The following is a 140,118-nucleotide window of genomic DNA, read 5'->3' on the forward strand; positions in this document are numbered from 1 at the left end:
CTCCAGCTGTTCCAACCTGCCTGCACTCTATTCTTCACTTCTCTTCCACAGTCTCCGCTGCTCTGCACTGTTGATCCTAGGTACTTAAATTCCTGTGGTATAACTAATTAAAACAACAAATCTAAAGATGGCCAAAATCTTTTGCACACTCGACCAAACCTCGATTTGAAAAATGAAATGTGACCACCATTTTTTTCCCGTACGTCTCAGTGGTCGTTTCGCGAGTTGGATTCGAACTACTATTCCCAGCAGCCCATGCGGCGGCTGAGGCCGCTGGACGGAAAAGGCGGCGTTACATCAACATGAGGGAAAATAAGAACATGTCTGAGTCCCTGTCTCAAGCGGGAAAAGAAGTAGCGCTCAAGAAACATAAGCTCAGCAGTGATGAGAACAGTAACCCAGATTTGTCAGGGGACGAGAACGTAAGTGGTGAAATGTTGTTGTGATTCTTCATCGACATGAGGTTAAATCGTGTTAGCAGTGAGCCTAGTTAGCACATTAGTTAGCTAAAGTAGCCGAGCATGAACCCGTTAGCTTGACGCTTTGTTCAAGTAGTAAATGGCGAGTTAATTGGGAGTAACTTAGTTTACGTTTTCACTCTTACCAACATGTATCAAAAACAGAACGAGCTACGTTTAGTTCTTAAAGGACTCACTCTCTGCTTCCGCTGTTAATCAAATGAACAGTGTTAGTAGCTGAAGCACTTAGCACAAGTTAATACTCTAGTCAGCTCTAACAAAAACGAATAACCATTCAAATTATTTAATATATGTACTTGGCCGACTTATGTGAAACGTCATTAGTCGTTGTGCATTTACGGTGCAATTTTAACCTAGGTAATACCCGTCAGCTTTAGTTGAGGTACTGTTTGTTGAAAGCTGATTTTTGTTTAATTTGTGTCGTGTATTAGGATGATGCTGTCAGTGTTGAAAGTGGCACCAATGCTGAACGCCCTGACACGCCCACCAACACCTCCAACGCCCCAGGCAGGAAGAGTTGGGGCAAAGGCAAATGGAAGTCCAAAAAGTGCAGATACTCATTCAAGTGCGTCAACAGTTTGCGGGTGAGAGCGAACACACACATTCATTTGCTAATTCCCAAACCCTCATCTTTATGTTGTCACTCTAACCTGAAATGCAATGATTATTGCAGGAAGACCATGGCCAGCCTCTCTTCGGAGTCCAGTTCAACTGGCACAGTAAGGAGGGAGACCCGCTGGTGTTTGCCACAGTTGGGAGCAACAGGGTGACTGAGCTCTTCCCATTTGAAATGACGATGGATTTACAGTACAGCGAACCCTTGTGTTTGCCAGGGACAGGGCTTGGGTCCTGTCCCAAATCATGAAAAGGCACCAGTGATTAAAAATAGTATCATTGATTTATATAGCCTTTAGTAAGAAAAAGTCTCAAAGGAATTCACAGCCTCGCAGTCCACGAAAAATGACATTGCATCATCTAGACCACCTCCCCAAAGAAATACTCACAAGAAAACCCTTTTAAGGCGGGGAGAAAAAGGGATCGCAAATAGAGAGGGACCCCCTTCCAGGATGACCAGATTGCGATGGGTGTCAATTGGACAACATTTAAATGATATGCTGTACCGCAGCAGGCGGCACAGTGATGGAGGTACCGCAGCATGGGAGTCAATTTCATGAAATGAAGTAGGTAGACTCACATGGGGCAGTAGTCCTCCCGAGGACCAGTCCCACTCCTTACAGCAGGCATGTCCAGCTCCGGGCCTGGAGGGCCACTTTCCTGCCTGTTTTCCGGCTCTCCCGGCTGCAACACACCTGATTCAGATGATCAGATCATCAGCCAGCTCTGAAGCAGCATTAGAACGATCCTGATGATTTGAATCAGGTGCGTTGCTCCTTGGAGAGCTGGAAAACAGGCAGGACAGCGGCCCTTGAGGACCGACTTAGGACACCCCTGCCTTACAGCAACAGTCTCATTTTGCTCATTGCCACGCTGCCACCTTGGAGCAGGAGAGAAGCAGCACTAAAGCAGAACAGAATTTGATTAATCTAATACATTTCTTGTTCAGAACTGAGAAGTAAAAGAGTAAAAAGGTAAAGTTTATCAACAAATAACAGGACAGATTCCCCCAAAAAGTGTATTTGCTAATGCCAAACCATTAATATGCCGGTGTTTATTATACTTGGTCATTTACTTTGCTTTATGGGTGATAACATACGCTGTCTCTTCTCCAGCTCACTCTTTATGAATGTCACTCTCAAGGAGAAATCCGACTCTTGCAGTCTTATGTGGACGCTGATGTATCCTTGCTGGTCTCATCCTCACCACCGTTGCAAGTACATGTTGAGTGGCAGTGTTTGTAGTCCTTTAACGGAGACCGTTTGACTTGTTGTGCACTTGAAGTGAACCAGATAATTTTCTTGACCAAAGTCATGCAAAGGCAGACGAAAACTTCTACACGTGTGCCTGGACCTATGACACCAACACCAGTCACCCTCTTTTGGCTGTTGCCGGCTCACGGGGAATCATCCGAATTATCAACCACGTCACAATGCAGTGCATCAAGGTTGGCTTTTTTCCCCCTCTCCCTCTCAAATGCTGTAAAGCACTCACATTGCATGTTCTTAGTAATAACATTTATGTTCTCATACTCAGCACTATGTCGGTCATGGGAATGCGATTAATGAGCTGAAATTTCATCCGAGGGACCCAAATCTTCTCCTGTCAGTCAGCAAAGGTACCGTTTCATCCCTACCACACAAAGTGTTGTATAAATGCAAAATTTAAATTGTGTGTCCCTGCAGATCATGCCCTTCGTCTGTGGAACATACAAACGGACACATTAGTGGCCATATTTGGTGGAGTGGAAGGTCATCGAGATGAAGTCCTGAGTGCTGTACGTTACATTAAGTCACACTTAGTAGAAATCATAAACTCATGTTTTGTTTTTGTTTTTTTGGGGGGGGGCGGGGGGTTGTGATTATCCTACTGCAGGACTTTGACCTCCTGGGTGAAAAAATAATGTCATGTGGGATGGACCACTCCCTTAAACTTTGGCGAATTAACTCAGAGAGAATGCAGAAGGCCATCCGTGGATCCTATGAATACAACGCCTCCAAGACCAACAGGTAACACCAGAACAAAACAAACGGCATATGCTCATTTTTTTTCACCCTCTTGTTCTCTTTTTAGGCCTTTTGTGTCACAGAAAATTCACTTTCCCGACTTCTCTACACGAGACATCCACAGAAATTATGTGGATTGCGTGCGGTGGCTCGGCGACCTCATTCTCTCGAAGGTACAAGCCCTTAGCGATGTGAATGAGTCGGGTCTGGCCCGCATCACGCTCACCTGCTTTCACATATACTCTTGTAGTCGTGCGAAAATGCCATTGTGTGCTGGAAACCAGGAAAAATGGAGGACGACATCGATCGCATCAAGCCAAATGAATCAAATGTTACCATTCTTGGACGCTTTGATTACAGCCAGTGTGACATCTGGTACATGCGCTTCTCCATGGATTTCTGGCAGAAGGTGAATCACTGTTGTTTTGCGAATTTGAATGAGGATTCTGTTGTTATACTTTATAGAAACTTCCATTAATGACACCCTTCAAGAGAATTGTTAAGTATTAATCAGTTCTTGCTTCACATCACTGGACATCGTGCTGCTCCTTGGCATCGTGGGGACTTGGCACAGACGTGTAGATGAAAGTGGAGATGATCACAACTCCTCAATAAGCCGCAGTAATATTAGTCATTCTTCACAGAGGATAAAGAACGCATGAGTGTTGTTATATTCTGTCTACACGTGTTGCTTCACAGGTTGTGTTTAAAAATCAATTTCTCGAAGGGTTAGGACATCTCGACAATGATGCTGTTCATTAGCCTGTCTGTGGCATTTTGCATTGTTTGTCACCATTCATCTGAGTAACTTTACCGAAGCCAAAGCTTTTTTTAAAGACATGATGCTTCATATTGAATATGACAATACACTCGGAGTGGCAATAAATAGCTTCAAGAATAACTAAACAGCAACAAAGGTTAATCAAAGATGGATTCATTTGTCCCTAAATACATTTTTGACACTGATTTAAAACATGTCTTTACTTTTTTGTTGCAAATGAGGTTTTTGACCTATAAAAGATTGCTTGTGCAATATGGTGCTTCTGCCGTAGCGGACACACAAGAAACGGGTTGGTCGGTGGTGATGTGCTCATCGATGTCCTTGTGGTTGACAGATGTTGGCCTTAGGAAACCAGGTGGGCAAGCTCTACGTTTGGGACCTGGAAGTGGAGGATCCGCACAAAGCCAAGTGAGTGGATCCAATAAGTGACTCATTTAATTAAAAAACAAAAAAACAACAACAACTTTCTTTTGTTTTGCGCATCAAATATTATGGCGTTTCTTCCCCAGGTCCACCACGCTCACCCTCCCCAAATGCACGTCGGCCATCCGTCAAACCAGCTTCAGCCGCGACAGCAGCATTTTGATTGCCGTGTGCGACGATGCCTCCATTTGGCGCTGGGACCGGCAACGCTGAACACTTGCCACCCAAGTGGACTGCTCCTTTTTATTATTTACTTTTCTGCAGTATTTTCTTTTTCTTTTTTATATACTATAAACTCGAAACATTTTTTTACATTCCTCTGTGATGCTTTAAAGCTCCCCATTTTACTCATAACATGGTCAAAACAAGTAGGGCTTGGTGCAGTCCGAGTGTTCAAATGTTTATTTGATCATTTCTTGTTGACTGGATCACCATGATTGAATAATTTGAGGAATCAACCCTTATTCAAGTAAAAACCTTTTCATTATGTAGTTATCATAATTGTTGATAATAATTATTTTCCTCTGTAGAGTTCTTGGATTTGAGTGTACTGTATTTGGTCTTGAATAAAACCTATTTTTATACACACCTTGGTGAATTTTCTAGAATGGCTTTGACAGTGATGGGAAAGACAAAGTAGTTGACAGATGTTGGCCTTAGGAAACAGTACGCCTAAACTGCGGTCAGAGCAGCGGTAACGCCGCGTTACGCCGGCCAATTTCAAAATAAAAGCTAAATCAACACATGAAGCTCGATGATTTTCTGATTTACACGAATAATGGATATGAAACACCCCTGCTATTTATTATCTCATTTTTGTTGCCTCTTTTTTGACATGAACCAATTTTGACAAAGATGACACGAGCGCACACACCAAGAAGTCACCCTTGAGGATGTTGACCGCTGAACCAGATTGTCGCTCTTGTCGCAACTCCGCTTGCTGTCGCCGTCACGACAACGGACTTTTGCCCTCTCTTATTGACAGATAAAGACACTACACCGGCGCGCTGTGCCAGAGCAAGTCCGACATGTTCGCCTCCAAGTCGCTCAAAAGTCTGGCCAGGGATGTGTCCGCCGAACAGATGTGCATGGTCGAGTGTGGCTTCGAAAAAGAGCGCACAAATTGCGTGCACAGTTCAGAGCCACAGGTGCAGGTAGGCCTCGTCTACACTTTCTTTGATGCTCGTTCTCTTCTAAAATGATTTTCAAAGACTTGTTTTAGCGATTTGTTGTCATAATTGTGCACATCTCCGTTCTCTCAGTATTGTACAATAGAATAGAACGGAAAAAGAATACATTTTTTTTGGTCATCGTTTGGGAGGCAACCAAAATTTCGTGTTTACAAAAATATTACAATGGAACGCTCGCTGTAATGAATGTAAACCCTTCGTCACACTCAGGTACAGAATTTAAAACATGTCAGAAAAGTGTTGGAAGAGCGGTACTGCGCAGCAGTAGCATCGCCTCCGAACATTTACAAGATCAACAAACTGATAATATATTGCTACTATAATGACGGAGGGATAACTACACAACCTGCCTCTCTTGGATAGGGTGGAAGAAGCAATTACCTCTTTACAACGCAAAAAATAATCAAAAGGAAACTTTTCCGCATCATTATGTAGTTGGAGCTGACAGGCACACAAACATTGTCAAAAGTAAACTGTGCATTATTTGCAACAAAAAAAAAAGATTAAAGTAATTGTAATGAACAAGCCTATCATCATGATTCCTTTTTGACGAAAGGCAACATATAGGTCTATTGCCAGATGTTGAGCTGGCTCGGACCTTCTTCAAGCAAAACTGGCACTGTATCATACTTCCCAAGGTTTGTTACGAAACGTAGGGCCTTGACCCATCATTGTGAACTACATTCTCAAGTGCGATGGCCTTCTTTGTTTACTAAGAGTTTGGAGTTTCTTTGTCTTGTGTGAAACAAGAAGACTATTTTTGTTTAAATGAATACAGTAATCTGTTGTGCTTCATCTGTCACTAGCATCAAATATCCAATCAGAATCACTGTATGCTTCTAGTCCATGTCTGTCATCACACATAGTGTGGCAAAGTCTCGTTCGTCATACCTTTTACGTCCGTAACGGTGTGTTTTACTGCAGACCAGAGGTCTCTAAACCCAGTCCTTGAGAGCCGCTGTCCTGCGTGTTTTCCAATACATCCGACTCAAATGATCAGGATCATAGCAGGCTTTTTCAGAGCTTGCTGATGAACTGATCGTTTCAATCAAGTGTGTTAGAGAAGGGAGACCTATTCCATCACACTGGTCCCTCGAGGACCGAAGTTGTTCTTTCTTGCTGTAGACCATTGTTGTTTTGTTGCTGTCGTGAAATATTAGGGGTGAACGATATAAAATGCATTTGCAATATAATCATGATTTGATCATCGTAAAGGGTGTTATTCAACTGGTCATTAAGAGCGAAGCGGCGGCGGGGGGTTGTTCAAAGCAGACGCAGACATTCACCAGCAGCGCAAAACATAGACAGATAGCCAAAAACAAAACAAACCAAAAAAAGTACAACACAGCCAGCATCCTATAGCGGCTGGGACAAAGAGCCATAAAGGAGCAGGTTTGGGAAAAAAAAATAAGCGAGGGATTTGGCATGTGTGGTGAGTGTATTGACTTGTTTACAGCTGTTAAACTATAAACCAAGATATCATTTGGTCGCCAAAGCAATAACATAAGCACGAGCTGCAATGATATTGTCCCAAATTGTCTTTTTGTGTGTGTGTGTCAGTCTGTCTGTCTCTTTTTTTCCCCCTAACTTTATTTGGCCGGGGGTTTGTGCGTGCGCAGCTGCTGCTGTGATGTAAGTAGGGCTTGGAATAATTTGAAGTTCTTACATTGTACTGAAAATTCTTAAACCAAACAGAGTACTGTGAGAGCTCTGACAGGCTGACCATCGCGTTCTTGGTCACGTATCCACTAAGCCTCTCTCCCCCGATTGTTTAGTTTGGAAGGGCAGCCAGCCCTAGGCCTGTTCGCAACTCTATCCATTCTTGGATGATGCAGGTCATTCCACTCATTGGAACCTTCAAAGCAGCATGAAGCATTCTGTGCCCTTCCCCAGATTTATGCTTCAAGACAATCTTGGATATAAGCAATGTTTTCAATCAGGGATAAAAGACAAAAGGTGTGTGTGAGCACTGATTGCTCATGCACTTAATTGTTACAACCAAGGCACCAAATATATTGTTTATTGTGTATATACGCTGCTGGATCTGAATTTGCCTTGTTTGCTCCAGTCCGATATGTCCAGTACTTTGGACAGTAAAAATGTCCTTTTGAACACCGGTGTTTGTCAGTCAACTGTAATGTACTGCAAACCAAAGAGGACAAAAGGGTAGGGGGATAGAATTTGAACCTCCATATATGGATTTAAGATATCCTTTATTTATTTGTCCCACACTGGGGAAATTTACAATTTAGTGCAAACGCGCATAGAGCTTATTTTTGTGAGTAAAAGCATTATCTTGCATACGTGGACTTGTGTGTAATGAAGCCCAACTGAATGCCAGAAAAATCAATATGTGATGTAAGCATTTTCTGACGTGTTTGCTCACACTGTCCGACTACAGAGCTGACTTCGAGGTCTTTTGAGGTGCCACTGGCTGACTTTAAGCAGAGTCACATTAGAAATCATGTGAATCGCAGGTCATGTGGCTTTTTCGGTCCCTTCTGGATTAAGTGGAGCCCCTCCCTCTGTTAGCACACACACACTTTTTTTTTTTTTTGGGGTCGGGGGTTTAAGTACTGATTCCAACCAAAACAATGTCATTACCTGAACCCAATTACAGCATACAGGGTAAAGGAGCCCAAACTTGTACTCAATGGTACTGTTACTCTGCGATTGGCTGGCAACCAGTTCAAGGGTGCACCCCACCTACGGCCCGAAGACAGCTGAGATCGGCTCCACCGCGCCTGCGACCCTCATTAGGATAAGCGGTTTAGACAATGGATGGAAGGATGGATAGGTTACTTTACAATAGTATGGCTCAAGTAAAAGTAAAAAAATGTCTTCCAAATGATTGAAGGAAGAGTAAATATTCAAAGATAAAAATATTCAACCCCACTGCATGTTTTTTGTTTTTTTGCAAAATTTACTACTTAAATTAAACCATTCCCAGTTAGGTAAACATATTGAAAGACAAAAAAAAAGTGTTGAAATAAAAAATTAAAATAAATACAATATAATAAATAAATAAATATTTCCAGTTACATCACTTTTTAATTGTCACATTATTAATATTAGTATTATTATTATTATTTTAAATGCCATGAGCTGTCACCTAACCGAGGTGAAGGTATTTGCTTGTCTCAATGATCCAAGGAGCTAAGTTGTCTCGGGCTTCATGGATCCTGGCACGGTCACTTATGGCAAACAACATATAACAATAAGAAACATTTTTTTCAAAATATTTGAATGTTAGATTTTGCATTAAAAAAATGAAGATCACATTACTATTATTAAATGTTTGTTTTGTTGATAGCATCAAGCTCTGAGGTTTTTAAATACGTTTGAACTGCTTAGCATGAAGTGTGTAAGAAAAGTTACAGGACTGGTGTCACAAAAGATATACTGTACTTCAAATCTAAACCACGAATTTCCCATTGCAAATATTACCCATGGAGTCGAATGCATTTTCCGAGCCTTCTCTGCCACGCCTGCAAGCGCTCCTGGAAGAATTGCATGAAGTCTCTTCTCACAATACAATACAATACAATACAATACATCCTCATTTATATAGCGCTTTCGCAACAGCTGCAAGCTGTAACCAACTCACTGACTGAATGAAGCAAACGCCGCACAACCGCACTCTTTTGTACGCATGCTCGTTGATCGTTTGGCCCACATTAAATGGGAAGACTCGTTGTTTGTAGACTGAGTTCACTTCTCTTGGACTATCGTGCAGAAGGGTTGGATGAGTAAACGATGCATGTTTGTCATCTTTGCAGCGAGGCCTTGACAATTTGGCCTACGAGTATGGAAGCCAAAGCGAACTCTGTCCTCCACTCCAAACCTCCACAGAAACCTTTAAACTGCCGGGTCTGGCCCCGGAGCACCCGCTCCATACCGTCGTCGAGAGCAGGATCTCCGGGCTGAGTGGAGTACCGGCCGTCACCACGGCTTCCCCAAGCCAGCTGACCGAGGTGGACTACTCGAGCTCTCTGATCGCAGCCGCCGAGATCGCTCAGGAACCGCTTAGGATGGGCTTCCGTGTGGAGTCGGGGGCGTGGATCGGCGTGGATGGGATGCATTGCCAGTCCTGTGTGCAGTCCATCGAGCGGCGTGTCGGCACCCTGCGGGGGGTTTCACACGTTCGGGTTTCACTCGAAGAGGGCGCGGCGTCGGTTGTGTTTCAACCGCTTCACATCACGCGGCAGCAGCTGAGAGAAAAGATCGAGGAGATGGGGTTTGGAGCCACTTTACTGGCTGATGATCCATCTGCAGCTATCAGCCACTGGCAGGGGGATGTAACCCAAAATGTGACCGTCTGGATAGGAGGAATGACCTGCAACTCGTGCGTGCAGTCCGTAGATGGGAAGATCTCTCAGGTGATGGGGGTCCATTCCATAGAAGTGTCACTAAAAGATAAAAAGGGAAAAATTACCTTTGACCCGGGCCTCACAGGACCGGAGCAGCTTAGGCTAGCTATTGAAGAAATGGGCTTTGGCGCATCACTCCAAGGTAGGTACAGTGCACACGAACAATGTTAGACTTGAACTCAGAAATGTCAAACATAACACACGGGCCCAAACTGGCCTTCAGGAGGAATTTGAAAGCACAAAAAAATACTGGAGGGACCGTGCAGTTGATAAAATTGCATGTATCGGATTCGGAGGTTCTATTTATTAATTTTTGGGGTAAAAGAATAGTTCCTTAAATATGAAGATTTTCCTCACGTACTTGTATTGCCTTGCATCTGAACGAAGCATCTTATTTTTATATATCCTAATTATGCTCCAATTTGACTGGGCCAGCCTACTTGACATAAAATTAGAACGTGGTCCCTGAATTACAATGAGTTGAACAGCTCTGCATTCATCTGGTATAAAACCTTTGTCCCAATTTAAAGCTCCGCCATGAGGATACACCCATGCTATCCAGTTTATTGAGGAGCTGCCTATGGCGGCACCATGACAACTGCCTCAACCCATGAATCATATGCTCCCAACCTTCCTTATACACTTGGAATGGAACGAAAATGTATTGTTAAAGCAATCAAGAGTTCAAAATAACAGCTGTTTGGTGCCGACCAGCGATGAGAAATTCCGAGAGTAAAAACCCTGCTACAATTTTTCTTTGGCCGCACGTGCTTCTACTCATCTGGCACGATGACACCTTAAGCTTATACCAAACCGTGCCAGGATTTTTACTTTCCGGACCTGAATTTCCCATCACTGATGCCTACATATTAGTGGTACTACGCAGCTTTGACACGAAAGTAATGACGCCCCTGATAATCAAACATTATGTAGCCATAGTAAAACCTAACGCACGGCGTTTTATTGTGATACTATATTTTGAAAAGATAAGGCAAGACAGAATGCATCGAATGTCAGGGCCACTCACCATGCGTTTGCGTTAGCCTCGCACCGGCTACCATAGAAACCGAGCGGCCATGCGCCCTCTCCACTGCAACGTGAAGGGCTCTTCTGGACGTCTTTCTTTGAGGATTAACGTCATCGGCAGCTTGCCAAATAGGGAAATTGATTATGGCGAGGCCAAGCGCAGCTTTGTATATTGCCACAGACATGAAGTTGAATCTAACATTCATAAGTATGATAAAAGATGAATGGCGCTGAACTTGTAAACGTGAAAATCAACAACTACATTCACTCCCAAAGACATATTTATATAGTATGTCTTTTTACACTCCACACATTCAACCCCAGACACTTGTTTTTTTTGTTTTTCAATTTTTCCAAAATTTAGGGTAAAAAAAAAAAAAAAAAGGGGGTCTAGAATTGGCTGGTACCGAATGAGTTAAGCTTTTATTCATGGCCGTCTTTCTGCTCATCAGAACCAGTCCAGACTGGAGAAGCGACCGTTGGCCGTGAACTCTCTGACCTGTTGGACCGGCCTTGTGAAACCGAATTTAGCAACGGCACTGGATGCCAATCCACGTCTGCAAAGCAGCGGACCGGCACAAAAGAGAAAAAATGCTTCATCGGCGTGAAGGGGATGACCTGCGCCTCGTGCGTGGCCAACATTGAGAGGAACCTGCTTAAACATCAGGGTGGGTCGTGCCGGCAAATAGAAACAAAAATGGAAAAATCTTCGGCCTAACGAGTCTCAAGGAAATTTTGCCTTGGAAAACACGATTACCGGTACATCAACGCATCCATTTATGACCACACTAGTAACACGACAGCTTTTTATTTCTATTACTTCATTCACTTTCGTCCGAAGTGAATGAATAGAGCAGATTTGGGAGTGCAATGTGGTTTTGTGGAATAAATGCACATGCGTGATCTTGACATGGTTTTCATATTGATCGCACTAATCCGGAAATGACAAAGTCTACAGATAATGGGGAGAATCGATACGCTATGTTGTGGAAAGGAGTGGGCGTGAGGTAGTGGGGCTCTGTAATAGAGTGTGGTGGTGACAAGGGAGGCAAATGTCACCTTGATTTTTTTTTTTCAAATACTGGTCGTGTGATATTGAAGGCAGATTTCTGTTCGATGGAAAAATCAAAATGCCGACCGCACAGAAAATGCACGAAAAGGTCAGAGACCAAAGATTAAAAAGTCTTTCTTGAGCCCTGCAGAACCTCTTTATAATGTATGACTGTCATTTAAAAAGTGATTGGTTGTTAGACAGCAGTCACTAAATACAATTCAAAATGTGGCGTCTGCGCTTAGACGCTTGCGTCCTCTCTTCTTCGGGTACTTCCGGAGCTGTGAAGTCACAGAAGCCAAACAATGAAGTGGCTAATGTTATTTTCATTTTCAACAACTAACCATTTGGTGGCACTGTATGGTGTAACACGCTAGTCGGTCATATTGTTGTAATGGACTGTCGTTCAAACCTCACGGTTTATACTTTGACTAGCACGGGTACTAAGTCTGACCTTTGACCTCCAGGGATCATCTCTGTTTTGGTGTCCCTGATGGCTGGAAAAGCGGAGGTGAAATATGACCCTGATGTGATTGACGCTCCTGCTGTGGCTCATCTTATAGAAGACTTGGGTTTTGGCGCCAAGACTATCGAGGACAACACGGTCACTCACGGGAAACTTGATCTCTGTGTGAGTTGATTTAAAACACCAACAACTAGAAGAATATGTTAAATACTATCACTCTCATTTGGATCAGAACTACAGTATACTCTATGCCTAAATGTGATCATTAACATTCATCCAAGAAAATTTGAAGAAAAATGCCTTAATGTAAATGAAAGGGAAATAAAATCTTGGATTACAGGGATGGCAATTTTCCGCGGATGCGCGGAAATCCGCCGTTTCATTTCTTAAATTGATCATTTTTGTGAATCTTCTAAATCCGTTGAGAAAATTTTAGGGGGGGTCGGGTACCTTATCGTCGAGTTTTCACGAGCTCTCCCGATCAGTCTTTCCATCTTCCGATCGTAAACAGCCCTGCGATTGGACGTGTATGATGTCTTACTTGTTGTGATTGGTCGCCCCGTCCAGGCCACGCCCCTTTCCGCTTTTTTCCATCACTAGCCATTGCCATCCCTGGGATTAACGTCTTCATTCAATTAGAACCAGGATTTGACAACAAATAGTTTAGGAAGAAAAACTTTCGGGGAACAAAACATTTGAAAAAAGTGTCCTCAAAGTTGCTTGAAAAGAGAATTTTGGGAGGGGGGGGGGGGGTGCAGGGGTGAATTAACTTTTAGTTGAAAGAATCTTTTGGAAAAAAACAAAAGCTTTTGAAAAGATCAACTTCAAAAGCATATCCCTGCTGATGTGTCCTTAAGACTAACAATATGCATGCATGGCAAGAAGCAACCTGTTGTGGGAATGAAAAAGATTTTTCGGCCCGGTAAAATTGATTTTAAGATAAGAAACCCTTTATTAGTCTCGCAATGGAGAAATTCCCGATTCACAGCAGCAAAGTTATGAAAGGAAGAAGTAGAAGAGCAAAATATAGGAGCTGCTGGAAAGGTGGCCACTCACGCGGCGCCATTTTGAAGTCAAAATAACAAAATAACACAACACAACACATAGGACGCAGACAGTCGTGCAATCTTCAATTTTGATTTCTTTAGTTTTTTTTTTGTTTCTGAAAATGTTTTTGAAATACATTAAAACAATTTAATTCTGAAGAATTAACTTTGCTTCACTTTGCCGACAGATAATGGGAATGACGTGTGCGTCCTGTACCCACAATATTGAGTCTAAACTCAGCTCAACCAAAGGGATCCTTGGTGCCTCGGTTGCCTTGGCAACCAAAACGGCAAACATCCAGTTTGACCCAGATGTGCTGGGAGCTCGAGATATAATCAACATCATTCAGGTGAACCACGAGGCATTCCGTCTCCGAAATCTTGTTGACAATACCTTAAGGTCGGTTTCTCCCTTCAGAACCTTGGCTTTGAGGCCACTCTGAAGAAGGCGGGCTACAAAAGCAACTTTGACCACACAGAAGAGATTCAACAGCAAGTATCGAATGACCTCGCAGCCCCGGTAAATTTATGGCGAGCATTCAAATGCCAAAGTAATGTGCGCGTGAATGTTTGCTTCAACAGATGGAAGACCTCTTTCCTGCTTAGCCTGGTGTTCGGCCTGCCTGTCATGGGCCTCATGATCTACATGATGGTGATGGACAGTCAGCACCAGCAGCATGAAGGCGCCATGGCAGAGGAGCAAAACCTGCTGCCTGGCCTCTCCATCCTAAATCTGACCTTCTTCCTCCTGTGTACACCTGTCCAGGTATAATGCTTTCCACAGAGGTCCACAATTCAGTCATTCTCAGACCACCAATGGTATGAAGGCTTCCTCTAGTGCAGGGCTCATCAACCTTTTTTTGAAACAAAGCACTACTTCCTCTGTAGGCCTACTGACTAATTTGAAGGTTTGATACGCACTTTTGACATAACTAATTTGCCCAAATTACCTCGATATGTTCTTATTCATGAATGGTATTTTGGTGGTCAACACCTTTTTCAAACCAACATCATTTTCTGGCTCTCGTTTCGCACCAGGTCTTGGGAGGCCGATACTTTTACATCCAGGCGTATCGCTCTTTGAAACACGGCACGGCCAACATGGACGTCCTTATTGTGCTGGCCACCTCGATCGCTTACGTCTACTCTTGCGCGGTGCTGGTCGTGGCCATGGCAGAACGAGCCAGTCACAGCCCAGTCACGTTTTTTGACACGCCACCGATGCTTTTTGTGTTCATTGCACTGGGCCGATGGCTGGAGCATCTTGCCAAGGTACGGAATGGAAACACCGACACCTTGTCAACACACGGCAGAACACTTTAATTCCTTTCAGCCAATCTGCTAGTAATGCAAAGGTCATTTATAAACAGAATACACAAACCTATGTTATACTAATAAATCATTATTGCAAACATTTGTTGAATGTTTTTTTTTTTTATCACTAAACGTTCAAAAGGGTGTCTATTTTGTGTTCATTATTAACTGTTCTTTCATCGATGTACATCTTGATAACACACGTGTTGTTTCTTCAAAATAAGAGCAAAACTTCAGCAGCCTTGGTCAAATTAATGTCACTGCAAGCCACCGATGCCACTGTGGTCACCATGGGACCTGACCACTCCATTCTCAGGTGCAACAATCAATTACTTCAAGTTTGCAACGGAACAACATCAAACTGAGCTTGAATATGTTATTTGGCTTTGCTCTCCCTCAGTGAGGAGCAGGTGCCGGTGGAGCTGGTACAACGCGGCGATGTCGTCAAGGTGACTCCAGGAGGGAAGTTCCCTGTAGATGGGAAGGTGATTGAAGGAAGCTCGATGGCAGATGAGTCTTTAATCACGGGTAATTCATTGTTTAATATAAATAAATAAAACGTTTTTTGTTGTTGTTTTTTTTTACATAATCGGTGGGACAAATAAAGGATATCTTATCTTATCTTATCTTAAAACCGGGAGGCATGTTTACCTCACATTCAAGAGATCCAGGTGTCAATCTCCATTGGATTATCTCTGTGTGGCATTTTGCCTGCATGGATACCTTCTGTGTCATCCCACATGCTTAAAAGTGAGGACAAGTGGTATGAAAAATGGATAGATGGACTGAGTAAGATTTTTTTTCAAGTCACAGGATAAATATTATACAGGCCTATGATAAGATTGAAACAGCCCCATCAGCCCATCTACTTCCAATTTACTGATAGTTGATCTTTCCTTCACACTTCCATTAGGTGAGCCGATGCCTGTTAGTAAGAAGGTGGGCAGCCCGGTGATCGCCGGCTCCATCAACGCTCATGGCGCTCTTCTTGTGGAGGCCACCCATGTCGGTGAAGACACAACGCTGTCACAAATTGTCAAACTGGTGGAGGAAGCCCAAACATCCAAGGTTAGTCAATATGCATTTGTGAGTATTTCATATGAGCGCGCGATGGCAAATTTTCCAAGCCGCGAACCAAATTAAAGAACTGAGGAAACCAGTGCAGTTTTATTTTCCATTTATTCTTCCAAATTCGTCCATTTTCAAGGTCAAGGTCATCTTTATTGTCAAAGATAAGATAAGAAAACCTTTATTGGTCTCGCAATGGAGAAATTCCCAATTCACAGCAGCAAAGTTATGAAAGGAAGAAGTAGAACAACAAAATATAGGAGCTGCTGGAAAGGCAGCCACTCTCGCGGCGCCATTTTGAAGTCAAAATAACAAAAATAACACAACACAACACATAGGACACAGACAGTCGTGCAACCTTCACCACTTTTCTGCATACACTTTGTTGTCTGAAGCAGTTCTAGATGAAAGAGGAGAGGATCAAAGTGTCCTTTCACCAGTGGATCAGAGGCGTCATGCTGAAAATGTGCACGCGTCTGCTACAAGCTAAGTTTTGAAAGCAAACACGAAGCTGTCGCGTCCATTGATGAAAAAGAGATTCGTTCACTTCTCCTGTCCCACGTAATCCGCTTCAAACTCCAAGCCGCGACTCCCAGTTCCACATCCGCATCGGCGCTCCGCGCTAACGCTCCTTTCTTCTCATCGTCGGCTCCTCAAGCCTTACATCCATCCGGCCGCAGACCGTTCAACAGCACCGATCTCTAATATGCTTTATGTATGACATGCAGCATCGATGAAACTTCTTCCTCTCAATCCTCAGTGCAAACATGCTGTGCATTAAACACACAGCTAAGACAAGATAGCAGCTACACTGTATAAAAAGACATAATATGTCATCTGAACAGTATCGACAATATAAACAATGGCACTTGTGGCTATTGTGGGTAAAGTGAGGTAGTGCATTGTGCAATACACAGATGTCAGATGATGAGGGCAGGGTCATAGTCTGTGACAGGAGGCAGAGGGCGGGGAGTGCGGGCAGAGCAGGGAGGAAGTTGAGTCTCCTGACCGCCTGGTGGAAGAAACTGTTTTTGAGCCTGCTGGTTCCGGCACGGAGACTCCGCAATCAATTTTATAATATTAGTCAGTCTGGCGAGTGACTGATACGGAGAGACAGACAAATACTGTTCTTGCCGGAGAGGAAGTAATGGTAACTACTTGCACAGCATCTAATGGCCTGCGACCAGCACTAGCGTAATTCTCTCAGACAGTCTCTGAAATTGTGCACTGATACTGTATGTACAGACAGACCTAATGAACACAATTTGCAATGAACCTTCCGTGACTGCCTCGTACTTAAGCCGCCTGAGTAAAACGTGCGTAGCTCCCGATGCCGCTCACTCACTGCCCACTGTTGGGTTCCCGCAGGCTCCCATCCAGCAGTTTGCCGACCGACTCAGCGGATATTTTGTCCCCTTTATCATCCTGGTCTCTCTGCTAACTCTGGTGGCGTGGCTTGCCGTAGGCTTTGTCAATTTTGACATTGTAAGGGAGAACTTCTCGGTAGGTGTGCCCGCCCTCGTATTCATCGTTTTAGTTTTGTAAAGGAGTCAACTTGGTACTTTCATGCCTTTTTTTATTTTTATTTTTTACACAAATGGCTGTGCTTCAATGTACTAGGTACAGTGTTTGTGTACTTTTGTCACCTCTATACACGCGCAGTCAAAATAGCGGCGTCATGCTATATTCTTTACAGGGTTATAACACCAACATATCCAAGGCAGAAGTCATCATTCGGTTTGCCTTCCAGGCGTCCATCACTGTTCTCGCTATTGCATGCCCCTGTTCCCTGGGGCTGGCGACCCCGACAGCAGTCATGGTGGGCACTGGGGTGGGAGCGCAGAGCGGGATCCTCATCAAAGGAGGCGAGCCCCTGGAGATGGCCCACAAGGCAAAACGCATCCGTCCTTAGCCGCGCTCAATTCGTGTATCACAAAAGGACGAGGATGCCCATCTGCCTCTCTCTCTCTCTCTCTTCAGACCAATGTGGTGATGTTCGATAAGACCGGCACCATCACTCACGGCGTGCCGCGGGTGACGCGTGTGTTGGTGCTATGGGAGATGGCCCGCATGCCTCTGAGAAAGATCCTGGCAATCGTGGGAACAGCGGAGGCCAGCAGTGAGCACCCACTTGGCGTTGCAGTTGCCACGCATTGCAAAGAGGTGAGTTGTTGCATTCTGTCTCAGCTTTCTCAAGCCAAGTGAAGTCAATTTCATTAATACAGGCAACGGCACATCTAACAATGGCTATACCCGTGGTGTTGTCTTAACCTTGGTGCATCAAGGGACATTCCACGGCAGTCTAAGCCAAACGGCCTCATAACTAAGAGATGAGCCAGAACTGGCTTGACTCATCCCTGACTATAAACGTAATCATATGTTAGGTTTAGTCTGTAATCTGTGTCAGAAAGATGCTGCGACAGGAGTGAAGCCTGATAGCCAAAGGCTCCGCCTGCCATTCTACTTATAGATTTGATGGTCATCGCTCTTATACTTAGGAGCTTGGTGCGGATGTGCTCGGTTACTGCCAAGACTTTCAAGCAGTGCCCGGCTGCGGGATCAGCTGCCGCGTCTCCAATGTGGATCACCTGCTGCCACAGCAGAGTGAAGAGCAGTTCTTGTTGCCGGGGGCATCTGCAAATAAAAGCGGTTTCGTTGAGGCAGCCCGGACACCAAATGCAGGTGTGTTACCTTTCAGGCCCGGTGACCTGACAACAGTTGATTTTTCTCTTGGTGTTGTCCTTTTAATACTTCATAACTTCATGTTTGCTGACTTTGAATATAGTCCATTTTCTTACCTTGGATCCAGGTGAGGTTTCAGGTTACTCTGTCCTAATCGGGAACAGAGAGTGGATGAAGAGGAATGGCCATCATGTAGGAGCCGACGTGGATGCCGCCATGTCGAGTCATGAGGCAAAGGGGCAAACGTCTATTCTGGTGGCTATAGACGGTGAGCAAAGGAAGAAGACGGTTGTTGTTATGACGGCTCGCTGCACTCCATCATAAGGTGCTCTATGCAGGCGTACTGTGCGCCATGATCGCCATTGCGGACACAGTCAAGGCCGAGTCGGCCTTGGCGGTGCACACGCTCAAAAGCATGGGGATCCAGGTGGTCCTGATAACGGGGGACAACAGACGCACAGCTAAAGCCATAGCCGCCCAGGTGACTGTACTAAGAGGAGTATGAAAAGTAGTGAGCGTTCAACCCCCACATCCTTTCGCGTTCACCCGTGTTTGTCGGCCACAGGTAGGGATCGGGAAGGTTTTTGCGGAGGTGCTGCCCTCGCACAAGGTGGCCAAAGTGCAAGAGCTCCAGGAACAAGGCTTGCGAGTGGCCATGGTGGGGGACGGCATCAACGATTCGCCCGCCCTTGCGCGTGCCGATGTCGGCATCGCCATCGGTACGGGCACCGACGTGGCCATCGAAGCGGCGGATATCGTTCTCATCAGAGTGGGTGGCGTCCAATGTGCGCTATGTTTCCTTGCTACGACGTCGCTTACTCCCATTGGCCGACTGTTTGTTCGACAGAATGACCTCCTGGATGTCGTGGCCAGTATTGAGCTGTCCAAGAGGACCGTGCAGAGGATACGGATAAACTTTTTCTTCGCTGTTATCTACAACCTTGTCGGAATACCGATTGCTGCAGGTGAGCACTTGTAAGCTATGACATTAAACTCACATCATTCTTGAGTGGTTCCTTGGTAACGACAGCTCAGGCTCTTAATATGCTGTTTGGGTTAATGCCAGTGGCTGTTTTTTTGTCCCCCCCACAAAAATCACATCACAGTCCAACAAATGAAAAATCGAATTTGACCAAAACGGTAAATGGAGTGCACTTAAACTGCCTTTTACAACGCTGCACATTCATCCATCCATCCATCTATTTTCCAATCCACTTATCCTCACAAGGCTCGCGGGGAGGTGCTGGAACTTCTCCCTGCTGTCCTCGGGCGGTAGGCGGGGTACACCCTGAACTGGTTGCCAGCCAATTGCAGCGCACACAGAAGAACAACCATTTACGGTCACAACCACACCTAGGGGCAATTTAGATTGGTCCATCAACATACCATGCATGTTTTTGGAATGTGGGTGGAAACCGGAGTACCTGGAGAAAACCCACGCAGGCCCGGGGAGAACACGCAAACTCGCTGCACATTCGCAATTTTGAAGACTGCCAATTTCAAAAGGGTGTCGCGACCTCAAGTCGAGTCGTGACGTTGGGTGCGGGAGGCTTGGAGAGCAGGAACAAGAGATAAGATGTTTCTACGCCTAAAATTGAACTGCTAAAAGGTCATGTTTTCATGATCATTCCCATTTGAATTTGTTCTGCCAAACACAAAGCCTGCATTATTTCTTATGTTATTACTGTATGTTTAAACAGTATAAATCTGTCAAGTGCTATTATTCCTATGAAAAAAAAAAGTTGAATGTGGAAAATTGATTTGAAATGCAAACAATTTTAGTGAAGCTTATGATCGCGGAATGAATCGAACTGCTAAGTCGAGGTAGCATCGTGCTGTATATGGGCCCCGGAAGCTTTGATGATTCAGCCCTCTCGTCTGCCCACCGCAGGCATGTTCATGCCTGCCGGCCTGATGCTCCAACCTTGGATGGGCTCAGCCGCAATGGCCACCTCGTCCCTTTCTGTGGTGCTGTCGTCTTTGCTGCTCAGATTGTGAGTTCTGATCCACTGGTACGCTGTCTGTGCGAGTGTTATTTCCTGTGTGGAATTTGCATGCTCTCCCATGCTTGCGTGTTTTTCTCCAGGTACTACGGCTTCCTCCCGCGGTCCAAAAACATCCAATTTAGAGTCCTCGACGAAACTAAAATTTGTGTCATTGAGGACTCAAAATTGTTTGTTGAATGGTTGTTTGTCAATCAATAGGTGCTTTGCGATGGATTGGCCAACAGTCCAGGGTGTAGCGCGTCTTTTGTCCAAAGTCAGCTGGGATTGGCTTCAGCTCACCAGCGTCCCCCGCGTGGGTAAATGATACGGAAAATTGATGAATAGATGTCAGAGTTTTTCTCGGACAAAGTTAAAGAAATGACTCAGCACACAGGGGGAAATTGTCTTCAATATCGGCGGGAGGAATCTCCGAGGGCGAACGACGGTAGTCGCCCCGATGATCACACTCAGAGCTCCCTCTCCGCCAATTCGAACTTTTATTTGTAACATATGCAAAATACAAGAAAAACACTGCCCCCGATATATTGCATCCCCCCCCCCCCCCGGGGTTTAAGCTTTGAACCAGCGGTACGTTGACGCCTTTCTGTCTGGTCTACACTGAATCAACATGTTGCAGACTTTGCGGGCGACAAACGTCGCCTGCGCACGACGGGTGTTCTCAAATCGTCTTTTGTTGTTCAATAACGCTTTGTTCCCGAATCGTTCATCCCCCCCCTATTTGACGCGAGTCTAGCCTTCTCCCCTGCTCACCCCCTCGCATTGACGTGATAATTGCGGACCTGAAAAGCCCTCCGCCCGGACGGCCGGCGCCTTTGCGCCCATGCATTTGGGAGCCGGATACGCACCCAAACGTTTAGACGTGCCCAAATTAAATGAAACTTTAAACGTGATACAATTTTGCGCAGAGATTGCTCTATCAATAGATAATCCGGACGGTGCATTGAGTAGCAATTTATAGTTAATTCCACATTCCACTAACCAGCACAACGAGTACAGGTTTGATTAGATAAACGATTTTATCAACATCTACAAAAGCAGGAACAATTATCTTATTTACCAATACTGTTAAGGCAGCTGTGGCATAAGCCTTACGTGGCGGTGGTCTAACTAACTGATTAAGCACTGTTTGTGTGTATGTAAACTCATCATCGGCGTCCATTAAGATGCACGTCTATTTCCGGCAGATACAAAAAAACATCGGTGGAGGTGTATGAAGTACGAGCAAGAGGCCTGATGCGGAGCATCCGGTCCTCACAGATCAGCACGTTCCCAAGACTAGAAGGCCAGCGGCGCAGTCCGGCACCTTCCACCGGACCCTGGGAACAGCGCAACACCAATGGCGCACTTGTTTTATAAGACTTTATATATTTATGTCAATAAATCTTTTCCAAGTAATGTTGTGTGCTGTGATGGATCAAACATAAAGCGACGCACTTATCCAAAATTGTACTGGTATTTCAATTTTAACTTTTTAGTTTTCCAACCTGAAAAAATAGCTACCGCTAATCGCATCCGCAAAGGTTGAATCGAGGTAACCGGACTGCTCTTGTTTGTTGAAGACGTTTCACTTGAATACAAAAGTCTTCTTTGGTTCTAAGAAGCGGTTTTGTCACAAGGCGAATGAACAACCATTTGCTAAGCAGAATGGTTTTTCACTAACTACGCCAACAATAACCCTTTTTTTTTTTTTTTTTTTTTTTTTGCGGTCTTATTGATTTGCCTTAAAGCTGAAACATTTTCAACAAACAACACCAGCCCAGTTGGATGGATTTTAAGATTTGCGGATTACTGTGACCTGGATGACAGACAAGCCGCACAGACGGTAGAGCACATCAATTTTGCTCCATTTTAGTGTTTCAAGTGTTACGCTTATTAGATTTCTGACTTTTCAGAGAATCCCGGCGCTCAAGATTTGTGGCTGAAATTTCATTCATGGAACTATTGCTTTTGAATCTAAACGCATCCTTAAACATAGGAAGGCTTTCAGTACCCTGGAGAGTTTTCTCGGCTATGACGTGCAATTGAAGACGCAAGAATCAATCCAAATGGAATCGTCTGTTGCAGCCTTACCCAATCACTCCAACCCCATAATAACAAAAGGGCCTCCAAACAGAAACAGTCTGGTGACCAACACGCGGCACAAAGACGTTCAGTATCCCATCTACGATGTCCTCTGATCGACACTCACGCGTTGCTATCGTGTTGATTTTGTTTTCTTACAAGCAGACACACATTTGTCAATCCCGCGCTCTGATGCGCCTTTGACTTTGAGGAGCCGACAAGGTCTTTTTAGCATAAAAATATCAAGGCCAAAGACATGGATGAGTCAGGTTGAAATCAAATACCAGTGATTAAAAATATGTCGACAAAGAGACACGTGCGGGCATACTGTCCTTTGCTCTCGAAAAGACTTTTCCAGTGTCCGTTTCCCTAGATATTAGACGAGAGGAAGTACTTACGCAGCCTCAAGGGATTTAAACCTCTCGTTCTGTCGAGGAAGACTTGATGTGATGCAGGCGCTTGAACTAGCGCCTCATAGATTTGTTGAAATGAGCTCTTTCTTGCCGTGCGCTGGCCAATTTTAAAAAGCTGCATCAGCTTCCGACGAACGACCTTCCCGGCCGGTGTGCCGAGCACGTTTGCTACCGATCTGCTTTGGAACGTGTTGCTCTATTGCTCCCCGTGGAACAAATCTAGTTGATAAATCACAAAGCAAAGTTACAAAACAAACCAAAAAATGTACCAAATAAGAGTCTGCATAAAACATACAAAAGTGACGCGGTCATTCATTCCCGTTTTATTTCACTGAGCCTCATCCAAAAGTATAGTTGACATGTTCCATGTTTTAAGTATGTATTAATGGCCTTGCCTTGACCACTACAACGCTAACCAAGGTGCCCTCCAAGGCCCCCAAATTGTGTATTCCATCAATTTTCTATACTTATTGTGAAAAAAGTATTAGAGGGAGAGGTAGGGCACAAACGAGTTGCCACTCAAGAGCAGAGCACCTATAGACAAAGCAGTCAGCAATCTAAAATAAAATCATTCGTTTAATTCCCAAATAATCTCCTTTTGTATTATTAGCACTTTTCAAAATGTATTCAGGGGGCAGGAAGATGAATGGGGGTGATCAAAGCCATGCGGTGGCACATTATCATCCTTCAGACGCCAATCCCAATTTTGCATTCATTTTTGGATTGCACACCTCCTATTTGTGACAACATATGTCCAAAATTTGAGAGGCGCATATTTTTGTGAATGCCTCAGGGAGAGTAATCACGTTAGCAAAAAGCTTCCCTTTTCACCGATTGAGCAATGTACTTAAGTCACTGCCACTTTTTTTTATTGCATGTCAACAATGCATTAAGCGAACAAAAACGCCAATAAAAGTGCCGCAATATATTTTCGCATGATGAGCATATGCAAGACACTTTGATGAGTGAAATACAAAGCCTAACCCTTCACTGGTTCCAGTGAAGAAGAAAAGGACGTGTTGGCCAAACATCCAGGAAGAGATGAAGAGATTTGAAGTGTTTGCTTTCACTCCCTTTCAGCGCTTGTAGCAGGCGGCAGGGATGCCGATTGCATGAGCAAGCTTGAAGGCCGATCACCTGATTGCATCAAATGGAGGGGAAAACAGATAACCGCGCTTCTGCAAGTATGCGGTCACCCCGTTATGCACGAGGAAGGGAAATTCCCAGCTTTAAAATGTACATTCGGGTCGAAAAAAAAATGAGATCATGTTACGATTGATTGCCTTACGGTCAATCAACTTTCCGGAAATGTTCAAGTACAGTTCCGTGAAAAAATATTTTTTCACGGAACTGATTCGTGATTTCTGTGTTCTTTGCATATTTATGATATACAAAGGTTTAAGTTCATCAAACCAATTTTAATATCGCACAGAGACTACCCAAGGAAATACAAAACCACCGCTGTATGATTCATAATTTGTGCCTTTGTCTTTTTGACATTTTTCAGTGTTGCTGAAGGTCATCGAGTTAAACCGACGTTTCAGGATGAGCGGTTGACCGTCAGCTGGAAAACTCCGGGAGGCAGCAGGTAAATTCATCAAACAGTCGCACCCATCAAATGTTTGCGAACACAAACATTCATAGTCAGTTGTTTCATAATGGTCATATTTTTACATGTACCGCATACAGTATATTTCTAAGTAGAGCCGCAATCTCTGGATCGCCTAGACGTCGATAAAACACGACGACATTTTCTTGAGTTGGTTTACCGCCTTGAAGGATTCTTCAACCACACTTACCTTTATTAAACCAGACACTGACGCATCTTATAATGATTTATACAAACTCACATTTGAGTTGAGCTTATGGTAGTTGCAACTCAATCGGTCTTCCGGCCGTTCGAAGTCTACAGTCTGAAGAAACTGCATTTTTCAGGAACAAACTTTTCTTCCTGATTCATGTCTTGGCTCGAATGAACCGCAGCAATTTTCAATCCGCTGACTTTTCCGAACTCAACCATTTCCAAATTCTGAATGTAAATCTCACTTTGCAACCTTGGGACGAAGACCTGGAGTGGAGGTGGTTTGAGGAGAGCAAGGTCCAAGAAATATGATTGCATAAAACACTCGGTCACATGGTTAGGCAAATTAGAATGCAACCACGAGGCAAAAAAAAAAAAAACATCTCCAATAAACTGCAACAAGATACTCTAAGAAGCCTTGCGCAGTCGTATCCGATTTATGGATTTAATTTGTTGGTAGAGGACCTGTGTGCTTGTTATTTGTTGCGTTGTACAGTTTTTATCTGTTGCGATCAATAGCTGCAAAATGTAAAAGACACTGTCTTGAGGAATAGATGGGAATTTATTATTTATTTCCACCAATACATCAGCAGCCCTAGAATAAGACGTTATCATTTGCAAGGTTTGTTGATTTCAATGTTCGGATAGAAAATAACTACACTCGGATCTGCAATTGGCTGGCAAACAGATCAGGGTGTCCCCCGCCCACTACAGCGGGGATAGGCTCCAGGACGCCCGGATTAAAAAATGGATGAATGAATAACTCTTGGATGTCATATCTACATTTCCCTTCATTTTTTTAAAAAATTCTTCTTAGCACTAGAGGGCTAAAGTAATTTCATCTCTAGCAAAATGCGACGTATGTTTAAAGACACTAAAAATCTGCATACAATACGCATGCCATTAATAAGGACAGATTCGCTGTAGAACATAAATACATCAAAATCCAGAATGCCACTCGAGTACTTCAAATCAAGAAAGTCAAACGGGCTACATCTGCCCTTCACCTTGCTGAAACAGATCCTGCCTTGAGTTGTTTCCACAGCACAAATAAAACTCGGACTTCACTGACTTTTTGGGGGACGACAACCAAAAACAGAAAATTCTAGACATTCACATTTTGTCCTTCTCGCCACATATTTGCGTGTTTTCCAAGACAGTGAATCGTTTAAATTTTTTTGATGCTTCTTACCACATCTGATTTGTGCAGCAATGTATCGTCGAGCTGGTTTTATCGCTCACTCGCAAGCCTCAAGCATTTTCCCTGCTTGACTTTCATCTATATGCATCAATGCACACTCGTTTATATTCATCGGCGCATCATTTCTAAAACACACTGCTGGCTGTATCGTAGTCCCTGCTGATATGGGGATCGCTCGGCAAGGACTTGAGGTACTCCAAGTGCCTTCTTGCCTCCTCCCGGTTGCGTCGGATGTAGTAGATGATGTAAGCGGTCACCGTGGCGAACCAACAGAACATGGCCACGAACATGGCCACATCCGTCGTCTTCTGGTGAAAGTTGCAGAAGTTGATTCCCGAGTCCAACACCCGGATGACCGGTTGCCCGACATATTCGTCCCGCGCAGACGTCGAGCAGCTCACCTCATTGATCGTCTCGGGGTCGAGCCTCAGCTCCCTCAACACTTCCTGCAAAGAGCACTCGCAGTTCCAGGGGTTGTTGGACAAGCGCACACGAGCTTGCAGTTTAGTGAAGGTTTCCTTCGGCAGGCTGCTGAGGTGGTTGTTTGAAAGGTCCAAGGTCCTCAAGCCTTGGGAAATTCCTTGGAAAGCGCCGACCTCCAAGCTTTCAATGAGGTTATGGGAAAGGTCGAGGTCCCTGAGTCGGCGGAGGTCCGTGAAGGCTTCCTTGGGGACGTGTGTGATCTGGTTGGACGAGAGCAAGAGAACCGCGGTGTCCTCGGGCAGATTGGAGGGGATGTTGTCCAAGTTACGTGACGTGCACTGCACCACGGCGCCATTCCTTTCAGTGCAATGGCAGCGTTTTGGGCAGGCACGCGCAGTGGTGATCATGGTCAATAGAAGCCACAGTGAACCCAGGAAGTCAAGATAAGAGCAAGAATTATTGGATGCCCTTGGAGTGGTCCCCATTAGTCCGGAGGTTTTGTCTTCGGCGCCATTTTCGACTGTCACCTGATCGTTTGTCATCTGGCTCCAGATAAGACGGGATCTCGCACGAAATGCGTGGCAACGTTCGCATCGCTGGGACACGGGATTTCAGAGTAGGGCCCTGTCGACATCATCTGCCAAAGAGGAGTCTAACGTTTTGTTTTGGTCCCTCCTCATCTTTTGCCAATGACTAGAAAGAGAAGGTTGAAAAAGGAGAAAGAGAAGGTTGTTTAATGACAACACCGACTCCCCTGTACACACTTGAAACTCGGTAAAGTTTCAGATAATCGTAAAACAGCATCTTTGCACAGTACGATGCCCTTTGCATGGGAAAATAAAACCACCCGATGAGGCGAAATGGAAAGATATTTTTTTTGAATGTATATGACTCACAGTGACAGTGCATCATATGAAAGGACTGAAGGTGAAAATCTAGATTAGAATTTATTCCAGCATCAGCAGGAAAATTATGTGCATGGATGACAAATGAATACTGAGAGTCAAAGTAACTCGGATGCTGTTTCTGCTAACATTTCGGGCATTGTTTATAACAGACAAAAGATTACTGACACATAAATGGATGTCCAAAAAAAGTCGTCACAGAAACTGTGGTGTCAATGAACGGGATGAATTGTTTTACAAATCACTGAAATATTATATCCCAAAGGTTTAAAAAAACAAAAAAAGGTAAATATTTTGAGAACATTACTTCTTGGGCTATTTTACATCAGCTTGCACAAAAATAGCCCATTGTGGGACAAAAAAGTTAAGAAAAATTAAGAAATCAATACCTGGCCGTTCCCTCCTCTCAGTTTGGTCCTGAATGTTCAACGGAATTGAAAAATCTTCTCCATCATATGTCCTTAGCTTGAACCCCAAAAATGAACAGCAAAAAGCAACTGCAGCCGCCAAGATGCCAGTGCTCAATGAGACTTTGCCGGCTGCTGTCGGTGCAGCTCTGAGGCTGTGTGTGTGTGTGTGTGTGTGTGTGTGTGTGTGTGTGCGTGTGTTTGTGTGTGTGTGTGTGTGTGTGTGCGTGCGTGCGTGCGTGCGCGTGTGTGAGTGTGCGTGCGTGTGTGTGTTTTGAGTTTCTAAGATGTCACACTCCCGAGACACTCTCATAGACGACACTGTAATTACATCTGCTAGACATTTAACTCATTGTGGCGACTCTTCTGATTTGATTGCGTATGACAGTTAAATACATTTTCTTTGTAGCAAATTGGATGTTCCATTTATAAATCGTGTATTATCTTTTTGATGTACAAAATTAAATGAAGAAAAAAAATGGCCATTACCTGATTTGCAATGTACAGTACATTTTACCATGAATTTATTTATGTAACTATATGATTAATGCGTATAGAATTGAAAAATATCTTTTTTCGTTGATTGATGCAAAAGGGGTGTCGGGGGATGATGTTGGCACGACAGATCAATATCGCAGTTTAAAGGTGTAGTTTGTGGAACGTAGTGCCATCTAGTGGTGAACTAATAGAATGCCACAACCTAAGATCGAGACGCATCCATTTTGAAGCGGTGCGTCAGAGCGACCACACTTCAATAATACAAATTCGTTCATTCATCCATTATCTGAAACTGCTGAATCCCACGAGGGTCGTGGGCTTGCTGAAGCCCTCGGGTGACCTCGGGCAGCCGGAGGAGTACACCCTGAACCAGCCGCCGGCCGATCCCAGCCTGCACATAGACAACCAGCCATTCACACTAACAACGACACTTAGGGACAGTTTTGAGTACTCCATTAACCTACCGTGCGTGTTTTTTGGAATGTGGGAGGAAATTGGCTCGGGCATGGAAAAAACATGCGACTCTACACGGGAAGGCCAAGGCCAGGATCGAACCCGCGACCTCTGCACCACGAGGCGGACGTGCTAACCACTCAGCGACCGTGCCGATAATCCAAATACATTTTAACTGCTTGCCGGACCCGCAGCAGTTTCAGGTTGTTAGCCTTTTGCTTTGGGCCATTCTTCTATGATAGAGGACTTCAATACCTTGACCGTGACGCCCATGCTCACGAAAGACCTTTGAAGGTAGTCCAACACCATCGCTATAACCACCTGGATGCAGCCCAAGTGTCTCTATGATTAAATGGCAGCTGTGCAGAGTTCGGCCATGGCATTTTGCTGAAAGGCAAAATGATTGATTATATTGACGACTGAAGCATTTTAGCGTGTATGAGTTTGCTTTATCCTTCAGTCTTCTTGACAGTAGTCCAAGTGTCAACGGGTACAAATAAATGTGACAAGAGCCCAAAAGCAGTTTTGTCTTTCTGCTGGATAATCAGTCTTCTACATTCCCTTGACAGGCGGCGAGCCGCTTGGAACTGGCCAGGGCATTTGTTGAACATCCTTACTCATCTTGTCTGATTCCTGGCAAGATTCCCCTCTGCCCGTACATTGTAGCAAAAGTGCATCACTGGAGTGACCTCACGTGCACACCGCTTTTCATCAATGTTAAACAGCTAACCGCTTAAAGAAAAAGAAAAACCGCAGGACAGGTTTCGCATTGTTGTCCTATCTGCTCCCACTGTACCTTTTGTTGTTTGTGATATTGAGAAGTGGCTCTCATAGTGGACTATGAAATGCGTTGCCCAAACAAGCCAGTTTTCACAGCTTCTCACTGGACCGGATGACATGTGAAGCCATTTGCACACTTAGTGAGGAGCTGATAAACCGCATGTGGCTTCCGCCCTTTGTTTCATTAATTGTCTGAAAGTATGGATCCAGCCACTTCTTTTTTTAGCGGGACACGCTATTTCATCAAACTGTGAGTCTTCCGAGACACTCCGTCCATCCATTTACTGATCTGTTTATCCTCACAAGGGCCGCGGGCGTGCTGCAGCCTATCCCAGCTGTTGTTCCAAGACAGTGTTTGACTTCATTTGTTACGTGATGAAATAAGCGCTGTGAAAACAAGATATCGTTTTTGCAGACCTTGTTAGATTAACAGCAGCTCGCATTTACAGGCTGACTTTTTGCACGTGCAACAAACCCAGACATACTTAAATGTCAAAGAGCAGTGAGGATAGTGCAAAAAGGAAACTGCCAAACAGGAATTTTAAAGCGAGGAAAAGCACTTTCATCGTTTGCATTGTTCTTCTGACAGCTGCCATTCTTTTGCTTGAAATGTCATCTGTTACCAGTCCGGTTACTGATGTGATCTGAGCTCATATTCTCTGATATCTCCGTTTGTTAAAGATATTGTGCGTATGCAATTCCACTTATTCTCCAGTCATCCATTCTTGTGTGGTTCCTTCTGGAGTATTCCATTTCATGAGCCTGAAATCTTCATTTATGGGCAATGTATGTATCAGTCATTTATGTGGCTGACAGTGTTAACAGCGTGTTTATTTCAATTTGTGTTTGTAGGCATAAGTAGAGATGTTACAGGTGTCCACATCAATGTTGGTGCAGATTGAGTGCGGTTTTTGGACATTGTAAGTGATGCGTGCCCGGTGATTTTGTGTTAAGTTCCTCCTCAAATGTCACACCAAGATATTGGGAGTGTGGGGGTGGCGTGGGGGGTGCTTGTGTTCAGTGTTTTGGATTCCATATTGCAGTGAAAAAATGGGGGCGTTTTAAGATGAATTATTTACTGATTTCTCCAAAACAAATTGATTAAATTGAAATTGTCATTCTCCTGATCAAAAACATGCATAGAGAGTTTATGAGTGGAAAATGGGCCATCCTGGCAACGTGGCCCCTTTAATAGGCAACGTGCCCCCGACCCTGATCTGTGCAATCGGGAATCCAGATTTTTATTGATTTAATTTTTTTGGGCGGGGAGGTGTTTGTGAGGATATAGACTTGCTCTATGTTGTATCTAAAGTTCCTGCGGTCGGGTGTGATCCGGCACGAAGCTCAAAAAATGTGTGCATATATCAACGGTTATTATATCTCAAGACAGGACACAGACACAGAATGAAAAAAGAAAGAAGTCACAGAAAGAAAAACTGAAACTTTATTTGTTTTTGTATTGACCAACACTTTAAAATTAAACATAGTACTCACAACTAATATAGATCTTCACGGAGCAAATAAATCAAAAATAATTACACCCTTTGATCACTTTTTTTCCAAACTGTAATGCACACAAACTGAAGCTGAAAAATAAAAATCTTTTTCTTTTTTAACACATCCGGCCACATGGAAAATAACTTTAAATAAAAAAAACATTTTGCAACAAGCTACATAGCTCTCCTGTCTACGAAGGGGAAAAGGAACAGAATAATGAATTGCACATTGCACCCTATTATTGCATTAGTTGCAGTTTGCTTCAGTCATACACACGGATGTAAGTAAATACAATTTTCCAAACGCATAATTGTACATAAATATTGATGTTATTGAAATCACACTGCCACCACTCCGGCTCAATAGTCCTGCTTTGCCAGCAAGACAGACTGTGTCGAAATGCAAACAGAACCTAGCATAATTAAAAGAAAGAAAGAAAGAAAAAAAGAATGCTCTCCAGTCGTTTGTGCATATCTCTGAAACTTTACAAAGAATGACAAGCTAGTCCTTTGACATTCTATTCAGCCCAAATAATAGAAACTCAAAGCTATTGTTACATTGCTCAGCTCAACTATCACATCAAACTGTAAGATTATTGCAGAATGACTACTGGCAATGCATCCTCACAGCCTTTGGTCCAGGTTTAAGTCAAAGGCTTAGCATGCTGCAAAATAAAAGTCGCATATTAGCGTCGGCTGCCGTGTTGGACATACAGTGGATCATGTGACTTGGACAGTAACATTCAACAGCTGTTGTGTACCTCAACACAGAATTGAGCTTCTTGCAGAGTTTGAGCTTTGTTGACCAAATAGCATCCTTAAGTGCCTCTCATTAGCTTGAGTTTGCTAATGAAAATTTTTTTTTTTTAAATTGCAGACACAAATTGTGACCATAAAAAGACATTCAAACCTAAAGCGTCGAATAAACGATGAAAGAGACATGAGACAAAAAAACAATCGTGAAAAGAGACTGAGTGGTCATGCCCGCCCAAGCCCCTGTGGGCCACCCGCCCCCCCCCCCCCCCCCCCCGCCACCCGACAAACCCCCGAACATTCTTTGGCCTCAAACAAACACCTTATGGCTTGGTCCAAGCACTTTTGCTTATTCCTCCCACAACACAACAAAGGAAAGAAGCCAAAAGGTTTTGGACACAGCCTGAGGCCAACTAACCCCTTGCACATCAGAGACAGTCCAGAGCAAACATGTTGAATCATCTATTGCATGAGCGACGCGTAGTTGACAAATAGTCCTTGTACCAAAAAAAAAAAAATACAATATGATCATAAACAATCATTTACATTTCCAATCAGTGTTGTAGCCACTGAGTTTTGTCTAATTTCCTTTCATGCATGTATATACTAGTCGTAGAAGGTGGCTATGGGTCTGGGCAGGGTGTAGGACTCCAAGTGAATGGCCAGAAAAAGAAAAAAAAAGCTAAAAACATGAGCGGAAAAGAGCAGGAGCACAAAGCTATAACATTGCAAGGTCCACCGAACAGGTTCTGCTCAAATACACAACAATACAACACTTAACACATGCAATATAAGCAATAATATACATAAATATAGGCGATAAACACAAAATGGGAGGCTCTAGGAGTGATACCATTGGCTAAAAAGGGTCATGTGATGTAATTTGACAAAGATGCAAATTAGGATAGAAGTGGAACGGTCCAATATTGTTTTCTAAAGGCTCCGTTTTTCTAAGATATATTATAAAAGAACATTTTTGGCTACATCCCACCACACTCTGCCGATAGCATCACTGAGCTGTAATAAATGCAAAGAACTACTTCTACAAAATGTTCAATCTTTTACTTCTTAAATGTTCTATGACGCAGTACTGACAGAGAAAAAAAAGAATAGATGAACAGAAAGCGAAAGAGTAACACAAGTTGTTGCTAATAAACATTCAACATGCTTCAACAGTTCTCTAAAACCAAAAAAAAAATGTAATCAATAGAGAGTTGTCTTTTTTGAATAGGCTCTCTGAAATAAAAGTGAGCTCTCGGGCCTCGCCGGTGTGTGGAGGACCAGGGCGGCCGATGCTCAGGGTTTTCGGAGAGCTACAGCCAGAGTCCGCAGGGCGTCGTCAGTTGTTGGAAAGGGTCGGATAGGAGAGCCAGACAGGGAGCTCAGGATGTGGTCATGGAGGATGGGTCGTTCCACATGGCCGCCACGTCTCGGAACCTGGAGGATGATTGCGAGGAGCGGAGCGAGTACATTTTATTTCCATGGCGCGATGACGCACAGAGCGCTTCGCACACTGTGGTTATAATCGTCAGATGGAAACGCAACATTTTTCAGTGTAGTGAAGACTGTGACACGCCTTAGAGCACGTGTGACAAAATCTAGGCCCGGGGGCCATATCTGGCCCGCCGCGTCATTTGATGTGGCCCGCCAAAGCAAATCATGTGTGTCAACTTCAATTTCCTTGCTAAAATCTGTACCGAAATGTCGAATTGTCATGTGCAATAACGTTGACATTTTGCAAGAAATGTGTTACCCTGTTTAGACTCACTGCAACAATGATTGAACAAACAACAGATAGTTGACAAGTAATCCGTAAATTTGTTGCGCACAAGTAATTATACGATTTGAAGATTAAACGTTTGTTCCGTTTCACTGTCGTAAGGAGGGAAGACGTAACCCCAAAGTGGCCCGCGACAAAAATGAGGTTGACACCCTTGCCTTAGAGAGTGGAACCAAGTGTGGAAGGGCCCTCTATTGCCCAAAGTCAACATTTAAATGCATCTAACACACTGTAAAAAAAAATTACAACTTGTACAGTAGATTAAGTTGGAACAACTTTAGAATACTGTATAGATTATTGACATTGATGGCAACAACAAAGCAGGCACGTTGTTTGTTCCAAAGCGGTTGTTTTTACTGATATCTTCAAGTTGAGGGACAAGGAGCAATTAGTTCTGTCAGCTACTTTTTGCTGTTGTGAAATGCGGGAAAGCCGATTGTTTGGTGTCTCCTGGCAGAACAAATACAAAGGTGGCACGGAGGAAGCTTGAATTGAGCAGCTAGCATCTGTTTACCTTGCATTGATGAGGTACTGGGCCAGGCTTATGTTGGCGGGGGTCCCTGTGATGGTGATCTGGCGCTCCGATGACCCTTCCATGGCGTTAGCAATTTTGATCTGTGCCCCAGACATCTGACGGATCTCGTTGATTTTGGTTCCCTGGCGTCCAATTATGCAGCCTATTAGCTGGGAAAAGAATGGCGGTGGGACTTAGGATGACCGCGGCACGTACATGTTGGTCTTTCTTCATGATTCACATTTCTTTGTCAGCTTTGTATTCTACAGCACTGAATCCCTAGTGAATGACTTAGCAGCACAAATTCCAACGTCAACCTGAATAGTGTTTTATTTGCTACTCACATCATTGGGAATGGTGAGTTCATGAGTACTGGCCTGGTTACTGGCATCCAGACCTGCTGCTGACCGCACCAGGAAGAGGAAGAGGAGAAGAAGAATACATAAAATACAGTTTGACACGTTTGCGGAACTCATTTGAGCAATGAGCCACACTGGGCCCAGGAGCACTCATCAGAACACCTGACTCTCTCCAAAGAAAGTCTTTGAAACAGTTGCATCGTTTTAAGAAAGGATGCTATGGGGCGGGGAGGCAAAAAAAAACAAAAAAAAAACCTCAACATCAACAAGAGCAGACCACCAGCAGGCCATGTCCCAGGCAGAGCAAAAGGAGGAAGACAACAAAAAGAAGGAAAAGAAGAAGAAGAAGAGAAAACAGCGAGAGGAAAAGATCAAGAAAGTGTCGGAGGACGAGAGTGTGTTCACTTCTAGAGGTACAAACGAGAGAAGGAGTTTTGGTAAAAAGGGTCATCGTGTAGGTGGGTACGTACCAGGAAAGGCAGGGGTGGTCTGTCCGAGGGGGGTAAAGGGGGTTTGCTGCATAGCCAACTGGTGGAGCTTGCTCAACTGCTGAGGGGGGGAGGAGGAGGACAGCAAAGCTATGAGGTCATCGTTAAAAACACATTTACACACGCACACGCACACGCACACGCACACACACACACACACGCACGCACAGGTCTGTCCGAATGGCTACGAGAGTCAAGATAGGATCTGAGGAAACACAAGAAGGCGAAGGTGAAGACGTTCATAAAGGGCTTGGCCTGAAGTTGTTGTTTTGTGGAGATGCAAGCATCTCAACTTCCCTTTCTGAAGTTAATTACCTCCGCCATGCGTGAAAGCATGAGGGCCAGCGATGGTCTCAGTCTTTTCTATGTGAGAAATATACAAGCTCCTTTTCTTTGTGGAGGCCTGGCACATGCTGAGCAAGAATCCATTCATGTTTTGCTCAAGATCCAAATGGTGGAGGAAATTCTCTTTTACTTTACATATATATATATATATATATATATATATACACTGTATATATTTACATTCACTTTTCAAAGTTACACTATCAGATGGCAACCAACAGCAGATGGCGCTGTGACTAGCATACGCGCAATCAAAGTGTATATGATTAGTGTACGTAGAATTTTCACATATCTCTACTTGATTTATATTTTATTCAATTTTCACTTTTACACACATGCATTTCTCTTAACCGTCTTCCTTAGTTACCACAAAAAAAAATCAGTAGAAATTGTTTCCTGACATCATGCATGAACTGCGCCACACAAAGTAGCAAAATGGTCCCGCCTTCCAAAGCGAGGCGCCCAATTTTCCAATAATCAAGTTCAAGACTCTCTCCGTTGTTTCCCAATGTCATTCTGTCATTGTACAGAAGACACAACAAAGACGGTATTTGTATTCTTATCGTTCATTTTTAAAAGTACTTTGACCTCCAATACTTGAGTATGATCTACAAGCAGTATCAAATGTCTGATACTTCCAGACTTTTATTCAAGTACCGTTCTACAAGCTGACCTTAATATCTGCTCAAATTATTTTCTGTTAGGATACCTGAACCCGAGTATCGCTTTCAAGTATTTTATCCAAGACTGTGCACCGCATCTGTCAAGTCAGAACGACCTGTTGAGGATCGTCGGTGGAGTGTGACTTTAATTGATTCTGCAATAACGAAATCAATATCGTCTCTCAGTGGCTCTGGTTCTTTTAGACATGAGTAGCTTCGTAGCCAAGCTAAGCCGTCAATATCTAATGCGGTGTCGAGGTTCTTGTTTAACTCCTCTGAACACATTTAGAAGACAAAGTAAGATGTTACATGCTGGAGTGCACGAAAACAAGGGCTACATATAACATGCAGCGTGTTATACCGGAGACAAATTCCTTGTGTGTTCTACATACTTGGCCAATAAAGATGATTCTGATTCTGATTCTGATTCTGATATTAGATGAGGAAACTATTAGCTGGTGTTGTGAGCTGCAGGCCAAGCCCCGTGGAAGTTTAACAGAGAGCAGACAGAAGGAGGTCAAGAGTCTTCAGTCAGAAGATATAGGAATAACATGTCAGATAGCCATATTAATATTAGCTTTGAATATTAATTAAGGAGGAAGGGGAGGTGCTGGTAGGAGCCTTTGATTCCAAGAGAGCTATTTGGATGCAATGTGGAGCGCCTGATGTTGCGAGCACTCACATCTGGATGTGGGATGGCATACTGTCCTTGGATGGTATAAGCCTGCAAACACGAAACGGAGACTTTGTTTGATTTTTTAAAAAAAATACTGTTTCATTAAATTGCTGCAACATTCACCAAACGTCCATGTGCTCTAAATTTGGGTTGCTGTCCAGAGCATAAAGAGATACATTTTTCGACAGGCTACAAGATAGACATGCATTATAACTGTTGAATGCTGTCATGTTGGTCTATCATCAATTAAATCCAGTTGAATTATATCAAAATGGGATCACTGTGACTGGGGGAAGGGGAGGCGGTGGAAGGAGGAATTATGTCGCTCTATGAATGGGTTGGTGGAGTGGTTGCGCTGGCCAGAACTCGGCTAAAATTCACTTCACCATCAAAGACAGCAGCTGGAGCGTTCACGTAAACTGCAGATGTGCTTTGCATTAGTGTGTAGTTCTGCAGAGAGCGATAAAAGACCCAATTTAATCACACAATATTGATTTTTGTTTTGTATGGTGACCTTCATTTTGGGTTCCTGCATCTTTTGAACCTCTGGCGGGGACTAGAACGCCGGTCATTGGTGAAACCCCTTTGCTGAGATTCTCTCTTTGTGGCCAATAATTTTATTTGGCAGTTGGCACCTAACCATACAGTTAGGATTAGTTCAATTGTGGTACAGCGGTAAAGCTGCCGTATCTTACCTGTATGTCCACCAGCTGCCCTTGTTTTGAATCAACCAATGAAAGTTGTATATGTTTGGAATGATTGTATTTCAGTCACGACATTATGTCTTTTACATTTTTTTGGTCTGTCCATTCAGTTTTAGGACAGTAGGGACATTTTTCTTTTCTGTTTTTGGCTCTCATAAATAATTTGGTGCACTAGCCCATCTCCCTGCGAAGTTGATGGATTTTCCCACCCCAAAATAATACACTGCAGACACAGCCAAATCCTCCCTTAATGACTACAGTGATGCCTCCTATCCCAATTCCGGGCTGATGGATGGTAGTGAGGGCACAGCAGACAGCGGTGAGTGTTTCATGCTATTTGAGGGGGCGGGTGGGGGAGTGAGGGTGGGTGGGGGTTGTGTGTGCGCGCGGTAGGAAGAGGGGTTGGTTGAATAAAACCTGGTGCGACACTAACAGGCAGTGGCTGGTGCTGCAGTAAGAGGCTGAGGTTGGCAGTGGACGCCCCCAGTGGGTCTGCTCTTACCTGGCCACCTGAAAAAATGACAGGGGTGGAGGCAGGCTTGGGGCGGTAGGGGATTGTGGCACCTTTCGGTGGGGACTGAGGAGAGCAGGGATGGGAGAAGGAGTGAGATGTGGAGAAAGTGTTAGAGAAGAAGAAAGAGAGCATCAAGTGAGGCTGAAGGGGGCGGTGCCTGAGGGAAGACCTGTGACACAAAAGTGCTCTTCACTGTGCGCATGCTGCATAACGTCCAGTTTGTGATTCACCTGGAACATCGCTTTCAACTGGATAATGATGACGCTACACACGAAAAACTACCCGCCCAGCCCCCGCCTCCCCGAGCACTCTAGAGACTTACAGCCGTGTCGCAACTGTCCTGGCATCCACGGTGGGTGCCATCATGGTGGCCCACTGGACAACTGGCAGTGCAGGCAGTTCAAATTTTCAAATCAACGATGCAAACAACACAAAGACCAGAAATGTGATTGGTCCCTGCAAGGGGTCACCCGTACGTTTCATATTATTCATCTGCCATACTCATATATTAGCAATCGGTGTTATCAAATCCCCTCAGTAGAAATGTGACCATGCTCTCGTGAAAGTGGACAAAAATGGCTGCCCAGACTACATAAGGCGAGCGTACCTCCAGCATCACCACACATATCTGTTTGACACATTGTATGATGGCCTCCGGTGCTCCGGAAATGGTCACCGCCCTCTCTGTTGAGTTGGGGAGCATGTCACCCGCCACCTGGACCTGAGCGCCTGTGGACTGGCGGAAAGACGGAAGAGAACCGATGTGTTTGTGTTCGCTTCCCGGGATGCGGGGCTTATCTTTCAGCTACCTCTCTCATCTCTTTGATTTTGGAGCCCCCTTTGCCAATGAGCGAGCCACACTGGCTGGCTGGGACCACAAGCCTTAGGGTCACTGGGGGTTTGCTGGTGGCAGGACTGTTGCTCATAGAGTTGATGATATCCTGGAATGACATTTGTTTCACTTCACTTTATAGACCATTCCAAAAAGTCTGGAATACTTTCGAGGGGCAGATTGAACATGCGACCTCCATCGTCGGGTTTGTGTTGTTCCGTGAGTAATTCAACAAAAGATAATAGCAAACACGCTGGCTGGTATCAGCTCTAAAGCGTGTTATTCCATTTCCAGCATCAAAAGAGCATGTCTGTAATCCCAGCAACAGAAAAAAAAAATCCATTTATTAGCCGGTCCGTCAATGATCATATTCACTATGTCCATCCATCCATCCATTTTCTGATCCGCTTATCCTCACAAAGGTCGCGGGGGCGTGCTGGACTCTCCCCCCGCTGTCTTCGGACAGTCGGCGGGGGACACCCTGAATCAGTTGCCAGCCAATCGCACATGTTGGCTATGTCAATATTTCCAAACCATTTATTGTTTGGCCCAATTTATTTCTTGAAATTCAAATGATGTTTGCAGGGTTCTTCCTTAGAATCAATTTATTTTGCATGTTCTTTTCACCTGACAAAGCACACATTCAGACAAAAGCAAGACAGGAAGAAGACTAAACTCATCATTCAAGCCATATTCTCTTTTCTTGATTGCTCTACTATGGTCAAATGACAGAAGGGGTGGAACGCCATCGGAAATGTTTGTGTTTTTGCCAAACGGAAGCGCGTATCACAAAAACAATCCATTGTAACATTGGTGTGTCTGCATTTTTATATATGGTGTTTTAGGAGAAACGTTCCTTGTAGAAAGGGAAAAACAACGGATTATAAAAAGATGTTCCGTATCTCCAAACAGCCATCCATTGTGTTCCCACCGCCCAAATGAACTGCATAAAAGAGGGAAACCAAGGAGAGTAAATTGCGCCTGTGTCGAGGCACCATAGAAGCTGTTACCTCCTCAAACTTGTAGGCTATCATTGCGAAGGCCTTGAAGATGGCATCTGTTGGCCCAGTGATGGTGACTATCCGTTCGGGGCAGTTGCCTTCTGAGATGTTGATGCGAGCTCCACTCTGTATAGCAGCACAGGCTTGTCTGTGAGCAAGAAACTCTACCTTGACTTACAAGTGCCCCAATTTACGACTTTGGAGAGTTGTTTATTTATTTCTCGTGTGTTCTGAGGCAAATTTTGCTAAGTTGCTAGCCTTGTCAGGATACAAACTGAAGTCATAAATCAAGGCACCACTCCAACAGCTTTCACAAGAAGATGACCGCAAAAAACCTTGACTTACGTCTTCACGCATTTTCTTCACCGTCTCCCCTTTCTGGAAGTGATAAAGTCCATTCAGATGATGTGCGTATTATTTCTCAATCAAAATATTTCATTGAAATATGATTTGATGGTATTTACCTTCCCTATGATACTTCCAACCTCCTGCAAAGACACAAATGAAGAAGAAGAAAAACCTTTATTTGTCTCACAATGGAAACATTTGCAAATGCACAAAAATGTGAGTTTGCTTTTTGATATGTGTGCACTCCGAGCTCTGGTATCAAACCTTGCCGTGCATCAGCAGCCGAATGGTAAGGGTCACATTCAGTCCACCTTCTGATTGGACTTTGATGGGCTCCATGCTGGATTTGAAAGGAAAGGGGTGCGGTCAAGTCAGAATCGAGGGCCAGTGGGGGTGTGAGGGTGCAGTCGGCCAATGGGTCACCTGCAAAGCAAAGAGGGATAACGTCTTTTAAATTGGGACGGTTCCCTGATCACAATCCAGCTTCAGTCAAGGGGCATTTTCTGTTTTCTGCACCGTACAAGGTGCTCAACTTGAAAAGAAAAAAAAAAAAACCTTACAGCTCTGATGCCCCTTTGGAATGTCATTTAATGTTTATTTTATTTTTTACTCCTCTTGCAATGCGATTCTATTGTGAACATACTATTGATCAACATATTTAAACTGATCGAATGACTTGTTTAAACGGGATTAAATGTCCCATTTAAAGAAATGTCTCTTTCCGCGGAACCTTTCAAATGGATTCATAGCATTTCGAACAGAGAATTTAGGCCTGACATGAGCCATCCAACGCATTAGTATTTTTATCCAATCTTTTTCAACAGCAGCTCTAATCTCGGAGTTGATTTCCGAGTGACGTCAGGCGCCACTTACAAGGATGAACACAAGAGGGCGCTCCGGACCACAATGTCAGGCGCGCAGTGAGAATGGGACAACACAGTCAAATGACTACACCGGTGGTTCTTTTAAAGTTGTTAGCGGTACCGAACCCAACCAGTACATATGCACATTCATCGAACCCTTCTTTAATGAAAAATAAAAATTATATATATTTTTTACAAATTCAAGACATGAAAAAGCCCATTTATTGAAAACTGAAAAAAGTAAACAATTGGTATGAAGTATATATTTTTTAATTGTGCACAAAATGAACCACTCAGTGATGGCCAAGCAGGCGTATCATAAGTAATTGACATATTGAGTTGGGTGTGTTTTAACCGCCATGGTTGAGGCTCTCTCGAACCCCTGAGACTGATTCACCGAACCCCTGGGGTTCGATCGAACCCGGGTTAAGAACCACTGGACTAGACGATCAAATGACACCATTTACCAGTGAAATGTGTTTTCTTTTATTGTTCAGCGGCGAGAGGCGGCTCATTACATTTTAATTTGTTCTGAAAACGTTCTCATGTTTACATTCATCACACTTCACATAATCCATCGTGGCACATTAAATTGACACTCTACTGTATATTTTTGTTGCACCAAAGATGCAAAAGAAAGATCAGGTCAGTAGGTGATGGGGAGTTGCAAGCTCAGTTGCGGTGTTTGCTACGTTGCTCATGGGCTCTTGTCACAGTGGAACTAGAACTGAAGACCCTCCAGTTTTACGGATGATCTGCCATACTGAATTTAACATGATTTTGATCTCACGGTGTCAGACCTATTCAGAGAATTTCTTTTTTTCTTCTGCAGTGAGACAAAAATGATGCTTGTTTAGAAAGTGTGTGCGTGTTGGGGGAGACCTCCCGATGCAGCTGAACTTGACGACATCTTAACCTGCCGACCAGAGGCGGAGACGAAAACGCATTTACAGTTTACATCTCACATGCCCCAGCTTCATTTTGCCACTGCATCTGTCTATGTGCCATCTGTTAATTAGCAGCTTTGTACTCATATAGTCCAGCCCTGGCAGTCTTTTAATTGGAAGAAATCAAGATGTTTCTTGGTTAAAAGCACGTAATAGACAGATGTTTGCCAGAAAAAAAAAAGAAAGCCACTGATGTTGATTCCACTTTGTCGGTACAATAATTGCAGGGCTTGATGTTGAATGATTAAGAAGCCACTTAGTGGCTAATGGTTGCATACGTTCTTGGAAGATGGTACCGCTGCTATCTCGTGAGCAACTTCTGCAACTGCAGCAGCCTCCTTGTAAACCAACATCACCATGTCGTGTTGGATCCAGAAATCATACCTCTGCTAAGCTATGCTGCATGCATGGCTTGGTTAGAGGCCAGGGGAGGACCAAGAGATAAGGACAGGGATTCTGTTGCCAGCTGTCTCTCCAATCTCCCAGAGGAGACCAGATTACATTAAAAAAAAAAAAAACCTTAATCCGCGTTTAAGACTTGATCCAGTGGTGCGGGTCCTCACCAGGGAGGGGGGAGGCAGAGCACATCTAAGTGCTGCAGAACGCACTCTGGAAGTTGCTTGATGTTTCAGGTTACAGTTTAGCCCGAGGGTCGGTGTCCTGTTCACACACAGATGCATTTATTGGGGTCATAAAAACCATAACTTTAAAGCTCTTCCTCAGATGTGATTAAATACCGAACGCTGTAGATCGGGGTCAACCAAAAGCAAACCAAAACTCAAATTTGAATAGTGTTTTGAGCATTTATACCATGGAACAGAACTAGGGCAAGGCCCCATGAATCATTTGGCCCTTTTGGCCAAAACCTTGCAGCCAATGGTGTTTTCATTTTGAGGTCAGGTTTGGGAGTATTCGGCTTTTCTTTGACAAGTCCGGCGCATACCATTTTACAAGTTTCCGCTCATAGTTGTCAATGTTCCTCCCCCATGTCTGACAGTCAGGCAGGAAGTTGGGGGGGGACGACACAATGAGGGATGGCAGGGAATTTTTTATGACATCTGATGGAGAAAGTGGGTCACGCTCGGTGTCGCAGCACTGTTAGCCTCCTCCTCTATGGCGGCCATTGAATTAATCACGCTTTACGCTCGGCTGGGCGTCACAGCGCACAAAATGCACCATACCTCCTACACACACCCCTCGCCTTCCTCCCGAATTTCCCTGTGTCTGATTGCCATGCAAAGAAAAGACTTGTGCATTGCTGTTGAAGAAAGATGAACCCGAGGCCTTGCCTCTTGATGTCTTGCCTTCCATTTCTGCTCTTGTAACAATGGTAACGTTGCTTCTTTTTATGAGGAGCTGCTGATGTGTAGCTGACGCCAACCCGCCCCCTGGCTGGAAAGGACTGGGCTCATTTCATCCCCAAAGACCACCTCTCTTAGTTATGTCGGTGTTTCAGAAATGTTGCATTGTGGCGAAGGTGTCGTGTTGCCCATCATCGATATGTCTTGGTGTGAATATATTGCACAACATGACGAGGAAAAGTCCTGCATAGCCCCGCCATATGATCCCATCTTAAGCCCCGCTCATCTGTCTAATCCCTAAATCAAGGGAGGCGTTTTGATGCTTTGATGCAAGAATGCAAAATATTTCAAGAGCAAGAACGCCGACTGAATACTTTATTTTAGTGCCTTGAACATTCAGAGTAGGTTCCTGGAAAGAGTTGTTGATCAAAATGCATGAGCTGTTTTAAAAAAATCAATCATCCTGCTTTTATCTAGCGCAGATGTTTGCATCTATAGATGAGGCAGCTCATCATTTGGCCCGAGGCGAGTGCGGCCAACGTGTTTCCTCATATAACTGAGGAGGTCTTTCGGATGTTTGTGCTCCAATTACGGGTGAACAAAAGGGAGCAGGGGGGAGCCCTCTGGCTGACCTCATTGACAATTTATTTTTCTAACACGGCATTCAAGAGATAATTTCGTCTCTTCGAGTGAGGACCATCAGATTTTCATTGAAGAAGATCTTCAATCTGGGAAGCTTCTTTCACAAGTTCTCTTCACTGGTATATGAGCAGCTCTTGTCTCGTGTGGGCTTTTGTTGCAAGTGGTACGATAGGATGAGAGTGGGTGGGTGGGGGGCATCCACCCAATGCTACAGCACTATGACAGTCCTTTCAAAAGCTGTCAGTCCACATCAGCGACCCAGAATCCCGATACCTCAGCCTCGATCACGATCAAAAGCTTCCTCAAAGACGCTCACAGCAGAGCCAACTTGCAGCGAGTAGCGTTCAAAGTGTCTCAGAGTGCGTCCGCCTGCAATTGCGGCTGCGGCGGGGCTTACGAGCGTCTGCGGCGCACCGTCAAAGGCTTAACGATACAGGCGCACCATGTTGTGCTGTGAAAAAGCTGCGCGTCAAGTCGGCCATTTTAGATGTTGCCATAATTTGCAATAAGTCAAGTAAGTCACGGCTCCCGCTCGCTTTGGAACTCATTGACTTGGAGGTCTTTCCGCAAGATATGTACATGCTTCCAAATGTTGCTCATGTTCTTTAAAGTGCATTTTTCCAACAACAAAGCAGTCGCCATTGTGCCGCGCAAGCTCAGACCACATTTCGAGCTTAGCGAACATGGCAGCACTAATATCAACGTGACGATAATTGGGATAACAATCACACGCGACCCATACGTGCCTTTCAGAATGTCGCAACGTGAGTCAAGCCGACTGTAAATAAATTCATACTAAATAAAGGCGATCATGCTTGAGCAGCATAAAAGCTCTTCTCAGTCAACTGCCCATTCTGTGGTCATTCTTTTGTGGCAAACAAAATATCTCCACCCTGCATAGGATCCTCGTGGCGCTGACGATAAGTTAAGAAAGCGTTAATAACATCTTTTCCAGATGATAGAATAAAATAATGGGTCCAAAGAGTGGAAGTGCATCTAGAAGGTCATGGTTGGGCTGGTAAATTCATCAATTCAATTAATTAATCCCGATGGCATCGGACAATTTGGTTTTCCGCTTACGCAGTTCGATGCTTCAAAATTCCAGCAACCATCGCTATAAATAAATCAATAAATATTAACGGTGTATCTACAGATATAGATACTATCCAATGATTTCTGGGGACAAAAATGAATTTACTAGGTGAAAACAGCAAACACCAGATCTCGGCCCCCGATCGCCAAATCAACATTCACGAAAAAACCAGTTTTACCTTTCTGTAGGGCAGGATGATGTCTACGACCGCCGTTGATGTGGCAAGATTAAAAATCGCAAAAAGGAAAATGATGCCCACCCTCTTCCTTTCGCTCTCGCCAGGACGAAGCGCCACCCAATTGGTCGATGCCAAAGGGTCACGTGAGTGACCAGGGGAACACGTGACCAATCTTGAAATTCTATGACCGCTGTGAATCTCGGCCATCCAAGTTTAGATGCTGCGGTGAGATTTGTTTGCCATACTGTTTGGTGTTGAGTGTAAATAGGCTGTTGGATGACACGTAATCTGGGCGAGCGTCACCCACCGCCCTATCAAGACCCTCCACCTCTCACCCCCCCCCCCCCCCATATTTTTGTCCTGTAACAAAAGGAGGGCATGCATGCCCACTGAGGCACAAGGGCATCATTGGGACATATCTAGGGTTGAGGTGCTCTAAATCGGAACCGTGGCCTCAGGAAACGTTTGCGTGCACATGGGAGGGTCAAGAAGACCACACTGCACTGATTCCTTGTCTCTGTCTCCAAAATGAACGGGCTTATTTCAAATATGTCTTTTTGGGATAGTTGAGGAACTTTTACGCCTCAATCAGCCGAACACCTCAAAAGCTTGAGTAAACACCCACTCTGCTGCAATGACATGCAGATCCTCTGCGGCTCCTCTTCTTTTTAATCCGCTCGGCTATGTGTGTGTGTGTGTGCGTGTGTGTGTGTGGAATTATTGGTCTTGGGAGCCAGCCCATCCAGATTTTCCAATCCAGCACAAATCCAGCCCTCATGTCAGATGGACATTTGTGCAGAGCTTAATCTGACATTATTAGGCTTGGATGGGGATGCGAGGAGGAAGCAAATGTTGTTGGATTAGGGGCAATGCAGACAATGAAGAACAGGTTTTGCCCCATCGGCAAGAGTTTCCCCATTTCTCATCACAAACAATGCCGATACAAATTGGATTCTCCGTTTCATACCTGCGCCATACAAATTTTAAATTGTGTGGTAATGCACCAACCCAACTGTAAAATGGCCCACGGGACAAACTACAAATAGAGCATTAAATTAGCTCGACACGGAATAACAAGTAGTGTGGGGGTGGATCGTGTGTTGGTCCGCCTTCACTACTCCAATCCTGAGCCGCAGATGCTGAGCAGCGAAATGGTAAAAAAAAAAGCTCCTAACAGGTCCAGCCTAGGATTTTAGGACAAGTTGGTAGATAAAGGGCACAGCAGGATGTCGGAGTCAAGTGAGCCCTCTAACTTCACTGACCCCGCCCTGCACACCCCGCCTGCCGATGGCCTCTAGCAAGGTGATGGTCAGCCCCGTTACCAACCACCCCACCCCAACCAGAACCTCACAGTCGGCCGCATTTCCTATCAGAATACTCGTGTCCTAATGGAGGCGGAAGGGTGTGAAGGACAGGGTGAGGGAGATGGCAGCCACAGTCAATGCCACTGATTGCTGTCCATGCAAGAGAGGCCACACAAACATTGAACTGGGATGACCCTTCTTGTGTGCAACCGGTGCTATGCAGTCACTATTTCAAAAAAGTTGTGGAAAAGTTATGGAGTGTGCGTATGTGTGTTAGGATTTGAAGAAGGGGATGAAAATTCCATCCATCCATTTTCCGAACCGCTTGATCCTCACTAGGGTCGCGGGGGGTGCTGGAGCCTATCCCAGCCGTCTTCGGGCAGTAGGCGGGGGACACCCTGAATCAGTTGCCAGCCAATCGCAGGGCACACAGAGACGAACAACCATCCACGCCCACACTCACACCTAGGGACAATTTAGAGCGTCCAATCAACCTGCCATGCATGTTTTTGGAATGTGGGAGGAAACCGGAGCACCCGGAGAAAACCCACGCAGGCCCGGGGAGAACATGCAAACTCCACACAGGGAGGCCGGAGCTGGAATGGAACCCGGCACCTCTGCACTGGGAAGCCGAGGTGCTAACCACTGGACTACCGGGCCGCCCGGGGATGAAAATTGATGGTCATATTTAGGGGTGAAAAGGCTAGTGGGTTGAAATCGTTTTGAAATGAAGAACCGTAGGAGAAAAGAAGCGTTAAGGATGAACAAGATGTCAGACGTATATGCCATTGGGCAAGGATGCAGGGTGCTACCAAGGGTGTGCAGGGGGAAAGTTTTTAAGTCACGGTAATTATCCTGTGTGGAAATCGGGAAAAACCTTTTGAGTCCTTTTCATCTGGGAGTACAGTATCAGACAAAAGTTTGATAACCCCTTCAAATTCCAATGCCTTCAAACACATCGATAGGTCAAAAAAATTCAAGCTATTAATCCTTGATAATGTTCAGCTGTAAACTGAAAGTCATTCCAGGTTATAAAGCTTCATCTACATCATAAAGCTGACTGAGAAAATACCCAGTTGCGCAAAGCTGTTTCCTGGGCCAAAGTTGCCTACTTGAAAGAATCTACATGATAAAACATATTCTGTTCTGATAAAGGTTTTTTTTTTTTGTTGATGAAATAATTCCATCAATATTTCTTCATAATGTCACTGACTTAAGTCTATCATTTAGGAAATTGTTAAATAAATTAATTAATTTAAAAAACACCACATTAGAGGGTATTTCCAAACTTTTGACTGCTTCTGCAATTCTTGGAGACTTGCGTGCATTAAAATCGATTATAAAATTATTACGGTGATCATTTTGGTTACCAAAATCGTGATGTGAAACTTTCATACCTTTTCATCTTGAGTCACGGAGGCTTTACAAGCTGTTTGTGACACACTTTCCTCTGCAATATTGATTTCCCACAACCAGCACAATCATGTAACTGTAATTGACGTCGGACGCGTGGACGGAAGCCAGCCGTTGGGCAACAAATACGCAATCATCACTGATAGTATTGAACTTCCTGATAAAAGTAATGCAAGCATTGTTTTCGGCACGTTGGAATCCAGCGCTGCAGAGGCAAGTCTCTGTTTTGCGTCTGCATCGTTGAAGTAAAGGCATAAAAAAAGGGAAAGAAATAGAATCAAGATTACGGTTTGAATCACATCATTCTCCGCCATTAAACATTCCCTCGGGGAAAATTCTGTTTTAGAGAATCTCAAATACCGGTCCAACAAATTACCGGTACATGTAGATTACAATTTGTTGTATCAGTAATCTTTAACAACAAAATACAGTTGGGCAGAAATTGCTGTATTTTTCTGAGTGTACAATGAAGTGGCTCGAGATGTACCAGATGAATTAAAAAGTAATGAAAGAGCTGGATTCAACTCTCAATAAATGTATGCTGGCATTTTCCTTTGTGTAGACTTTATTCCCGTTGGCCTCGATCAGAGCGCTCCAGTGCATAATAAACTCGTCCTCTAAAAGCATCCCTCGTACCGCTGATGCAACCCGATACAAACTCCAGTTTCCTAATGGAAAATAGTGCCTGACCCTTTTTGCTGGAGCCCGTAATGGGTCCTCTTTGCCTGCTAGCAAAAACCAATGTTGTATTCAAACTTCTCTCTCTTTGATTATGGTTTTTTTTCTTTGCCGGCTTGAAAAACTCTATGTTCAGGCTTTGTTCGAGTACAGAAACATGACACATCATCAAGTGACAGCTACGTTTTGTGTGTGTGTGTGTGTGTGTGTGTGTGTGTTTATAGGTAACAGAGGAATCCTTTATTGAACAGCACACAACACGAAAGAACTCAACTGCCATTTAAAATAAATAAATAAATGAATAAATAACATTTCCCACGCATGGGGTACAAGTGGTTGGCACATCCGCCTCACAATCCTAAAACTGGGGGTCCAAGCCTGGGCTCAGGCCTTCCAGTGCGGAGTTTGTTTGCTCTCCTTGTGCTTGCTCCAACTTCCTCCGACTTTCCAAAACAATACGTGAGCTGCTTTAAAGACTCTAAAATGATTTTGAGTGTGGACGGTTGTTTGTCTACATGTGCACTCCTGCCCAAAGTCAAATGGGATTGGCTCCAGATCAACCGCAGACCAGATGAGGAAAAGCGCATAACAAGATATTTTGTAGGCCTCCTATTGTTTTATCACCACTGTTCAGTGCTCTGATCAGTGGTTGCTGTTTTTAAAAACGCTACATGACTAAAGTCGGCTTGGCTTGGCAAGTAACCTTCCATTCCTTCCCATGAATGTGAAGGTGCAGCATTTACTTAAGAAACATGATGTATGTTGGCTCCATTGCGTGATTGTCTTTCTTGTATTATAGGACCGAAACCTGCTGGTGAGTCATAATAAATGCGTCATGAGCAAAATATTTTCATCAACACAGCACATGGGCTCTCCTGGAACAATCCCAATAGGATTTAGTTGCCACCCATGGGATGAGATCAGACACGCTAAGGTACAGGGCACATACAGCTGTGAAATCAGACGATGATGATGATGATGATGATGATGATGATAAGCATGGCACCCATGTGCTTAACTGGAGCCATATGAGCCAAGGAACTATGGGTCTGACCACCGCATGGTCAGAAGTATAGCAATGCATAGTGGACTAATGGAAAAAGGTACAAGTGGGAAGGCAAACAGACGACTGGTGCATTGCAGTGGTGGAGCAAACCATTTCTTTTGCTCATCCAACGAGTGCTGTGATAGAAATTGGACCTGACCATGCCAGAGGCTGGAGATGAGACACTCTGGCACACACACACACACACACACACACATACACTCAGAGTAACATCATAAACCTCAGAAGGACAGCCTTTGACGTTAGCAAACTTAGAGGGCCTGCAGTGCAGGAACCCAAGAGACAACCTCAGGCGCTTTGAGTGGCTGCAGAGTTGGCAGAACAAACCGGAATTGCTGCAAATGATTGCATGTTACTGTAAACATTTATGAGCTGGAGCACAAGCATAAATGAAGAAATGCTTGCATGCATTTAAAGATTTGTTTTGGGTGATTGATACATTGAAAGGGAGAAGAAAAATCCGTGTCTCGTAATTGTACAACAGGTTGATTTGATTAAATCTTATCACGTGAATACATTGACAGCAGCATAGTGGTCAACTGATTAGCACGTCCGCCTCACAGTGCAGAGGTGCAGGGCTCGATTCCGGCTCCGGCCTTCCTGTGCGGAGTTTGCATGTTCTCCCCGTGCCTGCATGGGTTTTCTCTGGGTACTCTGGTTTCCTCTCACATTCCAAAAACATGCATGGCAGGTGAATGGACCACTCTAAATTGTCCCCAGGTGTGATTATAAGTGCGAATGGTTGTTCGTCTATGTGTGCCCTGCGATTGGCTGGCAACCAGTTCGGGGTGTAGCCCGCCTACTGCCCAAAGACAGCTGAGATGGGCTGCAGCGCGCTCCGCGTCCCTCAGTGAGGATAAGTACCGCTAGATTAGAAAATGCATGGATGGCTGGGTAATACATTGACTTTCGGGATTTAGCGGTTCCTAGCGGTTACAATGCAAACTGCAGCCATAGCAAGCTCCCACTGGTGAGGCCATGCAGCTGAAACCTGACTGCGATGAAAAAATATTACCACGATTAACAGCCTCTTGTGCTTTGCATGATGGTTTATTCGCATTTATAATACACCAATCAGAATTCTTCAAATATCCATGAAATGATAGATAGAGGGGCTGCAATCTCCCTCGCTGATTCCTGGCATGGCTGACCAGTCTGCAAGATAATCATTCAGATCACATCTGCCACACCCCTTCAACCGGCCCACCCCATCTCCCCTCTGCCTTCTAGCTCAAGCTGCCATTGTGGCACAACCAGTTGCTTTGACAAAGGACACAAGTTACCTTGGGTGTCAGAATGGCTAAAGCCGTCATGCTTTCAATCAATTGCAAGCGGGTGCGTTTGGAGGCTTTTTTTTTTAATGCATTATTTGGCGGCTGTATTTACGTGACCGAATTTTCTATTGCTTCTGGCCATATACTGTATTATGTATATGTGCAATTGCTATATGGAACCCAGTTTGATATACTGAAGTTTGCATATGTGAATGTGCAGACAGGTGTGTTGGCCTGAGTCTGGCTGCAAATATAGTATACAGATGAATATTAAACCTCCCCGACAAAGATTATAATTGCCTATATAAAAACTTTAAACCATAAATATACCACAGTCAAAGATCCAAAAGCACTTTAATATCATTTCAAATGTTTGCAAAACATGTTGATACGTAACCGTACAAGCATAGCACAACAAACACTTAGCAGCTAAGGACATACATGTGTGCACCATGTATAGTACTTGTACAGTGTGTGCATGTCAACAATTATGATGATTATGATGATGAATTACTGTAACAGTGCAGTCCAGTGTACACAGTTAACTGGAGGCAAGTGTCGATGCTCTGTGGGGCAGCGTGCTCTGCTTTGAAGGCCGCTGGGCCAATGTAGCAGTTAGCGCTTCTGTATTGACTCAGTCGATACCGGCGGACCTACACAATGACATCACAAATTGGCGGTCCTAGACAAGTTTTGCGATGTTCTGCCGAGCAGTAGATATGGATTACGCAGCGTCATATGTCCATTGTTTACATTAAAAAAATGCATATAATACAAAACTAAGAAAAGAATCTTCCTACTTGTTTTTGGTCGTTGTTTTTTGCCAAACTGCGTATAGACACGTTTTGACCACGGAAAACGGAGTTCCCAAAGAACAGTGTTTGAGTTGGCAAATTCGCGTTTGCCAAACTGCAAATATGTGGCGGTCCACTCCATGCTGACAAAATGGCAACTCGAGATACATTTTGTAACATGTTTTAACAACTGTACAGGTGGATCTGCAACTACTGGAAAAATAGCCGTCAGAAAATACACTGCCTTACTGTCATATAATGTAGCACCTGCCTTCAATAAAAATAGCTCATCACTGCTAGGATGCAAAACAGTGCACATTTCAGTTTAGTCATACCGCTGGATGTCTGTGGGCTCACGTTGGATGGCCGCTGACTAAAAGTGACTTTCCTCACGGCCACAGTACACACAGCAGCACAACACCATATGTGGAGCTACTCAATCTATGCATGGCTGCCTCCCTTAATTAGCAGAGAATAAAACAAATCAAAATAGCCCTTGAAAATTCAAGCTTCTTTTCACCTCCCTTAAGCAAAATTACATTTTCTTGCATGTGGGTTGATCAGGCTAAATGTGTGAAATACACGAACATCATAACATGTCATTTGAGATGCATGCAGACACACACAAAAAATAAATTAGAGGCATGATGCAGGTGTCATGTCAGGCTATTTTGCTCATAATTTTTCACAATGAAGTTTGAGTAATAAGACACCATGAACCATTCACCTGTGAAGAATTAGAACGCGCCTCCAAGCTTCGCAGCTATTTTTTTTTAAACCAGGGATGTATTTGTTTATCATGACCTTCTATCTTAAAATTCAGTAGTATTAGATTCACATGAACCCTAATCTCCTTTGATCTATAGTAAATGTTGGCTGTGGGGAAAAAAATACAACATACGTGTATGTAAAAATGACATCCGTCCATCCATCCTCATTGGGGTAATATTTGCCGTAAATATTTGTAATAAAACCACTTCCAGGCCATAACTACAAAAGAAATCAAATATAATATAAATAAAAAATAAGTGTAGCAAAAACTGAGCATTCCTTCTTCTTTTGCAGCTCGGCTGTACTGTAGTTCTTTTTGTATTGTCTGATGCTGATCTTTTTTGTCATTAAGGCTGTAAATACACATTAAAAAAACCGGAATATGAATGTAAACATGACACAACCTGAATTAAGTAGCCTCTCCTGCACTGCATTCGTGTGTTGTACTGGAATTGGAGGATGACGCGTTGTGAAGTTGCTGGACTCGCGCAGAAAACCTTTGCATCGCCAAAGGTCATCTGATTTTATAAAGGCTAACAGCGCCTCCTGCTGGAAAATGTTGGACAACGGCAATCCCATTCGGGCGTCGATTTTACTATGCGGGAAGTCGGGTCTACTAACGACTTCCGATTTATGTCTTTCCTGTTGCTTTAATTTGAAGCAAAACTATAGATTTGAGTCATATCTACTGTCAAATCATCGATTTGACAATTTGACTGAACCAGCAAACGAGATTTGCCGCGGTTGTCAAGGATCTCTGGAAAACACCAATGAGGAAATAATGAAAAGCAAGCGTTTCTTTTGCATTGTTTATTATCATGAATCTTTCATCACTCACAAGCATTTCGGGGTCGCTTTCCCTCCGTGCAACCTTTTACAAAAGATGCTCATTAGCATTCTCGAGAAAACAAAGCTTTCAAGTTGCCAAAATGTTCTCTCGGGAGTTCGGAAATAGGCACTTGCAGCAAATTCAAATTTGAACAACATACCAGTGAAGGTCATTTTTTCCAATCAAGACTCACCCATCTCTAAAAGTCCCCAAAGTATCCATCTTGTCCCCGCTTGCGGCAAATCAATCTATTCTAGAGGAAGACATTTTGCAGACCTGCGGGTGTTTGCGAACAAGATGGAAATGGAGACGCCTCCGGCAGCAAGAAAGACGACCTGGAGGGGAGGGTGGGAGTCTCCCGTGTCATGATAAATTATTCATTCATCACCGGGGTGTGTTCACAACACATCTTAAAATTCACAGGGGAAAAAATGAGAAGCCACTTCATTTTTTTTTTTTTTTGGTTTATGAAATGATTTTGAATCATCAGTACCTTTTGCCATTAAAAACAGCTGTGATACATTTTTAAAAATATCTGACTAATTCTTCGGTTTGTTTTAACACGAGAGCAGAACAAATGCAGAACACGGTTATGTGGGTTTCGATGGAAAGAAGCGCTGAATTAAAGATCTTTGATGGCATCATCTGCAGCTGAGTGCCCACGCACACTTGTACGCTCACGGGCACGCGCGCACGAACACACGCATGCATACAGTACCGCGCACACACTTTCCCTTCCATTCACTCACCCCACGCATTGGCCATTAAGTGTCGGATGCAGAGCAGCTATGGGCTGGGTGCATCCCCAGCTTTTGTCCAAATCGAATCCACTGCATATGTCGCTCTTTTCTTTTCTTTTTTTTTTTTTTTTTTGGACCAATCCGCAATCCGCTCTTCTCGCGCACAAACAGCAGTCCTCGTGTTTACCTGTTCGAAACGACAGAAACAAAAGAAAAGAAATCAGACAGACTTGTGGCCGCACACTGACAGTGGCAGAGTGGACAAGAGGAAAACCACCCAAGGAGAAAGACTCGGCGCATTCCCCCCCCCCCCCCCCTACCCCCCGCCTTTATTTAATTTAGATTTTTTTTAAACATTACTTTCTTTGGAAGCTGACGTCTGGTAGCCCGTGGTGACCTTGAGAAGAAACATCTCGTTAGTGTTCCCAAAAGGTAGAGGTGGAAGGTGCGCGCCGAGTATCCAGACGTGTGCGCGCACTCACGGGAGGTTATGACCGCCTTCCATCACCTGAACACCAGGCTTCTGCCGCTCATGATGATCATCATGATGATGATGGGATGCTTGATCGTTGACGGAAGTAAGTGTCTTGTCTCTGTCATTGCCATCGTGTATTTGGCTCGAATCGGTCTGGTAGTGGTTGATATAGGCTACTCCAATACACAAACGCATCGTGTCATATATGCAGTGATTCCCATATACTGCGATGACTGCATCGTGTTATGTCAATTCCGCTGAACCCTTTAATTAATTAACCTTTGAAAAAGCAGTCAGAATCCGTTTTAAGGACCATACTGTCGCCCACTTGCTTGTAGCTTTTCCATTAGACGGCAGAAGGTACCATGAACCAGTGGTTTCACCTGTTGCCTTTCAAACAAGAGAAACTGGCATGGCTTCCCGTGATGGTACGGGCTTTGTGTCCAAAAATCAGGCCCATAATTCACACTGAGCAAGTCGATTTGTGAGTAAATTGATTAGGTCAGTATCATACTTATTGATGTGCCATGACATTCCACGACATGCAAAAATGCGTGCCTCGTCTTAGCAAAGGCTTGGAAACACAATAGACCACCTGTCATTAGCATCATAAAGCACTTTAAAGTGGACTCTTTCAACTGTAGTGAGCTTTCAATGTTAAATATAAGATAAGATAAGAAAACCTTTATTTGTCCCACATTGGGGAAATTTGCAATCTACAGCAGCAGAATTGATGGTGGTGGAAAAGAAAAACATAGTATTGCATGCAGAAAAGAAATGTTTCAGAAAAAATGAATTGTACACAGTACAGAATGCAAAATAAAATATAAAATATAGATATAAGCATATAAGCATACAGTATATAAAGTATACCATTATGAATTACAAACTGCGTGTATACAGGACACATATGACTTTCTGGGTTTCTCTGAGAAGTCAGAAATGAATCAAACATAACATTCCGTCATCCAAACTTTTTTTTTTTTTTACTGTTCAGCAACGCAAGTAGGACATCTTAAATTCAAATTTTTTTTAATTTATTAATTTTTTTGTAAAACACTACCTTTGAACATCCATGAATAAGCAGAAGTGTATTTTAGGATTAAAATGTAATTTTTGTTAAAGCACTTCTACATACTGGGGTATTAATAGCGACAATAACACACAAAAGGGTTTTGGTAATGAGTTCTGCAGTTAATTTAGGGCAGCTCTTGCATAAACCTGGTCTACCCACATGATAATACATGAGCTACTGCAATGTATTCTGGGAATTGTTGTATCATTGCATTCAGTTGAAAAAAAAGTGCATTACATGCAGTGTAATTATAGTGTCATCAGTGGTTATATATTTTGAGGGTTCTATGATTAATTCCGATAACATCTAAAAAGTGTCGAAATATGCCCACGGTTATATTGGGAGTCAAGTTAACCAGCAAAGGAGACAAGCCATCAGACAGGGTGCTCCCCAGATGCATCAGCTTGCCTGACAAGAACTCAGCGATGCAACAAACAGCAGATCCTGTCACATATATTTGAAGCAGCTTCTCACCCAGTGTAGTTTTTCTTAGTGCAGCCTGATTGTTTTGTTTAACACCAATGATACTGCGTGTATATACAGTATGTACAGTATTCGTTCATCAATGTTTTTTTTTCTCAGAGAAGTCAGAAATGAATCAAACATAATATTCCGTCATTCAAACCTTTTTGGACTCTGTGTAGAGCAGCTCTTTCCCATGGAATCTTCTTCAAGTGCAGCAGTAGCACTTTGTTTTTGAGTCAAGTGGGTACTTTATGCCTTCATATCTCAACTAGAAAAACAGCTGTGGTAAAGCTGTCAAAACGGTAATTGATTGTCCACCAAAGGCATATCTCTTGCTGACTGGCTCTCTGGCCCTTTTAATGAGCTGCGGTGCAAATCAACAGTTTAATTCATCCGGTCAGCCTTCCGCTTTCTTGACACTCGATTGAGCAAAGCATCCGTGTCAGATGAGTCCATCAATGGAGACCAGGGGGAGGCTAATCTGCATTCGCGGATGTCAATACAGTATTGATTCAGCAGAGGAAGTGCTTTCAAGGTTCAAGGCTTCGCATTCTTTAACTAAACAAGGTGAATTATCGGGCGGCCCCGTAGTCGAGTGGTGAGCACGTCGACTTCACAGTGCAGAGGTACTGGGTTCGATTCCAGCTCCGGCCTTCCTGTGTGGAGTTTGCATGTTCTCCCCGTGCTTGCGTGGGTTTTCTCCGGGTATTCTCCCACGTTCCAAAAACATGCATGGCAGGCTGATTGAACACTCTAAATTGTCCCTAGGTTGAACGTGAGTGTGGATGGTTGTTCGTGTATGTGTACCCTGCGATTGGCTGGCAACCGGTTCAGGGTGTCCCCCGCCTACTGCCCGAAGACAGCTGGGATAGGCTCCAGCACCCCCCGCGACCCGAGTGAGGATAAAGCAGTTCGGAAAATGAATGAAAGGTGAATTATCTTCCCTCAGAAGCATCGGCACCTCCCGGAGATGTTTTTCCATTTATCCACCCATCCATTTTTTATACCACTTACAGTATCATGTTGAGGGTTGTGTGGAGCTGGAACCTATCCCAGCTGACTCTGGGAGAAAGGAACTGGTCGCTAGTCAATCAGAGGGCACATGTAGAGACAGTCCATTCACGTGCGTCACTATTAAGTGGGAACTGCACCCGCGCGGCCTGTACAAAGCCAAACAAGTGAACCAATACATCGGCACTGACTATAAGATTTTTTGCAGCATCCATTGCGGGATCTGATAAAGTAGACGATATAACTGCTTAAAAAATGAACAATAGGTTCATGATTGCGGTAGTAGTTTGCAGTGGTGGAAAAGTACCCTGCGGCATGCTGAGAGGTGTTTGAGAGAAGATTTGCAGCACTCGTTGAACAAATGGAATGGTGGCTAAATGTAAGGCGTCGTGTCAGCAGTAGCTGTGATGCAGGAACACATTTTGGAATGATTACCAAGTTTCTGTCAGCCATCAAGAATGTTCATAAAAATCCAATCTCATTTCTTGATATAAAGTATCTACATCAGCATGCGCAGCTTTCATTGTCTTTAGGGGAAGCCCCGCACGCACATTCATCCTTCGCAGAGAGCCATTAGCCAGATGAGGCTCTCCCAGTCGATCAGCAAACTGGTTGTTCCCTCTGATTGAGAGACTGCGCTTGAACAGACCATACAGAAAGTCAACAAGTAAACAAAAGTCACAAGGCTCATGTCTTTTTTTTCTGTATCAGGAGGAAAAAAAAGTCAAAAGGAGGATGGATTTGGAGTGCTTGATATTCTGTCATACTAGTAAGCAACAAAAGGCGAACTGAAAGTGAATAAGATTCACCTTTTTAAGATGTGAAATCGGGTTATATTTGTCATCCAGACTTTTACAAATTATCAATGAGCAGAAATATATCATTTGCATGCAACATGAACGCTGGTGAATGGTTACTTGTGTGCTTCTGCTACTGCACTTTTACATGGTTTCGTTGATCAATACGTGTGGTTTTCTTGCCATGTTTTTTTCCATCTCTTGCTTTTTCATGACTCTCTCCATTATTGATCTCATCTCCGTCTTCGGACATCCATCTCACTTTGACTCGTGTTTTTCTCTTTCCCGTATCAAAATATTGAATTCTTTCCTGCATCTTTCCGTGATCGTAGTCAGTGTGTCCATGTCATGTTCTGCCAATATTCATCCTCCATATCTGTCTGTGTCTGACTCATTCTCATGATGGCCTCATGGGAGCGTGTGTGAATGTGTGTGTGTGTGTGTGTGTGTGTGTGTGTGTGTGTGTGTGTGTGTGTGTGTGTGTGTGTGTGTGTGTGTGTGTGTGTGTGTGTGCGTGTTGCAATTTCAATACAAGGGAATGTCAGAATTTTGCTACCGTGATGTGACGAAGTTCAGAGAATGCTTTGTAAGCTAGTAAGAGATGTATGCTTGCCTATCTCTTCTCTCACTTCAACGGGGATGCTTAAATCACACACGCCAGTAGCCTATGAACGAAAAATCGCAGTTGTTTTCTTGATTAGGAATTAAAGGGGGAGTTTTCTATTTTTCTAATCATCATTTGTTGTCATATTTGGAACAACTGTCAGTATAAGCCAGAACCGATATGATCAGTGAACGCACAAAACAAAAAGGGGGGGTCTTAACCACGCACTCATGTGTTCAGAATCAGAATCAGAATCAGAATCAGAATCATCTTTATTGGCCAAGTATGTAGAACAGACAAGGAATTTGTCTCCGGTATAACACGCTGCATTAGTATCATCGTAAACAACAAATCATTGAACCATTTTAGAGTAACCAGTAGCAGTATTTGTAGTACAAGAAGAGTGACTACGTCAGTGACTGTTTAAGGAGTTAATGGCTAGAGGGAAGAAGCTGTTTAAGTGTCTACTGGTTTTGGTGCGCATGGATCTGTAGCGTCTGCCTGAGGGGAGTAGCTGGAAAAGGTGGTGGGCAGGGTGCGGGGGATCCAGGAGGATTTTCCGTGCCCTTGTCTTGATTCTTGCAGTGTGCAAGTCCTCAAGAGTGGGTAGGGCGGTGCCAACGATTTTTTCCGCCGTCCTAACTGTCCGTTGAAGTCGGATTTTGTCCTTTTTTGTGGCGGCCCCAAACCAAACCGTGATGGAAGAACACAGGATTGATTCGATGACTGCCGTGTAGAACTGTCGTAGCACCTCCTGTGGCAGGCCATGCTTACTCAGCAGCCTCAGGAAGTACATCCTCTGCCGGGCCCTTTTTCCAGGATGGAGATGGTGTTGACTTCCCACTTCATGTCCTGGGAGACTGTGATTCCCAGGAACTTGAAGGTCTCGACGGTTGACACAGGGCAGTTGGATAGTGTGAGGGGCAACTGTGGAGAAGAATGTTTCCTGAAGTCCACGATCATCTCTACAGTCTTGAGCGTGTTCAGCCCGAGGTTGTGTCGGCTGCACCAGAGCTCCAGCTGCTCCACTTGTTGGCGGTACGCAGACTCGTCGCCGTCTTTGATGAGACCGATGACCGTGGTGTCGTCTGCGAACTTTATGAGTTTGACAGCTGGATCTGTTGAGGTGCAATCGTTTGTGTAGCGAGAGAAGAGCAGTGGAGAGAGGACACATCCCTGTGGGGCTCCAGTGCTGGTGGTGCGTATTGATGATGTTGTTGCTCCCAGTCTCACCTGTTGTGTCCGTCCCGTCAGGAAGCTGAGGATCCACTGGCAGATCGTAGGGGACACACCGAGGTGGAGAAGTTTGGGGGTGAGGAGTTCCGGGATGATGGTGTTGAACGCAGAGCTGAAATCCACAAACAGAATCCTTGCGTAGGTCCCTGTGCTGTCGAGGTGTTCGAGGATGTAGTGCAGACCTATGTTGACTGCGTCTTCCACAGACCTGTTTGCCCGGTAGGCAAACTGGAGAGGGTCCAGCAGGGGTCCGGTGACGTTCTTTAGGTGGTTCAGCACATGGCGTTCAAAGGACTTCATGACCACAGACGTCAGGGAGACAGGCCTATAGTCGTTCAGTTCCGATGTTGCCGATTTCTTGGGAACTGGGATGATGGTAGACTGTTTGAAGCAGGATGGGACCTCACACAGCTCCAGGGATCTGTTGAAGATTTGTGTGAAGACCGGAGCCAGCTGGTCAGCGCAGACTTTCAGGCAGGAGGGGGACACTTTGTCGGGCCCCGGAGCTTTCTTGATCTTCTGCTGCTTGAAGAGCCGTCTCACGTCCTGTTCGTGGATCTGTAGTGGAGAAAAAGAGGGTGGGGGGGGGGGGGGGGTAGGTAGAGTGGTTTCTGGTAGAGGTGGGTGTGTGTGGGAAATGGGGGTGACCTTTTCAAATTGGCAGAAAAACATGTTTAGTTCATTAGCAAGACCCTTATTGTTCACTGTTTGGGGGGGGTGGCATTCTATAGTTAGTGATTGCTTTCAGGCCATTCCATACAGATGCAGAGTCATTAGCAGAGAACTGGTTTTTCAGCCTCTCCGCATAGCTTCTCTTAGCGATGTTAATTTCCTTTGTCAATTGGTTTCGGGCGTGTTTGTACAGTGCCCGATCTCCACCTCTTTCTCTTTCCTGAGTTGCCTGAGTTTGGGAGTAAACCATGGCTTGTTAGCATAGACTTTGCCGAAACTATCGTGGAAAATCTACCATGGAAAAAGTTACGGCATCTATCATAAACAATCTATGTAATCCAGAAAATATTCACATTAGTATAAAATTTTGTGTGTGTGTGTGTGTGTGTGTGTAACCATGGCAACAGCTGCGCCAGCTCCCCCGGTGAACGTGTCGGTGACCCAGCTTCGAGCCAATTCGGCCAGGGTGACCTGGAACGTGCCTCTTGGAGACACCGTGATTGGCTATGCCATCTCTCAGCAGGTACTTTCTGTTTGGAGATTTGATTTTCCGGGTTAGGTGAGGGAGAGAGGGAGGGAGGCGGTTGTCACTGATTGGCCAGCAGTCGAGTTCAGGGTGTACGTCGCCTGTTGCGAGGTCACCAAAATCAAATTGTTGTCACATGCCTCATTAATCCCAATCTGTCCCTAATTCAAATCACCATTGTCTGCTCTCATTTGTGATTGCTTGAAGGTCAATGGTTCTGTTTATCTTAGAAACCAAACATCCTCGTCAGGGAAATAAGAAAAAAAATGGAGCCGACCACTAGTTTTACCTTTATCACCCAATGAGGTCTAGTAGAAGAGTTCGTAAATTAGGGGTGTCCAATCTACAACCTGTGGCAATTTTTTTAGCTGCTTGTGCCACATACTAATATTCATATATGCATATTGCATATCCTGTATACATACAGTGTACACTGGGCACCATGGCCACTAGGGTTAGATCCACCCTAGGGTTTTAAACCAAGGTTAGGCTTTCTATGTGGGGTTTTCAGTAGGTTTAGGGTTTTAAATGAGGGATTTAAAGTAGAGATAAGGTTCCAAAGTAGGTGTTTAAAATAAAGTTAGGGATCAAACCTGGAATTTCAAATGAGGGTGTTAAAGTAGGGTTGGGTTTCAAAGTAGGGTTTTAAACAAGAGATGGGCTTTTAGATTAGTGTTTCAAACTATGAGTCAAGTCGGAACTTTGAAGCAGCTCAAAATCAATTTTTGCTTTCACACGCTGCAACATGCCGAGCAAGAAGGAGAAGCAGGACAAAGAAATCTGCAGACAAAGACTTGACTTGCTTCTGCATTCATTTCAAATCCCAAAGCGGCCTCCGGCTCTTACGCAAGTCTCTATCTCCCTGACACACACACACACACACACACACACACACACACACGACCGTTTCGGGGATGCAAAACTTCATTTTTCTTGTTGTGTGGACAAGTCCTTGAGCTTTTTGTGTGTCTGCTCCAAATTGCAAACTACATTGAGTACATAAGAATGCAACCTCTGGGTAACTGACAATGATAAACACACGACACTCTTTTTTTTTCTTTTCTTTTTTTTTTGCAGAACAATAAATCTTCACTTTGAAGGTTAGGCTCTAATGCTCGAAATTGATTTTTTGTTCCCTGAAAACAATTATTGTGACACTCGCTTGCCTGCAGATAAAACCCGTGCCTCCCATTTACTTTTTCACAAAGGCATTTAGAGCTGGACTGATTCGATGTGTGCGTGTCATCCGCAGAGGCAAGATGGCCTGATGCAACGCTCCATTCGTGAGGTAAACACATCAAGTCGATGGTGTGTGCTGTGGGACCTGGACGAGGACACACACTACAGTGTGCAGGTGGAACACACACACAAACACACACACATTCTCATCCCCTCTTCATGGCAACATCTTGATTTCCTTATCGTTGCAGTTGTGCCCAGGTGACTCCGCTGCTGTGACTTTGCAAAACTTTTTATGACCTTCATCATCTTGCCCAGGGAGCATTTGCAAGATTCCGCTTCTCAACTCTTTGTCTTATTGCCTTTGACAGAAAGTTGTGATGTGGAAGTTTTTATAATAGATATATTGTGATAAGAACAATAGAAAAAATAGAGAGTGAAATTGTGTATCTTTACCTCCACCGCAGTGTTCTTTTTAGTGTGTTTCATTCATGAAAGGTGAAGAATTACAAAGTCTCCCTTGGAGCCATTTTTCCTCTCTTGGGCGCTCTGGGATTTATTTTGGACATCCCTGAACTAGAGCTTCTAGGCTGACGTTGGACTTGACGCGAATTGGATGACGTGGACAGTCGTCATCAGCAAGCACGTGTCCTGCAGAAGTGTCATTGAAAGCTCATCCATCACAAGCTGTTTGAACACATTGGAGGGCAAAGCGCAATCGCCCTCCATGCGGGAATCCCTGAAAAAAAAAAGACTGGACTGGAGTATTGTTATTATCAAGGACCAGTTGACAGATAAGCACAAGGACAGGAGAACACAGGTTATTGTGTTTTACCGTGAGGCCTGTTTTTAACCCTGGAGAACCCAAGAACCTTTTTTTTCTTTGGAAAATGATTAATTATACATTAAATGACTGCAACAAGTTCACCGAACACCAAAATATATGTTTTTTCAAATATTTAATGCTTTAATCCTAATTTAGGATTAGGGCCAAATTTGACCCATTGGGATTTAAGGATATCTCCAGGGTTAAAGGGAAAGTCAACACCCAAATATTTCTTTATACTAATATGTTCTATGCAGCCCCACTTGTCTAAACACGAATTTCTGATTAATATTACATTTGTGGAATATGAGTTAAAAAGCAAAATCCACCTGTTTTTGTCCATGTCAAGGGGCGGGCATTTTGCTACATGCTGTCGCCTGAAAATGAGATCACGATTGATCAGGGCTGTGTCATTTTAGCTGTTCTGTCGAAACTACTTTAGGCTTGTCTCAAGGGCTTCTGGTGGGCTAAAATGGTTTTGAAATTAGAAGTTCTTGTCCACCTGTTTGGCAACTGCTTAACTCATCCGGTACCAGCCAATTCTAGACCAAGTCTGAAAAGACGTTTAAAAACGTCTTTGGGAGTGAATGAGTTAACAGCCTCTGAATATGGTTTCACGTGACTGTGTTATTCTGAAAGCGCTGTTTGAATGTTTTGTCTTCACACGAAGGTAGGGAGAATTCGTTTCGAAAATAGCGATATACTTAGCCCTGAACACCCTCTTTATGCCCACGTGTGAAGACAGAAAACCTTGAAATCATATTTGTGTTCAGGTGCAGTCTGTTGGACTACATGGCGACAGCCAACCCAGCCGCGCCATCCATTTCAGGACCTTGGAAAGAAGCGACCACTACCCTGCTGGAGTGCTTGACCACCGTAAAGTGGAGTTTGTTCTTTCGTGAAGCGTAGCCCAATTTGCGCGATGACAGTGATTCTTAATCCTTTCACACCAAGTGCCATCTCCAAATGTACTTAGCTCTCCAACTACCACCGCAATGACCAACATTAAAATGGCGTGGTCAGAGGTTTTATTTCTAAAAAAAAAAAAAAAAATGTATTTGATATTATTGTAATCCACTGAAATATTATGCACAGTTTGTGCAAGATTTACACTGTGCTTAAAATGTCAGAAAATAAAACTGTATTGTATTGGAAATGAAGATAGAATAAAAACTGTACCCAAAATAAATATTTGAAAACAGCTCTAAAAAGATGAAATCCAAATGCATTGTACTCAAAAGTTATTTACAAGCGAACTCTACACAACAAATGTTACTGCAGAAAACATTTTTAGTCATTCATTCTTCCATATGTCACTAGCAGTACTACTGCTAGTACTACACCAGCGATGGGCAACATTTTGGATTAGATTTTTTTACAACCCCTCCCCCAAAAATGTTCAAACTCTGACAGAAATTCAACCTCGATTTTCTGTGTAAAGCAGGTGAGAATGGAGTTACTGTATAAAATCCAAAATATGAAATAATTTTGGAAAAAAAGAAAAAAAAGAGCTCTGAATATGCAAATCCATGGGTGCGGAACTGCAAATATGCAGAGGTTGACTGAAGTTTTAAGTTGTAATATCACCAATCACCACTAGAGAGCAGACATGCCTTAATTGCCCTTATACTGAGGCTTGAACTGAGAGACTTGGCCTCATACTTTTTTTTTTTTTTTGTGGATTTGGAATAACATGCAGGACAGACAGAACCTCAGTATTAACATTTAGAGTGAGTTGATTATTGTGAACAAAAGTACAAAATGAGCATTGTTACACTTAATGTTGGTTCCTTATTCTGTAATTTTGTGCCTTCCTTGAACGGGAATGTTTATGCCTCTTTGCACTGGACTTAAAAAAAGTGTGCGTGTCCTCAGATGAACCAGCAATGGAGGGCTTGGGAATGTCGCCTCACTTGCAGACTGGAGAGCTGCTCATAATCACCACAGTGCTGCTGCTATGGGCAGGTCAGCTTCTCTCCGCTTCTCTCTGCTTCTCTGTACTTGTGTGTCACCTCAACTTGTTATGTGCTCACATGTCTGCATCTTTCTGCCATAGCTGTTATCGCCCTGTTCTGCCGGCAGTACGACATCATCAAGGACAGCGACACGAATGGTACCCGAGAAAAGACCAAGAGGCCACTGGTTCCGGTTGCTTCCTCCTACTGCAATGCCTCTCCCACCAGCTCACCCATCTACCACAACGGTGCCATCCACAGTGGCAGGGTGATTCCTTTATTGCTGCAAAGCTTGTCTTCCACCCCCCCCCCCCCCAAAGCTTTCTTTCCGCAGTACCTCCGCAATGCATTACTGGCAGCTGAAAGTCTTGCTAAGTAGAACAGCCTGTGTGGGTGCTTCACAGATCTCTTAGCAACCACCGTTTTTGTCATCATTGCTAAATATAAAACAAGTAGGCTGGAAACGGCGCTTTACAATGCAGTATTGCAACAGAGTCTTTCCATTGGCATTTTTATGTGTATCTGTAAAACTGCTATGTTCGCCAACAACTGCATTCCAGGAAAATGATGTTGCTTTTTTCCCTCCATTTTTCGATACTTTCGTCTTCTCAACTGGCAGACCACCAAGCTCAGAGAACATGAAACATTTACAACCTTCATTACGAAACCTCACAACTGGGAAAGAAAATGAAGCTATATCTTGCAAACACGGTGCAGAGAGAAATAATTCACACAACTTTCAATTTACGCTTGGTACCCCACAATGACAAAATGTCATTGAGCAGGCATCCCATGTACAAAAACGTGCACAAAAATGTTTATTCCATGCTGACATTCAGATGCACCAAGAGTGAAAGGACCGTGGGACTGTGCTTCATGCCAACTACATGGCTGGCATTCGTTTGTTTTTATTTCTTTAGTGCTGTTGCTGTTTAGTGAGACAGGCAGGCGGGCAGTTAGATAGATAGATAGAGAGAGAGAAAATAGAGAATAGCGAGTATACTTCACACCCGTTGAAATGTATTGTTCAATCCAAAAAATCTAGTAAACAGTCAATATACTGTACGTTTTCAAAAAAAAAGGGAAGAAATTGGGAAGAGAATGGAAAAAAAATACAGTTTAATAAAACTTTGAAAAATGCTGGGAAGTAATGGGGGAAAAAATTCTTTGAATTAGTGGATGTTGAACCGCAATTATTCACGGGTTGACTTTTATGATATTTTTGCCCAATGTGCAACGAGAGAGAATATAGTGGCACCTTCCGTAAGCTTTATGTCAAGGGAGCCTATTGTAGCTATATTTTAATTAAAAGCTAGAATTTTAATTATCTATCATTGTTATAGCACTGGGGCGGCCCGGTAGTCCAGTGGTTAGCACGTCGGCTTCACAGTGCGGAGGTACCGGGTTCGATTCCAGCTCCAGCCTCCCTGTGTGGAGTTTGCATGTTCTCCCCGGGCCTGCGTGGGTTTTCTCCGGGTGCTCCGGTTTCCTCCCACATTCCAAAAACATGCATGGCAGGCTCATTGGAGACTCTAAATTGTCCCGAGGTGTGAGTGTGGGCGTGGATGGTTGTTCGTCTCTGTGTGCCCTGCGATTGGCTGGCAACCGATTCTGGGTGTCCCCCGCCTACTGCCCGAAGACGGCTGGGATAGGCTCCAGCACCCCCCGCGACCCTAGTGAGGATCAAGCGGTTCGGAAAATGGATGGATGGATGGATGTTATAGCACTGCTGAGTTGCTGCAATTATTCTATGCAGGACAATACTGCCCTCTGCTGGATATGAGGAGTCATGGCTCTGACGACTCGTCAGAGAGATTAAGTACATTTTTTGAGTGTGTATCTTGACATTGTGGTGCAATGTTAATATGAGAAATTATTAGCACTTTGTGACTCTCATCGTTTAACGAAGGGGGCCGTCAGAGACCTAATTCAGGATTAACCCCCACATCCACAACTGAAACACGTTCATACATACCCCTTCGGAATATTATTTCAGTCGTTTGTCTCATAGTATGTGTGTGTGAAAAGAAAATTTAGTACGGGATGTGAGAGTTGTGTGTAGAGCATTTCCTTTGTGTGATTCTGAGAGGTAGTTTCGAAATATGTCACTGATGGCTCATCATCCTATTTGTCTCCCTCCTAGCTTCACAGAGCCTCATCCTCGATCAGCATCATCCGAGTCTGAGGGCTGTCCGGCGTCCGTAGAGTTGCATTGTCAAGGAACTTGCCGTGATTTGATCATCACAAGCCAAGAAACTAAACGGGCTTGAACAAAAGCCCATTTTAAAGTATGGCATGACATGGGAAAAGCAAGCAGCGCTCAATGCCTATGAAAAACTCCTGCGAAGAAATAACCACCCTGGAAGAGGTCAACTTGCCACAAAGACTTGGCCCTTTGTTGTGGAGGGTGTGGCGCTTTCGCTTTCGACCCTGCCCAAAGGACAGGTTGACTTCTTGTTTCCAGTTGTGCTCCTTCAAAGACTTAAGCAAATGTTTGCAAGCATGACAGGCAAATCTACTCATCCAAGTGGTTTTGTTGTTGTTTCTTGGCACGCGCGCGTGTGTGTGTGACTTCCAAGTCACCCAAGACCACTGGAAAAAAAGAGCAATATAAAATTATGAAATGCAAAACAAAGAGTAAAATACAGCCAAGTAGTCTAAAACATAATAATAAATACAACACAAGATAAGATACTTATAACCAAATCAATTCTAATGAATATGCCTGTTGAGGCGTGTTTTGACTAAAGGTGCGTCGTCAATATTCTTAAACACAATGCAGTCGGACACTCCCCGTTACATAGGCCTGTTGAGGCGTGTTTTGACGAAAGGTTTGAATGTGATGAGGGAGTCTGAATTTCTTTCTTTCTTCTGCGAGGTGGGAAAGTGGTCCAAAACTAGGAGGTCTATATGTTACTTTTTGCTTGGCTTGATTGTGTCCCCAAGTAGACCACTATACAGGAGGATCCGTTGCCATGAGGGTGACGCTACCCGAATTTGTGCATTGTCACTAACCAACGCTAATCTAATAGTAATAACATAATTGCAGCAAATATTTGTATGCAAAAAAAACCTTTATGCTCCAAATATAAAACAATCAAATGGAAACACAGTGAAGTACAGGAAGAACTGACAGAGAAGGAATGGCCTTTAGGCAAACATCAGTGACTGCAACTTATCTGAGAAGATAATAAGTGGCATGGTTTAAGGTTTTCACCACCAAGATGTGAGTATTAAACCCGTCGAAATGGTAAATTATATGAAATGTTGACTGGTGTTTTTATCGATCACAACACAATTTGTTGATTTGATTCACTTATTAGACAACAATACTCAAGAAGGATTTTAAGGACTTTATCTTCGCTTAAGAAATCCGAGAGTTTTACTGAAATCACATTTTGGTTGATGATAGTCTTAGAAGTGTTTGCTGTTGGTTTGCATTGCGGTCTTTATATGACTAAATACACGCCAAACTGAGCGTGGCCCATGTGACGACATTGCGTGACGTTCATAACCTTGAAATGTCCTGTGTTGTGAATTGAAACTTGGACCTCCTGTATAAATGGACGCGTGTGACGTCTGGTGTGAGATGAAAACACAGATGATGCATTGTACAAATCTTAATCTAATAAAAAACTAATTCAATTTTGAACATGAAGTTGGTGGACTTGGACTGTCTGTGCACTGACAAATATGAACAGCAGATGTCGCTTGAGTTCTATCATGACGCTTGCAAGCCTCTGACAAGAATGCTTCGATACGAGAAGAGCATTGTGAAATAGGAGTTTGTGAAAAACGTTTGAACATTATTCGTTATCCTCGATGTCCAGGTTAAGGTCCATGTCCTCTTTGTCTTCAGTAGTATGACAACTCAGTGCACGAGGAGAACTAGGGAGCACTAGAAAAATGGCTGCCAGCGACAATGTTGCCTCCCAGAATGCAATGAACTCTTACTAATAAACTACTTTTCTCCTTTAGTCACATGACGAGGCCACACCAAAATGCCTATTAGTAGTTTTGCCTCACTAGTAACAAGCATGCTGTCCGACTGGTATTTCAAAGTTGTATGACAAGTTTCTAGAAATAGCCACATGGTCGTAAAAGGCAGTTGTGAAGAAACAGACGCAGTTGTTCTACACTGTCTTACTAGAGAGAACAAAGAGGTTAGTAGCGTAGCTCAAGAATATCAAATATATCTTAAAAATGCTCGAATGGCACGAATAGACAGCTATTAAATGATAGGTTTTGTTTATGTTTATGTTCGTGTGTGTATCTCTCTCTCTCTCTCTCTCTCTATATATATATATATATATATATATATATCAATGGCGGATGCTGGTCTGTCAAGGAGGGGAAGCTCAATTTCGGCCTACATCATAAAATGTATTCGTTTTTTTATACATGAATTCTACTCTCCGTCGTTCCTTTTCAAGAAAATGATCTGTGACCCTGTCATACCAACAAGGCGTCTTTTCCAGGGTCTTAACTGTGGTGATATAAGTCTGTCTGCGAACATAAGCAACTACAATAAAACACACCAGAAATAAAATATTAATCTGTCGCTAGTCGTTTTCAACAAAGAGAGTGTCGCTAAGATTATTAGAAGTCTCCAGTTCAACTCAGAACAGAATGAGAATTGAAAAATGCTCCCACGGATGCCTACACCAAAAGATCAGTGATTGGCTCATTTCGCTGTCAATCAAAAAGAGATTCTGCCTCAGACAGATCATCCAATCATCATGCAGAAAAGCAGAGCTTCCTGGCCAAGCTATAAACGCCCACTGTCCATAGACTCCCTGAGACGCTGAGCGTCCAATGGGCGGGACAAACCCAGCATTTATCCAATGACTCGTCTCGTTTCAATGCATTGGAGCAATCGAAACTGAACTCTCGAGACGCCCAGCGTCCGCACTGAAGACGCTCAGCGTCCACACTTAAAGCACAGTGAAGCTGCGGGAATGAATGAGAAGAGATTCGCGTCGTAACCAGTAATAAGAAATTGATTCGGAACAAAAGTTGAGCACGTTCTAGCGCATATTTATTCAATGACATGTACACACAATTGTACGTACACACATACATGTGATCACTTATCATTTGACATTTTAGGGGAAGCTGAGCTTCCCTTGCAGTCTTAGAGCAATCGCCTCTGATATATATGTATCTCCATCCATTTTCTGAACCACTTTATCCTCACAAGGGTCACGGGGGATGCTGGAGCCTATCCCAGCTGTCTTCGGGCAGTAGGCGGGGGACCTGAACCGGTTGCCAGCCAATCACAGGGCACATGGAGACGAACAACCATCCACACTCACACCTAGGGATAATTTCGAGTGTTCAATCACCCAGCCATGCATGTTTTTGGAATGTGGGAGGAAACCGGAGTACCCGGAGAAAACCCACGCAGGCACGGGGAGAACATGCAAACTCCACACAGGAAGGCTGGAGCTGGAATCGAACCCGGTATCTCTGCACTGTCCGGTTGACGCTATATATATATATATATATATATAGAGAGAGAGAGAGAGAGAGATTCCATCATCCAGAGGCATATTTTCAAAAAGATGCATATTTCTGCTTCATTTGAATAGTGGAAAATGCCAGCTTGAGATCAGAGTTCAGCAGAAGATCAGGCACCGCGGGCATTCACTGACCTTCTTAAATACAAAATACGTTCCTGCTCTATTTTGCTTTTTGTCTCACCACTGCCTTCTGTCTTCACTCTCCACATAATATGGAACACAAAGAACAGGAAAAGGGGGCTTGAGTGAGGGTGTCTTAAGCAAAGGGCAGTTCAAAGCTGGTCCACACAACAAAATACCGCAGCCTGCCCGGGGCCTGTCATCCTAAGTGATGGTGAGAGGGAATTTGTCAGTGGCGATGTGAGGGAAAGACAAAAGATCGATCAAGTGACTGAATCGTATCTCAGCAGCTCATTCATGAAAACTGAATGTAACATACAGTTTGTTACAACATCCTCCTCTCTCCATTCAGGGCACTCTTAAAGTGATGTTTGTTGGAAGGGTGACAGGAGTGTAAGTATGACAGAAGGAGAAGCATGGGAACGGTATTTAGACTCCTAAATTGTGGTTTGGGACGGGGTCTTGGTGCCTTGCTCAAGGGCACCTTGACCCCGGCAGGGATAGACTCCACCTTGTCCCAATCCTTTGTGAGGATCAGCGCTCTAGAAAATAAAAGGATGGATATTACAAAATGATTCAATCCAAGCACTTCCAAATATCGAAAATCCCAATCGCAACTCACTTGAAGCCAGTGACATTGTCCACATTCCAGTGTGAGAGGACCATTGTTGCCAGGCAGGCAGTTTGGGAAGAAAACAAAAATACGACTTTTTTTTTTCTTTGACAGCAGGGCAATTTGACCCACAAAATGACAGGAGGGTTAAAAAAAAAAATTGCCCAAAAATGATGAGACACATTCCAAGTCTACAATGTGAGCAACAATGTGGTGAGGAGTTTTTCAAAAAATAGATTATTAAGTAAACAAAATCAATTCTGCTTGATTTTTAATGCGTAAGAGAAATACCCACATTCTGATCTACTGTCTGGTGTCAAATGCCCATTTCGTTGGAATGAAGACACCAATTGATCTTCCAGCCTTTGGTTGGCTGTTTTGATGATAGACAGGTGAGCCCACCGGGCAAGGAGGCATAGAGCCAGTGTGTGTGATGCAGGTAAATGTCAGGACACCTTGCAGAACTGCTCTTTGTTCCAAAGGAGTTATCTGGAAAGCGTCAAACGATTAATCGGAGACTGTTTGCACTTCTCTGGGTGTTTTCTCCCCTTCTTCCATTCAGTTGGGGGTACTTTCACACTAACACGTCCTCTTCAGATTTTCTGTGCGTTTGATAACTTCTTTCGGTTAAAGGTGCAAGGACTTGGCTTTACCTGCAGTCATTGAAAATAATACCAAAAATATGGAGTTTGTGTAACTATCAAAGCTTCAAATGTGCTAAGACTGTGATTCTATAAGTGCGGTACACAAAACAGAGACTCACTGCCCAAGTACAGTGGACATAAAAAAATAAACACATTTGCATTAAGTCTTTAAGAACAGTTTTTTGTTTGTTTTACCATTTACAGGCGCAATATTTACTTAACATTTATTTGCAATGCATTTTAACTGAATTGTTATTTGACTCATTGTTTATGAGGCTTTTTTTTTAAAATAGAAATAAGACTCCTGTTTTTGATGAACACTTAGACCACAAAGTATTTTTTGGTACTTGAGAACCACTGTTTTAAAACTCGCTTTGTGAAGTGGGAAAGAAAAGTGAGCCTTCCCAAATTCTTTGAGGTCATCCCATTGGCATGTACATCCATTCAATACTTGACAATACATCTTGAGCACGGGCTTTTCAACTTACCATTTAGCATGATACTAACCTGCCGAGCGAGGCTTACCATAGTCGTATTGTGGAGCAATCCTTCCATTTCGTGTGCCCAGACCTCCTCACGTGTGAAATCATTAGCGAACACACGACAAGCAGACTTGTCCGGTGATTCATTTCAATGAATCGCTTCCACGCGCTTCCGGCCCTTCCCAGGAAAAGAGGGTAAACCGTGGACGCCTCTGCGGCAAATTGTAATCGGAGGACTTAAAGCTGTCACTCAAATCTTGGCGTGACCTTTCACGGTAAAAGGCCCACTGTTTCGCATGCATGTTCCTGCGCTTGTATCCTCAGCAGAATTAACGACAACGAGAATATTTTCTTCGGCTGCAACCTGATCGGGTATTTTCCAATGCTTTCTAACACCCGTAGGAAAACAAATCCCCATGTATTAGTACCATTATCAGCAGATTTACCATTGCCTTGTAAAATATAGTATGCACACTTATTTCATATTTGAAAACATGAAATGATATTAAGCTTACTCAGCTGCGGAAGTCCAATTTACTTATCCCAGAGCCATGGCTTTAAGCACAGGAAGCCTGCAATACTGTACTCTGATATCGTTTATTTGTTCATTTGAGTACAGCACATTCACAATAAATTCATCAGTTCTTTGAATTGTTTTAACGCAGCAATTTTGCATCTATATATTTTTTTTTCAAAGTCATCTTATTACATTTTGCAATGTAGAGGTGTTCATAAAAAGATATTTTTTTCAAAGTCATCTTATTACATTTTGCAATGTAGAGGTGTTCATAAAATGCTTTATATGTGGATCATGGGGCACAATAGTGTCACTCTATCTTTGATGGTAAAATGTGGATAAATTATATTTGATTTATTTTCATGGCTGCAAGGTGAAAATGCACTTTTTGACAATCATCATCCATCTCACTCCAGGTTTGAATAAATGTAATAAATGAATGAATTAGAAACGACTTCTTCATGTTCGCAGTGCTGTATATGCTGGCCTGTTCACATGACGGCGCGTCACCTGGCGCCCAGCGGGAATGATGTCAGATAACACTTGACCCAAAAACACACAAAGCTTTTTGAGCAACAAGATACATTTAATTCGATAATTGCGTTGTCTCTTCGGGAATACTTGCTCAAAAGTATTTTTACAGTATAGGTGGGGGGAAAAAAACTTGGAACATGATTCTCTTTGAGCCCAGATAAAGCTGTAATTTCATCCTAACAGACACAATCAAACATCGGATGCGCATTTAAGATGGGCTTGCAATGAGCTATCGTTGACAGGCAACATTGGCAGTTTGACGGACTTTGCTGTGAAAATACGGAAGACGAAATCAAAGTGAGGACAGTCACAAAATGCGCAACTCCTTGATGGGCTGCGTCACAATTCAGAGAGGCACATATTGACATGAGCTTTTGGGGGGTCCAATTGGATGAATAAAACATATCCAAGAATATGTATTCAACTCAATTGTGAGCTTCTACAGTTAAATTCTTGAAACTTGACATCACGAGGACACCGTAAAGCTCGGTTTATTCCTTGTAAAATATCATGGCAGTCTCTAGCAGTGGCTTTGTCTCAACCCGAGAAGGCACACGTCTTACATTCCTTCTTTCCTAATTATGAACACGGAGTGTGCTCGGACTTGTTGAAAAACAGCACCTCATTCACGGCGTTAACGCAGACTACGCACAAACACCACTTCCAAAAAGAGAAAAAGGAAAAGAAAAAAGTACAATAGTTGGGAGTATATGAGCATGTCATTTGTCTAAATACAAATATAGAATCCCTTTTCAACCCTGTTTTGCAACGAATGTAAATATGTTCATTGCAACTCAGTAAATATCTCATTTTAAATGTCCGCAGTAAAACAAAAACAAAAAAACCGACATATATAAATATTTTTAAACAAGTGAAGAAACAGTACAGCTAAAGCTCAAAACCTGTAAACATCAGTATCAGTGGGAGTTTGCAGGTCTTATGGCAAATGTTGAGCAAGTTGTGCACCTTCAGCTTCCTGGAGATTCTTAAAAAGTCTCTCTTGCATAAAAGAGGCAGTACATACAGCAGGTGTTGAAGTGCTTGTACAAGACAATGCTTGGACAGTAACATAGAGTTCAGAAACAATCAGAAAGGTCTTACTTTGCACGTCTACGGTGCCTTGTGTTTGAATTGGCACAACCTCTTGACAAGTGGTTTCTTGATCCACAGTTTCTAATTCAGTAGCACGAGAATGCGTTTTCCAACCTTTCAAAGGATTGTGGATGTTTACATGAAACTGCACTTTACAATAAAATACACGGTTATATGGGAAAAGAGTTCCTTGAGGGGGCGGAGGGGGGGGGGGCACCCTAAAAACCCGACACACTGAAAAGCCAACCCATCATGCTGGGTCAAATCCTCAACCCAAGACACCCGGTATCAATAACCCAGCATTAGATCAGCACCCAATAGACCTGGGTTAACCATTCCACCCAATTTGAGTTATTTTTTCACAATTTTCAGAGCGTATGCTAATAGTTTCTTGAAATCAGCGTCTTTGCCTATAGTTTTCTTGTGATTAGCATCAAATCAAATGTTGCGGTCGAATTTAAAAAAAAACAACAACATTGTGGGACGCTAGAATAAAGCACAAGGTTCAATTCCGATAAGATGAGAAGAGCTTATGCAACAATCAGTGTTGAGTTTAAAAAAAGGAGTGTTAAATAGATATAAAGGTAGAAATGTCAAATATTTGATGGAAAAAAAAGTTTCTATAAATAGTCACATTGCGCACCGTGGAAAATTGGAGGCTCCTGATGCTGAGAACCAATCAACATGCAGACAAACAGGCGGCTGAGGAAAACAAACCTCAATCATTGGATTGTATTTCAGCCCAAAACACAGTCAGGAGCGGCGCCTATTTGCTGTTGATTTGGCCAAATCCCCGCCGTCGCCTCCCTGATTGCATTGTCATTCAAATGAGGTCCGTGACAGGAAACCTTTGTGAAAGGCCGGGCTCAGACTCCTCCTCCGCTTCGGTCCACCGTCACTGGGCCCCTCATATCAAGCGTTTCCTCGGCTGACTTCATCAAGATAGCCAAGCGACTGTCAGACACTTGGCCCTTCTTGACGGCACTCATCAACTAATTGGCAGATGACACACGATGAAGAATGTGAGTATACACAGGTGACACCAGAGGGAAAATATCCGGTCGATACACGGTGCATGCGAGAGCGGTCCGACCACCTTCACATGCTTCAATGAACCCAACACCCGCCGCCTTGGTTGTTCTTCCTCATGTGTTAAAGGTGAACTGGGTACAACGCGAAGCCATTACAACCACCTCAAATATGTCACCTGTGTCTGCATTCTCATGCCTTGTTCACCACCTGATCGCTAAAATAGTTGGCCTGTTATTCTGAAGCGATATTAGAAAATGTTAAGTACCTGTACATAAAATGAGGTTTAAAATGAAAATTTCATCTTACATCTTTCTTATGGCTGCACGGAATTTACATTTGAAACTACTGTATATCATGCCGAATGCCCGCGGTGGCTGGAAAATCACCCACCAGGTCATCATGGGGTTTACCACAACATGACAACACGGTGCTTTAAAGCGGCCATGGCGGTGCAAAGCTCCTGTCCACGTTTGGCTCCCCCCGACGTGACTCTTCCACCTTCTCTGTGACGCGCGCACACTCACGGCTGACGACGAGGCTCCGTAAAGCGGCCACGCCAGCGGACTATCCCAAGGCGATATGCATATTTAGGATGGAGCCGGCTAACTGCTTGTTGCAAATACACCAGATATCCGCTGATGCAATTGCAGCCGCGAAAGTTCTAATATCGTGGAGGAGCAGGGACTCATGCCCAACTCCAACATGTTTGACACGGCGCCATTCACTGCCAATCAAACTGGGGAAAAAAATGGTGAAAACCAGTTTTACACTATAGCTCCACAAGTGAGTACGAGAGCGTTCTCAGCCTTTGCAGGTTTTCAGCTATAATTTTCAAAAATCTTTGAAATCTCTTTGGTCTCACTCAGTCTTCCCTTTTTCCAACAGTTTTACAATTTGACAGCAGCTGTATTGTTGACGCCATGCCCAGTGCAGCTTTAAAACATCACAGATACATTTCTAGTGAGTTCTTTCCCTCCATCCATATTAGCCACCAGGGTTAAAAGTTGATGAAGGCTTTTACCCATCCATCCATCCATCCATATTCAACACCACTTATCCTGAAAAATGTCCCAGAGGGTGGGAGGGTGCTGGAGCCTATCCCAGCTAACTACAGGAGCAAAGAGAACTACGCCCTGGTACCTGAACCGGTCTCCAGTCAGTCACAGGGAACATATAGAGACAAACAAACATTCACAACCACATCCACACTGTCACTGAGTGGGAACCGATCCCATGCTGCCCGCGCAAAAGTCAGGTGAGTGTATCACTAATTTTATGTGCAACAGTACTTTGTATACACTACCTGTTTGCAGTCTCTAAATCGGCCATGAGCAGGATGGACACATGAGCAAAAACAAACACTGACATTTAGGAACAGGATTTTTTTTTTTTTTTAAATGCCTTTTTTACTAATACTGCTGTCCCCTGGAGAGTCTGACCAGATATGTGCTCAAGAGCAGCTCATGCTAATGAAGACAAAAGCACCAACTGTCATCATATTCCCTCATAATGAATCTCTCTTCTCACGTCAGAGCAAAGTGAGAAAATAATATTGCAACAGATAGAGGCAGGAGCCCTCATTATACCTGTCGCACATTCTCTGTCCTAATTAGCTTCAAAGGTGAGGAGAGTTCACACCTGCCGTGTGCAGCAAGTCTCAAGCGCACAAACCCCCCTTTGCTCTCTTTTTCATGTTCTCTGCTGAAAAGAGGAGCATGGAATGCAACTCCACAGAAAATGACAGATTGTCGTAGTTCGGGGTAAGATGAATACAGTATACATCCCTGCAAGCACAATAACGGGCCATTACGTACCTGAAGGAATTCATCGATTTCAATCTGTCCATTCTTGTTGACGTCCACCTCATTAAGAATTTCATGGAGGGCGTTCTCATCGATGTGCACATTGATACTCTATAGAGGAGAGGAACACAGGTTGGAATCTTGCTTCAGGAATGGTGAAGAAGAAAAATGATCATCAGGGAAGTGACAACTCACATCAAGGACTTGCTGGACATCAACTGTGGTGATGAAACCTTTGCGCTCTTTGTCAAACTTATGAAAACGCTTCTTGTATCTGCCAACCACATTTAAGTTGACCGCATTACTTCTTAATGTCTGAGTCAGAGTTTATGGCAGACCTTTGGCCACTAAGTGGCCACTTTTACCTGGCTACTTCCTGGTTGTCCAGGGTCATTTCCGAGGTCTTGGTCAACTGCTCGGAGCGAGATCTGTAGCCCATCTCATGGTACAAGAACTTCTTGGCTGCTTCCAGCTCGGCCTAGATTTCAGAAAGTACAATATGAACAGAATCACCGTCATGCTGAGATCTTTTATTGTTTTGTTTTTTCACTACTGAATGAGTTTCCTCCCTCGGTTGACAATAAAGGCTCAGTTTACACGTGCATTGTAACAGTGTCGAAAGAGGATAAATGGGTGTGGACTTCCCGATTGTGTTCTGATAGAAAAACCAAGCGGGGACTCAAAACATTTTGCAAAGCAAAATATTTGCTGGTTTTTGGACCGTTTTGCGCTCCTGGCTCCAGCCCAACTCCTTGGCCATGATCTGCACAATGCGTGGGAGGGCTTCGTCGGCTGCCTGAACATTCAGGAAGCCCAATCGCGTTCGCCGGGCAATGAGGTCAATGGCGGTGCAGGCGTACTCCTTCATAGCATACAGCACCTGCGAGACATGGCGCGTTCATATCACAAGGATTTCGGGGGCAGAGCGATGATCAGAAGGTGAACATTTGCACGCCATCGCACTTCACCTCAGCCTCAATGTATGGAAACTCCGACACCAGCCTTTTCCCAACTATCGGCCACCTTTGCCCTGTGACCAGCGCCATCTTGGCCACGTCATATGCCTTCCCTCCATACGTAGAGGCCAAATGCTGTGCCACCTGAGCACACACAGAAGGTCCGGTTTGCAAATTTATTTAACTTTCACATTTGCAGACAAGAATGATGGATTTATTTTGGGGGGGGGGGGGCACCATGTTGTCGAGATGTCTCGTTTATAGAATACGCAACAGCTTTTTGCTATTCAGATCGTTGGCTTACCCATCATGCAAAAGGGCAAACACTGTCCAAATATCAGCACTGACCTTTGAAAAATGTTCGGCACCGGCTGCGAGCACCTTTAATAAGGAGTAAGTGGACTGCAAGAGCACTTTCCTCGACTGAAACAATGTTCTACTCAATTTAATGGGACGATAGTGGTTGCGCATGGAGCTGATGTGAATCAATGGATCCGATGGACTGAATGCTAATGAACTGTTTAGCATACAGGCTCTTCATGTGTCAAATCTTTAGTGGAGCGGAAATGTCGTCAAAATGAATGCCAATAGATCCACTTCAAGGTGCAAGCAGTCAATACTGTATGTCATAAGACGGCTGCTTCTAAAATTCTCACCAAGACGATGTGTCTGATAATGTTTGGGTGGTACTACTACTGGTAAATGGAAGCGATTCAATATTTTAGAGGAGCACCACATGAGCAAGTAAGCATTTGTAATCAACTTGGGAACAAACAAACGTGCCCTACTTCCTGCTCCAAGCCGTAGTCTTGCACCAGACGGATGTAAAGTGTTGGCGTCCAGCCCATGGAACCCTCTAACATCAGGCCCACAGTCTTGCATTTCTCAGCTGGGAGGCCATGTGTTTTAATGGCGGCGTCCAGAGTCTCTTCGGCCATGGATCTATAGGTGGTCCACTTGCCACCTGCAGACACAACTGCTGCTGAAATCAAACTGGACAAATTAACTGCTCATTATTTCAAGCAAAAACAAGCTGACCTGCAATGGTGACCAGTCCGCTGTCACTGATGCTGACAATGTGGTTACGGCAGATGGACTGAGTGTCTTTGGAGTTGGGGTCCGTCACCAGGGGACGGATTCCACTCCATGCTGCCAAGACGTCACCTCGTCTCACTGCAGGAAACAAAAAAAAAAGATCTCATTTAAATTCAGTTTGATACTCTCTTGCCTCTGACCAAGCCCTCATTCCTACCCTCCACGTCGGGGCTGAGATAGTTGCGGACCTCCCTCAGGATGAAGTTGATGTCGTCCTCCCCAGGGATGGGGTGAGCTGTCACATTGGTGGGAGTGTCTGTGGTTCCAGCAATGGTCATCTTCTCCCAAGGCAGGAAGAAGATGACCCGGCCATCACTTGTGGCGGGATCCAACAGTCCCATGTTGTCAGGGCTGTGAACCAAAAATCAGAAACATGATCAAATATCATTGTTTCCTGATGATTGAGATAGAGAATGCTAGGAGACTCTGTGCTCGGTGGTTGCGCCTTCTCGGCAGCATGGGTATACCAGCGCTGTTTTTGACTGGGAGGAATGTCGGCGCCATTTGACTGTCGTTGCTGGACAGTCCCGGGGCGCTTGTGTCTTGCGCCTGTAATGGGCAGCATTTTTCACAGCCCCGCTTTGTTCAGCGGAGAGATAAGTGCTGTTGAACGGTCTGCGGCCGGATGGATGTAAGTCTTGAGGAGCCGACGATGAGAAGAAAGGAGCGTTAGCGCGGAGCGCTGATGCGGATTCGGAACTGGGAGTCGCGGCTTGGAGTTTGAAGCGGATTACGTGGGACAGGAGAAGTGAACTCATCTCTTTTCGTCAATGGACGCGACGGCTTCGTGTTTGCTTTCAAAACTTAGCTTGTAGCAGACGCGTGCACATTTTCAGCATGACGTCTCTGATCCACTGGTGAAAGGACACTTTGATCCTCTCCTCTTTCATCTAGAACTGCTTCAGACAACAAAGTGTATGCAGAGAAGTGGTGAAGGTTGCACGACTGTCTGTGTCCTATGTGTTGTGTTGTGTTATTTTTGTTATTTTGACTTCAAAATGTCGCGGCGAGAGTGGCTGCCTTTCCAGCAGCTCCTATATTTTGTTGTTCTACTTCTTCCTTTCATAACTTTGCTGCTGTGAATTGGGAATTTCTCCATTGTGAGACTAATAAAGGTTTTCTTATCTTATCTTACAGCAAAAAATGAGTCATGAAGATCAAGGATCAGAGGTACCTAGAAATGTATTATCTTAATGCTTTTGTCAATGTTCTTTGGCCCATTCTTCCACCATAGCCTGAGGTCCCACACACATTTTAGGCCGATGACATAATAGCAAGCAACAAAAAGCACTGCTCACTGGATGTTTGTTTGTTTGCTTTTACATTTACATGGGAGCTAATTTTTTTGACCCTTTTATCTGCTGTCAAAAACACGACTACTGTACTGAAGATCAAAAACAGCAGTCCGATGAGTTGAAAAACTGTTCAGTGTATCACATTGCGCATTATCATGTAACACACCTGTAGTAGCCGGGGATGACGATGTGCACGCCGGCGCTGGGCTGGCAGATGTTTTGGGTTTCCTGGCAATCCATCTTCCTCACTGAGTCCGTGAAGGGTCCGGTGGCATTGATTACACATTTGGCTTTGATATTGAATTCCTCTCCTTTAACAGGTAATCGGTGACTGATGTCATGTGATCAACAACAGAATGGTTCTCTTCTTCACATGTGGCAATCTTTTCCCACCTGTGAGCACGTCCCGGCAGTGCGCTCCGCACACCTTGTCACTGCCAGTCAGCGGGTCCTTTTTCTTCAGAAGGTGAACCACCTCAGTGTAGTTGGCCATGGCAGCACCGTAGCGGGCAGCCGTGAGACCGATGGCTAGGTTCATACGGGCATCATTGTGTTGCCCTGTAGCGCGACAGTGGGGCAAGTTTGAAGCATCCAAAATAATAAGCATGGTATATGACAAAAGGTGGATAATAAATATTCTCGCCTAGCTACATAAAATGTAAGGGCAAAAGCAAATTAGTTGTTTACAGTGAATAAGACAGCCGAGAGGCAGAAGACATTTGTTGCTTCGACAGTCCGACCAATTGTAGTGCTCTTCTGCAGCTCCGCACCACCGGAAAGAAGGTCAGACTTGGAAATGTCACAAGCGTGATGGTACCAGATGGCATAAATTGAGAAAAAAAAAAGGATGCATCACTCGCAAAACATCTTCCACTCCTGTCTGGCAGCGAAAGATGCTGGCGGAATGTAGAACAGAAATGTAGGCGCAGTGCTTTGCAGCATTTCTCAGTGTGCAGCAAACGAGCACACACACAGGTTGTTGTCAAGTTCCACCAGCAGTTTGTTACAAATAAGACATTTTTCACATCATCGTACAAATGTGTAGTTTTAATAGGTTTTGGAGGATGATCACCTGAAGACACAAGAATCTCACACACGGCACAACTGAGTCCATAAAAACCCAATAGTGAGACCAACAATCTTCATGCTATCTCAGTAATGGCATCAATGCAGCCTGTCAATATGCTTGGTGGGGACCGGAATTGATTTTGGTGACTCAAAGCCATTTTAATCATTTTAGTTTCAGCAGTGATTTTCCTTGATCCCCCCCCCCCCCCCCCCGTTGCATTTGTAACTGTATTTATTTAAATACATTTCCATGGAAGAGATGAAGGTCAAAATGCTGTGCGTTTACCGAAAAGAAGGTGAAGAATCAACAAGAAAATGTCTGACACTTACCATCATAATAGACAATGGCTCCCACCAGCTTGTCCTTCTTTAGCATGGGAAAGAACTCCAGGGCTTTGGTCTTACTGAGAACGTAACTGCTTTTTAAACACTGGATGCCAGCCACCAGGTCGTACATCTTAATGCCTGCCCAGTAATACGGAAGCTGCCACCATCTAGGACAACCGAAGGAAACAATGGGGAAGCTACATGAACCGCACATTTATGTCATGAATAAAGTTTTTTTTTTTTTTTTTTAATACTCGCTGATCAGCAGTTGGCGAATGGCAGTCAACAGTCTTGTGCAATGTGGCCTGTGTGACCTACTTGTAAACAGGCAGCATGATGGGGAGTGGCGCTGAGAGGTGAGGTGCAACCTCGAGGAGATTGGCTCGCTCTTGGAGGGCTTCTTTTACCATCATGTACTGTTGCAGGAGAAAAAGAATCATGAAAACTATGCAAAACCAAACAAGGAAAAGTGACGAGGTGCACTTGAAACCTGCTCATAGTCCAGTTTCATAACAGCCTTCTGGAGGTAGCGGACTCCACCGTGAATGAGTTTGGTGCTACGGCTGCTCGTCCCCGAAGAGAAGTCGTTCCTCTCGACGAGAGCAGTGTTAAGGTCTATAAACACCAGAGAAAAATGCTCAATACAGTATAACCATTCCAATATTGTGCTCGATGTGCTGAGGGGTCTTACTGCGTGTGACAGCGTCTAAGGCGCAGCCTACACCCGTGGCTCCGCCTCCAATTACCAGGATGTCAAATTCTTTGCTTTTGAGTGTGGCAAACTGGGCTTGTCTTGAGGGAAGCTCGTCTGCAAAGGGAACCCTCAGGTCTGCTTCTGCCGCCACGTGAGCTAACCGAGCCTGGATGTGGCGCAGACAAGCGGGGAAATGATTCCACACTCTGGTTTTGATTTGATGCTTTTCATTTCTGAGGGGATGTTATTGGTAATTCTGTTTGGAAATGTCGGCTATTGTTGCTTGAGGTGTATGAACATTAGAAAGACCTACAAACACCAAAGTTAGAGGTGCATTTATTTGCTATCCAGTGAGCTGATTCATGCTATTATAATTAACGTTATGCAAGACAAAAGCAAAGCTCTTACTTCTACTTGCTATCCAAGATAAGGAGATTAATTTAGGACTCAAATTGCATGCAACACCACCCTGGTGGAACATGAGGATATGATAAGGAGGCGCGCAGCCTACCGTGCGAGTTCAAGAATACACATCTAAACGACATTCATTCATTGCGTCATATAATAAACACAAAACGCAATACTTTAACATAAAATCTTCATGGGTAATGGCGTGTGCATGACGTGTCCCACTAAAATGTGTCCATTATTGCAGCAGATTTCATTATGCATGACTCAGAGTCAACATGTTGCTGTACTTTTCCATACTCATATATACTTGCATCCTAAAGTAACACACAGCAGATGTGAGGTGATTTTTTTTTTTTTAACGATAGGGTTGAGGGGTGCGCATATGGGGGGTTGAAATGTTTTCTTCCTCCAAGGCGGGCGGGGCATGTCAAGAAAACTTTACATTGGTATGTTGCTGCGAAGTGGCGATTGTGTGCTTATGATCCCCTCATGGTTTTCAACTCAAGTACTGTTGAAAATCCAGACTTTATTCTTGATTTACGTAATGAGTTTCAAAGTGAGACCGTGCACTGTGGGGACGGGGCTTGGCGGATGGTACGAACCTGCTGCAACATACTACTTATCTTTGCAAAGCCCACAACACAAAGGATTGCAGTCAACCATGTCCTGCATTTGATTAGGGAATGATTTGAAGTCATAATCACAACAACAATCCCCCTCTGACACCAGGACGTGCCAGTTCACCTCTAATGAAATATTTATTCTTTTTTTTTTCTTGCTCCATCTTAATGGTTGCATCAAACTGCTTGAGAGCACATGCAGCATTTGACTTGCAAATCATTGTCTCTCTGTGATGATAAATGGAAAAATACCACCATAGAGCTAAATGCTAGGGATTAGAATGACTGGGATTAGAGGCATGCGTGATTACAAACTATTGTGGAAATGATTAGATTTCATCAACATTGGCTTCTTGCTTACCAATCCATTCTTGGTTGGGTGGGCGGCAACAGGCATGAGAAGACATTATTGCAACGGGACACAAACAAAGTTCACGTTAGCAGGCACAGTTAAATAAAGGCTGGTATGTATCTTTGTGGGTGTTCACATATAGGTCAATGCCAGGTCAAAGGTCAGGGGAAACACAGCTGCTCGTCCTTCTCAAATGGAGATGACCAAAGTGTCAAGGCTGGACATTATTGCTAAAAGTGTTGTCGATTCGGAACGATCCACAAGGTTGCCCCTATGACGACTCAGTCCCGCTTCATGGAAGGGAGGGCATGTTTATTTATACACCACCAGGCTGCTTTGACAGCATTTTAGAAATAAACATACGCAAGATGGGCTCATGAAGTCAAATTGTATATAATGGACAAGAGTAAAATGACAAATGAAATAAAGCATGTACGGTGGTAACTCGGTTTACGGAGGCATTGAAAAGATTGGCAACCCAATTATTCTGTTGCAGCCACAAAATCAAGGTTTACTTACCTTATTTTGAGCAATGTGTCGTTAGAATAAATAGAATAGAATATGGAAATAAGTGAACTGACACCCGCTCTAATATGAATTTAAAAACAGGGCATTAATTAAGAAACATCTTTGACTTTATCTTACATTAGTACTGTTTATGTTCTGGCCCAAAACGTCCTATGAATTGTGGTCCAGCAGTATCTATGGTGAATGTGAACAATGCTGTGTCATTCAGCAGTAATAGACAGCGCAATGAAATGCAAGAAAAGGAAGTGGATTTAAGGGCAGACTTTCACCACTGGTGCTGTGGTTGACGTTCAGTGGCCTTCTTGAGGCTTGCTAGCTCGCTGTGGCGAGGTAGTCATCACTATCTTCAGGCTAGCTAACACAGGGAGAGCGGTGGACTCGGGGAATTCGTTCTGCCCCATCTGCATCCACAGATGATCAAGTTTTTCCATCCATCCATCTATTTTCTAATCCGCTCATGCTCACAAGAGTCGCGGGGTGTGACGGAGCCTATTCCAGCTGTCTTCGGGCAGTCGGCGGGGGTCACCCTTAAACCGGTTGCCAGCCAATCGGAGGGCACACACATAGACAAACAACCATTCACACTCACAGTCACACCGAAGGACAATTTAAGAGTGTTCAATTAACCTATGATGCATGTTTTTGGAATGTGGGAGGAAACCGGAGTACCCGGAGAAAAACCACGCAGGCACAGGGAGAACATGCAAACTTCACACAGGAAAGCCGGAGCCGGAATCAAACTCTGCTGTCGACTGCTGTGCCGCTAGGTTTCTTTCTTTCTTTCTTATTAATGGTTTTTTTTTTTTTAGAATTTTCATTTTTTTGTGTGAAGCATCTGGATTTTGAAATGTGTGATAGAAATATGATTTATTATCAATCATAAAATAGTTGAGATGGTACATTTTGCAAATTTGCCCAACAAGTTTAGCAATGACTACTTTTTTTTTAAACTACGTAATTGGCTACCTAATAACACTATCTCCAGCAGTTTTCTTTTTCTTAGGAGTCATTTTGTGGGCTAATTATGGGGAAAAAAAAAAGATATACCAGTAGTACTGTACTTGCTAATAAGCGTGTGACACGCAGCACTTCCACTCATCCATGTCATGAGCTTCCTAGCACTATTGTGAGCAGTTACCCATTTCCTGGGAGCCATTCTGAGGGCTATTTAAGATGAAAAAAAAAGAACAAAAAACAATGACACCTTACTCATAACACTCGATGCACAGAGCCAATCACAAACGATCCTTCAGTGTGTCCATACAAAAATGGTTCGCAACATGAAAATTGTGGGCAAATCAAGGTTGTTTTTCTTTGAAATTGTTGGGTACAAGCCAATTTGTTTATTAAACATGTCATTCGTAACCTGAGGTTCAACAGTATTGGATTCATCACAAGTGGACGAGCAGGCTGTCCTTAATTCTTCACAACGTAAGCACACACAATGCGAATAAAAGACATGGAAGGTAATTTATTGGTAAGTCCGTGACATTAGCACCACATGAAGGCGGCCTGTGAGCAATGGGCCGCCTACTTAGCCACACCTCAAATAACTCAAAACACGTTTTACTTTAAATTACAATCAGGGAATATTGAGTAAACACAATATAGCCATATTTTAAGCGAAAGCTGTTTTGTGCGCACCATCTGGAAAATATATGAGGTACTGTATATCCTTAAAGGTATCAAAGACATTCCAAAATCCTGATACAACATGCCTTGGGAGACTGTTCACAGCAGAAATTGAACAACAATGTTCATTTGCAACTTACCTGCTTCTTCCGATACTCTATGAACTGTGACAGACCAAGAACGGTGGCGACGGCCCCGCCGCCTATAATAGCTGTCCTTTTGATGGCTTTCCTGAACGCCATATTGCCTGTGGAAAGAGCAACGTGCTATGAGACGTCGACGGGACAGAGGAGAGCATGGAGAAGGTGTGCCAGGCTCACGTGGAGTAAGGAGGATCCCAAGAGGCAAGGATGACTAATACTGGTGTTCTACGTTTTAACAATAATAATGAAAATGTGTTAGAATATATTGTTTGCACTTGTGTTATGTGTTTCCCCATAACACAGTGAAAGTCAAAGTCATGTAGGTGACTATAACTGAATAGTAGGATAATGGATACAATTATTTCTGTTTTACAAAGTCTTTGGTTAAGTAAGCCCTTACCCAGAATTTGTCTTCGGGTTAGGGTCTCTCTTTCAGTAGGGAGGGTTGCTTTTAGTGCTTTATTTTCTCAGGATGCCCTGTATTAATAATGGCTTCGCTCATTGGATGAGCTTTCTTATTTCTGATTCATCCATCCATTATCTGATCCGGTTTTCCTCGCAAGGGTTGCAGGCGTGCTGGAGTTTATCCCAGCTATCTACGGGCAGTTGACGGGGTACACCCTGAACTATTTGCCAGCCAATCGTAGGGTGCACATAGACAAACAACCATTCATTTTGAAGGCTTTACTGAAATGGCAAATAATGACAGTCATGAGGCCCCAGGGAGCACGAACATGCTGGATGAGCTGGCTCATCCACACTTGTACTTGAGCTGGGGGCCAATGCTGAAACCGCCTCCTCTTTTTACATCAGCCTACACACTCATTATGAGTCAGCATCAAAGCGGGGTTCCTGGATGTAATGTAAAACATGTGACTGTGTTGAGAACTCTCTGACATTGAAGGTTCGGACGTCTTGCTGTGGATTACAATGCCGACCAGTTTGATCTCTGAGGGAGACCAGCACTGACGAATAAAATGGTATTAAAACGAAAAAGGGGGGCGCGGGGGGGACAGAACCGCCACTATTGTGGTTACTGCTGTAGCTTTTAGTTTAAAGGTTGTTTGTTCACACGTAATAACAACAAACCAAATGTTATAACAGTACTGGGTTGCACGCCGCAAACTATGCAACGCCTACTGACGTACGGTCAATAAACACGCTGAAAAAGAATTTCTTTTATAAATCACAAAATTAAAAGTGAAGCGGTTTCCACTTACAGAATGCCTTCTATCGTGGTTGACACACAGTTGCTCAGGGCGGCGACCGAAACATCCGTTGTTTTCCGATCCTGTCTGGTCGCCGAGTTTGACAGCAACTACCAGGAAGTGGAGCAACGCTCGAGTGACGCGCGGCGAAACCAATCAGAGTACGCGCGTTTGATGTTTTTATCCAATCAAAATTCAAGAAAGATGACCCTCCCATCACGTGACGCAACCGGAGCGGAGCTTTGCACAAGTCCCTCAACGCCCTTCTTCGGGATAATAATAAAGGAGAGAGAAGTGCTACCAGCTGTCGTCTTTCGCCAGATGACGCTCAAAATATCAACTCCAGTACCGTGTTATACTGTACTTTGCTTGCATTAAGGTAGGGTTAGGAATTTGGGGTAAGGGTAAGAGTTAGGGCTCGTGGTTAAAGTTTGGTTAGGGTTAAAACTAGGGTTAGGGGTTATAGTTGGGATTAGGGTTATGGGTTTGCGTTCGGGTTAGGGTTAGATTACGGTCAGTGTTGTGGTTAAGAATTGAAGGTTAGGTTGGGTTAGGGGTTAGGGTAAGGGCTAGGTTAGGGTTTGTACTCAGGTTAAGGTTTGATGGTTAGAGTTAGGGTTTGAAGGTTAGAGTTGGGGTTAATTTTAGGGTTACGGTTAGGGATTAGGGTTAGGTGTTAGTAGAGAGGGGTTACGTTAGGGTTAGGCCGGGGGTCGGCAACCCGTGGCTCCTCAGCCGCATGCGGCTCTTTAGCGCCGTCTTGTGGCTCCCTGGAGCTTTTTCAAAAATGTTCGAAAATGGAAAAAGATGGGGTAGTATTAGGGTTATGGGTTCATTTTAGGTGTTAGCATTAGCATTAGGTTATGGTTCGTTGTTAGGGTGAAGATTAGGGTTCAGCCTAGGGGATAAGGTAGGATTTGGGTTCAGGTACTGGGTTTCAGGTTTGGTTTTGGGTTTGTGTTATGTTGAAGATGTTAGGGTTAATTTAGGGTTAGGTTTTAGGGTTCATGGTTCAGGTTTGATGGTTTGGGTTGCAGTTGGATTTGGGTTAGGGCATGGGTGGGCAAACTACGGCCCGCGGGCCGAATCCGGCCCGTTGGTCCTTTTAATCCGGCCCGCCGAAGGTCGGTCCACGATTAAGGTTCGATGTGAATGATTGCATTCATTTCAATTGGACTTGTAATGACAGGCATTTCACCGCCAGGTGGTGCATTAACTTGATGTTGCAGAACAACAGGGAGGGGGGTGGGGGGCGGGATCTTTTCAACCACCTAGGACCTCTGTATCGCTCTACTTGTACTGGTCTGATCACAACCCATCTGCAGAAATGCACAGGCTAAAATAGGTCATCAACAACACTATCGTCATTTTAAAAATGTATATTAATACAGTACTTTCATGCTTTTGTTCTGTTGATGTTCGATATGTACTGTCAACAAATGCAGTTTATTTTTTTTAATGTACCATAGCTCGTGCTGACCTGGCCCTTCTGTCAAATTTTAAAAGTCAATGCGGCCCCCGAGCCAAAATGTTTGCCCACCCCTGGGTTAGGGTTAGGTTTAGGCTTCTTGCTGGATGAGGAGTGTGGATCTTTTATACATGTATTAAAATGTATACATAATCCAAAATGAAATATATTCAGAACCTTGTATTTTGTATGTTTGCATGTGTCTTTAAAATAGCATTTTCATGATATATCTGGTAAGGAAGTGTGTGGTTCTATGTGGCACCTCAAGAGGGTAAGAGAGAGAGAGAGACAGACAGAAGGAGGCAGAGACAGAGAGACAGAGAATGAGTGAGAGAGACAGACAGAAGGAGGCAGAGAAAGAGAGAGACAGAGAATGAGTGAGAGAGACAGAGAGAGAGTGAGAGAGAGAGAGACCGCCCTCACTGCGTAACGGTTGTGTCACACCCGTACACACCACGTAAACAAAAGCACATTGTCGGTGTCCCTGGAATCGAGTTCGGGTTTTACAGCAAGCTTGGAAGACGTGTTGCACTGCAGCCATCGCGTCACCCGCATTTGAGACCAGCAAGTGGACTTCATGATCTCGCTGTACAGCAAAAGATTTCCAGCCGCTTTGGATTACATAGCGCCAGCCAAGGTTAATGTTTAAGGTACAAGAATGACAAGTGATGCTCTCCACTTACTGTATATGTCTGTAGACTTAACCATACAAAGCATTGAATTTGTATCTGATTTGCTGCAAGTTGTTTCAGTGGATTGATAAATGTCTCCAGCAATGTGTGTGTTTCCATACACTTCCGCAGAATTCCAGGAAAGGAATTATGTTCAAGGGGGGAAATGCATTTAATAAACCTTTTGCGTTTTTGTTTTTAAATTTAAATCTGATTGCAGTGACCATGCCATGCGTCCAGACGCACTGCAGCTCCTCTCCTTCAGGAGCCAGCTCGGCGTCTCAGAGCGCAGTCGCTGAGCAGAGTTGTGATTTCCTCACTCCAGAGTTCGTCAAGTTCAGCATGGACCTTGCTAACAGTGAAATATCAGCTTCACCGTCGGGCGGAGAAGCCTACAGTTGTGGCAACCACGTGAAACCCCAGCAGTGTCTCTTCCAAATGCCGCTTCACGGGGACATGTCATGCGCCAAGATGGGGGAGGCGCGTGGTTGCCCAGCACGATTTCAGTCCAGTCAGCACCTGCAGGCGGCCGATCTACTGTCCTCCACAAGTTCCGTTTACTATTACCAATCTGCATCCTCGCGCGCACCCATGATGCCTAACTTTCAAACTCCGCCAATGCGGGAGGACTCTGGTTCTCTTATTCGTCAAGACTATTTGGTGGCAGCACAGAGGAAAAATACCTTTTCCAGATTCTCACTGTTTTCCATCAAACATACACAAGAATTCAATCAGAACTTTTCCACTGGCAGTCCGATGAAATTTGATCAACCTTTCCTCGTGTCCACCGACGTGGATCAAGCACGGGACTCTTCCGGTCTTCTTTGCCGCGCTGGATTAGGAAAGCAGCCGTGTTTGGGGTTTCACCCGGTGCAGCTCGCCCACAGTCAGCACTTAAGGAACAACCTCAATCCTCACACATCCACCCCCAGCCGAGGACGACCGAGCGTGGAGGGACTGTGTGCGGTGTGCGGCGACAACGCAGCCTGCCAGCACTACGGAGTGCGAACTTGCGAGGGATGTAAAGGATTCTTCAAGGTGGGGGATGATATATTGAATTTATAGTATCCGAGAATCATTTGGATTTCATTTGGTACGAGTAGCCATTGGATACTAGCTACTAAATAACTTGCTATGCGTATGCAAGCCACATAAATTAAGAATCTTTCATTTTTCATAGTGAAGGTCGCAAGGTATATTTTGAATTTATGTGTAGGCATCATATTGTAAAAGTGACTTACCTGTGGCTGCGGTGTCCACAGGCCATCCCGGGAAGCCCATTCGCAGCCGCTGTTTATGTCTAGTTCCCTGTACAGTATATTCAAATAAAATAATAAGCATGGCCTCTCATCAGAAAGTCATTAAAAAGAGTTAATAAGCTGAAAGATATCACACTATTTTTTTCCAATAAAAACAGTCGTATAAAGATGAAAATTTTAATGGTACCAGATATCATACTTAGTATTTCAATTCATGTTTTTAAAGTGTGAAAAATTAGTTCAAGGAAAATGTATCAGTTTCGTTTTAGTTTTTTTTTTTTGGTGAAAATATCCATCCATCCATTTCCTTATCCGCTTATCCTTACAAGGGTTGCGGAGTGTGCTGGAGCCCATCCCAGCTGTCTTTGGGCAGTAGGGGGGGGGGGGGGGGGGGACACCCTGAACCGGTTGCCAGCCAATCGAAGGAGACACTTAGACAAACAACCATTCGCACACACAGACAATCACACTTCCGGACAATTTCAAGCGTTCCATTAACCTACCATGCATGTTTTTGGAATGTGGGAGGTAACCCGAGTACCCGGAGAAAACCCACGCAGGAATGGAGAGAACATGCAAACTCCACACAGGAAGGTCGAAGCCGCAATCGAACTGTGCACCTCTGCATTGTGAGGAGGATGTGCTAACCGGTCGACCAGTGTGACGGCCATTGTAAAAATATACAGTATAAAGTAAATTGTCAAACTATTTCACCCATGAAAAAAATAAGAAGAATAATAAGGGTTTTTTCCCATTAAAATAATAGAAAAACAGATTTTTCCGAAATGTTTTTTTTAAATACAAAAGTAAAAAAACACTTAGAACGTCTCAATATATAACAGGAATACTAATAATGTTTTGCTTTGTCACTGCTAATATCAGGCTGAGATGAAGAGTGCTTTTTCAATTTAAAAAAAGAATTAATTTACTTTCAATAACTGCTCATTATATGTTGATTTACAGTGTTGGACCAACCATTTTTTTCTGCAACTAAAACCAGCATGTGGAAAAAAGATTTTTTTGGGGTGGTTGGTCGGGCATGTGGAGTGCACATATGCATCCAAGTTCAAGGTTCTGGGTTTGAATCTCAGCTCCGGCCCGTCTATATGAAGTTAGCAGGTTTCTTAGTTCTCTCGAGTTACTTTGTCTTCCTCCCACACACCAAAAGCACGCCAATTAGGTCGACCATAGGTGCGATTATAGATCATGTTTGAATGTGTCCATGCAGCGATTGACTGTCGCAGCACAGGTGTACCTCACCTTCAGTAAAAGTCAGCCGGCATAGACTCAAGATAAGCGACAGAAAATGGCTGGGCAGATTTTGTCTCACGTGCCTGCTTTTGACCTCTTGCCCTGAGTGTTCATGGGGACAAACGTCCCGATTGAAACTTGCCATTGACGTGCTTTGAATAAGAAACCTTCCTTTTCCATCTTTGATCAAGATTCCCGGGACAATTGGCTCAATTATGAATGCCCATGAACCTCTATTTACCCAGACTGACCAGTTCACACACCGTATGCCACACGGCGCCTCACTGATCCCACAGGACCCGAGAAGGCTGCTGCTTATTTTCAAAGAGGCTTTTAGCATTCCTTTTTATGGAATTTTGTCTTCAAGACAACATACTTTACTACTGCTGTGATGTTTCATCTTGACCAAAACATTAACCATACACTCGAAGCTTCCACATCAACAGAACTTCCGTGCAGTGACAAATGATTGTCATCTCCCTCCAGCGCACAGTGCAGAAAAATGCCAAGTATGTGTGTTTGGCGGCCAAGATTTGCCCCGTAGACAAACGGCGGAGGAATCGCTGCCAATACTGTCGCTTCCAGAAATGCCTTGCCGTCGGAATGGTCAGAGAAGGTAACCTTAGAATGTTGCACACAAGCTTCTTGTAACGTGACATTATGTTTGACAAAATCTTTTTTGGTGTTTCTCCTGCTCTGCAGTGGTGCGGACAGACAGTCTCAAAGGTCGCAGGGGTCGCCTTCCCTCTAAACATAAAGTTCTTCCCGACTCGTCCTCACCGGTCAACACGCTGCTGAGCTCCCTCATCAGAGCGCATGTGGAGTCCAACCCTTCACCCTCACAGTTTGATTACTGCAAAGTAAGAAATATTCTTAAACTTAGAAGGAGCTTTCTTTCCACAGAACACTCACTTCTATCACTTGTGGCTTTGTGGAGTTCAAAGAAAGTCCAGAAAGCCCTCCAGGAGATGATGCTCAGCACGTGCTTCAGTTTTACGACCTCTTGACCAGATCAATGGAAGTGATTCAGACGTGGGCGCTGAAGATACCGGGATTTGTCTCTCTGACCAAGCATGACCAAGACCTCCTGTTCTACTCGTCATTCCTGGAGCTCTTTGTTTTACGTCTGTCGTACAGGTAAGCGCGGCAGCGGTGTCGCGTGAGTGTGATTCTCGCGCTCAGAGCGAGGTTCTGTAAATTATTCCATGACGCCACTCGAGGAATTATCAGCAATGATGCGAGAGAAACATGCACCGTGTAATGCTGTGGTTCAGATCGCTCTTGTTCATACAACCAGATTCATGCAAAACGTTGAGTGTAGGCTGCAACTTCCCCATGTGGCCGTGGGCATGCTCAATATAAGCGGTCATGAGAATGTATTTATTTACGGACAATATATCAATTATGCGCACCCTTTGTTTTGTTTCAGATCTAACCCCGATGAATGCAAATTGATATTCTGCGACGGCTCCGTGTGGCACCGCCTCCAATGTCTGCGGGGCTTTGGCGAGTGGATTGACAGCATTGTCGACTTTTCCACCAACCTACACAGAATGAATCTGGACATCGCCACCTTCTCCTGCATATGTGCCCTTGCTCTGATCACTGGTGAGATGTTAAATGAATGAGCGGATGGATGAGTTTGCTGCGGAAGAACGTGAAAGCCCAAAGACCGTGACAAAAAACAGCCACCCTCCTTATTTTCCTCCCTCTACACTTCTTGTATCTGTTTTGTGTGTAGTTAAATACATTAGGAAAAGCTATGTTGGGCTATATTATATATATATATATATCTGTCACAATCTAATGTCTAGCATGATCTGTGTTTTTGGACAGAGCGACATGGACTGAAGGAACCGAGGAAGGTGCAGGACCTGCAGAGTAGCGTTGTCAAATGTTTGAAGGATGGCAGCTTGTACACAGAGAGAGACTCCAACCATTTGTACAGACTGGTGGAGAAGCTTCCTGAACTTCGCACTCTGTGCATTCAGGGCCTGCAGAGGATTTTTTATTTAAAGTTGGAGGATCTGGTGCCGCCACCCGCAACAATAGATAAGTTATTCCTCGACACGTTGCCCTTCTGAAGACACCAGAGGATGCATTCAAGGACGTCGGCCGAAGGTGATGCCGTGAAGTTTGATGATTTATTTAAGATTTGAGCACAAAAAAAAAACCCTCCTTTTTGAATCATATTCAACTCTTGATGTCAAATGTGAATTTTGATGTGATTTTTATGCATCTTCTTCCTTTATTTTCTGTAATAGGAAGGCTGAATTTGCAAAGTCACAACTGATGTGTAAATATAAATGTGGATTTTCTGTTAAGCGTCCTCGGGAGGATTTGTTTATATTTGTAATTGTCTTGTCGTGTTTTATTGAATAAATAACCCTTTGGGAGCTGCTGGACTCATTTATTTCGGCTTGTATAATGTCAGAAACTCCAAAACATCTCCAAAAAAAATCTCCCCATGCAAGGGATAAAGAAAGATACTGTGAGATAGTATGACTTACAAAAATAGATAGTAGATAGATACAGTAGATAGACAGACAGATGTTACACTTTAACTATTGTCTTTTAATCGTATCGATGATTTATCTAAGTGTGATGTGATTGTTGGATTAACCTGGCACTTTAAGAGGGGCGGGGCTGCCACTGACAGGTGACCGTTCGCGCGACGTCTAAAAAACAGGATCGCATTATGTTACGTTTGTGAATACACTCGCTTCGTCGTCAGCATGGCCCAATGGTTATTACCTGCTTCTGCTACTGCTTCTGATACTGCTACTGCAACTACTTCCATTTCATCTACTACTACATCTACTTCTGCTGCAAAGTGTCCCAATAAATGTATCTAAAAAGTACAGAAAGAGTGATCCTTCCATGCTGGCCGACGATCCCTATTCAGAGGGCCGTGAAAAAAAACGGAATTAACTGAACAGTGATAGTGGTGGTATTAAGAGTTGAATTAAGTCGGATAAATCCTCGCTGAAGGTCCAGGTACTAATTGCACATCCACTGTTTGTAGTTGTATTCAAATGAAGCACTCACCACGTCCTGACTTTCTGGATGTCAAAAACAAGTTTTTATTTTCCTCCGGGATGCTCGAAATCTCCCGGCCTTCAGGCCTGCTTGTGGCCACGTGGAAACATCAAATAATATTCCTTCAATTTGTCAGTGCTCACTTTCATCTCTGCGCCCATCCGGCATCAATACAGCTTAAAGCCTTATCAGCACCAGCACAGAGGCCCTTCAGCACCAGACCACCGCTGATGGGTCAAAAGGCCCGGACCCCCGCTGACTTTCAACATGTAATCCATCGCAGAATAGAACCAATTACTGACCAGGTGCATACATGGTTGAGCTGTGTTTGTTGACTCGAAAACATATATGCGGTTGGTCCACCCCGGAGGTCGTGTCCCACTCGGTGAATTTTTGAAGATAGACATAATTATGGTAATGAAGGGAGCAACCGAAAACCCACTCGCTTCATCCGTCTTTTTTAAAAACTTCGTCCCAGGGATTGAATGCCCATCTCTGAAAACCAAGACCACTTCTGGTGGTTACTGAAGGGAAAACATTCCTCTATGGATAATTTGAATTCGAGAGCAGCGTTCCCTTAAAACAGATTGAGTTCATAGCCAGACTACAGGAAAGTGAAAACATTTTTCCTTGTGGTTCTTGAGTCTTGATGTATTCCTACAAAAATATATCACTTTGCCATTAAGACAGAGGCTGTTTTCAATGGGGACAAATGTCTCATACGCTCTTTTATTAAAGCCAAATAATATCCACATTTTCATTGTAAAAAAAAATGGTTGTGCTGATCTATTCTCTTGAACCCCAACATCGCTCACAACAATGAGGATGTTCTATTGCAGATATTAGTCATTTAAAATGAAGTGGCCTCTTCAGAGAAAAAAAACAAAATGGGGAGAGTTCCGTTTTAAATGGATAATCCTTGATTTAATCGCTCTGTTTGCACATGAAATTGTGTGTCAAGAGGGATGATAACACTTGAATCGATAGCTCGGATTATGACACACACATGCGCACACGAAAGAATAAACTGAGTGTCCAGAGTGACTCTCCAGATCCCGAAATCTCTCATCAACACCTGAAGCTAATAAACCAGCGGGTGATAATTATTCCAGCCTGGGAGGGATTTGTTTCCTCGCCGTTTTATTACAAGATGAGAAAGAAATACTTAACAAAGGAAACGTAATCTCTAGATCTGAAAAGCGAGGAGGAACAAACAAATTGCTTATCACAAAACCATCTCCTCTTTCCAAGAGTTTCTCAGGGGTCGTTTGAAGAAGAATCCAGGGGATAAAGTCTGGAGGGTACAATAGTTTGTTTGAGGATTATGAGGACGTTTCCATTCGCAGCTGGAGATGTGGCATAAACTCCATCAGACCTCCAAAGGTCACACGCCAAGTTCTGCATCACTGCGCGGACTGATGGACAGGGCACAGAAGTCTCCGTCAACTTATGAATTAGCTATAGTAGTCTAAAATATTTCATGGTGTATCAATAAAACGTCTGGGGCGGGCAGAGTAAATAGCGAGAGTGAGAATTCCTCTTCTACTTCTGCCAATTGGAGAGTGAGGAAGTAAAATTAGAGCAAAAAAAAATGCCGATGGCGCTATCTGGTGGCTATTACTAAAATTACAAAAGGAGCAAACAAAGCATCCATTCATCCATGCATTTTCCCACCCAGCCATCCTTTGAACCGCTTATCCTCACGAGGGCGTGTAATTGGAAACAAATGGCGACATGATGATGAACGTTACTTGGGACTAACATGAAGCTTTGAGTGAACTTGAGGTGTCGTACTTCCGCCCCCGCCACCCCATCTCTTTTGAGCAAAACCTCAAACATTAGTCGCCATTTGCAAACGTGTTTATTTACAATAACCGTAACCGTATTTAGAGGAACACTAAAACTATTAATTATTATCCCAATAATTTCATTGTACTGTAAAGATCTTACAATACAGTAAAAATGCACATTTTAAAGTTGCCTTTTATTGTAGAGAATCTTAGGCGCGCCTTTATAAAATTACATGGGACAGGAGATGTGAGCCAATCTCTTTTTCGTCAATGGATGCTACAGCTTCGTGTTTGCTTTCAAAACTTAGCTTGTAGCAGACGCGTGCACATTTTCAGCATGACGTCTCTGATCCACTGGTGAAAGGACACTTTGATCCTCTCCTCTTTCATCTAGAACCGCTTCAGACAACAAAATGCATGCAGAAAAGTGGTGAAGATTGCACGACTGTCTGTGTCCCATGTGTTGTGTTATTTTTGTTATTTTTGACTTCGAAATGGCGCCGCGTGAGTGGCTGCCTTTCCAGCAGCTCCTATATTTTGTTGTTCTACTTCTTCCTTTGTTAGAGTAATCTATGAGCAAAATTGTATCGCGTTTAAAGTTTCATTTATTTGGGCACATCGAAGCGTTTGGGTGCGTATCCAGCACCCCCAAATGCCTGCACACAAAGGCGCTGGGGGGCTGTTGAAGTCCACAATTAGCACGTCAATACAGGTGGACAACCACAGGGGAGAAGGCCACACTCGGTCACAAAAGGGGAATGAATAATTCGGGAACAGCGGTTGAGCAGCAAAAGACGAGTTGAGAACACCCGTCGCGCCCAGACGACATTGACCATCCGCAAAGTCTACAACATGCTAATTCGACGTAGACCAGCCAGAGAAGGCGCCAATGTACTGGTGGTTCAAGTTTGAAAAACAGGTAACCAATCACTACCGAGGAGCCGGACCGGGGGTGCGGCATGCAAACGTCGGGGGCGGTGTTTTTCTTGTATTTTGCATATGTTACAATAAAATGTGGAACTCGCGGTGGCGGGACTTGGAGTGTGATCGCGGAGCAACTAACCGTCGTTCGCTCTCAGAGATCCGCTTCCGCCGATATTGAAGACAATTTTCCCGTGTGCCGAGTCATTTCTTTAACTTTGTCCGAGAAAATCTCTGACATCCTTTCATAACTTTGCTGCTGTGAATCGGGAATTTCTCCATTCGCGAGACTAATAAAGGTTTTCTTAATGATCATGCTGTCTAACCAGCATTTTGAAACGACACACCTTAGAGGTGGATGGATTGTGCTGGCAAAGTAGAAGTGCTGATGATCAGATTTAGGCATATTTGTGAACAATGTTAGAAAAATGGGACTTTTGTTTCTGTGGGAAATATTTTTGGATCTTTGAGTTCAACTCATTAAAAATGGGAGGGAACGCTTTTGTCAATGTTGCGCATTCCAGTTTGACTTGCCGTACCTTAGCGGGATCACCTGCTCTAGAAGTTGTCTGTTTGGTGGCAGGTGGCCATTTTGCAACGCTCCTCCAAAGGCACCCGGTGAGCCATGGGCAAGGGAATGATGTTTACAAAATTGCAAATCCTCAGCATGCAAAAGCGGATGGGCCCCCACATAATACCTGTAACGAAAGAGGAAAAATGGAGATGTAGGCTACTGGGATATTTCAGAAACCCGACGCAATGGTTTATTATCTGCTTTTATTGCAATCACAATCAAGAAATGATCAAATAAGTGGTATGTTTTTCACATTTGTCGGTGGCTTATATTGTCCTCCAATTCTGAAACGACACGTTTGACAAAGATATGTGTTCATTGTTTTTGAAATAAGTCGTCATAACGGTCCAAGATTTCCCAATAAATGGAGCTGTGAGTAAATGAATCCACACATGTAGTAGCCACACTGTGCTTTTGGTCTGAAAAGGAAATCCAGGAAGTGTTCTCTTATCGCGGAAGCCAAACTGGGTGGAAATGCAACTGCTGGCTCCACCTCTGCCTCCTCCCCCTGTGTCAGTTATAAAAGTATATGCGTGTTGCACACTGATGGGACTTCACTCACAGAGATCTCATAATAGGTGCACTGTGAGGACCATACGGGTTTAACTTTTTTTGCAAAAAAGGACACTCTCAACGACAGAATGGTGAGTTTTTTTTTATCATTGTAACTATTGGCAGCATTTGGTGTTGTGACATTGTGCTTGTCCAAGTTTCTTTTCTTATTCGTGGCTCAGTAATGCCACATCAGCTCACCAATAGAGGAAGACAAGTAGGCGTGTGAAGCAGAAAAGCACAGGAAGCACAGCAGTGGAAAGGCGCCTCCAGGCATGTGACTGTGGCTTCAGTGAAGGTTAACACTTCCCATATGGGGGCTCGAGGCCTGGCAGGAGGGTTTACGCGCTTGCCTTTCTGCCTGGGAATGCTGATGTGGCTTCTATACAGGCTGTCATAAATTCTGTTTGTTTTGTTTGCTCACAACCTGATAAACTCGGTTTGCAGGTTTCACACAAATGCCTTCAAAAACAAATGACCTCAATTTGAAAAGTAAATGTGGTGAAGCGGCGGATAAGGATTTTTTTAAGACCAAGAGAGATTTAAAGTCAGTGTTAAATATGAGTTGAGCAGGGCGCTGACCTCGACTTTGGGCGGGATAGCAGTGCGTTGGATCATTTACAGCTTGTTGACCGATGATTGGTGCAATTTTGATCTGGTGACACTTCCTGTTGAACCATTCAGGACACAACATGTCGGAGGGAAATGGTGGTAGTGTGTGGAATGAAGAGCGATTACCATGGATTGTGGTTCACATTTCGCCTCCATGTTGTGACTAGGACTTCAAACATTTTTTTTTTTTCATTCCAGCCAGGTTGAGATACAAGAAGCCGATAGCCACCTTCATTGGTTGCAATCATAAACATCAGGCGGGAGACATCAGAAAGTTTCATGATTATACAAGTTGAATTGGAGCTTTTAACCAACTTTGATAAACACACTGAACCAAGTCTGGCCTGACTAACACTGGTAATGCGCCATTTGTTCAGGGTTCATGCATTTATTGTTGTTTCAATTTGCCTTTTCACGCTGTAATTTACACAGACATGTCAGACAGACAGCGCTCGTTTAAATTTGTTGTTATAGTGACATTAAAGCTGTTCTATTCTATTCAGGTCGGACTGTAGACGTTTAAATTATTTGTGTCACTTGGGAGAGATTTTAGATGGAGGGTAGATGTTCTAGATGATAATGGTATCCATGTGGGGTGCAGCTGCAGCATGAATCCCTCAAAATAGCTGAGCTGGCTGCTGGCTACATACTCGGCAAGGCCCTATTGGGAAGGCAAGATAGGGTCAAGGCAAGGAAATACAAAATCAAATCTTCAGAAAGTGATTCTGTGGTGCTTTGGAAAGTTTGGATGCGCACCAAGCAGCCAGTGACGCTGTTGCTCCCCTCGTGGCGTCAGTGGAAAAACACAATGAGATTCATTGTGGACATGTTTTCGGCTTGACTATCTGCGGGGGGGGGGGAGAGAGACAGGAATTTCACAACAACACAAACATTTCCATGAGTCATGGCCCCTCCCCTGTAAAGAGAAAGAAGTCACAAGGCACAACATTCTCAATTTGTTGTTTTTTTTTGTTGTTAAAAGCTACTCTTGTTGACAGAGAGGCTCTTACATTTGGATGCACAGTTCAAGATCTTGATCTATCAGAAATCCTCAACTGTTGTAGTTGACTGCCTCAGGCCAAACTACTCCCAAATGATGACACTTGACTTGTTTTATCACGCCGTGCCTGCACCTCCCTCTTCCTCCCCCACCCTGTCTTTCAAAAAGAATGTCAAAATTCTTGAGCAGGGTGTGGAAGCATAGGCCCTAATAGCTCTACGTGCTAACCACCACCACTCCACTCGCTTTTGTAGGTCAGGTCCCCACTAGCTCCTGCTTGCCAGGATACCCATGGAGTTGTTCTTTATGGGTTGGAAGAAAATAAAACATGTGCCTGTCTTAAGAGTGCACTCTCCTTCCTCCCCTGCAGCGCGAGTGCATATCCATCCATGTTGGTCAGGCTGGCGTCCAGATGGGCAACACCTGCTGGGAGCTGTACTGTTTGGAGCACGGCATCCAGCCAGACGGCCACATGCCCAGCACTAGGCCCGCAGGAAGCTCCGATGACTCCTTCACCACTTTTTTTAGTGAGACCGGCACGGGCAAGTATGTGCCCCGAGCCATCTTCGTCGACCTGGAGCCCACCGTCATCGGTAGGTTGGATTGTCAGCCTTGAATTAAGTAACTGAAGGCAATACTTGAGTAAAAGTACAAGTATCTTGAATTGAAATACAGTTGGTAGAAGTTAAAGCCAGGTTGAGGAAGATTACTTATGTACAAGTTCTAGTAGCTGACATTTACTGTATTTTGGGTTCAAAAGTAATTTTCTGTGATTAAATGTACTAAAGTAAAAATACATGTATGGGGAAAAAAAAATAGGGGCTAGAATTTTGCTTGCGTTTCTTACACTTATCCGGGGTCGGGTCACGAGGGCAGCACCTTTATCAGAGAGAGAGACCCAGACTTCCCTCTTCCCAGCCGCTTCATTCAGCTCTTCAGCGGGGATCTTGAGGCATTCCCGTGCCAGCCGAGAGACATAGTTTCTCCAAGCATGTCCCGAGTTGTCCACGGGGTCTCCTCCCAATGGGGCGCGCCCACAACACCTCACGGGGGAGGCCTCCAGGAGGTTTCCGAACCAGATGCCCAACCAACTCTATCCGGCTCCTTTCAATGCAGAGGAACATCTCGACTCTGAGGTCCACAACATCCAAAGCCTTTGGGAACTCTGGGCTGAGTCAAAAAGGCCTGATGAGAGCTCTTCTTCAGCTTGACGGCATCACCGAAAGCAGATGTCCACCGAGTGCTTAGTCTGGCCCTTCGACTGAAGATCCCCGTGTTGGCCGATGAGCAAAGTTAAAGTCACTGGCATATGCTAGCTTGGCCATTATGTTAGCCATGTCTAAACAAGCTTTTGGGCCTCTTTGGAGAGTAAAATTTCCTGACCTTCAAACCCTTTTCTTTCAATAACAGTCAAGGTAAGTTGAAAAGATGACGCCGTTTAAAAAGATTCCACTTTTCCTCACCAACTTTATTGCACGACTACAAGGATTGCAAAGTCTCTAGCATGAAATTGTGGTACATTTCAAACTGTTCATTTAAATTTTGCTGCTGCAAAGTCTTGTAGGTACCAAATTACTAGTGTCTCTCTATTGACTTACTTCTTTGTGGTTTGACTATCCTCTTGCAGATGAGGTACGCACAGGTATATATCGTCAGCTCTTCCACCCAGAACAGCTCATCTCTGGGAAAGAGGACGCTGCCAACAACTACGCCCGTGGTCACTACACAGTCGGAAAGGAGCACATTGATGCCGTCCTGAACAGGATCCGGAAGCTGGTGAGATGGGGCAAATCATTGCAAAATTGATTTTGTCATTTTCACGTTTTAAAAGCAATCTCAAGCGTATAAAAGTTACAGGCGGTCTGCAAATTCTATCCATTTTCGTCCAAATTCTGTGGAAATATAGATTTTCCCGGCGGACGTGGGGGAGTTTTGTGCACAATTTACAGCAGTTCCCAGGCGACTTGTCTGGCTGGCATGTGAATCATTTTCAGCACTGCAGTTTCAAATTAGCTCGCTTCACAACGTTTTGAGGAAAATATGCATTTTTACCATGATCAGTGTATCGATCTGAAATAGCTTTTGCCATTCCTGAATAGCTGCCCCAAGCAGCGCATATAACAGCTTGGCCCACTTGAAAATTTGTCAGATTATGTTGATTAGCACTCCTGTAATGGGTGTTTCGCAACGCCAATGAATTTAACATCCGCATTTAACGCTCCAAAATTCAGAATGTCTCACTCATCGCAAACACATTTTCAGCAAATGCAAAGCTCACAAAGGTCAAACTCGGTCCTGCAATTTCAGACTTAATGAGTGGACAGGAGCTCCAGAGACACACATTTTGTTTTACATTTTCATCAAAAATCATTTTTGGAGAATAGGTCACTCTTACAGAAAATAAAATACTCATTAATATATACCTAATGACATTGTATTGTTCTCTCTCAGTCTGACCAGTGCACTGGACTCCAAGGCTTCCTGGTGTTCCACTCCTTTGGAGGAGGAACCGGTTCCGGCTTCACTTCCCTGCTGATGGAGCGGCTCTCGGTGGACTTTGGCAAGAAGTCCAAGCTGGAGTTCGCCATCTATCCGGCTCCTCAGGTGTCGACTGCTGTGGTGGAGCCGTATAACTCCATCCTCACAACGCACACCACCCTGGAGCACTCGGACTGTGCCTTCATGGTGGACAACGAGGCCATCTATGATATCTGCCGCAGGAACCTGGACATAGAACGTCCGTCGTACACCAACCTGAATCGACTCATCAGTCAGATCGTTTCCTCCATCACGGCCTCGCTGCGCTTTGACGGAGCCCTCAACGTAGACCTGACCGAGTTTCAGACCAACCTGGTGCCCTACCCACGAATCCACTTCCCTTTGGCGACCTATGCCCCGGTCATTTCAGCAGAGAAGGCGTACCACGAGCAGCTGACTGTGGCAGAGATCACCAACTCCTGTTTTGAGCCAGCCAATCAGATGGTGAAATGTGACCCTCGGCATGGCAAGTACATGGCATGCTGTCTGCTGTACCGCGGCGACGTCGTGCCAAAAGATGTGAACGTGGCTATTAGCAACATCAAAACCAAGCGCTCCATCCAGTTTGTGGACTGGTGCCCCACCGGCTTCAAGGTGGGCATCAACTACCAGCCTCCCACTGTGGTTCCTGGAGGAGACCTGGCCAAGGTCCAGAGGGCCGTGTGCATGCTGAGCAACACCACGGCCATTGCGGAGGCCTGGGCTCGACTGGACCACAAGTTCGACCTGATGTATGCCAAGAGGGCCTTTGTGCACTGGTACGTCGGCGAGGGGATGGAGGAGGGGGAGTTCTCCGAGGCCAGAGAAGACATGGCTGCCCTGGAGAAGGACTACGAGGAGGTGGGCATCGACTCATCGGAGCAAGACGAAGATGAAGGGGAGGAGTATTAGAAAAGAAAGTCCATCAGCTTCCTTTCTGATGTCGCCCATTTTAATGGCGGTCATGGTGTCGACAAATAAACGGTGACATGTTCATGCTTGTCTCAAGTACTTACGAGCGCAAGACCATCATGTTTGCTTGTCTTGAGTCTGACTCTCCTTTGAAGCAAAGAGCATATTTGTGTCTTCTTTTCAAATAAAATCACTTGCATTTGCTTCTGTTGCTTTCTTTATCGTGCATCGATAGATAATGTAGGTTAGGATGGACGACAGGCAGACAGACCATACGATAGAAAATAAAAATTGCCGACAACAAACCATTTAAAAAGACGGTGGTAATAAAAAATATATTTACAACTCATGTCAATTGTGTGACCAAATAGCCAAATTCCATGTAGCTGTACATTATGACTACCGCCCTCCCTCCATATCTCACCCCAAGTCGGCTGGAATGGGATCCAACTCACCCGGGACCATGAACATTTAGGGGGGGGAAAAATTATTCGGTGTATGTCTTTTGGGGCGAACAGAAGGAGGCATGATGAATTTCCGCTGCAACAAAGAGGAAAAACTTTCGACCAAACTCAAAATGGCCAGAACTGAAGGTGCATGTTGCCGGTTTCTCTGTGCTTGCTCACTGGAGGAGACCTTCTATCTGGTTTTGTGATTCGCTCGAGCCGATGAAGGTTGCACAGATGGGAGATTTGTAAAGGTCACGGAAGGACGATGCGGAAAGGTAACCGTTAAATCCTGGTATGAGTTACTCTCTCTTGAATTGGAAAATGTAAAAGTGTGAATATGTCTTGTGAAGATACCAAAGTGGTTGTCATGGCAACCCCTACACAGTCACACTGTTGGATCTGTTTGGGTGAGTCAACATAGTCTTCTGGTGATAATTTATTTTATTTTATTTTTTGTTCTCCGACATGAAGATGATCATCTAAATGGCGCATTCAACAGATTTTTTTTTTTTTTTTGCATTCAGTTTATTTACAGCAGTGCGATATCATTGTACACATTTTTACACAATGCTCCTAATTCATATGTCATTAACAATAAACATAAATTATTTGCACAACACAAATGAGACATTTTATGCAGAAACTCGTATCGAGATTATCAGCTTACGTGTTCTTGTCTCACTGTTGTCTATGCCGAGTTTCATTTTGTTTATTTGCATCTGTTTGGATCTGAATAAGTTGTCTGGTGAGAAAAGAGTTCGGATTCCCCCTTTAAACGTTGCCATCAGTCATAATAGCTGTTGCCAGTCTGCATCTTTACAGAAATGACCAACAGAACTATAAATTTATTTGAAGTGTATTCTTATAGAAAAGGATAGCTTTGAAGAGCAAGTTCTTGTTACACTCACAATAATCTGTTAAAGGGCAATCAGCAATGCGACGTAAACATAAAAACATGAATGCACTAACTCCAAAGCTAAGTACAGTAGTTCCACACTCACAAAATGTAAACTCCAACACTGAGTATCTGAGTATTTAACATAACACCCTGAACAAAATTCACATTCTGGAGACTGAGTCAACTGCTTTTAACCACTCTGCCAACAATAACTTATTAAAGTGCACACATTAGCCATTATTGACCATTTTTGGTCTCACACTATGCACACAGTACGATATTTTTAAACAACACTTTTGAGGTTCTACTATGTACAAAGTAAAACAGGATCTGATTATATAAATCTCAGAAGAGGGCTATTATTTACTAAATCAGGGGTGACCAAACAAGAGCCAGGGGTCATTTATGGCACACTGTCCCTTTTTTCTTTGCAGCTTGCAGCTTATATTAACGACTAAAATTTGACATGGGATGCAATGTTTGTTTGTTTTTTAAATGGTGAGGGGTGCATCAATGTATAAATGCTGGCTTGGTTTTAACATGCTAATACATTAAGTGTGATGAATGTTTCGTGGCCTTGGTATCCCTCAGTGTTTCTGTATGCTAAATTTGGACACCCCTGTTCTAAGTCTTCAGTTACTTGTCCATCAAAAATTGTGCTAAGAGTATAAAACACACACACACACACACACACACACACACACACACACACACACACACACACACACACACACACACACACACACACACACACACACACACACACACACTATTCTTCTGTGGAGTTCCTCACTCATCTTCAGCGCGCCTGTCCAATAATGATGATGCATCCAACAGACAACCTCTAAAATAGCCAATCAAAGAGTGCCTCAGCTGAATCTGGCTGCGTCTTGACAGGAAGTGGCCCTCATCAGGGTAGATCTGTCCCACAAAGCAACAAGTAAATATCCTCCTGGGACTCTTTGTCACATGCTGTCTTTTCTGACACTTGTGGTACCTGCATGGTGTAGTTGGCTCCCACCCTGATCAAATGCTTGATGAGCTCCGCTGAGTGCTGAAAGTGAACATTTGCTGGGGAAAAGAACACAACTGTTTACATCCATTGTGCGACAAGCGCTCGCAACTCAGCAGAGCCGTAACGGCCCGCGTGTCGTAAATCTAACGGCAAAGGGAAGAGAAATGTGTGTGTCTACCATCAGCGGTCCCATGGGCGAGAAACAGAGTTCCTCCCTGCAGGCCTTTCATGTCTGGGAGAACTTTCGACATCTGTACAGACGAAAAACTATGTTCAATTCTTTAAAAGCAATGCCAAGCTTTTATTACCACATTTGGTGAATTGATTTTACTATACTACACATTGATTGTGAATATTTTATGCAAGAAAGAGGGACATGGTGCCTCAGAGGTGATGCTTGTGCAGAGGAAATGCACTATTGATGTAATTAAAAGTCAAATATTGTGGTGAGCGGAAAATAAATTCTTGAAAAGTAAATAAATAAATAAACAGGCGGACACCACATGCGGCCATCTGACTGGAAATGAAAGCGAAATGGCAACAAAATTGGCGCATCTGTTGTTTTCCTCGACCACATTCGCAGCCATTTTACATGGGTGCATTGCTCAGGGAGGATCCATCCATCCATTTTCCGAACCGCTTGATCCTCACTAGGGTCGCGGGGGGTGCTGGAGCCTATCCCAGCCGTCTTCGGGCAGTAGGCGGGGACACCCTGAATCAGTTGCCAGCCAATCGCAGGGCACACAGAGACGAACAACCATTCACGCCCACACTCACACCTAGGGACAATTTAGAGCGTCCAATCAGCCTGCCATGCATGTTTTTGGAATGTGGGAGGAAACCGGAGCACCCGGAGAAAACCCACGCAGGCCCGGGGAGAACATGCAAACTCCACACAGGGAGGCCGGAGCTGGAATTGAACCCGGTACCTCTGCACTGTGAAGCCGACGTGCTAACCACTGGACTACCGGGCCGCCCTGCTCAGGGAGGATAGGAACAAAATCTCAAAGCAACACAGCTGGGATTCCATCAGAGTGTAGAGAGCCGTTTCAAGGCACCACCATTCTTTCTTTCCTTTCCTAATGACTATTGTCCGTTCACCCTGTCCTCGGTCTTTGGATGTCACTTCAAGAGCAACGCTCCTCCCACCATCGCAGAAATAGACCACTCTGGCCCAATTCATCGCAACCCACTTAGAAGAAAAAAAAACTGTCTGCGACCTTCACTTTGTAGGCTGTTGCGTATTTCTGCCGACTCCACCTTATAACAGGGGCACATTTGCCACATATTTGAACTAAAGACCACAACCCAGAATCTGTAGACAATTGTGCCCAAATGTCAGATACATTTTCTGTGCTGTGACACAGTGTACAAGGCGAGGTCCATAAAGGCACGCTTGGTTAGGTGTGGAAGAACTTTAAAGCCTTGGCTTCAAACCTCTTATGGAAGAACTACAATGGAAATTGGTAGCGAGAAGCAACTCACTTGATATCTGTTCTCCTCAGTTGAAGGCATGCCAAAATATCGCTCTGAGAATGCAGAAGCTGGAAGTAATAGAGAGGCAGACAAAAAACAGGTAGTGCATTAGATTCTCTTTACAGATAAAAAGCACATTAACAAGGGAATTTTAGTCGGATCCACATGCGTGCTCTATGTGAAGGATCTGAATTGATCAGACTCACCATACATAGTCCAGTCAACAACAGGAGCCTGAGCTGCAGCGCATCGGATCATTCCCTCGGTGGACTTGATCAGCATTAGCGCCAGGTAACCACCATAGTCCTGCAGGAGGAATGTTACCGTTGGAGCTGATTCCTGATCATCATTCACTTCAAGATTTACTTGCAACTCAGATGGAAGCATTCTGTTGGGCTAAAGATGATGTCATTAACTGTTGCTTGGTCAATACAGCAAAAATGAGAATGCGCTTCAGACTGCCACACACTAGATGGCAGTAGCAAAATTATAACAAATTTACAACATTCCACAACTATCTTTCTCAATTAGATGATGTGTATTTAGTTTGGAGTTATTCCCTGATCACGGTTTTATTTCTAACCTGTGTGCGTGTGTGTGTGCGCGTGGCCCTGTGAACAGGTGGAGAGCAGGTTTATCTCAATCCATGTAAAGCACTTTGAAGTGCATTCTGTTTATGAAGGGTTTTGCACAAATCAAGTCGATTGAACGATAATGTCATTGATTCACAGTGATTTTCTTGCAACGGCAGGGCAATATCAATTTGTGGCGTTAATGCACTATGAAGCAAAGCACTGGTTTGCTAACTGCCAATAAACCCCAGAGAAGATGGACAATGAAGGACAAAACATTAGGTACAGTCATCGTCTATGCTTGCAAATGTTTTACTAAGTACATAAGAAGCTGGAAAACTAAGTTGCTTTTTTTAATGCGGTGGGTTCGATGATTGAGTTTGTGATGGTCTCATCGGATTTACGGCTGCATGTTTTGGACACACGGGTGAAGGGAGGGGCGGCGCTGTCGACTAAGTTGGCTCCAATGGTGGGGTAAGATGCCGGTCCGACCTGCTAGACCCTTGGCAGTGTCCTCCAGGGTGCGTGGGGGTTCGCCCAACCAGTCTATACATAATTTGTGGACTTGGAGAAGCTGTATGACCGTGTCCCTAGGGGAGTTCTGTGGGGGGTGCTGGGTACCAAACCCCCTGATACAGGCTGTTCGGTCCCTGCACCAGTGATGCCAGAGTTTGGTTCGCATTGCCGGCAGTAAATCAGATTCATTTTCCATGAGGCTGCCCTTTGTCACCGACTCTGTTCATAACCTTTATGGACAGAATTTCTTGACGCAGCCGAGGCATTGAGGGAGTCCGGTTTGGTGGCCTCAGTATTGCATCTCTACTTTTTGCAAATGATGTGGCGCTGTTGGATTCTTCAAGCCTGTATCTCCGACTCTCACTGGAGCGGTTTCGCAGCCAAGTGTGAAGCGGTTGGGATGAAAATCAGCACCTCGAAATCTGGAACAATGGTCGTCAGTCGGAAAACGGTGCGAGTGCCTTCTCTGGGTCGGGATGAGATCTTACCCTAAGTGAAGGAGTTTCAGTATCTTGGGGTCTTGTTCATGAGCGAGGGCAGGCTGGCGAGGGAGAGTGACAAACGGATCAGTTCAGCGTCTGCTGTGATGCGGATATTGTATCGGTCCGTCATGGTGAAATAGGAGCGGAGCCAAAAGACGAAGCTCTTCATTTACCAGTCGACCTACGTACGTTCCCTCACCTATGGTCACCTTGTGGGTCATGACCGAAAGAATGAGATCCCGGATACAAGTGATCAAAATGAATTTCCTCTGCACTGTGTCCGGGCTCTCCCGGAGAGATAAGGTGAGAAGCTCGGTCATCTGGGAGCGGCTCAGAGCCGAGCCGCTTCTCCTTCACATCCAGAGGAGGTGGCTCGGGCATCAGATTAGGATGTCTCCTGGGCGCCTCGCTGGTGAAGTGTTCCGGGGGAGGCTCCGGGGACAACCTAGGACACACTGGAGAATCAATCTCCTGGCTAGCCTGAGAATGCCTTGGGATCCCTGGGACGAGCTGGAAGTGGCTGGGGAGAGGGAAGTCTTGGCTTCCCTGCTAAAGTAGTTGCCCCCGCAACCAAACACTGGATAAGCAGTAGAGAATGGATGGATGGAGATACACACGTTTTGACTTACGAATTTGAATGACTTAAACTTGTATCTCAAGGCACCATTGTACAATCAAGATGAAGAAATAATATGAGCAGTTCAGACCTCTCCAAAAATGCCAACCCTAGTTGGATCGATGTAGGGAAGCTTCGCCAAGTACCTGGAGAGAAATGACTCATTAGTCCATCATGATGTTGTTTCATGCCGATACCGAAATGAAGTCAAAAAGACATCAGTTCAACCCAAAAGGCCGAAATCCTTAGATATTCATCTTGAAAACAAAGGGTCCTCAGGAGAAAAAAAGGAGAAGAAATTAAAAATCATGCAAGCCTGCTTGAAGTTTGTTGTCCAAAATGTCTCCACGATTACTCACTGAATATTTAACTTTTTCTTTTTCTTTCAATGAAAGTGTTTTTTATTTACGTTTTATTCTTAAAATGAGTACATACTTTAAAGCTGCTATCTGGTCCTCAACGTCCACCTGCCCAATGTTATGGTGGAGCTGATGCAACATCCTGTGATGTGAAGGCCATCATGAGCTGTGCATCGTACAGGACATTACATGTGCATCATTAAAATGGAAGAAAAAAAATAATGACAAACCTTTGACCTCGGAACGCAGAACCCCGACCGTCGAGCCGGGCCACAATCACCTGCTCCGAGCCCACCAGCACCCAGTCCCAGTTCAGCCTAAACTCCTCCGTGACTGCCTGATCACTAGGAGAGCTGCCTCTGTTGGAACAAAGCCATGTTAGCAGACAAAGACAAAATAATGTCCTGTGAACAGCAAAAAAATATCACGATACTTGTACTCGAAAAATAACTGTTAATTGGGATTTTTTTTTTCTCAAACCGCTTAATGGCACAATGGATTGATTAGTAGGGGGTAACCTCTGCCCGAGCTATTAGCAGGATTGCCACTAACAAATTACAGTCGGTGCTAATGATTATAAGATGTGCTTAAAATAGCTATTTTATCACAATTTCGCAGATTTAAAATTAAAATATTCAGAAGGCTGTATGGCTGGAACTCTAACAATCTGATATGAGACGTTACAGTTATTTTGAGTCGATTTGTGAGATGCTCAGCCTGCACCCATGGTGGCACATGAGAGAGTGTGAAGGTCAGAGTAGATGGTGCAGCGAATGTAAACGCGGTCCTCACACAATGAGCAGAAGGCCGTAGAGGAAGGACTCTGAGAAGTCAAGAGGAAGGATGAGCTTCAGAGGCAGTTCTACACGTGAGAGAGCACACGCTTGTAACTCCATCTCGCATTATGATGTTAACTTCTGCATGCACATTTCATTCCTACCATAGTTGCTATGATGGATAGTGTGGATTCGGGACTGAACCATTCTTTTGGTGGACAGCATCGACCACAGAGGAAGATTGTTCTCCAGAATGAAATAAGCTGATGGAAGATGAGCATAAAAAAACAAATAAGGAAAAAAGAAAATAAATGGACAATAAAAGAAAATTCCTGAAAAGTAGAACTCAATTGTTGGATTCATTTGTCTATTTTTTGGGGGGGGGGTCTAATCGTAAAGTGTGATGTGAACTGTCAGGTGTGGAAAAAGTATTAAGTTTGAGTTGGTACCCCTGCACTTTTCCGGAAAGAGCTCCTGCAAGATTTCCATTTTTGTGTCTGCGGGAATTAATGTCTATTCATCCAGAACAACAATTGGTCAGGGGTTAGTGATGGCTCGCCATTTCTGTTCAAGTTGATCTGAAAGGTGTTTGATGGGTTTGAGGTCAGTGCTCTCAAGTTCTTCCACACCAAACTCAAGTTCCAGCATGCCTTTTTGAACCTTGCTTTGTGCACTATGGCATAACTGTCCAAAGAAAATTTAGATTTAGGAGGTAATAGCTGCGTTTCAATGATCAATTTTCAAGCAGTTTTATCATTGACTTTGTAAATGGGTGCTGAAAATCAGCCTTTGCTATGAGCGCTCATTTTAAATGAATTGATTGATGTATTGATTAAGACGTATGTCCAGATACTCTTCTCGGTACTGGGCTTTGCACAAAATGGCATCCAGTAATGCAAACATTTGTCTGTCTGCATGAAAACACTCACAGTCCACCTCGTCCAAACTAAGAAGCAGGACCGATGGGACTCCCGGACCTACGAGTGACACAGGTGACGACAAAAAGCAGACGAGGTAAAAAGTGTCTCTTGTGATGTAGAAAACAATGCCTTCATCAACATGTCATCTCCATGAAAAGAGGTCACCATCAAGATGATGGTGAGAGATTTGCCTTTGCAATGCAGGATGGCGTGCTCCGCGTCAGGGCGGATGTTAGCCTCAAAGAAGGTGCACGCCTCGCGCAGTCCACAGGTGAGGCACTGTCGTGGAAATGCACCCAGGGTGGACACACTGACAGGGAGCACATGTGCATGTTGGAAGAAGGAGGAGCCAAAAGACAAAAGAAACGGGAAGTGCAATGAGTGCAAAAACACTGAAAAAAAAAGGTGCTTCGGTTCCATTGGAGTTACTTAAATCGGTTGCGCATGACTAAAAGAGGCTAAATGGAGAGATCATTTGAATATATTTGAGGAAAAGAGTAAAAAATGACTTCAGTTGAGCACATTTTACCAATGTGCAACAGAAAGTTAAGTACTTTGTTTTTTGATAGTTACCTGTATAAATGCCTCTGTTGTGCAGAAACCTCTGTGCTCAGGAAGTATCTGAGTGGATGACATCAGCTCATTTACATCTTATAAGCAGGGCCATTCAAACTTTTTCTTCTTAAAAAAAAATATAAAAGTTACTTTGCCAAATCATCAGTGTAGGTAAACATGTGAAATGAACATACATTGATTTTATATGAATTATAAGTATCTTTCAGGAGTTTTGATTGGCCAGCAGCTCCAGATCCCGAAAGAATAAATCTGCCCTTGTTACTGAGCAGCAACAGAATCACATTTCCATATTGGGAACCAAAACAAGAGCAATCGCAACTACTGCTCTAACTGAATCATATTTATTAATCAGGTAAGGAATCATAAAACTTTAATTGGAAATATTTTTTTGCGCTGCTCAGTCCCGTTTTGTAATAATCAAACACACCAGTGAAAAGGAGAAATAAACACAAAAGAAACATACATGACCTGCTTGTTTTCATCATAAGACACAATTTGCGTCACCTCCCAGGCGCCGGATGTGATGTGTTCAATCTCATCCTCGTTGCTTTGGAGCTAAGAAACAACACAACAGCTTCCCTTATGATTGATTCTGTTTTTAAATGTTGTTCTGTTTACTTTCCGCACCTTTTTGGTGAACATGGTGATGTGATGGAAGTCACCTTGACCTCCTTGTCTCAATGGAACGGCAAGAAAAAACCTGGTTGTGTCTTTATCAAACAGAGGCTCCTGGTTCTGCTGGAGAGTGGGGGGTGTGGGGGGGGGGGGGGGTGGGGGGGGGGGACTCTTTGTGATGCCCTTAGAGGAACGTGAAGAGGTGGCAATGGCAACACTGCAGACTTACCCGCCTGGAGATCCATGAATCTGAAGAGTCCTCATGCCGCTGAAGCCCAAATTAAAGTGCAAGTTAAACACACAACCGTGGTGAGCACAGCGCTCTCTTTGAATCGGTGTTGTGTTTGAAAGGAACAAAGTGGAAGCAAGGATGTTGACATCAGTGTAAAAGTACCATTTGCTAAATCTCAAAAGTCAACTCGAAGCTAATGTGAGGCATGCAATCCTGTGAAACGTGAGCGGAATGAGAAGCACACACCGCAAGACAGACTCCTACGGCCGCATCGCACACCGTCAACACCGATGCGTTCTGGGCCCGAGTGAGCCAGCGCACGGCCAGGTGCGTGTTACTGATCCACTTCACCATGGTGATATAGAAATCCCTGCAGATGGGGAGCCCAGAATTGGAATGAGACAAAGGGTTTAGTGGTTGGAGGGTGTATGACTTTGATTGGTGTTACCGTAGGCTGAGCTGATAGGGAGGATGCAGCTCCACAGAGTGCGTTACCCCAAAAAGATTGACTACAGACAGCTTGACCGCAGGGTTCGTCTGGCCGGCCTGATGGAACATTTAGAACAATACTGTAGATCGGTGGTTGATTTATACCAAGTACCACCTAAAAAATAACATTTCACGTAACATCATCATAACTAAAGTAGGGTCGCCAAGTGCTGATTTTAAAATCAATTCAATGTCAACGTAAGCCTCTGCAACACTAAGCACAGTTTGAGAATCAACACTGCAATCAAATACAGGGATAGGAAAAAAAGCATGTCAACTCGAAAAAATTAATAACGCACGGTATATATATGTATATATAGATATATACTGTATATATACTGTATATAAAACTTTACACTGATCTGATCAGCTGGTTTGGATCAACAGATATTTAGCATTTTATGCAACATCGGTGATCGGTTGAAATGTTATGACTTACCGATCGATCAATATAATACAATAAATCTTTATTTTTATAGCGCTTATGACATCATTGATCAGATCTGCAAAATAAGGCATGAGAGAAAACACAATTTCGTTGACTCCTTTACTGCCATTGTTAAGATCCAAGGTTTCTCTGCATAGATAGTTGGATTTTTCTTTCATTTTTAGCCACAATATTTTGGTCGAGGAGGAGTTGGGAGGGAGGAAGGAGAGCCCCCACTTTTTGTGTACTGAATGTTTCTCAGGGGTTTGGGGAGAAGATTTGAAGGTTTGATTTTTATTTGTATTATTTTTATCCAAAGCATTTCCATGGACATCAGTTATCTGCAAATGTTGGCCATTTGTGGGCCAGGCTGGTTCCAATCCCCCGCAAATAAGGAGTTCCGACTGTTCAGTCAATAAACAAAATGTTTAAATAGACTGGTCCAAATTCTTGTTGGATTAGTGATTGGTTCAAAAATTACAAAAGGAGTCAATGCTTCATCAGCAACCTCTGCAGGAGCTAGATAGAGCTAGAAGGAGCCCATGTATTCCTAGCAGTACACATACCACACGGAGAATTCGTACTGCTGCAGGTCAGTGTAAAAAGTATGCCTGCCATCTCCTGGATTTCTGTGCGCTGATTCAGAGGATCTCAAATCAAAACAAACGGACCCACCCCAGATCACTATTACAAGAGTGCATTTGGATCTCACCATGGGATACGGGTACTGAAGTCCTCGGGGGTAGGTGCCGCCAGTAAACTGGGCCAAAGCCATGTTTGGTACTAATGTGTCGTTGATGGTCAGGAACGCCAGTTTCTCTCCATCGGGGGACCACCAGTGGGCCAAGTGTGAGCGCAGAATCTCCTCTGATAGCAAAAACACACCAAAGCTTGTGTCTTGCGCCTGGAATGGGCAGCATTTTTCACAGCCCCGCTTTGTTCAGCGGAGAGATCGTTGCTGTTGAACGGTCTGCGGCCGGATGGATGTAAGGCTTGAGGAGCCGACGATGAGAAGAAAGGAGCGTTAGCGCGGAGCGCCGATGCGGATTTGGAACTGGGAGTCGCGGCTTGGAGTTTGAAGCGGATTAAGTGGGACAGGAGAAGTGAACGAATCTCTTTTCGTCAATGGACGCGACAGCTTCGTGTTTGCTTTCAAAACTTAGCTTGTAGCAGACGCGTGCACATTTTCAGCATGACGTCTCTGATCCACTGGTGAAAGGACACTTTGATCCTCTCCTCTTTCATCTAGAACTGCTTCAGACAACCAAATGTATGCAGAAAAGTGGTGAAGATTGCACGACTGTCTGTGTCCTATGTGTTGTGTTGTGTTATTTTTGTTATTTTGACTTCAAAATGGCGCGGCGAGAGTGGCTGCCTTTCCAGCAGCTCCTATATTTTGTTGTTCTACTTCTTCCTTTCATAACTTTGCTGCTGTGAATTGGGAATTTCTCCATTGCGAGACTAATAAAGGTTTTCTTATCTTATCTTAAAAAAATATACACCATTGCACTATTATTGTGGTAGTGTTTCTTGAAGCTTCTCTTTGGGTGTTTCTCGTAACTGGGTGTATTGCCCCCAAACAGAATTGCGAAAGGTGACTACATAACGGAAAAGCTATTTGTTTTAATTACTGGTATTATGCATAAATAGTTGGGGGTGCAGAGTCCCTGAGTGCGCAATCAAACAACACATTTTACAAATGTACCTATTTCTCAAAATGTGTTACTTTGCCTTTGGGCCAACTGTTACCAGTGGGGCTAATTCATTGTAACCGTGCCCACGAGTTTCTTCGCTGACATGAAGAGTAAGGACGGGTGAAGATCTGATTTCTTCAAGCTAGAGAGTGAATTCCCGGTGTTCATTCACACAGCCATTAATGAATTGTGTGTGTGTGTGTGTGATTGGGTAGTCCTCTGTTATTTACTTAAACTCATTCACTTGCTGTCTGGTGGCATCATTGTGCCATGGAATGTTGATCTGAGTTAAGGAGCTTCATTTAGAGAAAATAAGTGCTTAGTCACCATTTTGTGGCATGTTAGTGCCAAGTAACTATGTTGAAATTAGTTGAGGAGATTCATTATACAAAAGTATTTCTCATTTGCTGCCATTTTGTGATATCTTGGTAGAAAGGAGCTCTTTTGAGGTGAGTTAAAGAGCTTCATGAAGACAAAAGCAGGTTGTTTCCAAAATCCGTACTTTTGGCTGGCCCAGCAGCACAGATATAACGATAAATTTATCCATTATCTGAGTCGCTTTATCCTCACAAGGCCTGCTGGAGGCTATCCCAGGCTTTGTTCAGCAGTAAGCGGGCAACACCCTGAAATGGTAGCCAGCCAATCGCAGGGCATACATAGACAAACGGCCATTTACACTCACAATCAAATCTAGGGGCATTTTAGTGGACAAAATTAAATAGCGCAGTTTGCTTATCGGCATTAAAATATAATTTCAAGATGCAAGCACTACGCTGTATTTATTAGCATCAGTACTTGTTTATGAGTACAGAGTAGAATGTCTGAATATGTGCTTAAAAGAAACCCCCGATTATCAAACGGCATCTCTCATTGTTCAGATTATTGGTGAGGGTGACAGGTTCATGTAGGAGATGACTCACACCTTCATAAAGCCAGTCAGCAAGCCCGTTGAAGATGACACCCGCCATGCCAGAAGAGGTAATGCGCAGGGAGTTGCTCCTCACGTCTGACTGATAGTAGATGTTGTTCTCAAAAATGTAAATCTTAGAAGGAAAAGGAAGGATTGCACGTTCACTTCAAAATTTGACCAGAACACAACGGGAGGCTCAAACAACACACATGAATCTGCGGGAGCAAATTGTAAAAAAAAAAAAAAACCTCAAGAAAAGAACTGTGCAAAGACAGCTACATTGCACAAAAAGTAGCATGAATTAACTCCTTGATCAGGAGATGAGGCTTAGTGAGTTCAGAAAAACAACCAATTGGATGGTAAAATGTCAGTAATGACAAGCTGTTATTCTAAAAAGTGTCACATTTGAGTCATGATTTTTTTTTCAGTAATATTCGGTAAAAAAAAAAAACAGAAACATTTGTATCACACCCTCAAAGCGTAACTATCAAGTTATCGGCAGGACCAAATACGCAAATATAAGTTGTATACTTTTACTCCATCTATTAAAAAAGAAGTGGTGTTGGTGAATCAACCCTACCAGTTGCTGTCCTCGTTTTCCCCACGCCGCATGCTGCAGCACGGCATTGGAAACTTCAGGAGGGTTCAGTTCCCAAACCTCCCTAAAACCACACAAAATTGGAAGAAACGCCATAGCCAGAATGCCTGACGAATGATTGGGCAAAAGTGCACGCATGCACGCACGCGCACATGCACACGCACACACACACACATCCTCACACACACCCTCACACAAATTTACCGGGTGTATATGTTGTAAACGATGTAGGAAGCCTGGTAGGAATATCTGTACACCTGTAAAGAGAGGCAAATAAATCATACAAAGCTAACACTCACTCACTGCAGCATGAAGGTGACCCACAGTGCACAAGACATCATTATTGACTGTGAGACCTCTACAGTATGTGCGTGAGGAGAAAAGAAAGACTTCTTGAGGACTCGGTATAAACAAGGACACACAAAGAGTGAAGTGTGAAATGTCTAAAGACGAAAGTAAATCGAAACAATCCAAACAGAACGCACACTCGAAAACCGTTGCACATCTGTTGAGCAGTGATGGCAGGATTATTTTCACAGCCGGTGTTTGTGTGCGCGCGTGTTTAGTCCAAAAAAAACAAACAAAAAACACGTCGACAACAACAAAATGCATACTCCAACAGACACGTGCTTTTGATTAGTTAATTCCAATATTGATGCACAAAGTGAATGAAAGGAGAAATGACAATGCCCACCTGTTTGACGTCATAAGCAAAGAGAGCATATTGAAGGTCTGCTGAGAGTGAGTACTTGGCCACCTTGAACGCCACCTGATGAATAAAACAAAGCTTTACCAAATGCAAAAGAAGGACCTACATATACCGTGGACACATATCTTAGAAAGAGAAAAAGGAAAATATGAACACCCAAACACGCAAAGCAACTTACAAATGTTGTGTTGCTGAGCAGGACTCGGGTCTCGTTGCGGGTGAAATCGAATTTCACAACATGGTTATCTCGGTTCCTGTACACCACCTCAGAATCTGAGACCAGAAAAGAGTATTGTGTGATTTCTGTCGAGCAACATTCAACGTGCATTTATTGCTGCGTGGCTTTTAAGGGATCGTGTATTTTCCCCAGCGATGGGTGTTTTGTCAGTACTGACTGGAGGTCATGGAAATGTTTTGCGTCTCCTGTACAGTAGGTGGCAGTATGAACGAAAGATCTGTAATCCGCCCATCAACTAAGAAGGAGAAGGAGGAAAAAGGAGGATTTATCGTATTCAAAGGTATGTGGGCAGTGCCGAATGATGTCGAGTCTGAGGAAAGCTACCGGTAGTTCTCCCTGCAGGGAAACTCGACTCTTGTCAGACCCCAATATTTATTCTCAATTTTGAAATTCCACTTCAGAGACCGACGACTCTTAAGACAGACAGACTTAAGATGAAAAGTCCGGGTGAAAGCTGCGCAACGCTTAGCCTCCAGCTAGCCCTTCACTGCATTTTCTCTGTCAGATTTTCATCCACATCCAAATCCCACTGCCAGAAAAACAAAGGACAACAGGGACTGTTTTTTGGAGAGACAGCTAGTCTGCTTCCAGCGTACTGCCGATGTATCTATGAGCAAGTCTCCGAACCACTTAATGGTGCGACATGCTGATCTACATTGACATCTCACCGAGATGGTGTGTTTATAGAGAGACACAGTATATTCGGAATCATATTTGAATAATGCACATTGCAGGCCATCTGAAGGCAGCCTTGAAGTTTTGGGTGCACATCAGTCTTTCGCCGAAGGCTCGACTGATTTGCCTTTCTGGTGTCATTTATGTCTGTTCCGTCCATTTTCGAAACCACTTGTCCTCTTCACACATCGCAGGTGAGCTGGAGCCTATCCCGGCTGATTTGGAGGCAGGGTACACCCTTGACTGTTTTTCGGCCAATCACAGGGCACCCAACTATCTACTTTTAGGTGGAATGTGCTCTGCGCAGCGCAAAATAAATGTTTGCTCTGGTTAGTGATGCAGAGACATTACAACTTGTTGGCATTCAACCGTTGATTGGCATGCACAGGCTTCAGTGAGCAAACCATCACATCTTAATTGCTCTGAAGGGGCCCGGACAGGATTTGTATAGCTGGGGGTGGGGGGCTGGGGTGGGGCGGTGGTGCAAAGGTGATCTTTTCTTTTTTTTGGAAGTGCTATTCTTCTTCTTGTGCTCACGTTTGATCAGTCGACACAGCTTGAAGAGTTAACGCGGAAGCAAATGCCATAACAGTTGAAATGGTCAAACGTGCTTGCCACGCCATCCTGCATTGTAACTCCTCGTGTCATTAATCTCAATCACCAACTAAAAGGACCACCATTTTCAACGGATGAAAAAATGTAAATATTGTCTTTCTGCAACACAAATTAGCAGAGCATCTGCCGCCGTGTTTCTAAACCTCCAGCAAGGACATGTTGTATTGATCTTTTCTCTGGACAGATCGTCAATAGGATGATAAAACACGTGCATTTTTTTTTTGTGTAAACAAAACTTTCATTTGGATGTTCATGTTGATGATAGTGTGTTCTCTCATCTCATGCAATGGACTTTACCGTACACATGGTGTTGCATCGTGGCTTAAAATGCTCATCTATGGATGCACAGTACAGAGACGTTTGTTCGGGAGTGGGACTATAAGAGGCCTCGTTGGAAGCACGTCATTTGTAATCATACAGATCCATTGGCAATCGATTGACTGATTGTAATGTCCATCCATCCATTTTCCGAACCGCTTGATCCTCACTAGGGTCGCGGGGGGTGCTGGAGCCTATCCCAGCCGTCTCCGGGCAGTAGGCGGGGGACACCCTGCATCAGTTGCCAGCCAATCGCAGGGCACACAGAGACGAACAACCATCCACGCCCACACTCACACCTAGGGACAATTTAGAGCATCCAATCAGCCTGCCATGCATGTTTTTTTGGAATGTGGGAGGAAACCGGAGCACCCGGAGAAAACCCACGCAGGCCCGGGGAGAACATGCAAACTCCACACAGGGAGGCCGGAGCTGGAATCGAACCCGTGAAGCCGACGTGCACTGTGAAGCCGACGTGCTAACCACTGGACTGCCGGGCCGCCTGATTGTAATGTAATCGACAAATATTTTCCTCATGGAGTATTTTGCCGTAGATCCAATGGCTAGAGATGGCAGAGCTGCACTCAACCTGTGAGCTTCTGCAGAGAAGAGATTACTTTCGTTAATTTCAGCATGAGATGCCGACAATCTTTCTTGTGCGGTGTGAACTAAGAGCAGCCGCCGTGACGAATGCCTTTAATTAAAACAATCGGTCACCTGCAGAGACGAAGGCAAAGCCTCCAGCAAGTGAATGTGTGTCAATGAAGATTTGTACATTTCAGCACTACAATTATCAGTGCTTCTCGCTGCAGAGTATTCCGGTCATTGTCACAAATATATTAGAAACGGTGAACAAAAGAATCTATATTTCCTCACACCACAAACCTGAAAATAAACAAAGATCATTTAAAGAAAAAAAAACATCTCTCAAACAATCCCATTTGCTTTTTATGGAATAGGCCAAATGGCATGAGCAGGTGTGCCTAATGTTGTGGCCTCATCCACACCCTTTGTTTCGACCCGCATGTCTTTCTGCAGGTGCAGATTTTATCTTCTTGTTCGCGGGTTTTGCTCCCATGTGGGGTGATGGCTTTTTCATTCCGAGAAAAACGGATTCGACTTTATAATTTACAGCAGGTGGCAGAAATGAGGCTGGCTTTTAGAATGATTTTTCCACTTTGTACTCATGCTTTGCAATCATATAGGATGATAGGGGGGAAAAAACAACTACAAATGCAAAAGTAGTGAGTCACTTTGGCAAGGTACGGACTTAAAGATAACCGGACTGTTTCTGTCACATTTTTACCCCTTGCTGACCAAGAACAATGACAAGAATCTTATTTCTTGTAAGATCGTCCTTGAAAACATATATATACTGTACACTTGTGTCTGAGATGTGTTAAGAGTGGATTTACAATCCAATAAGAATGCAATCCAAAACAAGTCAATATGAAACGTGTTCAAGATTTCCAAACTCACGGAAGTAGTACAAGCCGACTATTCATGAGTTTGACTCTGTGGACTGTGCCATGTCGCCTATCAAAGAAGCACCCCGAGTGGCCAAAAAGGACGGGGCGGTCAACAAAATAAGTGTCCCCAACATGACTACGGGTCTAAGAATCCCGAATGACCGCGAGACTCTTCGTGTTCACGCCAGAAGCTTCTGATCCAGAACTTATACCCACCCTTATGTCACATGCTTTCAGCGCTACATCTGGTAATGAGTCGGGATGAACTTGAACAAAATATATCCTAGCCCTTTTTTTGTATAAAAGGGGGCTTCCCCAAATGACAGCAAGTGATTTCACATTCTTTTTTTTTTTTTTTTGCTCAGATCTTACAACGCTCCCGCCTCCGGTCTTCTCGGGAATCGCTTTGTGTTTGTGATATCATATGTGATCAGGCAAGAACTCTGCTTCGGGGAACTGGACTCTGGACGGATTGTGGAGCAGAATCTTTATGTGTGTAGTGTTCTGTGTTGAGATTAGCAGAGGACACACACACACACACACACAATACGACTAAAACCGCAAAATGCCTGATTTTTAGATGTAAAACTGTCTGTCACAGATAGAAAACCATTTAAGATTGGTCCAGGCCTAAAGTATCTGAAATAGTCTCATTTGCAGGCAGGCTTGTACGATTAGCGAACGATTCCCGAATGGCACTTAACGTGTAGATTTTTCTCTTGAGTGCTTACTGCTTATCCATGTGACTTCTGGGTCGTGCACAGTGAACTCTGAAGAGTACAGATCGTCCACAGTCAGCGGAGACTTGACGCTACCCGGGTGATCAGCTATAGAAAGAGAGAAAATCGACAGGACAAACTGACTAATAGAGTCGTAAAAATTCCAGGAAATGTAAAAGTTGGAAGGTTCCCATGAGAATAAAACAGGAATTTACTTCTCACTATTCTATGTGAATAGTAGGGAGGGAAGGAGGGAGAGCGGAGGGGGGGGGGGGGGGGGGTTATTTCCAAATTATCCATCTTAACTGTCCATGAAAATTTACTTGGAAATTTTTACACCCCCGCTGACCAATGATCGAATCTAAATATAATTCAACACACAATAGATCAGGGGTGTCAAACTCATTTTTGTTGCGGGCCACTTTGGAGTTACGTCTTCCCTCGGAGGGCTGTGATGACAAAAACGGAATTAACATTTCATTGATCACATGGCTTACTAGTTTTGAAATTAGTCCATTTATTTGTTTGTTGTTTGTTCAATTATTGTTCAGGTGAGTGTAAACAGGGTAGCAAAATGATTACAAAATCTCAATATTATTTATTTATACACATGACAATTTGGCATTTCGGTACAGATTTTAGTCAGCATCATGGAAGTTGACACCGCAGATTTGCATTAGCGGGCCACATAAAATGACATGGCGGGCCAAATCTGGCTCCCAGACCTTGAGTTGGACATCTCTGCAATAGATCAACATATCTAATATTCCAGTTTGACTTTCTCTTTTAAAACATGTCAGTTGATGTTACTAGCCTTTGGGATTATCGTCCACTGTGATTCATGACATTTCGGGTGTGTATCGGTTTTACCGGGTGTGAGGACGACCACAGACATGGTGATGAGCGAGCAGACGGCCACGATCACCAGCAGAGAGATGGCGATGCCCTTCCAGTTCCTCTGCGGGGTGCTGATATCCACAAACTCCTGTTGAGTTGAACAAAATTGCAGAGGCTAAGCTTAAGCCTGTTGAATTGACTTTTGCTTTTCATGTGACTTTGTTGGGAGGGGGGGGGGGGGGGGGCTTTTGGTTGGATAGGTGAGGGGGTTGAGATGTTTTTAACGTCACCATTTTTTTTCTTCAATGAAAGAACTGATTGCTCATAAAGTATTTTAAAAAGAATATTAAAATCTTGCAAGAGGTTGACTTACAAAAAAACCATTTTGAAATGTCATGCTTTTTAACTGTGTTATTTTTGCGTGCGGGAGTTGTGATGACAAAATGAAATGTTGATGTTGATATTCATATTTATTATTTGCCCAGCTTCCAATAAAAAGAATTTTAAAACACACCGTACATTTTCCAGAATTTTTAACACAAATTTTCCACACTTTTGAAAACAATCGTCTTAAGCAGACAGGATTAAATAAAGAAAAACAACATGTTACTGACTCATTTTACTCATTTTAAAAATAAAGTGTTCTGGTCCTGCAACATTGGACTTTTTCTGCATTAAAAGAAAATTCTCAGATGTAATAAATAAGGGAGATAGTGTAAGCATTTTCTTGTGACTAACCCCCTCTTTACAGTAACCTAATAAGAGTTGACTGAAGCATTATTCTTGACGTCTTTAAATGGGTTCACAGTCATAACAGCCCTCCGAGGGAGACAATAAGTACAATGTGCCCCACAACAAAAATGTCTTTGGCACCTCTGTTATATACAATGTCATGGGGTGGATGGATATCTGTGGTTTGATATATTTTATATGAAAATCATGAAAATTACACTGTGTGTACAGTAAACTAATTCCTTTGGAACGCAACCCTAAACTCTTCCCTCTTTCAGCATCTGTTTTTTTTTTTTCATTCTAAGGTTCATATCCACACAAAGTCTTGGGGCTAAAAATTGATCCAGAACAGCTTCAGTCAGTGTATACAATTTTTGCGGCACTCGTAGAAGAATATAAAAGAATGACATATTTTCAATATGATTTTTTAGAAATCTTTTCACATTTGTGTATGTTGCGTCACTTTGAGATAAGTTATGAAATTGCAAATGAAATGATCATGATTTTTTTTTTTAGGTATTATTACGGCTGAAAAACATGAAGATGACAGAAGGGTTGAGCATCGTTTTCAATCGCAGTCGTGATTCGTAAGGGCATTCGTGCGTCCATCTGTATCACACGTCCAGCCGGCGAGGTGGAAAGTAGAGCATTTAATTAATGAGGCAGACCAACACAGCAGAGTGTTCCTCACACACCACTGAGCCCTGGGCCGCCCCCCGACTATTAGTTCAACTTCTCTGATCTGGTTCTCAATTGTGCGCGCTGTGTGAAAGTCTTCGGAGACACACTTTGCTTGCTGTTACTCGCACTCACTTAAGCTGACGGCAAAGCGAGGGAAGACTTCGAGTGTGTGGAAGAGTCGGCCGGCCGAAAAAGAAGAAGTCCTGATGTAAGCTTTCCCTGTATTCATTTTCAATTTTCGATATCGGCTGAGGTAATGCAAGAAGCGAGGTACACCCTGGATGAATCGAGCGGTCAATCGCAGGGCACATGTAGGCAAACGAGCATGCAAATCTGGATCATTTAAAGCGGCGGTTGTCAAACACTTTTTAAATCAAGGACCACCTCTCCAAAAAATAATTGGCTCCACCATCATGATCAACATTTAAATACACCTGTAGTCCTACGGGTTCATAAAAAAAAAAACAGACAGTTTGTTGTTGGAATGGGGCAGCGGTCCCTTGCAAATCTGAAACCCACATTTGTGAGGGATTTATTGCAAGTTGAGCCTCACAGAACAAAGTTGTAAAATTTTGTGAAAATTCAAAGTTGGAAAATTTCCATTTGAATGAATTGTCTTTCTTCTGGGGAGATCGGGGCGATGGTCATGTGACCAGTGGATGTGCTGACTGCGTTCACCTATGACAGGGTAAGAAGAGAATGACTTGGCAAGTCTCCGTTTGTTTGTTTTTTAACTCGGATTGTTCACCTCAAAGAAATTGCTCTAAAAACATTAAAAGATGTTTAATAATAATAAAAATAATCCACTTCATATAGTAATAATTAAGGGTTAGGTTTAGCAACAGGTGAATTCATTTTTGGGAAATTTGATAGCTATAAATTACAACACCTAGTAAAATCTGTACTGTATTGCGAAACTTGCATAGGTCTAACCTGAAAACAAAAAATGAAAATATGCCACAGCAGCCACAGTACAGGAGGCTGCGATTTCTACCCAGCAGTCCCATACTTATTTTAAGCGACAGTAACATTCTGCTCAGCTTGAACATTAACACAGCGCTTAAATATAGCAACACTGAAACAACTACGGTCCTTTGAAATAATGAGTCACTAAACTGAAACTAGTTTCTAAAAATGTTCAAAAATCAATTCTCAAAGGTTAAATGCACATTTAAAAGGTAAACACAACTGAACTGTTCCAAGGAAACCATTCTTTGAGAATCATTGCTTTTGATTCTTTTGAGAGCCTGGATGTAAGGTTGCCACCCATCCCATAAAATACGGAATCGTCCTTTATTTGAGCATTATATGTTGCATAGCGTACTCGGTTTGTTCCGTATTTTCCTAATTGTCCAATGCGTCTGTCACACGCAAACGTGAAACTGAATTTAACAATAATGAACAAAATAAAAGACAGGACATTTAAAGACAGCAACGTGGTGTTGGCGAGAGGTATGCAGGACCTCCTGCGAATGTAGCCTACGTCTGGTGCGTTCCACCTCTGATTTGTGGCTAATCCTCCGTCTGTCTGCCTGCATGCAGGCGGCCCAGTCTGTCATGATCATTGCCTGGTAAGGCGCTAGTTATCATTGTTATAGTTGTCTTTATTATCGTAAAAGTGTCTCCAGACAGGCTTTGTTACAGCTGTTCCAGCACTCTACAGTCTATGCGTGTAATACAGTAAACTCAAATTCAGCCCAGTTCAGTCTATTCAGCCCTGAACATGTATACACACAAGTTTACAAGTCTTTCATTTTCTTCTTCTTCTGAAGGTAAAGGTGTCCCCAGTTATTACATTTACAGCACTTTATTGGCTCATTTAAGTATCATCCAGTTCCAGTAAAAGTGTCCCCAAACAGGCTTTGTTTAATTTACAGCGCTTTATATGTATACGATACAGTAGGCCAGGTCTATATGCTCAAGCTCAGGCTATTATGTGTTCATTGCTAATAAAACATTTATTAATAACACTTTAAGTAGGTCGAAGTACTTTCTTGACTTCTCCTTGCTTCCTGACCACCAAGCGACTCCAGGGCCCACAGACGTATATGACATGTGAAATGATGTCAAATCAATCAAAGCATTTTGTGTTTTCACATAAAAAAATGAAGTGATTCTATGCATCTCAGGGTTTCGGGGAGCCAAACTCTCAAATTTGTTTTGCCTGCGTGGTTTTGCCGCAACGCCATGAGGAGTGTCCCGGATTTCCAGATCTGTTGGGTGTCAACCCTACATGGGAGTGAGCCGAAACACCCGGGAAAAAAAAACATGCAAAATGTGTTGCCCCGATTTAAGATACAATTATTGCACAATTGAATTAGCCAAGAAAATTTGTGGGAGTCTGCACACCGGAGACCGCAACCACTTTGGATTTTTTCTTGGAAAAAGGTTCTCAAAGAGACCTGATTATCAACCATCATTTTTGGTACCCGCTTCAAAAATAATCACACATTTCAGTCTCTGCAAAGTGCCTACGACAATCACTATCGTCGTTTTCAACAGGTCACTGTCTGAGACAACACAAATAAGTTGACATTATTTACTTGTTTTGGTGCCAGTGCACATGGATCGCTATTCCAATTTCCCACCTTCTGTATCAAAGCGCATAACAGCGATGCTTTTGTGCATCCAGCTCCTCCTGTTCATGACCTAACGTGCGTTTATGTAACACGTCATACAGTGAGCGATTACACGTTTTCAGTTGTCGCACCTGCTCACATGAAACAACAGGAGGCAATCATCCAAATGCGAGCTCGGGAAGATACGTCACAACTCCGTGCAAGAGAAGAGGACGTTCACACAATCAGCATCTAACACATGTTTAACAAAATCACGGGCATTAGTTCTCACTTGTACCCTGTCGGCTAGTAGCCACACATTTTGCACCTTAATTGTCTCATCAATTGGAGCGCACAAAGCAAGCCTTCCGATCACCGCAGTAAGTTGATGAGAGTGCCAGAAAGGTACCTCATCTTGCTGATCCTCCTTCGATTTCTTCCTGCTTGGATCCTTCGAGGCTGTCATTGCACCGACCGAGTCTTCCTTTGCCCAAATTCTCCACTGAATCCTCCCGGCAATAACATCCAAAACCTGCTCGGGAATCGATTTAACGGCTAAATCAAGTTAGCTGTTATGGGCCAGAATGGCATTTCCGGAATGGGCTACCAAAATAAAGGCCAACAGCCTAGAATTTCCGTGGACGTTGGCTCATTGGTCCAATGTAGTTATACCGAATTTATGCTTTTTTTTTTCAATTAATTGTCAATGCTTTTAATTTCATTTTAAATGTAGCTTCAAAATGCTTGTTTTTCATCTTTTGTTAATGAACAAGAAAATTGTTTTTTTTTTTTGCGCGTGCGTGCGTGTGTGCACGTATAGTGAATATGGGCTGGTCTACGTGCCAGCCTCGCCCTGCTCTCAACCAATGAGATCATCAGATGTGCTGCAAGGGAGGGGGAGGGGGGATTATCTAATTTCAGTTAATTGATCCGATAATTTCTTTTTCACAAATAATGTATTTTTGTGGATCTATCGATTCTATGCTAACAATGTATAGTGACGGGCAGTACAAAATGATACGTTCTTCCACTACAAAAAATTACAAAAAGTACACATAACCGGTGCATCCACCTGTTACCATTAATAAATACAACTAAATGAATCCTGGCTTCCTGCGAGTAAATCGGCTTTAACTAAACAGGTTTTCACACAAAATTAATTTGTGAATACATGAAGATGGAATCATCACGAATATTCTACTTGGCTCGATAAAGGGAAATATTGAACTACACTATATCACTAAATTGATTTAGCGCTGTCCAGGATGCTAGAATGAAAATGATGTGGTTACTCGGGTTGTAACAAAATAGAAAAAGATGATTCACTGGCCTGAAAACCAGTGTGAAATATTGATTACTGAAGACACAACCAAAGCAAAGAAAAATATGACAAGTTAGAGCTGTAGCATACCTTCAGCATACTGAAATGCAGACCTAATACAGTTGTTATGCATTACTACAGTTAGATAATAATAGTGCCCTTTGAGGTTAATTGAGTCATTTTCTCCACCAGCGCAGTCACCCATTTCGAAAGACTTGTATTTGTGGAATCCTGATGCATTTAGTCTTTACATGGCCTCGCTGTTGCCACTCGAAGTGACTGGATGCAAAATGTTAGGTGTTAAAGACAATGCCCTCAGGATATACACATGCTGTGCCTAAAAATAAGACAAGGTAGGGAAATAGCATAAAGACAGATGAACACTATTGCTGTAAATTGCTTTGTCACTTCAAAATCAGACATAGGTGTGAACCTGCTTGAGATTATCTGCTCTTGGATCTTAATACGTAGTCAGCTTCCGGGGGAAAAGAAACAAAAACAGACGACTGGACCGAAGAGGAGAAAATATTCTAGTGAGTGTGTGTGTGTGTGTGTGTGTGTGTGTGTGTGTGTGTGTGTGTGTGCGCGTATGTGTGTGTGTGTGTGTGTGTGCGCATGTGTGTGTGTGTGTGCATGTGTTTGTTCAGTGGCTATAAAAACACCCCTGCCAAATGACTGATTTTTGCGATAAACAAAAATGAGCTTGAGCTCAATCATTACAAAACTTTTTACACCATTCATGCGACCTATCACCTGCAAAAGAAGGGAAGTAAAAATTAACTACTGAAATAATGTGGTTGCACAAGTGTGCACACCCTCTAAAAACTAGGATGAGGCTGTGTCCAGAATGAATGAATCACTTTTAGCACACACCTGTCACCAGTTAACACAGGGGTCTCAAACTATTTTGAACAGTTTGGAAATAAATAAATAGGAAGGAAGGAAAATCAGCCCATGTTAATTGATGCTGCCACGACCACACTTCACTATTGGTAAATTGTTCTTTTCGTGACGAGCAGTGTTGATTCGGTGACAAATACGGTACATCTTTTGGACTTCTGGCCATAAAGTTCAATCTTGGTGGGTTGGGTCATAGTAACACATTTCCCACATGTATTGAGGAGATTTTTGTTTTTCAATGATCGAATGAAACCACGGCTGAACAATTTGGCCAAGGGAAGGAAAAGATGTGTTTTCATATGTTAGTCATGTGAAGGATCGGTCAGTTTGGTAAAACTTTCTGCATCAAATCCATTTGGGATATATTCTTGCCTTCGGATGGGTTTCTGGCTGGGACGGCAGGTGAATGTAATTAACCTGAGAGCAGGATGGAGACCCAGGGGCCTCACAGCTGAAGGCACAAACGTTTGCTGGAAAACCATCGCATTAGATAAGAAAGCTGCAGAGCTCTTCAGCAATTAATAACAGACGCAATTTAAAGTCATGAGGCAGCAGTGTGCCTTTACATTTTCTCCAACATAAGCGATTTCTCCAAATTAGTTTGTCTTAATATTTAATGCCCCTCTTCCCCCATCAAAAAAATGTGACAGTTCTCCGACCGTACACAAATACAAAGTTGTCATTCTTTTGACAGTACCACCTAAATTCAAACACATCCATCTCTAGAAATGGTTATTATGAACAGTTTATGCCAACAAATCTTTATTTAGATTTAAAACTGTCTGTGTCTTATGTGTTGTGTTGTGTTATTTTGTTATTTTGACTTCAAGATGGCGCCGCGAGAGTGGCTGCCTTTCCAGCAGCTCCTATATTTTGCTCTTCTACTTCTTCCTTTCATAACTTTGCTGCTGTGAATTGGGAATTTCTCCATTGCGAGACTAATAAAGGTTTTCTTATCTTAAAATGCAAGCGGTTATGTCATCTGTGTAAATGAATACGACACAAGCACGGTCAGCAGCGCTGGCCCCAAAGTCAATGAGTGATTTTGAAGTGTTCTTAATTTTCTTTTGTTTCATGGTTTCATTTTATAGTCGGCCCCCGCCCCCCTTCCCAGAGCTGTAGGTTTAGTTTTATCCAAGTAAAGAAAACCAGTATCCATGACAACTCTCGTGTCTAACTCACTCAATTTAAAGCGGAAAAGCACAACATGTTTTACTTACATTTTTCCCTATTGAAATCCAAATGCAGGGATTCGGGCGTAAATGACATAAATCACAGCTGTCACAAAAAACGTTTCCCAACTATGGAGGCCAAACAGGATTTGAGTAACTCGAAAGCGCTCGGAAGCCACGCATAGAACTCAACTTGATGATGACTTTGACCAAACTTGGAGAGATTAGATGTTGGGATCACGGCCCAGAAGAAGATGGGACAAGAAAATAGGACAAGGTATCAACAGCTACCCAGAATGCCACAATTTGATGGAGGTTTTTTTCCTTTCAACTCCACAACACAAAGACAAACCTGCACATTTTCCCAATTCCAAAAAGCCAAAAACCTGCATAGCGAAAATCTTTGCTCATTTATTGTTGAATGAAACAGGTGCTAAGGCTCATTTGCAAGACGCCTATCTGCTGCGAATAAAAGCCAGAAGAGAGCGTTTCCTGGTGCACCACTTCAAATCTTGTGAAAACAGACTTGAGCCAACTGATCTGACATGCGCAGACCCGAGAGGAGGTATTTGTCGCTGACAGATTTCAAGGTAGACAGATTTCATTTTCACAACTAAGACACCTTGACTAAAAAGAACTTCCATATCAGCAATGACGACAGAAAAGTCAGAGGGACACCTCACCTCCAGGAATCTCAGTTCTGGCTCCATCATCTTGCTCTTCGGCGACTCAGACACGAAGCATCGAACCCTTCCTTCCCTCACTTGTCAAAGTCCAAATTGACAGAGAAAAAGCAAAAGCATTTGTGCTCTCGTTGGCATCTGTCGAGCTTCTCTCCCTTCGGTAAACACACGGGAGAACCCCCTCCTGCTCGGAGCTGCTTTTACTACTTTAAAAAAAAAAAATGGTGTCATTCAATGAGTAAAATCAGTCAACCCAGTTTCACTTGGCATCCTCAGTCTGATGATCTAATTCTGTGTCAGAGGGGATTTGCCTGGTGAGGCCCACTGAACTCAATTTACTTACTAAGTTAAGAAAGAAAGACTGGTCTGAAAATGACTCTTTGCGGCTGCTTGACTCAGAAAGAATCCATATTTATGGTGATGAAGGAGTTTGGCTGTGAAAGAATGAATCGAACCACGACGTCATGTCTGACTTCCAGCAGGAGCTCAAAGTCAACCGATGTGCTCAGGCTAATTTAGCAAATAGAAAAGAGGTGCTGCTGCACTTGAAGGAGACAGTGAAATTGAGTGGGATGAAAGGTTACACATTGCTTCCCTGCAAAGGAGCAAAGTCACTTTTTTGTCCTTGGTAAACACCATTCAAATGTAGCATGTTGATGAGCAAGTAATTTGTGTATCTTTGTTTTTCAGGTGTACTTTAATCACAGGTCTCGCGGCTATTTAAAATCGGATTTCTACTATATGAAAGATTATTTTGAAAACTCTTTAAAAAAAATCATGATGTTTAACAACGTTACTAACTGCGTTGACGTTTGAGTAACTGAGTAATCTGCCGTTGCCGCCGTTGCCATGACTGCCATGTACAGTACTGCTCCGTCCCCGCTATTGTAATGTGCGCAAATTGTGCCGATGCAATAAGATGGTCACCACGTCAGTTGTGCTCCTGCGATAGAGTGATTAGCACCTATTGTGCTGCTGCGGTGCTGGTTGCAATGAAGCATCAAAATGTCATCATTCGTTGAGCTATTCGAAAGTTATTTTACACAATAGATCATGATTACTTTGCTGAGTAACTAGTCACTTTTACAAGGCAGTAACTGAGTTAGTAATTCATTTAATTTTTGGAAGACGTAATTGTAAATAGCAAAAACAAATTATTTTTTAAGTAATATGCCCAATGCTTGTAGGTTAAAATATTTGCATGCATGAAAAGGTTAAAATGGAAGATAAGCCTTTAAATGACCGTATCAATCATGATAAGAGCTTTTCACGCACCCCCTGCACCCCCCCCCCCCCCCGCCTCTCCCATAAAAATCCTCTGCGACTTGTTGTGTTAGCTCCTGGATACCAGCCATGGATTACAGGGTTCATTTTTGATTAAGAAAAAAGCTTCTATTTGTCTACGATGTTGCAGTGCCGTTCCTGTACATTGGAAGCTGAGATTAAAAGCAAACTGTATTTGAATGTCTACATCTTGCATAAAGCAGCAGACTTGCTTTGGGGGATGAAATGTCAAATTTTGCCCAAAGTAGCTGCAGAAGATTGAGATTTCAAGTAGCTTCCCTCGGTGTGGCCAAAGCAGAAGGGTAAACGTAATTATTCAGAGTGGTGCATAAATACCAGTACATGATGACGGCATCCTCACCATAAATAAACAAACAAAAAAGTAAAGAAACGAGCAAATAAACAAATACATAAATAAATAATTACATACATTTTTGCAGCCGCCACCTAGCGAAATGTGCTAATCAAGTGCAGTGCAACCAGGTGATGAAGGCTCAAGTTGACCCGTGAGACTTAGATGCTACAGATTCACAAAACAAAACAATCTTGTTGAATCAATTATAATCTGTTGAGGAAAAGAATAGGGGTCTGGACTGTTTTATTGTTTGTCACACTAATAGCAGTGTGTTCGTTTTTGTTGTGGTTGTTTGTTGCACAAAAAATGATGGCATAGAAGGAGACGTGATGCCTGTGATGTGAAGAAGCTGATCTCTAATAAACAACGAATATAAGCAAGCAGGATTTTTTTTTTCTCCATCTCCTCTCACACTCCTGTTAACTTGGCAATGATGCCGCAGCTTGCAGTGTGGGCTGTGCAAACTCACTTTTTGGGTGAGTAGAACACAAGTCACAGTTTCATTTGAGTCACATTACATTTTTGTTATTGAGATTTTTACATGGTGTCGATGTCATTTGAAAGACATTCTCAGCTTTTGGTGAGCTGACATATATATTTGTTGATTGACTTGTTTCGGTGAAAACCCCTCATGGCACATTGTATCTTTAACAATTGGAGATTTTTTCAGCTTTATTTTAATAGGTAGGCCAGCTGCAATGTAATATTATTCTGCGGCGAATCCAGCGGTGTCTAGACTGAAGTATAATAATGTTTGTCTTGAGTGTTTCGGGGAGCCCTTTTGAAGTGCCATATCAGCCTTCCATCCATCCAACCATCCATGTTGTAATCCACTTATTCTCTCGAGCATCGCGGGTGCGTTGGAGCCTATCCCAGCTGTCTTCGGGCAGTAGGCAGGGTACAGCCCGAACTGGTTGCCAGCCAATCAAAGGGCACACAGAGACGACAATCACACCTGAGGACAATTTAGAGTGTTCCATTAACTTGCCATGCACGTTTTCTTTGGAATGTGGGAGGAAACCGGAATACAAACTCCACAGAGGAAGGCAGGAGACAGAATCGAACCCTGCACCTCTGCACTGTGAGGCGGACGTGCTAACCAATCGCCCACCGCACCACCAAAAATCAGTCTTGCACCTTTGTATTTAAACGCATGTGGACAGACACACCCAAAACAAATCACGCACGGTGACATTGACCATCTTAGATAATGACGAAACTGTAACAAGTGCCAGACAGTTAATTCTGCAATGCTTCTACGCCAATATAATAATTTTCACTGACACTTGTTTAACACTGAGCACGTTCGTGATTCTTCTATAGTTGCTTGCCAAGCTGTTGTGACAGTGGAAAGAACGCATCGCTGACAATAACAAAGTATCCCACCTTGACATCCTTGATGGGGTGACATTCAATCTGATGAGAGACGGATGCCGTTTGGTTCATCTTTGCACCTCGCGTTCATGGACTGCCACTTTATCCAATCAACTGAGGTTTCCTTCCTCCGGCAAGAAGTCTGATGTCTGCTTCGCTGATATTGCCGTTAAGCTACATCAGAGACTAAACACACCTCTTCTGTCCTTCTCGCCGTGAAGTGTTGTCACTTTGACGGCCTCCCTCCCGTACTGTGCTGTTGTGGAGTAAAATTCAGGAGGTTGGCCAATGCCTCCCACATACAGTTGGAAGACGTCTCTTGATCAGGATTTACATTGCAGATGCACTGCACAATGTGTAGTGATGCATTCAACGTGTCTGACCCACAGGCACCCGATGTTATTTGTACTGTAGTGGAAAGGGAAATGAAAAGAAGCACAAAAAACTGCCCTTGTTTAATCTCAAGCACATCAGGTTTTCATAATAATAATCGAATAACATTCATATAATATGCAATATAGGAACATATTTAGTCATATTTATTAACACAGGGTTAGGTTCAGCAACAGGTGGACTTTTTTTTTTTCGGAAACATCATAGCTATAAATGACAACATATGAAAAAAATCCGTAGTGTGCAAGCTTTTCAAGATCAAACTTATAAACAAAAAAATAAAACGATCTAAAAAAATCTGACAGTTTACAAAAAAAAAACATGTCGACATTTAAGAATATAGGTTTCAACGTTTGTACATCAAAGACGCTACCTCCACTGCAATTTTTAAATTTCGTCTGAAAACATACGATTTTAGTAGGAAACCTCCTGTAAGGTGACGTGATGTCACAAGTGTCTGAGACTTTGGAAAGAGGATTTTTCAGGCACAGAGCAGAGTGATGTATAAATATAAATCGAGAATTTCAATACAAGATGCAGCACAGACTATAATCCCGAAAGGAGAGACGGAATTGAGGTCTTGAATCTTAAATTATTAACCGTGGAAAGTAACACACACATTCATTTTCTTCATGCTTATGAAAAGCACAGGTATAAATGTCAGTGTAATTTGTCATGATCTTGGAAATGATATTATATCCATTTATGCTTGGTTTTCACAGTTTTAAAAGATGACTCTGCGGGCTATCTGAAGGTACCAACCTACAAATAAAGTGCAGCACCCATCCGAAAATGTCTCACGTTTTCATTAACCTGAAGGACGGCTACAGATGCCACCGTGGTTGAAAAAAATAAATAAAATAAAAATACAACGAACAGAATTGGAGTGGAATGGAATGGATACGGCAGATATCTGTAGGATTATTTGGCTTTAAGGAAGGTCTACACTCTGTGCCATTCTGATCGGCTGAACATTGTGCTGTGGTTCAGCGACGGCATTGGGGCGATCGAGCCTCTGATCTTCACTGAAAAACTTGCCTTTTTGCCGTTTTCTTTTTTTTTTTTTGTTCGGGCCAACGCAATAACACCATTGCATTTGCACCATCTAGTGGAATTTTGGTGTCAAATAAGGATCGATGCACAGTGGTTCTTAACCTGGGTTTGATCGAACCCCGGGGATTCAGTGGAACGATCTCAGGGGTTCGACAGAGCCTCAGAGGCTAAGAAATACCCGACTCAACATGTCAATTAGTTATGACACGCCCGCTTGGCCATCACTGGCTGCAGATAATCACATTACATTGCTGGTCCAATCGGTGCTGCTGGAAATTTCGTTGCTCAGTAGTTAGTCAACGTGTGACTGTCGTAATAGTACGTCGTAAAACTAAAAAAAAAAAAAATCAAATAAACTTATGTGTTGAAATTTTATTTACTTTTTTCCGTTTTTAATAAATGTCTTTTTTATGTCTTGAATTTTTAAAAAGTCATATTTTTGTTTTTCACCAATGAAGGGTTCGGTGAATGTGCATATGAACCGGTTGGGTTCGGTACCGCTAACAAGGTTAAGAACCACTGATTTAGACATATAGAGTGCTTTACCACCATCTCGCGGCATCTACGTATGCGCGACCAGCTTTTCATGGGAGGCGTCAATTACATTACGTGCAAATCTTCGCTATTCATGGTCGCACTCTGTCCCTATCCCCAGCAGTGGGGTTCACTGTAAAATGATTTAGATATGCACTGCTTGTTTACCATACGGGTAGGGCCAAGCTTCATTCACTAACATCAGTTTTGTTTTGTTTTTTTCCACTGACATTTGTGTCCAAGGTTGTTAAGTTAACCAAGTCCAACCTTTCAGGACCTCCCAGACTCTTGAGACCCCTGTGACAAGTGTCCGAGTAGTGGATCTCCAGCCCCGTTATCCCTGATGTTCTGGCTGTCGGCAACCCAGCCAGGGGGCGCCGGTAATGGGGGTGGAGCCACGGTTTCCTCCTTCCCCGCGGGAGGCTGATCCCATTCAGAGCTGAGCTTCCGTGGGGCTGCGATTGGATGACCCCCGGGATGTCTCTCTTCCAAAACATCCTCCTCGGGAGATGAATCAGGCTGACCTACTGCACGCGTCGACTCCTTGACAGTGTTCAGCCTTCTCAAAGGAATTATGGGACGGGATGAAGAGTGTTGTCGGCGGCGGCCTAATTCACCACTGACTACTGAAACACATTGGCAGGATCATAAAAAAATTAAGTAAAAATGTTCTTGTGACAAATATGTTTAAACTTTATGAACTCACCATGACTTTGTCTTCTGAGTGCAAAAGCAATCTCTGGATCCACTCCCGGTGGCAGGGAGTAATATTTTTGGGATTTGGCCAAATTCTGAGCAGGCTGGAAGAAGAAGAATCAGGAGTCTATGAAGTGGAACTGTTTGGGGGGGGGGGGGGGGGGCTGTTTGAGGTCCGTGTACGTGTGTCACTTTTAAAAACAAACTGACCATCTCACGGAAACTTGCAGCTCGGATGCTGCGCCTGATGCTCGCGTGTCGGCGAATCAAAATCTCCCTGGCTCGGCTATTGTCAGGGTGGTTGAGTTTGTTGGTGTAAGCCATCGTCTGCACAGGAATGCACAGGCTACTTTTAATTATATTGGTCATTACGTACATTAAGACATTGATGATGATCAACAATGATTTCATCATTGCTACGATATCAGGAGTTTAATTTCATTGTTCAGCAACTCATGTGGTCCTCGGGCGCCAGGTTGATGACCCAGTGAATGGAATTGGAAATTGGAACCACTCATCTTACCCTCTCTCTTATCTTGTACATGTTCTTTGACAGGATGTCATGCATCTTCCGCACATCGGCAGTCGGGAAATTCTTATTGGGTTGAGACGAATTTTTCCTCTCGTCGCTGGTGAGAAAAATCAACCAGAGATTCATTGTTGCAAAAATGCCACTAAATCAATCATTGAAAACACAATACAAATATTCAAATGAAGAAAGTTCAAGTTTGTGTATTTCAAGATTTCAAGTACGTTAACAAAGACCTAATAGAAAAAAATATTCTAGTGAGTAAACTCTCAAGACATAAAGTATTTTTTTTTTCACTTACTGAAGCGATACAATGGACGGCGCCGCGCTCAGGTCCCCCACAGATGTGTCCAGCAAATCAATGGCTGTCTTCAGCTCAAGTTTCTTGTACAGAGACACGATACTGGACTCTGCTCTGCTGTCTCGAAGCAGGATGCGTCTCAAAAAGCGGTCGTTGAACTTTTTAAACCTGAGCCACGGATTGAAAACAAAAGGCACGGATGAATGTTATCACTGAATAAATTCCAGACTTCATTATACATTTAAATCCCTACTTGTCTTTCCAATAGTAGTGACTCCATTGGCCACATAAGTCCTCAATGCCGCAAACAATGTGCTCCATCACCTTGGCACAATATTGAATCATATGAAACAAGCAGAACAGACAAATAATTCAGTGTAACGATAAGTCTTACCCTGTTGTGTATTTCTACGTTGATGGTGCCCAAGTCTTTGCTGGTCCTCCTGATATTTATATATTCTATGATGGGACGGATGCTGATACCCTGCCAAGAGACAAAACTATGCGCTATTCGGATTTACGATTGATCATGACTCTATTTTTACAGCGACAAAACTCAAGAGGCCAAGCATAGCAACAGCCCCCACCTGTATGAAAACAGTGAATATGATGATCGCGATGGAAGCGGTGACAAACAAATTCTTCCTATTGATGCTGTCAGGCAGAGTGAAGACCAAAGCAAAGCAGATGGCCCCTCGAACGCCTCCGTAGGCCAGACCAAACTGATCCTTGAATGTGAACTGGATGGTTCGGAATGGATTTACAATCTGGGATAGAACCAGGATGCCTGCGGGAAAGGAGAAAGCTCAAGCAGATGAGTGAAATCTGATTGAGCAAACGGATGTGTTCAGCCCCCACTTACCGATTCCTCTCCAAAGGAGGGCAAACAGGAGCGTGAACAGGATGTAGGCCCAATTCCACTCGTGTTCAGTGGTTATCGTCACAACCCCCAGGAAGAAGAAGATGAGAGTTTCAGAGATGGTGGCCAACATCTTGATCACATGGCGGATGGTCGTGCAGGACCTCTGAGACACGTTCTCCTCAACGTAGTACTTCATAGTAATTGCACATGTTATAATCCTGCAGGGGGTCGGACATGCATGGACACTCATGATATGGTTGCAAGAGATGCCGATTTTCTTGAAAAGAATGAAAATGAAAAGTATTTTTATTTGTTTTCTTTTTGCTGTGCGTATCATTGTGGAAGAACCCTCCTGCTCTAAAATAAATAGCACGGTCCTTCCATCTTTTGTCACGCACAATTTGTCTCATTGGGCTTGTTATGCATGTTGACTTAAAATGCGACATTCGAACACGGGAGTTATCAATCACCCTAATTTTTTGTCAGACTGCCCACTGTTAATTGTGGGATGTTTGAAAAACAGATGCCTTTGTACTTAGTTGTTATGATCATATTTTAGAATCTTTATGTTACGTGTTCTGTTGTGTTGTGATAAATGATCTGTAAAGCGCTTTGTAAAGATATATTGTATTGTATTGTATTGTATTGTCAAGACGCATGCAGGTTTTCGGAAAAGCGCATCTGTCATTATCCTCCAAGTGCTTTTCCTGTCTTGTGTCTCCTAAAGAATTAACTGTCACACTGAAACTGTGACTTCACAAGCTGTGCTCAGACAAACCAACACAAATTTTTACTGCTGTGACCAGTTCAAACATAAAGCTATATTGACTACTATTACACTAACTACAAGATGGAGTAAGCCATTCTACTGTGTACTACAGACACATTACACATTCATTAAAAAAAAATATATATATATATATATATATATATATATGATAATCTTGTGAAGACGAGGGTTGACGCTACTTTTGTATTATGCAATCAAAATTTTGCAGGTGTCCCTTATGAAATGGGCCGATGGGCAGGGCAATCCAAAAAAAAAATAATTAAACCACGACAGTGCATGTTTAGTCATGTTTAAGTAAACAGCGTTCACAAATCACATTGAACTCTCTTTCTTGAAAGAGGAAGAGCAAGTTTGTCATGTTCTGTCAGGCCACAAGAATCTGGAGCATCCTACATTACAATCTCTTGAGCCTTTCAGTACTGCAACAAAAGGAATTCTACGAATAGAATGACTCTATAGGACTGCGTTGCTTATCGGCACCATGTAGAGATGTGTGCACCTGTTGGTGCCGATCATGTGTACGGTGTGCTTGTTCTACTTACGCAAGGACACTGGAAATGGCAAACAGCTCGGCCGCCAGGTAAGCCAAGTAGCTGAACATGAAGACAAAAAGGGGCTCGATTTGTCGTGCATTGTGGGTAAAACGTGTGGTGAATGCCGCTACAAAGCCAAACACAAGGCCAAAGAGGAGACCTCCGGCCCCCACAACAAAGAACCGAGCCACGCCCAAAAACACATCTGAAGATTCAAAAGCCGACATGTCTGCCACAAAGGAAAACATGCTGTAAAGTACCTG

At 43.6% G+C, this 140,118-nt stretch overlaps 9 protein-coding genes, 1 long non-coding RNA gene and 1 pseudogene across 25 annotated transcripts in view; 5 read left to right on the plus strand and 6 right to left on the minus strand.

Annotated features, from left to right (window-relative positions):
* The first annotated feature begins 265 nt into the window (after positions 1-265).
* Positions 266-4,892, plus strand: eed (embryonic ectoderm development). Of its 2 annotated transcripts, none has more exons than XM_086119045.1 (12): positions 266-422; positions 911-1,063; positions 1,153-1,245; positions 2,210-2,275; positions 2,416-2,541; positions 2,631-2,712; positions 2,780-2,871; positions 2,970-3,103; positions 3,168-3,273; positions 3,351-3,509; positions 4,216-4,289; positions 4,391-4,892. In XM_086119045.1, the coding sequence occupies exons 1-12, from the start codon at positions 303-305 to the stop codon at positions 4,515-4,517; spliced, it is 1,332 nt and encodes a 443-aa protein (XP_085975171.1). In that variant the 5' UTR covers positions 266-302; the 3' UTR covers positions 4,518-4,892. The 2 variants fall into 2 exon arrangements, with proteins under 2 accessions (XP_085975171.1, XP_085975261.1); XM_086119135.1 differs by having other exon boundaries at positions 269-422; positions 1,153-1,198.
* A 321-nt stretch (positions 4,893-5,213) lies between these two features.
* On the plus strand, positions 5,214-21,918 carry atp7b (ATPase copper transporting beta). Of its 4 annotated transcripts, XM_086119316.1 has the most exons (21): positions 5,214-5,458; positions 9,274-10,006; positions 11,343-11,558; positions 12,409-12,572; positions 13,642-13,803; positions 13,872-13,945; positions 14,036-14,219; positions 14,492-14,725; positions 14,992-15,083; positions 15,168-15,295; positions 15,681-15,835; positions 17,204-17,338; positions 17,532-17,726; positions 17,816-17,998; positions 18,334-18,517; positions 18,645-18,785; positions 18,856-18,998; positions 19,083-19,286; positions 19,365-19,482; positions 20,409-20,511; positions 21,708-21,918. In XM_086119316.1, the coding sequence occupies exons 1-21, from the start codon at positions 5,333-5,335 to the stop codon at positions 21,877-21,879; spliced, it is 3,846 nt and encodes a 1,281-aa protein (XP_085975442.1). In that variant the 5' UTR covers positions 5,214-5,332; the 3' UTR covers positions 21,880-21,918. The 4 variants fall into 4 exon arrangements, with proteins under 4 accessions (XP_085975442.1, XP_085975362.1, XP_085975531.1 ...); XM_086119236.1 differs by having other exon boundaries at positions 13,872-14,219; XM_086119405.1 differs by having other exon boundaries at positions 5,215-5,458; positions 13,872-14,219; positions 20,409-20,529.
* Positions 21,919-25,361: 3,443 nt separating this feature from the next.
* On the minus strand, positions 25,362-27,838 carry LOC147209941 (leucine-rich repeat-containing protein 3 pseudogene; annotated as a pseudogene). The gene is made up of 2 exons (XR_015102905.1): positions 27,717-27,838; positions 25,362-27,115 (listed from the first exon to the last, which is right to left on the minus strand). The product of XR_015102905.1 is annotated as a leucine-rich repeat-containing protein 3 pseudogene (transcript).
* A 3,048-nt stretch (positions 27,839-30,886) lies between these two features.
* On the minus strand, positions 30,887-45,183 carry LOC147209942 (poly(rC)-binding protein 3-like). Of its 5 annotated transcripts, XM_086119700.1 has the most exons (14): positions 44,962-45,183; positions 42,311-42,407; positions 40,202-40,360; positions 40,054-40,077; positions 39,935-39,967; positions 39,599-39,715; positions 38,566-38,697; positions 38,364-38,492; positions 37,676-37,819; positions 36,545-36,586; positions 34,838-34,916; positions 34,353-34,411; positions 34,009-34,178; positions 30,887-33,151 (listed from the first exon to the last, which is right to left on the minus strand). In XM_086119700.1, exons 3-14 carry the CDS (start codon positions 40,274-40,276, stop codon positions 33,097-33,099), a joined length of 1,059 nt encoding a protein of 352 aa, XP_085975826.1. In that variant the 5' UTR covers positions 40,277-40,360; positions 42,311-42,407; positions 44,962-45,183; the 3' UTR covers positions 30,887-33,096. The 5 variants fall into 5 exon arrangements, with proteins under 5 accessions (XP_085975826.1, XP_085976087.1, XP_085976001.1 ...); XM_086119961.1 differs by lacking the exon at positions 42,311-42,407 and having other exon boundaries at positions 34,353-34,408; positions 34,838-34,913; positions 44,962-45,182; XM_086119875.1 differs by lacking the exon at positions 42,311-42,407 and having other exon boundaries at positions 34,838-34,913; positions 44,962-45,182.
* A 7,873-nt stretch (positions 45,184-53,056) lies between these two features.
* Positions 53,057-54,323, minus strand: LOC147209943 (uncharacterized). The gene is made up of 2 exons (XR_015101832.1): positions 54,191-54,323; positions 53,057-54,017 (listed from the first exon to the last, which is right to left on the minus strand). It is a non-coding gene; the product is annotated as an uncharacterized LOC147209943 (long non-coding RNA).
* LOC147209944 (fibronectin type III domain-containing protein 4-like) lies at positions 54,260-68,309 on the plus strand. Its single transcript, XM_086120093.1, has 7 exons — positions 54,260-54,408; positions 60,573-60,688; positions 61,944-62,045; positions 63,470-63,572; positions 64,572-64,661; positions 64,753-64,919; positions 66,795-68,309. The coding sequence occupies exons 1-7, from the start codon at positions 54,321-54,323 to the stop codon at positions 66,834-66,836; spliced, it is 708 nt and encodes a 235-aa protein (XP_085976219.1). The 5' UTR covers positions 54,260-54,320; the 3' UTR covers positions 66,837-68,309.
* Positions 68,310-73,114: 4,805 nt separating this feature from the next.
* On the minus strand, positions 73,115-87,456 carry gpd2 (glycerol-3-phosphate dehydrogenase 2 (mitochondrial)). 2 transcript variants are annotated; one of them, XM_086120296.1, is made up of 17 exons: positions 87,351-87,456; positions 86,128-86,234; positions 82,442-82,610; positions 82,241-82,365; positions 82,069-82,166; positions 81,754-81,917; positions 80,749-80,913; positions 80,522-80,666; positions 79,218-79,411; positions 79,004-79,138; positions 78,754-78,929; positions 77,978-78,109; positions 77,731-77,889; positions 77,375-77,487; positions 77,205-77,283; positions 77,022-77,120; positions 73,115-75,167 (listed from the first exon to the last, which is right to left on the minus strand). In XM_086120296.1, exons 2-17 carry the CDS (start codon positions 86,227-86,229, stop codon positions 75,042-75,044), a joined length of 2,181 nt encoding a protein of 726 aa, XP_085976422.1. In that variant the 5' UTR covers positions 86,230-86,234; positions 87,351-87,456; the 3' UTR covers positions 73,115-75,041. The 2 variants fall into 2 exon arrangements, with proteins under 2 accessions (XP_085976422.1, XP_085976506.1); XM_086120380.1 differs by lacking the exons at positions 86,128-86,234; positions 87,351-87,456 and adding an exon at positions 83,837-86,102.
* Positions 87,457-87,631: 175 nt separating this feature from the next.
* On the plus strand, positions 87,632-94,342 carry LOC147209946 (nuclear receptor subfamily 4 group A member 2-like). The gene is made up of 7 exons (XM_086120500.1): positions 87,632-89,456; positions 89,698-90,515; positions 92,474-92,603; positions 92,690-92,847; positions 92,925-93,124; positions 93,417-93,595; positions 93,824-94,342. Exons 2-7 carry the CDS (start codon positions 89,703-89,705, stop codon positions 94,069-94,071), a joined length of 1,728 nt encoding a protein of 575 aa, XP_085976626.1. The 5' UTR covers positions 87,632-89,456; positions 89,698-89,702; the 3' UTR covers positions 94,072-94,342.
* Positions 94,343-98,825: 4,483 nt separating this feature from the next.
* Positions 98,826-104,107, plus strand: LOC147209947 (tubulin alpha chain-like). The gene is made up of 4 exons (XM_086120622.1): positions 98,826-98,955; positions 100,846-101,068; positions 102,103-102,251; positions 102,927-104,107. Exons 1-4 carry the CDS (start codon positions 98,953-98,955, stop codon positions 103,902-103,904), a joined length of 1,353 nt encoding a protein of 450 aa, XP_085976748.1. The 5' UTR covers positions 98,826-98,952; the 3' UTR covers positions 103,905-104,107.
* A 675-nt stretch (positions 104,108-104,782) lies between these two features.
* Positions 104,783-134,390, minus strand: LOC147209948 (inactive dipeptidyl peptidase 10-like). 5 transcript variants are annotated; one of them, XM_086120838.1, is made up of 27 exons: positions 134,177-134,390; positions 123,138-123,252; positions 122,280-122,375; positions 118,412-118,506; positions 118,219-118,293; positions 117,729-117,781; positions 117,507-117,588; positions 116,939-117,059; positions 115,035-115,189; positions 113,855-113,952; positions 113,653-113,776; positions 113,404-113,442; positions 113,187-113,294; positions 113,023-113,114; positions 112,557-112,604; positions 112,175-112,293; positions 111,993-112,040; positions 111,228-111,326; positions 111,080-111,149; positions 110,518-110,646; positions 110,364-110,429; positions 110,020-110,074; positions 107,949-108,048; positions 107,752-107,810; positions 106,445-106,517; positions 106,249-106,322; positions 104,783-106,172 (listed from the first exon to the last, which is right to left on the minus strand). In XM_086120838.1, the coding sequence occupies exons 1-27, from the start codon at positions 134,234-134,236 to the stop codon at positions 106,041-106,043; spliced, it is 2,385 nt and encodes a 794-aa protein (XP_085976964.1). In that variant the 5' UTR covers positions 134,237-134,390; the 3' UTR covers positions 104,783-106,040. The 5 variants fall into 5 exon arrangements, with proteins under 5 accessions (XP_085976964.1, XP_085976878.1, XP_085977213.1 ...); XM_086120752.1 differs by having other exon boundaries at positions 113,187-113,297; XM_086121087.1 differs by lacking the exon at positions 134,177-134,390 and adding an exon at positions 131,152-131,296 and having other exon boundaries at positions 113,187-113,297.
* Positions 134,391-134,600: 210 nt separating this feature from the next.
* The window catches only part of LOC147209949 (sodium/hydrogen exchanger 2-like), a 6,980-nt gene continuing 1,462 nt past the window's right edge, over positions 134,601-140,118 (minus strand). The window contains exons 4-13 of one of the 2 annotated variants that reach the window (XM_086121244.1): positions 139,865-140,115; positions 138,533-138,750; positions 138,258-138,457; positions 138,065-138,154; positions 137,924-137,994; positions 137,671-137,838; positions 137,364-137,469; positions 137,051-137,167; positions 136,851-136,944; positions 134,601-136,767 (exon numbers count right to left, since the gene is read on the minus strand). In XM_086121244.1, the coding sequence (XP_085977370.1) occupies positions 136,415-136,767; positions 136,851-136,944; positions 137,051-137,167; positions 137,364-137,469; positions 137,671-137,838; positions 137,924-137,994; positions 138,065-138,154; positions 138,258-138,457; positions 138,533-138,750; positions 139,865-140,115 (1,668 nt within the window). In that variant the 3' untranslated portion in view covers positions 134,601-136,414. Of the gene's footprint in view, positions 136,771-136,850; positions 136,945-137,050; positions 137,168-137,363; positions 137,470-137,670; positions 137,839-137,923; positions 137,995-138,064; positions 138,155-138,257; positions 138,458-138,532; positions 138,751-139,864; positions 140,116-140,118 lie in introns of both variants that reach the window. The other variant, XM_086121208.1, reaches the window with a different exon arrangement.

Source organism: Hippocampus guttulatus, chromosome 1, assembly GCF_054856545.1.
Source record: "Hippocampus guttulatus isolate MCC_2025c chromosome 1, RoL_Hgut_1.0, whole genome shotgun sequence".
Taxonomy (NCBI): Eukaryota; Metazoa; Chordata; class Actinopteri; order Syngnathiformes; family Syngnathidae; genus Hippocampus; species Hippocampus guttulatus.

Coding starts and splice junctions, on each gene's coding strand:
- eed (XM_086119045.1), top strand. CDS start 303: ATGAGGGAAAATAAGAACATGTCTGAGTCCCTGTCTCAAGCGGGAAAA. Junction 3,274..3,350: donor GCGACCTCATTCTCTCGAAG/GTACAAGCCCTT, acceptor ATACTCTTGTAG/TCGTGCGAAAATGCCATTGT. Junction 4,290..4,390: donor GAGGATCCGCACAAAGCCAA/GTGAGTGGATCC, acceptor TTTCTTCCCCAG/GTCCACCACGCTCACCCTCC.
- atp7b (XM_086119236.1), top strand. CDS start 5,333: ATGTTCGCCTCCAAGTCGCTCAAAAGTCTGGCCAGGGATGTGTCCGCC. Junction 14,220..14,491: donor TCCTGTGTACACCTGTCCAG/GTATAATGCTTT, acceptor GTTTCGCACCAG/GTCTTGGGAGGCCGATACTT. Junction 18,518..18,644: donor AGCCCGGACACCAAATGCAG/GTGTGTTACCTT, acceptor CCTTGGATCCAG/GTGAGGTTTCAGGTTACTCT.
- LOC147209942 (XM_086119700.1), bottom strand. CDS start 40,276: ATGGAGCCCATCAAAGTCCAATCAGAAGGTGGACTGAATGTGACCCTT. Junction 39,716..39,934: donor TGAAGAAAATGCGTGAAGAC/GTAAGTCAAGGT, acceptor GCTGCTATACAG/AGTGGAGCTCGCATCAACAT. Junction 38,493..38,565: donor AAATCAAAGAGATGAGAGAG/GTAGCTGAAAGA, acceptor TCTTTCCGCCAG/TCCACAGGCGCTCAGGTCCA.
- LOC147209944 (XM_086120093.1), top strand. CDS start 54,321: ATGACCGCCTTCCATCACCTGAACACCAGGCTTCTGCCGCTCATGATG. Junction 54,409..60,572: donor ATGCTTGATCGTTGACGGAA/GTAAGTGTCTTG, acceptor CCATGGCAACAG/CTGCGCCAGCTCCCCCGGTG. Junction 60,689..61,943: donor GCTATGCCATCTCTCAGCAG/GTACTTTCTGTT, acceptor TGTCATCCGCAG/AGGCAAGATGGCCTGATGCA.
- gpd2 (XM_086120296.1), bottom strand. CDS start 86,229: ATGGCGTTCAGGAAAGCCATCAAAAGGACAGCTATTATAGGCGGCGGG. Junction 82,167..82,240: donor TGAAACTGGACTATGAGCAG/GTTTCAAGTGCA, acceptor CTCCTGCAACAG/TACATGATGGTAAAAGAAGC. Junction 77,890..77,977: donor TTCCATACATTGAGGCTGAG/GTGAAGTGCGAT, acceptor CATGTCTCGCAG/GTGCTGTATGCTATGAAGGA.
- LOC147209946 (XM_086120500.1), top strand. CDS start 89,703: ATGCCATGCGTCCAGACGCACTGCAGCTCCTCTCCTTCAGGAGCCAGC. Junction 90,516..92,473: donor GATGTAAAGGATTCTTCAAG/GTGGGGGATGAT, acceptor ATCTCCCTCCAG/CGCACAGTGCAGAAAAATGC. Junction 92,848..92,924: donor CACAGTTTGATTACTGCAAA/GTAAGAAATATT, acceptor GGCTTTGTGGAG/TTCAAAGAAAGTCCAGAAAG.
- LOC147209947 (XM_086120622.1), top strand. Junction 101,069..102,102: donor CCTGGAGCCCACCGTCATCG/GTAGGTTGGATT, acceptor ATCCTCTTGCAG/ATGAGGTACGCACAGGTATA. Junction 102,252..102,926: donor TGAACAGGATCCGGAAGCTG/GTGAGATGGGGC, acceptor GTTCTCTCTCAG/TCTGACCAGTGCACTGGACT.
- LOC147209948 (XM_086120752.1), bottom strand. CDS start 134,236: ATGAACCAAACGGCATCCGTCTCTCATCAGATTGAATGTCACCCCATC. Junction 117,782..118,218: donor TTGCTTATGACGTCAAACAG/GTGGGCATTGTC, acceptor CTCTCTTTACAG/GTGTACAGATATTCCTACCA. Junction 113,777..113,854: donor CCCTATCAGCTCAGCCTACG/GTAACACCAATC, acceptor CCCCATCTGCAG/GGATTTCTATATCACCATGG.